General features: G+C 44.6%; 1 protein-coding gene across 1 annotated transcript; it reads right to left on the bottom strand.

The window, feature by feature from the left end:
- Positions 1 to 13,550: 13,550 nt before the first annotated feature.
- LOC144790855 (maestro heat-like repeat-containing protein family member 2A) lies at positions 13,551 to 88,583 on the bottom strand. The gene is made up of 11 exons (XM_078665520.1): positions 88,569 to 88,583; positions 87,215 to 87,335; positions 85,047 to 85,087; positions 84,591 to 84,732; positions 75,257 to 75,309; positions 73,997 to 74,104; positions 54,228 to 54,347; positions 53,185 to 53,283; positions 17,429 to 17,512; positions 16,698 to 16,769; positions 13,551 to 14,047 (listed from the first exon to the last, which is right to left on the bottom strand). Exons 1-10 carry the CDS (start codon positions 88,581 to 88,583, stop codon positions 16,704 to 16,706), a joined length of 849 nt encoding a protein of 282 aa, XP_078521646.1. The 3' UTR covers positions 13,551 to 14,047; positions 16,698 to 16,703.
- Between the last annotated feature and the right edge of the window lie 33,313 nt (positions 88,584 to 121,896).

Genomic DNA, 121,896 nt, shown 5'->3' with positions numbered 1-121,896 from the left:
AGAGCCTAGCGCATAGAAAGGTCATTTTCGGGGTGGTTAACATGGCAGTGGTGCAGGTGGTCAACAAGCAGTCAGCAAGAGATGAGCAGGTCCTGAAGTTGATGAGAGTATTCCTTCTAAGTTGTCTGAAGTGTGATATACAGTTGCGGCCGAAGCACATCCTGGGAGTGGACAATGACATTGCAGATGCTTTATCTCGTTCGCAGTGGGGGAGGTTCCATGGACTGGCCACGGAGAGGGAGTTTCAGAAGACGCTGGTGCCTGCGGGGATGTGGTCCGTAGGAGACAAAGGATGCTGCAACTGGTGGTAGGGTCATTAGGAGTTTCTACGAGACGGGCATATGGCCAGGATCTGACAGGCCTTTATAACAGGAGGGGCAAGGAGGAGGACAGAGACTTGGGCCCGAGAGGAGGATGTCATACAGTTCATTATGTCTCTGATAGGGGTTTGGTGAAGTTCACTGTTGCTGCCAAGCTAGCGGGGATAGCACTCATGGACAAGTTGTGATGGGGATATGCCCCTTCGGCAGGTGAATTAGGAAAGTGTATGCTGGAAGGTTGGGCCAGGCAAGCAGGGAAAGGACAGCGGGCCAGGATGCCGGTGTCAAAAGCATTATTAGGCAGGATGATAGAGGAGCTACCCAGGATATGCATTAGCTTACAGGAAGCAGATTTATTTGCTGCCTTAATGTAATGGCTGTATTTCAGAGCATTCAGAGTACCAGAGTTGTTGGGGAGGAAATGGATTGCAGGCCTTCATTGAGGGAAGTACACAGAGTGAAGCGGTCATGATCCTCCTCACGCACTCGAGGACGGACCAAAGGGTTGTGTAGAAGACAGTATTACTAGGGGCCAATAAAGAGGCTTTGATATGTCCCGTTCGATGCGGGTACGTATTACAAACATGGACATGTGTCTTTTCAGGTGCAGCAGCAGGGCCAGAGTCGGAGGCTCTAGCCATTTGCATAGTCGGGCATTCATTCGTCAAGTTGGCAGAGAGACACTAGCTTCAAAAAGGGAAAGATGTTACCTTAGGATTGGAACCTGCCTTGTTTAAAAAAAGTTGGCATGGGAAAGGGGGTTTGCGCTGGCACAAGCTCAATCCCAGTTTGAATAAATTGATGCCCGAATGTTCTAATAATTAATTTCGGGGAGAATGATTTAGTGGTTTACAAGGATTTGGCCCTACTAAAACAAATGAAAAGGGACTTGAGGGAGATTAGGCAGCAGTGGTCTGGAAGACAATGGAGGGTGCCGCCATTGATAAAGCCAGGAGGAAGATAAACAGGGACATGAGGGTCTTTTGTGGGGAGACAGGTTTCGGTAGAGTGGAGCAACCAGAACTAAGATTTGCTGCAGTGTACTTTTTCAGGGTTGATGGCGTTCATTTGTCTCACTACGGGATGGAGATTTACCTGATATACAAATAAAGGAAATTTTAGACAAAGCAGTATACATACGAAGATACCCAAGAATAGCCTAGGTGATGGGGGGTGGGAGGGGGGTCAGAAAGGTTATAGGGACTGTTTCTGAGTGGCGTCTGGTAGCTGGTTCTGTACAGTTTTCATGTTCACTTTATGGTTGGGAACAGGTTACTCCAGGAGCAGATAATAAGGGTAGGATAGGACATACTTAGGTAGATATTTAGACAGGTAGAGAAGATGTTACAGGATTTAAAGGGTCACCAGTTATTGATTGAGTTGGGGTTGTTAAATAGTTGCAAAGAAAGGAGAAGGGCGGGGAAACTTTAGGGGTGGGAGTGGAGGATATGTAGATGAAAGATTTATAGCGGGGTTTAGTCTTGTGAGGCATAGGACAAGGTTATGTTTTTTGTAAGATGCACCTGTTTTCAATAAAGTGTCCTTTTTCACACATCTTGAGATTTGATTGTGGTCCATTCTGGGAGTGTGGCCCAATGGGCTTTGGGGAGGCTCGCACCCCCAGGGTTTTTGGGCCGTTGGTGCAGCCTGCGACAAATTGGGCTCTCTATGGGCTGCACTTGGGCTATGTGCTTGGGTGTTTTAGCTGGAAATTGTAGAGGCTGTGTTACCATTTTGTAAGGTGACATGGCAGCCGGCAGTTAGGGACAGTTTCCGATCCCCTCCTACCTACCCTTTAGAAGGTAAGATGGGGGGGTTATTTTGGTTATTATGGGATGGATGGCCAAATTTGTTGAGTACAGGTGCATCGGGGGAGTGAAAATGCATTGTAATTGGTTGTCACTTGAAGCAGGTTCATGGCGTCTGGGAGCTAGTTCTGTGCAATTTTACAGTTCACTTTATAGTTTTTTTTTTTTTTTTTTTTTTGGTGTTCAAACTACTTTTATTGAGACATATAGACAGTACACAGCTTCTTACGCCTACAACCCGGAGGCCGGCAGCACGGTGTGTGATCCAGTAATGTGGTGGTAGTAGATATAACACAGCTGTTAAACCGGCATCCCGGGGGCCCGGCAGCGTCAATTAACACAATGTCATAATTGTCCAAAAGCTAGTACCGGAGGCAGAAGCAGTAGGATTTAACATAGCAGAACAGGGTTGTTTTGTTTATGCGTTGTATGTGTAACCTTAAGAAACAGTCCCCAACGTGAGACAAAAACAGTGAGGTCGTACAGATACATGTAGAAGGAAATTTCTAGGTCAACGTAAATAGATGTATACATCTAGGGTCTCTCAGGGCGATATATTGGCGGATGGAAATCACAGTGATGTTCGTCAGACTGAAGGATAGAAGCGCGGTGCAGCACTATAGAGCAGAGTCGGGCCTGATAAGAAAAGTGTGGTGGACTGACAGGTCGCATAAAAGCGTGAATCCAACAAGGGTCCAGCGATACTGTCTACGTATGTCATGCCAATGGATAATGTGCAGGAAGGAGCTATGCATATGTACGAACCGTGGAACAACCTGCGGGGTAGTGCGTCAGGGTGATACGCTGAAAGTGGTGTATGCCCCTACTGGGCAGCTATCCGTGTCCCCAAGTGCTTATAAATCAGTTAATCATTATCATTCCCTCCCTCCGGGATATCATTTTCATCCGCTTGGGCAAGCAAATAGTCAACCAACGGGCTCCAGATGTCTTTGGGCCGGCTAGGAAGTGGTAGTAGTTCCGCAAAGGTAAGGTGTTGCTCCTGACAGTAAACTATGTCTGCTAGCCACTCTTTAAATTTAGGGGCTCTACCTCTGCCCCAGCGACATGCGACACGGCGTTTCGCCAACAGCAATGCCATGTCCACAAATTTTCTGTTGGGTTTTGAGATATGTGGCGTATGTCCAAGTATAGCGAGGAGCGGCTCCGCCGCTATGGTTTCTTTGGTCATTGTAGTGAGGGCGTCCGTCACCTGCTGCCAATATATCCGGACAGGGGGGCACTCCCAGGCCAGGTGAAGGAAGCCCGCGTGTTCGGCGTGACATCTTTCACATCTGGCATCATCAGGCAGGCGAAATCTATGCTTTTTGACTGGGGTATAATACAGTTGGTGCAGAAATTTGTAATGTATCATCTTGAATCTGCTGCTGGCTGAGATTCGAGCCGTCAATGTACAGCAGTATTGCCAGTGGTCATCGGTGAGGTCAGTGGCAAGATCAGAACTCCAGCGAGCCCGAGCCGTCGCTTCAGGTAGTGTAGAGATAGATCTGAGTTGGCGATAAAGCCCAGCAACAAGGTGCTTCCCGTCTTGCGAGCACAACAGAAAGTGGAGGGGGAGTAAGGTCTCAGGTTCCTCGGGGAACGCAGGCAGAATGTCCTTCATGCCCTGACGGAGGCGCAGGTAGTAGAAGACATCCAGTGGGGTGCGGTCGTGAGCGGCGAAAAACACCTCTGCGGTTTTGAATTTACCGTCCACGAAGAGCTCACCCCACGTAGTGATCCGTAGTCATTCGCAAAGCAGCCGGAACCCTCGCGAAGAGGAGGGGGGAAAGGGGGCATCCCTGACGCGTTCCCCTAGTGATGGCTATGGAATGTGATAGATGACCATTGATGAGGACCTTGGCGGTAGGTTGTGTGTAGAGTAATTGGACCCAGGAGATGAATAGTCTAGCAAACCCCATGCTCGCAAGGACGGAGAATAGGTAGGGCCATTCGACAGAGTCAAATGCCTTGGTGGCGTCTAGAAAGACTGCCGCCACCGGCAAGTCGGGGTGGACAGTGCGAAGTAAGGAGAACATGGTCCGTAGGTTATGGGAGGTGGAGCGACCCGAGACAAATCCGGCCTGATCAGGTAGAACAATTCTTGTCATAAGGAGGGACAATCGAGTGGCTAAGACCTTTGCTAGAATTTTCACATCGCAGTTGAGAAGTGAAAGCAGGCGGTATGAACCGCGAGAGCTAGGGTCCTTGCCTGGCTTTAAGAGCGAGGTGATGACTACTTCCCGCATAGAGCAGGGGAGGATACCATCGGCTAGCGACTCCTCGTACACTTCGCGGAGGACGGGAGCCATGATATCAATATAGGCTTTGTAAAACTCGGCAGGAATGCCATCCAGTCCTGGTGCCTTGCCGTTCCCTAAGGACATTATGGCATCGCAAATCTCATCGATTTCAAAAGGGGCAGCAAGGAAGGCCCTATCTCCGTCGCTGAGCCAGCAGAGTGCCACATCACCCAGGAAGTCAGCATATGACACCTCATCCGAAGCATCAGTGGTGTATAGCGCGCGATAGTGATTTGTAAAGGCATCAAGTATAGCATCCGAGTCCCTGATGACCCGATCTTGGTCATCAGTGATTTCAAGGATAGTATTATGGGCCCGAGGGCCGCGCATAAGAACCGCGAGCGCTCTCCCCGGCCTATCCCCCTCACAGTATTGTCTGGCTTGCCAATGTTTCCCCCGAAATTTCGCCTCTCTATTGGCCTCTTCCTCATACTTCGATAGCTTGTTTCTAAAATCTGCGTGGATCTCGGAATTGTCCTCTTCAACCATACGGAGCTCCAGGGCTCTGAGTTCCTCATGCAATGACTGGATAGTGTTTTGTATGTCCCGCAAGACCCCAAAGCTTTTGGAGATACAGTACCCCCTTACAGTGACTTTGAAAGCTTCCCAGATGCACTCAACTGAATCCACTGACCCCTTGTTTCTGGGAAAGAAGGCGGCAATTTCCTCCCCTAGTTCAGCTCGGAACAGACTATCAAGCAGTGCTGCAGGTTGCAATCTCCATCGTGGCCTAGGGTTGTCCCACCCGGGGAGACGTGTGCGCAGTAGGACAGGGCTGTGGTCAGAATATGTCCTCGGTAAATGCGTAACCCCCAGGATCCCCGAGGTAACCCCGCGGGTGAGAACAAAGTAGTCCAACCATGCCCATGTGCCCGTGTGCGATACAAAGTGTGTGCCTTCTCTGTGGAGCGGGTGTAGGTGTCTCCATGCGTCCACCAGTGCGCCCTCCGTTATGATGCCCTCCAGTACCTCCTTGGCCCCCGGTTTGTAATGGTGTGCGCCATCCGAACGGTCTAAGTGAGGCATTAGTGCTAGATTAAAGTCTCCCCCCCCAGATAACATGTCGAGATCCCACATCCAGGACCTTACCCCAGAGTGCGGTAAAAAAGGAAGGTATGTCAGAATTTGGGGCATAGCAATTGATGAGAGTGATTGTATCATGGCCCATACGTCCCCACAGTATTGCATAGCGCCCCTCCCTATCCAGTGAGTGTCCGAATTTATGAAAGGGTACTGCACGTTTAATCAGGATAGTTACCCCTCTAGCATAAGTGGAGTAGGAGGAAAATGTACGAAGTCCCGCCCATTTGCTTGCAAAGGTGGCGTTAACCAATGGTGAGAGGTGAGTTTCCTGTAGCATGGCAATGTGAACATTATGTCTATTTAGGTAAGCAATTACATCACGACATTAACAAGCATTGTTCAGTCCTCTAACATTCCACGAAATGCAATCCAATTGTGCACCAGACCCTAAGCCCTCCATAAGCAACTATTTAGCAGTACACCCCCGAGCAGTAATAACGAGACAGCAGGTATAGTACCATGTGCATTAGATAGTCGACCGCAGTTTTGTATGAATTGGATGTTATCTTCACGTGCAACCTGTTTCACCTCAAACAATCCCACCCCCCCTCCCACTTCTGCATCCCAATCATGCCAGCAGCCGCCTATCCCCCCACTCCCCCCATCCCCCCCCCTTCTGCAACTTGAACCCCCCGAAAATGTACATGGGGAACACCCGAAAGGGAAACAACAACAAGGGCGCACAGCCACTACTCCCGCCGGACGGCCTCCCAATCTGTACCGCCCTCGGTAGAGGTCGAGGCAGGGAGAGTGGTCCTTGGGATACTTTACCATCGACGAGTGGAAGTAGTCCAGGTCAGTAGCGCAGCGCCCGCGTCCCCCGCCCCTCCGAGGCAAGAGACGATGGGCACAGCGCCGGCACGTTCACAGTTAGGGCATGCCTTGTTCTCATGTTCACTGCTCCTCCGCTGCTAATGACGGATCTTCGTCCTCCAGATCTTCCTCGGCATTGCGGCCATTCCGCCGAGCCTTGTTGACTGATTTCAGAAAATCTTCAGCTTTCTGGGGATTGGTGAAAAAACGGTGTTTCCCCCGGTGGGTGACTCGCAGCTTCGCTGGGTAGAGAAGGGCGTATTCCAACTGGGCCTCTCTTAACTTCTTCTTAACAGGAAGGAATTTCGTCTCTCCTCTTGTACTAAGGGGGTGAAGTCAGGATAAATGGAGAACGCCACTCCATTATATTGCAAAGTCTGTTGAGTCCGGGCTGCTCGGAGCGCGACGTCGCGGTCACGATAGTTCAGCAATTTATCGAAGATTGGCCTAGGTGGTAACCCGGGCTTAGGAACAGGGGCCAGCGACCTGTGCGCTCTTTCGACTATAAATTGCGGTGAAAACGCTTCTTCCCCTATCGAGCTTTTAAGGAGCTTTTCAATATATATCTCCATTCTGCCAGTGTCTGTGGACTCCGGTACGCCCGTGACGCGTATGTTGTTGCGTCGGCTGCGGGCTTCTAAATCCTCATTCTTAGCTGCTATAAGTCGGAGCAGGTTGTCCATGCGAGCCAATTGCGTGGAGTGGGACGATGTGATATCATCGTTGTCAGATATTCGTTGCTCCGTGACAGCCAGTCGCTCTTCATGTCGGTCAACTTTATGGACAAGGGCGTCCAGTCTAGAAGTCATGCCATCCACCTTTTCAACCACAGTGGCAAACCCCTGCCTCATCTCCTCGAACAGGCTGTGTAGATCAATGTCTCTGGTGGGAGAGGCAGCGGCCGATGATGGAACGTCGAGGGGCCTGGGTTCAATGGGCACCGACTTTGTACTTTTCTTGGCGCCATCAAAGCTAAGTTTGGGTTGGCGATGTTCAGGGCGCCCCATTTTGACCAGTGAGCGTGTTCGTGCCGCCACCCTGCGAGTCTCCGCACCAGCACTTGGAGGGACGAGGCAGCTGAGTGAGTCGTTGATCGGAGATAGGTAGGGTCAAGAGCCACTATAAGTGCGCCCACTTCCCCGGCACTATTAGGAGGTGATGCCCACACCCGCTCTGAAGCGGCAGGGAATAGTCGTGCACAGGAAGGGCACCGGTGTTCCGTAATGAGGGCCTGGCAGGCGCGCGGGTGCAGAGTACCGGTCACAAGTATGGCCGCGGCAGGCACAGGATAGGGCCTACTAGTGTGTGCTCCGGCACATTAACCCTTCGATGCACGGTGACAGCAGGCTTCAATTTGCGCCACGTTACTGTGGCGCTTGCAGTGCTATACACGATGCGGGTCGAGCGCTGGAGTGGGGTCACAGCAGGTGGGTAGACCCAGAGCCGCCCTGGCGTGTACCGCCGCTCGTCCGATATCAGTGGCCCAGCGGCACGGCTAGCAGTGGGGGGTGCGTAGCAAGTCCAAATGTCAATGCTCCTTACCCTACGTGCTGTGTAGACTAGTGCAACGGGCATCCAACACCCCTCGGAGGTAAATGGGACTGCGACCGCGGTCTCGGCGCTCCCCGCGTGGTACTCTCAGTCCTTCAGGTCAAACAACGAGCGCTACGGCGCCCGTTCACAACAGCGATCTCGAGTGCCGGTGTGTGCAGGCAGGATGCAGTCGGCAGGTCGGGCAGCAAGCAGAATCGGTCAGTGGCGTTGTCCCCGAGGTCCGGAGCCACTCTCGTCTCAGGGGCTGAATCCAAGTGCGCCGACGTGGCCCACCACCTCGTGGCAAGCCCCGGCCTCGCGTGATCTCCTGTGGCCGGCTTCCTCGAGGTGCACGTTCCGGGGTGAGCGCCGGCCAAGTTTCAGACACCGATTGCAGCAACCTCGAAGCCCCGAGAGGGCCGAGTTTCGGGTCGAGTACCAAGGGCTGACCGCTGCAGCGAATGGTAGTCAACTGTGCTAGGTTACTCGTCTTTGGCAGCAGATATTTGCAGGATTATGCACCAAGGAGCGGGAGCTGCTCAGCTAGGCAGCCATTCCGCTTGCGCGCCCTCTAGCGCCCCCAATATCCAGTTCACTTTATAGTTGGGAACAAGTTACTCCAGGAGCAGGTAATAAGAGTAGGATAGGAGATACTTAGTTAGGTAGATCTTTTGACAGGTAGAGAAGAGGTTACAGGGTTTAAAGAAACAATCGTTATTGACTGAGTTGGGGTTGCTAAATAGTTGCAAAGACAGGAGAAGGGAGTGAAACCTTAGGGGTGCTCGAGGGGGATACGTAGATGAAGCATGTATAGAGAGGTTTAGTTTTGGGAGGCAAAGGCCAAGGTTCTGTTTTTTGTAAGATGCACCTGTTTTCAATAAAGCAGCCTTTTTCACACAGCTTGAGAGTTGACTGTGGTCCGTTCTGCGCTTGTGGCCCAAAGCGGCTCCACTGAAGGTTGTAAGGCTGAATCAGAGATGACTAAAAACAACGTTCATAGAATTCTTGAGCTGGGTGTTTGGGTTAGGTTTTTTAAAAATAGTGTTTGATTTTAACACAGTGTTTATTCAATTTTTGTTTCATTCACTTTTTGGTGCTTTATTCATTTTGCGGTGTAAAGGCACATATGCATATATGAACAGCATGGGTAATTTTTCACTAATTTTCAATTTTAAGTAATTGATAATAGGCACACATATTTTGATAAAATATATGTTTGAGTACAATATGCATAACATCTTACACTCATTTTGAAGAGTTAAACAATTTATACATGGTTCCTGATGGGTTGTTCTAAATTTCCAGTAACCCCTGACGAAGGGCCTGTAGCCCAAAATGCATTGGGTGGACTTTAAATCTGGTTACTCAAATTGAAATGTGATACACGGAGCTGTTGGACAAAGCCCAGACGGGCATTCTTGGAGCATTGAAAGGTTTTAAATCACATTCTCTCTGTCTGAACTTTAAATTGAACACAGATAAAAATAGATGAAAATCATTACTCATAAGATTACTGGATTTTTTACTGAGACGATTGATTGTCTGTATGCAGTGCAGCTTTAAACTGGTGCATGCCGATGCCCCAGGTACTCTTTGTAATTGAATTTGTGACTCCTGAAAATCCCATTGTACCCTGTAACCGTTATAGTAAATGAATTAATCGGGGTAGGAGTAACAAGTGAAGTAGGCCTGCTGCAGTCTTAGTTCATGAATACATATGGTCTCAGCTGTTAGTAAACATTTATAACCTCTTGTAGAATGTTCTTGCTGACCATTAATTACTGTTGGTCTCTTGCTAGGTGAGAGGTGTATTCCACTAAAGCTGGTCATTGCTGAGTGGTAGCATTAATAGACTCACCCACCCTGGCTCCATGATATGTGGTAACCCTCCCTGGTATTACTTTGTGAGCTCTGAATATGCTAAGAGAAGCTCTTTGCATTATTAAGGATGATTTTGGGCAGGTGTAATAGCAAGTGATTTTTTTTCATCAGGTGTTGCTATCAGCTGCAGCTACAGCTACTCATTAATGATAGATTTAACGTGTGAAGATGTCCCTATAACGAATGAGACCTCTTCTTCTGTCAGCAGGATCTCTATTCCCTGTCAAGTAGATAGTAACCACAGGATGCATTTTCTGTGGAATATTTACTTCATCAGCCACAATTTAGTAACATTCAGGTACTGGTTCTTATTTCAGGTTTCTTTTGTATCTGTTACAGTTAAAAAGCCCTAAGGGATAAGGGGACTTGATTCTATGGAAGATTTATAAGTACACATGCGTCTTTCAAACACATTAGTATGTCACTCAAATTTGAAATTTGGAGCAACCAGTGAGCTGGCCAATATTGGGTACCACTGGTTCATATCACTCCTTTCTAAAGGCACACCTGGCTAGGTTTTCCTAGTTCCCAGAGCTGTAGGAATATGTGTGTGTTACTGCAGGTAAGGGAAAGAACACAGTCATCTCATACCCGTCCCTGAGGGCCATACACTTTAGAAGAAAGCCCATTTGTGAGCACACCTAACAGAGAAGTTGGAGGAACTATGAGGTGCCTACCCCAATTGTGTCTACTCAATTCATTATACAGGCAATAGGTAATTAATATAATGGGTTTTTATTAAATCCTATACACTAGTATTATCTAAGTATTACAACAGTCATCTCAACAAGATCAGTACTAACAATGTCACAATAAATTTGGGATAAAAGAATAAACATACTAAATATTATATTTTGTTATTCAAGCCTACCATTGTAGTCAGATCAGCAAAGCTATGTAAAACCACCTGCACTCCTTTTTACGACCCAAGAATGGCCTCTACCTCATCAGATGGGATGTCCTTTGGACAAGTACTGCTCCCAGTTCTCTAGAAAGCCTTTCTCCCTCTCTTTAGGAGAGAACGGGTTATATTGTACTTTCGCCTGGTTATGGCTGTTTCCTATTTGAACGGCATGAAAACCCATTGTTTGGTGAGTGAGCCTGGCAACCTGTTGTTGGGTGAAGCACTTTCTTTTCAGTTTTATATAGGGCACACTTGACCCAAAGGTATCAGAGCTTTTCACATGAACACCAGTTGCATTACAGAGGGACACATTTTTTTTTTTATTATTATTATTTTTATTAAAGTATAATTCATTTTTTAAGGCACAGGGAGATTAAGTGAATAAAAGTAGCACTATCATATTGTTATGACAATTTTCACACAATCAAATCTCCTTAGGCCTTCAAGACTTGTACCCCAAGAGTCAGTTAGTAAAGGCCTTTAGTGAGACACTATACCATATGACATGAGTTTTTATGTATCAAGTAAAGACGAAGTAATAAGGGGCGTCATGAGGAAAGAAATCCCTCCAGAGATTGCAGTATTAAGCCTGCCATAAAAAGCACCAAACCCTCATCCTGATTATCTGATCCCATCGCTCCCACTTTTGCTAAACAACAAGCAAATTCTCTCTCACAGAGGACATTTTGAGACACACAGTGGCAGGGGTTTGTTTTCTAATTATCTCGTCTCTGACCTGTGACAGAGAAGTCATGTGACCCTGAGGTATATATCTTCCTTCTTAGAATGAGTCAGGAGTAGAAAAAATAATTTGTGGTAAAGTTCTCATGCAAGTTAGGGGCTTGTGCACAGATTCACTTTTTTTAGTTTTGTCCTTTATTTCTTTCTTTAAGAAAGATGTATGTTTAAAGAGTAAGATTCTTTTTGTCCGTTGAACACCCCAAATTACGATGATCGTTGAGAATAGCCAAAGAAGATTCCTAAATGTGATCAACATGGAATTTATTTTTATAGTGGTTTGTGTAAATGCGGTTTCCTAGATTCTTAATGACTGGCATAAGCGTTTTCGTAAACAAGGGACAAAGTAGTAGGCCTGGCCAGAGTTTGCGGAGTGACGAAAAAAATCTCAACGGAGTTCCGCAAGAGATGGAGTGAGGTAAGTTGCACTGCTGATTTTTAGCTCAAAAGGGTGCAGCTTCCTTCTGCCACTTGAGATGTTCTACTCGAGTGGCAGCTTCCTCAATGCAAGTGGCAGGTTTCTCAACATGAGCAGTAATGACCTACCGCGAACCCTCGCAATGAGAAATCTCGCCGGGAAATAGTCTAGCATTGGATTTTCCTAGCTCGCTCTTGCTAACTCAATATTGGCGAGCCGTGAGAGAGGAAAGAGTCTGCTGCACACCAATAGGCTGAGTTTTTAGAAGCTCTGCGGTCCATGCGGAGTGCAGAATTAGAAAAATTCCACTGCGGCGTCCCTCAAGGCTCCTCGCTCAGCCCAACTCTCTTCAACGTCTACATGAGCCCCCTCGCAGCCATCGCACGCCAGCACAACCTGAACATCATCTCATACGCCGACGACACCCAGCTGATCCTCTCCCTCACCAACGACCCCACCACCGCCAGAACCAACCTGCACGAAGGGATGACAGAAGTAGCCAAATGGATGTCGAACAGCCGCCTGAAACTGAACTCAGACAAGACGGAAGTCCTCATCCTGGGATCCTCACCCTCCGCCTGGGACGACTCCTGGTGGCCCCCGCCCTGGGCAGCGCACCCAAACCAACTGACCACGCACGCAACCTGGGCTTCATCCTGGACTCCTCCCTCTCCATGACCAGACAAGTCAACGCCGTCTCCTCGTCGTGCTTCCACATCCTGCGAATGCTACGCAAGATCTTCCGATGGATCCCCACCGAGACCAGGAAGACGGTCACCCAGGCCCTCGTCACCAGCCGTCTGGACTACGGCAACTCCCTCTACGCCGGAACCACCGCCAAACTCCAGAAGAGACTCCAGCGGATCCAGAACACCTCAGCACGACTCATCCTGGACATCCCCCGCCGCAGCCACATCTCCGGACACCTGAGAGACCTGCACTGGCTCCCGGTCAACAAGAGAATCACCTTCCGGCTCCTCACCCACGCACACAAAGCCTTACACAACCAAGGACCAGGATACCTCAACAGCCGCCTCAACTTCTACGCTCCCACGCGCCAGCTTCGATCGACCAGCCACGCCCTCGTCGCCGTCCCCCGCATCCGAAGAGCCACCACAGGAGGAAGGTCCTTCACCTACCTGGCCGCCAAGACTTGGAACTCCCTTCCGACCCACCTCCGCCTGACCCAGGACCACCTCGCCTTCAGGAAGCAGCTCAAGACCTGGCTATTCGAGCAGTAGCGGACCCCCCCCCCCCCCCCCCCCAGCGCCTTGAGACCCTCCAGGTGAGTAGTGCGCTATACAAATGCCCAGATAGATAGATAGATAGGCAAACTCCTCAAGGGTAGCAGAGTTTACCGCCCAGGCCTACAAATTAGTCTAATGAACAGAATTGTTTTTTTCATATTGCTTCCCTTGCACAGATCTGGGCCAAGCAAACTAATAGACAAAGACCAGTGGGTCTCTGTGTTTCAAACTTTTGAATGTGATTGAAGAAGCATGTTCCATCCAAATCCTAAATTCTGCATAGAAAAACATTGCTGAGACTGATTTTTCAAGAGTGGCGCATTGTCATGCAACATGCCCCACACCTACTTAGTTTTTAAACTCTGTCTTGAAGGATTATGCCAGTCATGTAGCCAAGAATATATGAGAGTCATGATTTAAGACAAGAGTGATTTAATTTTTAAAACATTTTTATTTACTGCCAAGGGCCCTTAAATTAAATTAAATTACATAAAATAATGTACAATGTTCACATTCTGAGAGTTTGCACAAGAGCGTTTGCAATACAAACATATTAAACAGTAAGATTTACATTACAAATAGTAAGCAATTTAAAATTCTGGCTGTACAGTGACTATTGAACAACTGCTTAATATTGCTCGAGCTATTATGAACTAACATGTCATGGATGATATTGGTGAATGATTTGATGTAGAAGCACCAGACCCGGGGGAAGTAGTACTTCGTTATCATTCGAAGTGATCCTCAGCCATACTCCGGAGATGCGGTTGTCGTCCTTCGCCAAATCACAAAAGTCAAATCTTCATGTTTCTCTATGGCTGGTGTAGCTTTACTGTTCAGCGATTTCTAATGGTTCTCTGGATGTCCTCTGGTGGGATATTGTGTTTCAGCAATGAATGTTTATGAGAAAGGGAGATGGTTAGGGATCCTCAATACATTTTGTCGGTGGTATCAGTCGCAGTGGTCGAATCAAAGCCAAAGAAATGGTAAGTAGGCTGAAACCTGAAAGTTGAAAAGTACAAGGTCAGATAGGTCAAGTAGGCAATTGCCCATCCTCACAGTCCAGCAAGCAATGGAGGCACCAGGAGCTCATAAAATATATTTTTGCTCTGTGTTCAACTTTGGCTTGCAAAGAATTTGAATAACGTTAACCAAGGTGACGGGGGAGTCAGCACTGAAGAGATTGTGACTCTTCAAACACGACAAGAGGTAAGGCAGTTTATAAAAATGTGCTGCCATACAATATTGTACTCTAGCAGGTGCCTCTTGTCTTCTCCAGTGTCACACCCTGGTGTTTTGGAATCATACAGATTATTGTTAACAATGTGAAACAGGCCTGATAAATGTCAGTCCTAGGGGTCGATTACGATCTCGGTCGAAACGGAAGCTTTCCGATCGAGATGGTTGGTTTCACTATTGACCGCCTAACTACAATGTCGGTTGTCGGAAATGAAACTGGCCAGTCATTCCAGCTGGCTTCCAACAGGCTCAAGGAGCCCGTTGGTCTGTCGGAGTCTGGCCCGTAATCCATATGACGCATTTTTATACCGTCCATATTATGATTAGGGTTCCCTGATTTCCGCTTTGTCTGATTTTTACAGATAAACACAGACAGAAAACACTGTCTCCCCTGTCTGTATTTATTTTTGGAAGTGCAAAAATACAGATAATTTAGCTTCTTTTGAGTGATTCATCATGCTGAGATTAATCACTTTCAGGCCAGTAGCTGTACATAATGATAGCAAGGGGAGCTACAAAACTCAATGATATGTCCTTAAATTACTGCATATCTCAACATGTATATGTGTTATTACACTATTTCTTTAATGTGGGTTTATTATGTTTATATTTTTTACTGTGTAATGTGCTAAAACCTGACAGGCATTTAAGTATGATTCCACATTTATCTGTTAAATAAATGCAGAAATACACGAGTTATCACCTCATCTATTTACACAACACAAATTAAATATGGATAAATACCAATAAGCTGGCCAAAAAATAAATATGGACAAATACAGACGGAAATGTTCAAATATTAAATACCATAAAACCGTGAGACCTAATTATGATGCACGGTTTCCGGGGCAGACTTTCCATGCCGGCTTCCGACATGGAAAGCCTGTTGGAAAGCGTGTTTGGGGGCCTCTAGCAGGGCCCCTTCTGTTGCGGCCTCCGGTTGGGGTCCAAGGGGGCACGTTGATCCCAGCACTGTGTGGCAGGCACCTTGAGGTGCCTGCCATGTGGTGCGGGGAGGAACACAGCCTCCCATTTCTCTATGGGAGCTTGTGCTACAGCTGATTTATAGCCACAACACATGCTCCCATAGGGAAATGTAGGTATGTGACCGCACCATGTGTGGTTGCATCGTAATTAGGCGGTCGGGACTGCCAACTAGAGGTCAGTCGGTCCATGTTTCCATGACAGTGTTGGGTGGACTCAAGGGGGCAGATAACGATGCTTACTCATGGGCCCCCCCTTTGCATCTGTACCACTTTTGCAGAATTATTTTGCTCTTCTGTGCAATCACAAAGCATCCATAGAGGAATTACAGCCAAGCTCTTGGTGGCTCTATTCTCACATGATGAATCTCTGAATTGGTAAAGTAGTTCTCTTCGAAAAGGTTTTACACCCAATCTTCCCCAAAATAGAGGTGTTTCTTTTATGATGACGAGTGCTTTGGACAACCCTACCCCGAAATCTCTCCTCCTCCAGCACCAACGGGATGTGATCAATCAGTCTCCCTAGTTCCATTTTTGGTTACATATTTCCCTAGGCTCTTGAAAACCTATGTATTTCGTTCCTTTTCAACTCTCATAACTAATGTAATGTAAAACAGTAACCAAAGGCCTTATATTAGAAGTGGCTCTGGAATTATGAGACTAAGAAGGGCCGATTGTACTCTTGACGTCTAGTACAAGAATATCGTGGCACAGTAATACTGTGGACAAAATATTGAGGGACAAAATATTAAAGGGTAAATGCACAAAGGGACATATACATTTGCCATTCTTAACTCCAAATAAATAAAGATAGATGTATATGTATTTTGGTACACATATGTTGAATTAGGTACAGAAAACCTTTACATACTTACCTTTTGATATTTTGTCTCTTGATTTTTTTATCAATGATATTAGTGTCCCACAATATTGTTATTCATGAGACACATAGGAAGGCCAAATTATGGAACACAATGCAAATTATGCAGCATAATGTTGTACATTCTGTGACAATACTATTTTGCTGTTTTATCAAATATTAATGCTGTTCTTGCAAAATGTTTTGCCTCTCTAGTACCAGTATAACACATGGGTGATAAATTCAGGTGAGTAGTTAACATTTGCCACAGAGCAACACCATGTGTAATTTTTGATTCTTCTAAACTAGCAAAACATTTATTTGTAAAAAAACTGTAAACTATGTAGCATAGGGTGGATTGTTTGGCAAGTATAGTAAACCCATTATTGTATGGAAGAAGTGCCTGGAGAGACCCTCACGGGTGACAAGCAGCTCTCTACAAATCCACCCTACATTTACATTACATTCTAGTGACCCCCATAGATAAGTGATGGTTTGTTGAGTGATCCTTTTAGTCTGATAGTACTCACACTCTCACTCACATTGATAGGAAAAAGCATCTAAATCTTACCTCACCCTACTTAGAAAGTATGAACTCGCACAACCTGAGAGTGCTTTTCATCATTTTGATCATGTCCTCAAGCTGGTAGATAGAGAGAATGGAAACAAGAAGGCTATTTAGACACGACAACATGTATAACAGTTGACTTATTTTTCTCAAAAAACGCAAATTGTGGGCATTGCCAGTAAATGGTTGACCCCAAGGAATAGGAGCTTTTTTCTCCATTGATTAAAACCAAGGCCAGCCAAATTCTTTGTCTAGTCTAGAAGTGAGGATAGAAAAAGCTAAATTTGCTCCTAGTGTGAAAGGGAATTGTTAGCCCATAGATCCTTGCTCGCCCACAAATTGGATCAACCCCAGTGTATTTTGTTTCGCCGAAGAGGTTAGTCTAGCAGTCAGAAGGGTAATTGTTTTAAATAATCTCTTTTTCCTTCAGGAGATAAATTCCACCTCTGTACATTTACACTGTGCACTAAAACCAGCTTTGAAGTTAAGAAATCAGCTCGAGCTCTCTAAGGGTACCAGTGGATGAGAGACGGATTGAGTTGCTACACCATTCACTCCTTGTTAATAACGTAAAGAATTCCTTGTGTTTCTGAGAATGGAGTATAGTTTCCATGGGAAGTTATTCATGTGATATCATGTGGATGTATTTTGTTTGTGAAGATGGTATGGAAGAAATAGAATTTGCGAGAGAAGGCACATGAACATGATGGTATGGTATTTTAAAGAAAACTCACATGTTTCTCAGGTGAAAAGTTGGGGATGTGGAAGCCATCCCTGTATTCTGGTGGTGGTACTTCTTCAAGCAGATTATATGGATCCTGAAAATATAATAAAAAAGATCAGCATTACCAAGACCGTTGTAAACAAATGTTGACTGTCATGAGTCTTGAAGATGAAAGTCATGAAAGGCTGCACACCTCAAGCAAATAAAAAACATATGTACAAGAAACAGCATACTATGTTCACTCCTATTTTGGCATTTCACATCCTTAGCATCTTGTACTTATCACCTAAAAACAGAACATATGTGTGAGTGAAATATTGCTTTTGTGAGTAATGGATCAAAGATGCAGTAACAGTGAATAATAGTGATTTGGCAGTGTATACGTGTGCTGCTACCATAAGTGCTCACTCTGCTCTTTACCTAAGAAATCTTGTATGGCTCTTTCTAAACAATACAGTTTCTACTTTATCTGATAAATACCATCCTGGCTCCCAAAGGGCTCGCCTACCATTGACAGATCACTCACCTCCACTATATTGTAAAGAAATCAAGAAAGAAATTACTGGGGGCGTGGCCAAGCAGCCTAAGATGGTAGCCGCATTTTGAGAGAGCTACATGCCAGCTCCTAGAACCTTGCTGAATCCAAACCTTAGGTAACCTATTTTTAGTTGCAGGCACCAGTGCAGTGGCCCTATAATCACCCCCTTTGGCCCACCCGAACCTATCCAGGGAGCCCTGGATGAGAGAGCCAATTTCTGCGATCGACGGCCTGGGTGTGCATACGGCCTTCCTGTAGAGGAAACACCACCTGGAGCTGTGAACCCACAGTGGCAAACGCTTTCTGCATCGAATCCTGGAGCATGAGAGGGAGAGAAGACAGGTGAGTGGCTGAGGTGTGGTACATTGCTGCTTTCACTTCCAGGTGGTGGCCCGTAACAATATAACGGGCACCTTAGAGTGGAGGAGATGGACTGGTCACCACACGTGGCTAGGACTGAAACTGCAGCCTGGGTGAGCCAACTATGGGGCAACCTTTTCTTGGATGCAAACATCCATGTGTTGCCCGCTACACTTGTCCCCTTTGGCCAACCTAAACCCATGTAGGGAGTCGGGATGAGAGAAACTTATTAGGCAAACAACGACCTGCCGGGAGATGGACATGCCGTCAACAGACACAACCTGGAGCTGCAATCTCACTGCAGCGACTTACCTCTACCTCCGCATTGACTCTTGACTTGCAAGGGAGAGGATACAGCCACATGGGAGGGGAGTGGTAGGGACCCCCTTTAATTTTAAGCACCCCCATGGACTTGTGACAGCCCAGCTGATTTGGTTGCCCAGAGTAGAAAAGAGGGGGTGGGCAACATGAGAGAAATTCCCCACAGAATACTTCAGAACCTGTATCATGGATTGTGAGCTATCCTCCTACTTCATTCTGGAAAGGGCGCACAGGGCACTGGCCCTAAGGCCACAGCCAGGGAGACCGCCTAGAGTCATTACCATCAGTATACTGTACCTTATGGAAAGACTATATCCTGCGACAGGCACAACAACGTCCATTGCACCAACTCGATGGTTACGCTTTCCCCCGATTACGCAGGTAAAGTGCAGCCCCTTCTTACATCTTTCTTAGAGGTTAAGTGAAAAGTCAGGGCTAAGGACATTGAATATATGCTGATGTACCCTGCCAAACTGAAAGTAATGTATCAGTGGAGAACCATTTTGTTTAAGACTCCGGAAGAGCTCTGGGACTGAGCCGCGGAGAGGAAATAACTGCCCATATCAACTAAGGAGCCAATGACAATTTGGGAGGCCGAAGGGGGTCAACCATCCCACTCTAGGAGGAAACTCAGCAGACTGATAGGAGGCCAACTGTGGTCACAACTGGAGGACAGACATAGGGCATCCTCCTCAGAGAGCTCTGGGGATCACTGACTAAATATCGAGGGACAAAATATAGACTACCCAAAATATAGATTGCAAAATATCGAATTCCTATCTCCAAACAGGTAAGTACCAAAATATCGACCCCAAAATATCGTTTATATATATATACATTATAAAAATATCGAATTTCTTAAAATTAATGTAAAAAAAAAAAAAAAAAATAGCTAAAATATACTTAAAAATACTTAAATTACCTTAAAATGATTAAATAACTAATTTAACTTATATAAAAAAATACAATCATATCTGTTAAAACATATATATATATATTAACATAATATTAATAAAAAATACACAATATTATTACCGTAGGATAGCGGAGGTGTCAAAATTACTATTCCCACTCCTGGAAGAGCAACAGTAGGGAAAGCGTTGGATAGCGTAGGGGTAAAAATTACTATTCCCACTCCAGAGAGTGCAACAGTAGGGAAAGCGTTGGATAGCGTAGGGGTAAAAATTACTATTCCCACTCCAGAGGGTGCAACAGTAGGGAAAGCGTTGGATAGCGTAGGAGTAAAAATTACTATTCCCACTCCAGAGAGTGCAACAGTAGGGAAAGCGTTGGATAGCGTAGGGGTAAAAATTACTATTCCCACTCCAGTGAGTGCAACAGTAGGGAAAGCGTTGGATAGCGCAGGGGTAAAAATTACTATTCCCACTCCAGAGAGTGCAACAGTAGGGAAAGCGTTGGATAGCGTAGGGGTTAAAATTACTATTCCCACTCCAGAGAGTGCAACAGTAGGGAAAGCGTTGGATAGCGTAGGGGTAAAAATTACTATTCCCACTCCAGAGCGTGCAACAGTAGGGAAAGCGTTGGATTGCGTAGGGGTAAAATTTACTATTCCCACTCCAGACAGTGCAACAGTAGAGAAAGCGTTGGATAGCGTAGGGGTAAAAATTACTATTCCTACTCCAGAGAGTGCAACAGTAGGGAAAGCGTTGGATAGCATAGGGATACATTTTACTATTCCCACTCTAGTGAAAATAAATTAATATAATTCACATAATCATCAATTAATCAATTAATACAAATTAATTATCAATTAAGAATTAATTAATTACCAATTAAAAATTAATTAATAATTTATTCAAAATAAATACCTATTAATTAATTAACATATTTAATTCATTATAATTAAATTACTTCCCACCCTATTCCCCTATAATCCCACAACCCGCTACAGAAAATAAATTAATTGAATTCACATAATTATCAATTAATCAATCAATAAAAATTATTTATCAATTAGGAATTAATTAATTACCAATTAAACATTAATTAACAATTTATTCAAAATAAATACCAATTAATTAATTAACATATTTAACTAATTATAATTAAATTACTTCCCACCCTATTCCCCTATAAACCCACAACCCGCTACAGTAAATAAATTAATTTAATTCACATAATTATCAATTAATCAATTAATAAAAAATAATTATCAATTAAGAATTAATTAATTACCAATTAAAAATTAATTAACAATTTATTCTAAATAAATACCAATTAATTCATTAACATATTTAATTAATTATAAATAAATTACTTCCCACCCTATTCCCCTATAAACCCACAACCCGCTACAGAATTAAATTACACAATAATTAAATAACATAAAATTAATTACGTAAAATATATTAAAAAATCGATATTTTTAATAAACTATATTATGTACTTCGATATTTTGACTGTCTATATTTTTAAAATCGATATTACATTACTTACCTTCAAAACGATATTTTTGATGTCTATATTCTGTGGATGTATGACATTACAACGCATGCTTTTACACCGCATGCCTTTACAACGCTGTTTTTACAACGCATGCCTTTACAACGCATAGTGCTTTTGGGTGCTGGATAGTGAATAGTTAAATTTACTATTCCAACTCCAGTCCCCGTGGATAGTAGGGAGAGTGTTGGATAGTAAATTAAACCTATTCCCTATCCTAGAGCGCCCCCAGCGCAATGCGTTGTAATGGTTTGCGTTGTAAAAGTTGCGTCGTAAAGGCACTGCGTGGTAAAAGTTGCGTTGTAAAGGATGTTCGCCATATTCTGTCCATTCGATATTTTGTCCATTCTATATTTTGGACTCGATATTTTGGTTTGTCTATATTTTGGATTTGATATTTTGACCGTTTACCAGCTCGGGTGATCATGGGGGAGGGGACGCTACCAGTGGATGATGAGATGTTATTCAGTGGTATAGAGGAGGAGTTTGGTCCATTTCCTTCCTTTCTTCCATGTAGAGCTACAAGTTTATTCTCATTCGCTGACAAAGAAGAGACACATTGCATCTGTAAAGAGGGGCTGTCTTGGGGCAAATCACTCCCTGCTACACAAGACTATGGTGATTACTTTATTTTGATAGAGTACTACGTTGTATTGTATGTTGTTTCTATTCAGGTTGCTTGTTTTTGGGGCGACAGATGCTTCCTCTTTAGAAGTGTTGATTAGAGGGTTGTTGGTGAAAAAGTTGGGTACTTTAGGGTTGAGTTAGGTCACAATACTATGTCTCATGCAAGACACATTGCACAGGCCCTAGTCAAACGGGCTCTTTTTAGGCTCTATTTATTTACAGCACTATTAGAAAGTAGACATTGCACTTACTGCTTTTTGTGCGTGACAGCCCGTCTCTAATATAAGTCTGGGGTGGGTGACAGCTACACTTTGTGCATTCCCGCAAGACCGCCACAACACATAAAGGATAGATGGATCTGAGTACCCATCTAAATATATCTGCATTCTGATGGCCTTGCTTGGGCGGGGTAGAAGGGAGGGTCTAACACGTCACTTGAATAGGCAGTGTCCTGTCCTTACAAAAAGGACAGATTATCCCTGATGGACAGGACTGAGCTGAAAGGAGAACCTATGCACTTCAGAGGGCTGCTTTGAAGTCACACCCTCACATCAAAGGCACTTTTGGGTATAAGTACTGGGTCTTTGAACCCCGCCCCGAAAATCAGACACTTCTAGATCTTGAACTGAATCTATCAGAAGGACTGTTGTGGTGCTCAAATGACTCATTTTTAGACTGAAAGCTTGAAAGTCATGCTTCTATCTTGCGTTGCCCTGCTGTCTGCTGCTCTCGGACTCTGCTGAAGGAGAGCTTGACTCTGCCTTACCGCCAAGTGATCTCCAGGTGCTTGTGGCTTGCCTCCTGTTGCTTGAGACTCAGGGATATCAAAGTCTTTACCCCCTGTTCCTGTGCCTGAACTTACTGGAAGTGGTCCGGTTAGAGGCTACACGCAGGTATTGAACGGGTGCCAGGCGTTGCGGGCGGTGTGCCATTTTTGCCAAGACCCCCTCCCGAGACCTATGAGGCGTGGATCTTTTATTTTTCAAACTATACAGGTTCCTCTGATTATGAGGTAATTTTCCCACAACTTGTTGGTTTGTTCATTTTGCACCTTTTTTTACACTGATTTTTAACTTTCACGTCCTCTGGTCAGGGTGGGCCTTAGCGTGCCCATACCGCCGAGGTACACTCATCATGGTCCTGACGAATGCCCAGTAAATCACACATCAAGGGCAGAAACATGTTGACCCCACTTTAGGTGGAAATAGCCAAACAATTAACTTGGTAGTTTCCTAAACACATTGCTTTTAATATGTCAGATTGGCCACAGAATAAAGTTTTTATGTGAGACACAATCTGGACATTTTTAAACCCTTTTCACATTTACATAATCTTCACAACTAACCAGCTCCGCAGTAATCCTGGCGTTGTAGCACACCGGGGAGGCATTTGGCTTCTCCCGGTGGGCCCGATGATGAAGCATGTCACCAACCAGGGTGGTGAGTGAGGGCTTCCTATACAAATCTAATAAGACTTGCATACTCATCTTCTCTCCTTTTGTGCTTCTATACATTTATTGATTTACACTCTTTCGTTGTTTGAAGCTTACTGGAAGTGGCCCAGATACTTGCAACATGGAATTTGGCGCATCTCCTGTCTGTGTGTAACAGAACCGGCGATCAAAACTGTTGCTGGAGTTTAATTGCTACATCTCATTTGAACCAGCACTTTGCCTTTAGAGATTATTGCATCGGACAGCGCATCTCCGCCACTGCAGCTTGGTGAGATCGAGGCATCCCCTCGACTGTGTGGCAGAATCTGGTGAGGCACATCACTCAACACCTCTCGACTCCAGCACCCATCTTCCGAACGGACACATCGCCATCACTACGTGGAACACATCGACCCATCTCACTGTTTGTGACCAGGAAAGGTACTTTGATCACTTGGTCCTGCATGGGTCCTGTAGCTGGCCTGCCTTTCCACGCGGTCAGCCAGAACGTTGACTGTGACCCGGTCCATCACGATGTAAAGTAACTTTTTTAATGCTACTTGCTTCTAAGCGCTTCACTGCATGTATTCCTTTAACATTTACTATCTCAACTTCTATACAATGGATTTTTGTCATTTTGGTCTTGTTTTGTTTATAATAGTGTTAGTATTTCTAAACCTGTATGGAGTCTTTTTGTGGGGTATTCTTTCTGTTGCTGTGTGTTTGTGTGTTGCACAAAAACTTTACACCTTGCCTCTTTATATAAGCCTCACTGCTCTGTGCCAAGCTACCAGAGGGTGAACACATGTTATCTTTTAGTGTGGATCTAGCTTACCCTGACTAGGATTACCGCTTCTGCTTAGACAGGCTGCATTCTTTTGCCAACCAGAAACCCAATTTCTAACAAATGAGACCCATAGGAAAGCTGGGACAGGAATATAACCCCGTTGACACGCAAAATGAAGGGAAATATGGTGAGATAGATCTCCCCCCGATCATGATGGAGTATAGAGACAGTCAAGTCAAGAATAACTTTATTTCAGCTCAGAGAACCATGAAAAGATTTACAAATTAATATGATTAAAATACAATACATACACAATTCATCATAAAAAAAGGTAAAATCTCTGTACAGATTTTACTCCTAAGGCTATCTGATCGCAATGGAGTCTTTTATGTAATTAGCTACTGCAATACAGATTTCAGCCGTAGCCAAAGATGGTAAGAAGTTAAAACCATCAATACGAGCAAGAGTGAGTATTTCTTAGGAATGAGAGCAGAAATCTAGTTCTCTCTGATTTATACAATGTGCAAAATAATACAAAGTCCATAGTTCTTTAAACTGAGACATTATCACATGGGCAGAGCATAACCTTGTTTGACCACCCTCCTTGGCGAGGAAATGCCGGCAACAAAGTGCACAGTGCATAAACAGAACCTGGTTAGATAAAATCAGAACTGGAACTTAGTAAAAATAAATAGATAACATTGTGCAGGGGCAGGAAGCAAACAGGGGACTCCAATATTGTCATGTTGGTAACTAATAAGCCTATTGCCCCTGGAACAGTATGCCTCCTTGAAAACTCCTTTGGCATTTAGGGGAATTCCTTCAGGGTTTTCAATAAAGTATTAGAGACCAATCTCATGATAACTCCTCTCTAAATATTAAAACCATGGAACCTTTAAAACATTGTCTGATTTTTGGGAATCTTTAATAACATCACATGAAAATATTAAATCCTCAGAGGTCCCTATCTTGGCCTATAGAAGAAAAGGGGCACTGCCTATACGGTCTTCCATAAATTCTAGTTAAGTTCTGTATGGCAAAAGAGGTAGGAATACTTTTTGGGAGCATTAGTAATCTTTTCATGAATTTATTTTCGATTCCTACAAACTGTTGGTTTTTAGCGTAGCCCCAAACCCCAGCTCCATACCAGGCAATAGAGAGACATTTGGCTATAAAGGGTAATTAGTTCCTTCACAGGCTTGTGCCCCAATGTATGGTTTAAATCTTTTATTAATTTTCAAACAGGAAAAAGGACAAGACCCCCAGCTCCCTAGGGACAATGCAATAAAGACAAAAAGTTGTCCCCAATTTAGAAGCAAAACGGAATAGTGCATCCATCACCCTACTTGTCTGCTGTGCTCTTATGGTTAAAAGAGGTTTCCATCTCAACAGTTTGCTAAAAAGATTGCCCAAGAAGTTACTGACCTTTTCTGTGTAATGTGCCTGACAGGCATCTAAGTATGTGTTTTTTTCCCCTTTACTGCCATATCCTACTATGACTGTGGTACCGGAGTGACGACTGCGGAGTAGGGTTACTAACGCTTTTTCCACACCCATACCTTCCAACATAGCCCATAATTTATCTCGGTTGACAGTGTCAAAAGTACCAGATAGGTTCATGAAGGCCAGATGGATAGAACTCTTCAAGGACCTTCTATGCTTATTAATGATTAAAGATAATTTAAGACATTGTTCAGTTGTACCCCGCCCTCTCCTAAATCCATATTGAGTATTGGACAGAATCCAATTTTCTGATGCCCAATCTTTCAAGCGTGCAAGGAGGACTCTGCCCAAAATCTTATCTGTGGCATCTATCAACTAAATGGGCCTTAGGCATGCCAGGTCACGTTTTGCACCTTTCTTTAAAGATTGAGACCACTGTTGCTTCCTTCCATGATGAGGTTGTATAGCCCTCTTCAAAATGGTGGCATTGCCACAGCTGCTGTATGCTTTGCCACACTACCTCCAGAAAATCCTTACCCATTGGTTTACAACCCTACAGTTCAACATCAATAGCTACAAGTAGGGAGGACCGGTGCCATGAATCTCTCATAAGGAGTGCATTCAATCCTTTGTGATGGCGGACTAGGGGCAGTAGACATCAGACTATAATTCTGGGCAGCTCAGCTCAGCTGCTGCCGGTTAATGACTGGATCTTTGGGGACCGGGGGGACCCAGCCACGAAACTTAAGCAGACTCCCTTTACCGGGTAAGCACCAGGGTTTTGGCTGTATGGGGAGTTTCTCCTGCCCACTATTCCAGCCGTTTTAGCCGTTCCAGCCATTCCATTGATTAACTGGAGGATGCCCACTAGGAAGAAGCTGTTGTGCATGGGTACATGCCCAACGGAAACGGTAGGGCTCCAGGGCACTGAGATAAGTTTGGGATCTGTAAATAGGGAGACATCTGGCAGACATACCATATGATGTTCTATGACCAACTTGAAGCTAAAGAGGAATTACAGAGATCCCAGTTGTTTATTTACCTACTGTGCAGACATGCACTGGTTAGGTACACGGGCCACATAACAGCGTTCACAAGAGTACAGTCCATTAGAAATCTGACTCATGATGTTAGCTATTGGTAGGAAAGGCAGATCTTGCTTATACAGAATTCTGGTGCTAAATGTCCCAGACCGGCTAAACAAATTGCAGGAAAGATATGAGTCAGACCTGCAGCCCTTGGATGATGACAAATGGATTAAGGTAAACAATGGCAGCCGAAAATAGGTAATATTGCCTCACCTGAGATTAGACCAGGTTAAAGAATATATTAAACCCCTGAGAGGCTATGAAGGATGGGGAGGGACAGCTGCCCTGAACATTTTCGTTATGGACAGGCCAGAAGCTCCTTCATGCATGTGGTATGGAAATTCCAGGTGATTCAGGTGTATTGGATCCTGCTTTACCCTAACCTACAAAAGGTATGCCGATTTCTGATAGAACACAAGCCCACGTTGGCTACCATGGAAGTATTTTTGGGATGGGATGGGTAAGGGGGCAAAAACTGATGATTGGGACCGGTTGTGTTTTTGCTAAACGTCACAAAGCAGGCCATTGGAGATGCAGATCCCCCACAATCTCAAAGTAGCCAAGAGGGATGGTATAGCTGATCTTGAGCTGCGGAAGCAGTGTACAGATCCAGAGGGTAACCACAAAAGTATGATAGAATCTGGGGACAGTAGAAAGTGCAGCACAAAACACCCAGAGCTGGCCACCCATAGGAAGTTCTTGGTGGAAAGTGCACAGTTGTCCATGGCACATATCCATCTATAGTGAACCGGATTGGTAGCAGCTCCCAAACAAACCATCAACCAGCAAGAGAGGGACTTAGTGGTGAACTTGACACCGATGCCCATTAACTGAGATACAGAAAACTGTGCTGAACAAGGGATTGGGTTTTGTGCCAACACAAAAACCCGATATCTTCAGACTAAACATGGAGATTAAAGACTTTGTCCGGAAACTGAAACTACAGGCTTTCTTTGCAGACAAACCATCTATCATATCAACCGACACGGGCCTCCGACCAAAGTCCACTTTCACTCCACCGGACTCAATGCTCCCTATCGAACTACTAACGTTTGAAAAAGCTATCATAACTGAAGTCAACAACTTAGATACGTCTAACACCAACACCTTTTACAATACAAGTAGATTGGAACAACAAGCCATTAAAGCATTGGCTGAGAACAAAGACATGATAGTTAAACCAGCAGATAAAGGTGGGGCAATCGTCCTACAAACCGCGGAGGCTTATGATAATGAATGCATGAGACTGCTAGCAGACAGGCGTAACTACACCATTCTGCATCAGGACCCCACGAGACCCTACGGGTAAGAATAGGAGGCATGATCGAAGAAGGTTTAGCACATGATTGGCTGAGTAAGAAGGAAGGTGAATTCCTGGCACAAACTGCGACGCGTATCCCCTACTTCTACTGCATCCCTAAAATCCATAAGAACATCACGAACCCACCAGGGAGACCTATAGTATCAGGCATAGGCTCAATACTCGAGCCTCTGTCAAAATTTGCTGATGCTTTTCTGTGTCCCCTGGTGCAGGCAACAGACACCTATCTCAAGGATACAAAATCTATCTTACAACTCCTGCAAAACCTTACGTTTGATCCCAGTACCCAACTCCTTTTGAGCCTGGTTGTTGAAAGTCTCTACACAAGTCTGCCACATGATGAGACACTCCAGATCATAGAGGAGGTCCTCTTTACATCAGTTTGGAAGTACCAAACGCCCAGAAACCTGGTCCTGGAATGTATATCCCTGGCAGAACAGAAGAACTTTTTTCAATATAAATCTACAATTTACCAGCAAAGCCATGGGACCAGCATGGGCATTACTTTAGCTCCTAGTTTGGCAGGGTGGTATGTGCACCATTTGGAAACAACGAAGATTCTACATACCCATAACCCTTACAGACAAAACATTAAGTCGTGGAAGAGGTATATAGACGACATTTTGGTCATCTGGGAAGGTGATCAACAGTCTGTCAATGACTTTTTGCTTTGGCTAAACAATTAGAATGCCTTTCTGAAATTCACAAGTTCAGTCTCCAACCAAACACTGGTTTTTCTAGATCTGAACATCTATGCGGAAGGAGGGGTGCTAAAGACAACGACTCATTTCAAACCGACAGCAAGGAACTGTCTCTTGAGGTTTGATAGTTTTCACCCCAGACACCTTAGAGAAAACCTACCCTATGGCCAGTTTTTGCACCTGAGGCGTAATTGCACTGAAGTTTTGGAATTTAGAACACAAGCCTGTGATCTAAAAGAGAAACTAAAACTACGGCAGTACCCAATAAAAATCATTGATAAAGCAATGAAGCGAGCCAGAAATAACCACAGGGAAGCGTTATTGGAGGACAAGCAGAAGGCCCCTACAGAAGTCACACGTCCCATTTGCGTCACGACTTACAACACGATGTCAAACGAAGTTTCTAAGATCATTACCAAACACTGGGGCATCCTCAACTGTGGCGATCTTCAACTTCAGAAACCTATGTTTGCACACCGTAGAGGTCGTAATCTTAAAGACATCTTAGTGCACACATGACCAAAACCTGCCCAGGAACCCCGACAGACCACCATAGGAGTTCAAGGCCATTTCCCATGTGGCAACTGTAGTAGCTGCCATCTTACAGAGAAAAGTACCACACTAACTTTCAGAAATGGCACAACATGGGAACAACGCAGAATGACAAACTGCAATACCAAGAATGTGGTTTACCTTATCACATGTCCCTGCGGTCTAGAGTATGTCGGCATGACTACCAGGGCCGTAAAGACACGCATGAATGAGCATAAGAACAATTTACGTTGCAAAAAGAGTACTACAAAAATGGCGACGCATTACCTTAATGCTCAACACTGCGTGAACGACCTGAGGTGGACAGTTATCGAACAATTGCCATCTGATGTAGGTCTTTTTCAGAAAGAGCATCGGTGGGTGTTCCGTCTAGGTACCCACATTACAGGTTTGAACGACGATGTACCTTGGGGGCAACTATCCCACTAAACTGTGGTATATGTACCATCCATCTTCTCACAGTGGAGAAATAGCTATGCCACATTGCTTCCACATTTGTCTGCACACTAGTTATACTCCTTAAAATATATACCATCAAATACTGACTTTCTGAGCCATTTATATAACCATCTTCACTGAATGGTTCTGTTTACATAAAATCAGAGGTTTTTTATATTGGGATACCTAAACCTGAGTCTGCCAAACGCGATAATTGATGCCCTGGCTCTGTCACACTTCATGCGGCCTACTACGCATGCGCAGGTATACACCGCTACACCTCACGCATGGGACTTTAGATACCAACTAGCGAGCCCCACTCTGCATGCGCGGGTGATTACCAGTGCACCTCGCGCATGCGCGATGGACTTGTGAGCGCTCCGATCATGCGCAAAGGCGGTACAGTCCGCTGGTGGACACGGGAGACCGGACATCCCATACAAGGGCTTCCAATCATTCAATTGAACAACCAGCTTTACCCTTAAATCGGCGGAAAGACCTTGTTTGGTCATGCCAGCATTTCAGTTTTTCGAACTAATAAGGCAATTAGTTAACTGCAGGCAGGGTATAAATACCTATCGCCCTGTGCTCTCCTCACTTCAGCAGAGCAGCGTTGTGGGGCAAGACGGAGGACAACTCATCCCGAGTTCGTGAGTACTAAAGGAGAACATTATGCATTTCTAGAAACACCTAAGTGAGTAGAAATGAATATTCATACCTGCATTACTTCTCACTACAGATTGCATATTAGCATATACCCCCCAGACGTCTCTTATGCTCATGAAGCAAGCAAGCAAGTCTTATAAGTATGACCCTACGTTTTCTTTTTTCCTGGATATATATGTTTCTATGTTGTGTGTTTGTCAGTGTTTTTCTTTTCACAGGGCTTATTTAAGCACATGGTATGGTTCCAGGTGACTGCACCTGTTTGAACTACCCGCTACATGGGTAACCATGATTTTTAATTTTATTTTTCTTTCTCAGGTCATGCAATTCGCATCGTACTTGTAAACAGACCGCTTTAGGCACATTATAGCCTTAAATATTACACATATTTTAAACACTTTTTTCACTTTTTTCCAACTTTAATACACTTTGGAAAGATTAATGAAACGTGAGTAAGGTGGGGAAGTTGTGCCCCCGTCCTGAAGAAGGAGCGTATGCTCCGAAACATGTCGACGCACACCAAAGGTCCTGTCCATTAATACGACAGACCTGACCTCGCATTGCACTTCTTTTAATGGTACCAGCCGGAGTTAGAAATAAATGTTTTACTTTACACTCACGAGCCAGGTACTTTTAAATTTTTCACCACGTCCCACCACTCACATAATAATACCCACACACAAGCACCTCACATAGCCAATTTATTAAGTGCTCCCACGTTGTCGTAGGTCGCAGCACGCCGCATCCCGATAGAGGGGTGCGAAGACCCCGATGATGAAGCATGACACCAAGGGGCCTTTTGGTGTGTGAGGGGTATTTTACAAAACACTAAGTGCTCCCACACCACTGTGGTGGACACTTCGCCCATACCCCAGTAGGATTCTTTTTGTTTATGTAAATTAGTCTGTGGAGTAAGAATCCTCCTGTATTTACTCTACCTCCCTTTTTTGTTCTTTGTATGTTAAGGTAAACAATGGCAGCCGAAAATGGGTAATATTGCCTCACCTGAGATTAGACCAGGTTAAAGAATATATTAAACCCCTGAGAGGCTATGAAGGATGGGGAGGGACAGCTGCCCTGAATATTTTCGTTATGGACAGGCCAGAAGCTCCTTCATGCATGTGGTATGGAAATGCCAGGTGATTCAGGTGTATTGGATCCTGCTTTACCCTAACCTACAAAGGGTATGCCGATTTCTGATAGAACACAAGCCCACGTTGGCTATCATGGAAGTATTTTTGGGATGGGATGGGTAAGGGGACAAAAACTGATGATTGGGACCGGTTGTGTTTTTGCTAAACGTCACAAAGCAGGCCATTGGAGATGCAGACCCCCCACAATCTCAAAGTAGCCAAGAGGGATGGTATAGCTGATCTTGAGCTGCGGAAGCAGTGTACAGATCCAGAGGGTAACCACAAAAGTATGATAGAATCTGGGGACAGTGGAAAGTGCAGCACAAAACACCCAGAGCTGGCCACCCATAGGAAGTTCTTGGTGGAAAGTGCACAGTTGTCCATGGCACATATCCATCTATAGTGAACCGGATTAGTAGCAGCAGACTTAACTGACGTCTACTTCATGGTATTCCAGAACTAAATGGGATGTTGTGTAAGGGGGGCATGGGATGGAGTGCTATGCAGTGATACAGTAGTGTGATCTTAAATGTGTTGAAAACTCAATAAAAAGAATTTTCAAAAAATAAAGAAATAACTATACAGCTACAGGAAAAATCAACAAGAATTTCCTCTTGCGCAATAACTGCTCTTGAACCAGGGTGAAATTGCAGCAATGAAACTCAACCAATCTATTCACTTCGCTGTCAAAGCTGACCCTGCAGTTGTGCCAGCTGGACTTTTCCCCAACTTTTAATATTATTGACTGAAGTCCTATAACCTAGCATGGCATTTTCAGGCTGTCAGAAATCCCTCAATACAGTGAGCTGTATGGCTACCAGGTCAGTGGAGTACATGCTTCCACTGCCCTTCCCAAATGGAGTTCATTATTTGATGGGCTGGCCCATCTATCAACACTCCAATATTTCGGAAGTTCAGATTATAGAAATATCTATGCAAACATACATGCAATACCAGTGTAAGGTGTTACAGTATCTAGCTAGAGCTGGGACTACTGTTGTGACTGACATATTCTAAGAGAATCATGTTACATGTTTCTGGTTCAACAACTATTGGTTGAAGTAAACACCTTTCTTCCCCCTTTTTTGGTGCTGTTGCATTTCTCTAAACTATTCATCTAATCTGAGCCTTTCATTGTCTTGCTTTTGTTAGCCACTGATCATCTTAATCACCATTGTCATACTCCCAGCCAATGAGTAGAGACCTTCACATATATTAGCTTGCATGATTTTACAATAGGTCTCGAATTTGCACGGGTTAGAGCTATAGACGTAAAGAACAAGTTACTTACCTTCAGTAACGCTTTTTCTGGTGGATACAGTATCTGCTTGTGGATTCCTCACCTTCTGAATATCCCCCTGCGTCAGCAACGTTCAGAAAATTCTTTTGCAGCACGCCGGCGTGGACGACGTCATAGGAGCACGACATCGCGCGCGACTCCGACTGACGTCACTGACTCCTTATTAGTCCTACGTCGGCGTGATGACATCAGTTCCGCCCTTTTTTCCGTGCCTTCGAGGAACACGGACGGACCAATGAGAATAGATATATACATATATAATGTACATAGCACCAAATATTCAAGATAACACACACAGTGTGATAATAAAGAATGAAAACTCAATAAAGAAAAACAAATATATATAAATATACATATAATATCACATAATATTAGGTAAAGAGGAGTGGACAACGGGGGGCGTGTTGGCATGTGAGGAATCCACAGGCAGATACTGTATCCACCAGAAAAAGCGTTACCGAAGGTAAGTAACTTGTTCTTCTGATGGATACATCTGCCAGTGGATTCCTCACCTTGTGAATAGAGTCCCACAGCAGTCCCCACTCCCGGAGGAGGTTGTCCACTCTTCTATACCAGAAAATCCTGAAGAACAGAACGCGCAAAGTGGCCATCCCTCCTCACTTCGGTATCTAAGCAGTAATGCTTCGCGAAAAAGTGGAGGGAACCTCAAGTTGCTGCTCTACAAATATCCTCTACAGGTACACCCCTAGACAAAGCAGATGTAAAAGAGTTTGCTCTAGTAGAGTGTGCTCTTATACCCTCTGGAGGTTCCTTACCAGCCAGGGCGTAGCAGATCTTGATGCATAGTATAATCCATCTTGAGAGAGTGCGCTTGTGCACAGCTCTTCCTTTTCTGCAGCCAGCAAATCCTACAAAGAGCTGGTCATCCACTCGATAGTCTTTTGTTCTATCAAGATAAAAGCTCCCCGCCCTCTTGGGGGCCAGACGGTGAAGTCGCTCCTCCTCCTTGGAAGGGTGAGGGGGAGGATAGAAGGTAGGAAGGGTAATGGACTGTCCTAGATGGAAAGGAGTTACCACCTTAGGCAGAAAAGCAGCCCTGGTCCTAAGAACCATTCGTTCAGCATGAATGGTCAAGAACGGGGGTTTTGAACTAAGAGCTTGAAGCTCACTTACCCTCCTTGCCGAGGTAATTGCAACCAGGAAAACCGTCTTAAAAGATAAAAGTCTCATGGGACAGTTGTGCAAAGGTTCGAAAGGAGAACTAATCAGAAATGTAAGCACAAGATTCAAGTCCCATTGAAGCACAATAAAGGGAGTAGGAGGAAATTTATTTGTAAGACCCTTTAAAAACCTTAGAACCACAGGAGATTTAAACAAAGACGGCTGATCCGGCAGGCAGAGAAAGGCCGACAAAGCCGAAAGATAACCTTTAACTGTAGCTACAGCAAACCTTTGCTGTGCCAGAGAAAGAGCAAATTGGAGTATGTCAGATAAACGAGCCCTCAATGGGTCAATGGAATTCTCCCCACACCAAGTCACAAATTTAGACCATCTGTATGAATAGATTGACTTGGTGGAGTCACGCCTGGCCGATAAAATGACATCCACCACATCATGTGGGAGAGAAAAGGAATTCAGGTTGCCCCGTTCAATCTCCAGGCATGAAGGTGTAAGGTCTGGAGGTGGGAGTGTAGAACCTGCCCCTCCATCTGAGAGAGGAGGTCCATCCTGAGAGGGAGACGGAGCGTAGGGCACGAGGAGAGGTGGAGAAGATCTGTGTACCACACCCTTCTTGGCCAATCCGAGGCGATCAATATGACTCGGGACCGTTCTTGGCGAATCTTCCTCAGAACCCGAGGAATCAAGGGTATGGGAGGAAACGCGTAAAGGAGTTGCGAGTCCCAACTCAACTGAAACGCGTCCCCCAAGGCTCCCTGCATCGGAAACTGGAGGCTGCAGAATGACGGGCAGTGAGCATTCTCGTGAGTGGCAAACAGGTCCACCTGAGGAGTACCCCACGTCCGAAAGACGTGACAAACTACCTCTGGATGAAGCCTCCACTCGTGGTCGGCTCAGAACTGCCGACTGAGACTGCCTGCACGCACGTTCAGAACTCCGGCCAGATGATTTGCAGTCAGACAAATCTGATGATCCTGAACCCAGGACCAGAGACGCAGAGCCTCTCTGCAGAGACACTGCGACTCTACTTCTCCCTGCTTGTTGACATACCACATCGCGGTGGTGTTGTTCGTCAGGACCTGAACCCACCGACCGGGAAGGGAAGGGAGGAAGGCCTTGAGCGCCAGACGTATCGCCCGTAATTCTAGAAGGTTGATGTGAAGCAACCTTTCCTCTGTAGACAAAAGAACAAGTTACTTACCTTCGGTTACGCTTTTTCTGGTAGATACAGTATCTGCCTGTGGATTCCTCACATTGTGATTCCTCACCTTGTGAATATCCCCCTTGCGTCAGCAACGTTCGGAATTTTTCTTTGTAGCACGCCGGCGTGGACGACGTCATAGGAACGCGGCATCGCGCGCGACTCCGTCTGACGTCACCGACCCCTTATTAGGCCTACGTCGGCGTGATGACATCAGTTCCGCCCTTTTTTCCGTGCCTTCGAGGCACCCGGACAGACCAATGACAGGCAATATACATATATACAGTGTACACAGTACATACAAACCATAATAGCACACATAGTGCGTAGCAAAGGTATCAAAAACCCAATAAATATACAAATAAATATACAAATGAGACCAGGTATAGCAGAGTGGACAACGGGGAGGCGGGCGGGTCAGTGAGGAATCCACAGGCAGATACTGTATCTACCAGAAAAAGCGTTACCGAAGGTAAGTAACTTGTTCTTCTGATAGATACATCTGCCTTGTGGATTCCTCACCTTGTGAATAGAGTCCCACAGCAGTCCCCACTCCCGGAGGAGGGTGTCCACTCTGCTACACCAGGAAATCTTGGAGGACAGAACGCGCGAAGTGGCCGTCCCTCCTCACCTCAGTATCCAAGCAGTAGTGCTTCGCGAAAGTGTGGAGGGAGGCCCAAGTCGCGGCTCTGCAAATGTCCTCAACAGGTACACCTCTAGACAATGCAGAAGTAGCAGACCTTGCTCTGGTAGAATGAGCTCTTATACCCTCAGGAGGGTCCTTACCCGCCAGGGAGTAGCAAATCTTGATGCACAGGATTATCCACCTGGAAAGTGTGCGCTTGTGCACCGATCTGCCCTTCCGACAGCCAGCAAAACCAACAAACAGCTGGTCATCAATCCGGAAGTCTTTAGTCCTATCCAGATAAAAAGACACCGCCCTCTTAGGGTCCAGACGGTGCAGTCTCTCTTCCTCCTTAGAAGGGTGAGGGGGAGGAAAGAAGGTAGGAAGGGTAATGGATTGTCCTAGATGGAAGGGAGTTACCACCTTAGGCAGAAAAGCAGCCCTGGTCCTAAGAACCATTCGTTCAGCATGAATGGTCAGGAATGGGGGCTTAGAACTAAGAGCTTGAAGCTCACTCACCCTCCTTGCCGAGGTGATTGCTACTAAGAAGACCGTCTTGAAAGACAAAAGCCTCATGGGATACTTGTGTAAGGGTTCGAAGGGAGAACCCATCAAGAAAGTCAAGACAAGATTCAAATCCCACTGAGGCACGATAAATGGAGAAGGAGGGAACTTATTCGTGAGGCCCTTCAGAAACCTCAAAACCACCGGAGATTTAAAAAGAGACGGCTGGTCCAGCAAGCAGAGAAATGCCGATAACGCCGAAAGGTAACCTTTGACTGTGGCAACAGCAAAACCTTGCTGCGCCAAAGAGAGAGCAAACTGCAAAATATCAGACAGATGAGCCCTCAAGGGGTCAACAGCCTTCTCCCTACACCAAACAACAAATTTAGACCATCTATAGGAATAGATGGACTTGGTGGAGTCAGGCCTGGCCGAAAGAATGACATCCACCACATTGTGAGGGAGAGAAAAAGAGTTCAGGTTGCCCCGTTCAATCTCCAGGCATGAAGGTGTAATGTCTGGAGGGGGGGGTGTAGAACCTGCCCCTCCATCTGAGAGAGGAGGTCTGCCCTGAGAGGGAGACGGAGCGGCGGGTGAGAGGAGAGGTGGAGTAGGTCCGTGTACCACACCCTTCTTGGCCAATCTGGGGCGATCAATATGACTTGGGCCCGGTCTTGATGAATCTTCCTCAGAACCCGAGAAATCAAGGGTACGGGAGGAAACGCGTAAAGGAGTTGATTTTCCCAACTCAACTGAAACGCGTCCCCCAAAGTTCCTTGCATCGGATACTGGAGACTGCAGAATGACGGACAGTGAGCATTCCTGCGAGTGGCGAAAAGGTCCACCCGAGGAGTCCCCCACATCTGAAAGATGTCGTGAACAACCTCCGGGTAAAGCCTCCACTCGTGATCGGCAGAGAACTGCCGACTGAGAACGTCTGCACGAACGTTCAGAACTCCGGCCAGATGATTTGCCATCAGACAAATCTGATGGTCCTGAACCCAGGACCAGAGACGCAGAGCCTCTCTGCAGAGACACTGCGACCCTACTCCTCCCTGCTTGTTGATGTATCACATCGCGGTCGTGTTGTCCGTCAGGACTTGAACCGACTGACCGCGAAGGGAAGGGAGGAAGGCCTTGAGCGCCAAACATATCGCCCGTAATTCTAGAAGCAACCTTTCCTCTGGAGACCAAAAACCTTTGACCTCCAGATCCCCCAGATGAGCACCCCACCCTAGAGTGGATGCATCCGTTATCACTGTGGCCACCGATGGAGACAGCTGGAAAGGCTTTCCCTGAGAAAGATTGCTTTCCACACTCCACCAAGACAGATCCGCCGCAGTTTCTCTGGAGATCCTCACTGACTCCCTGAGATCTCCGTTGTGCTGATACCACTGCCTGCGGAGGCACCACTGGAGTGCCCTCATGTGCCAGCGTGCATGGGTGACCAACAGAATGCAAGAAGCCATCAGACCAAGCAGACGAAGGACCTTCAGGACTGGAACAACCGCCCCATTGAAAAATAAAGGAATCATTTCCTGTATGTTGCGAATCCTTTGAGGTGGAGGGAATGCACGACAAACAGTAGTGTCCAGTACCGCACCTATGAACAGGTTGCGCTGGGAGGGCACCAGGTGAGACTTGGGTACATTTATCGAAAAACCCAACCTGTGTAACAACTGAGTTGTCTCTTGCAAATGAAGGAGCACCTTCTCTGGCGACTCTGCTTTGATGAGCCAGTCGTCCAGATACGGAAATACAGGAATCCCCGATCTTCTGAGATGTGCTGCCACCACTGCCATCACCTTGGTGAAAACTCGAGGCGCAGTAATAAGTCCAAACGGAAGGACCGCAAACTGGTAGTGTTGCGAACCCACCGTAAAACAGAGATACTTCCTGTGCGACTTCAGGATAGGGATGTGAAAATAAGCATCCTGCAAGTCGATCGACACCATCCAGTCTTCTTCCAACAGCGCTTGAAGAACCTGCGCAAGAGTGAGCATCTTGAACTTTTCTTGTTTCAGATACAAGTTCAAGATCCTGAGATCCAGGATTGGCCGAAGCCTGCCATCCTTCTTGGGGATCAGAAAATACCGGGAGTAGCATCCCTGACCCCTTTCCTGCTCCGGAACCACCTCTATCGCACCCTTTCTGAACAGTGCCAGGACTTGTTCCTGCAAGAGGAGCAGGTGGTCCTCCGAACAATAACCTTGGCAAGGAGGGTAATTGGGAGGAAATTCCCGAAAGGGAAGGGCATACCCATTTTCTACGAGATTAAGAACCCAAAGATCTGATGTAACCGATTCCCAATCTCGTAGAAAATGAGTAAGCCGATCCCCTACCGGACCCGCATGATCCGGAATGTCGGATCTAGGGCTGCTTTGCTGCTGCAGGTGGGGGGTGGGTATTAGAGGAGGAAGTAGAGGAGGAAGACTCTTGACGTCCACGTCCACGACCCTTCTGTCTACCTCTATAAGACTTGTACAGAGGGTTCTGTTGCTGCTGTTGCTGCTGGCCTTGCCTGAAAGGACGAAAGGAAGATCTGCCAAAACCTCTGAACTTTCTGGTAGCTGTACCTCTCGACTGTAAACCCAAAGATCTAGCCGTCGCCCGGCTATCTTTGAATCTCTCCAGAGCTGTATCTGCTTTCTTTCCAAAGAGACCAACCCCGTCAAAAGGTAAAACCAAAAGAGTAGCCTGTACATCAGTTGAAAACTCTGAGGATTTTAACCAAGCAACTCTTCTGGTAGCCACTGAAGAACCCATTATCCTAGCCACGGAGTCAGCAGTGTCCATGCCACTCTGAATAACTTGGCGGGCCGCAGCTTGAGTGTCCAAAACAACCTCATTAAAGTTTTTTCTGTCTTCTTCTGGACGTTTAGCAGATAATTGTTTGACTGAGTCCATTAAGGCATGCACATATCTGCCAAGCAAACAAGTAGCATTTGTTGATTTTAAGGCCATGCTACCAGAGGAGAAGACTTTCTTAGCAGCCTGATCCAACTTCTTGGAGTCTTTATCTCCAGGAACTTGAGGAAAGGATCCAGCTGATCTATTCGCACAAGCAGCCTGAACTACCAGACTCTCTGGCGAAGGGTGAGATGACAAGAACTCAGGATCTCCAGGAGCCACCCTATAACGTCTCGCCACCGATCTAGACACTGCAGGTGCAGACAAAGGTTTTTTCCAAACCTCCAGAATTGGTTCGGTCAGAGCTTCGGTAAAAGGCAGAGTAGGCTCAATGATAGAAGAAGGTGAATGTAAGACCTCTGTGAGGATATTAGGTTTAAACTCAACTGTTGGCAAAGTTAAGTTTAGTAAATCAGCAGCTTTCCTAATTACCAAATGGTATGGAACGACATCCTTGGAGGGTGCATCTGATACCACAGGTAATCCCCATTCCGGAGAAAGTTCAAGACTGCTAGCAGAATGAAGATCCTCAAAATAATCATCATGCTCATGAAGTTCACCTTCCTCCATTTCAGATTCCACATATTCTTTTTCCTCAAGTAGACGCTGGGCTCTATGCCTCGACCACTCCATACGGATCGACGTCGACGGATTCGGTAACTACTCCGATGGAGCCGGAGCCGGCGTCGACCGAGGAGCTGGAGTAACAGGAGTCAGAGAAACAGGAACCGGCGTCGAGCCTCCATCTGAATTCCGAGGTCGCTCCGGAGTCGGCGAAGCCGTGCGCGGAGTCGAAGACCTCGGCGGCGCTGAACCGATCCAAGGAGGATATGGAGTCGGCATGAAGGGTAGAAAAGGCGCCGGTGCATAAGCTTGGGGGACACCCAAGTTGAAAGACAAAGGACCCATAGGACCCGCAGGTGCTCCAGTGGGGTACATTGCCCTCGCATACACTCCATACATAGCATTTAGGAAATGCGATGGATCTTGACCAGGACCAGGAAAAGAAGGGTAAGAACCCATTGGATTCGTAGGAGGCTGAACTGGATTCGGCTCCTCTTGGTCCTTTAGGTTTCCCGGTTCATCCTCCGGAATCGGAGATTGAGGGACCTCCACGACGTCATCATGCTCCGAAGACTGACCCGAAGCCGGATTCGGATCCAGTTCCGGCTCCAGTGTATGCTCTCGAGATCTTACCGGAGTGGTAGCACCAGCAGGAGATGGAGACACAAAATCTTTGTGATGCTTTCGAGAAGATTTCTTCTTAGAGTCCGAAGATCCCAAATGATGGTGAGAACTATGCTTCTTCCTCTTATGTCTTTTCTTCGAGGAACCCGAAGCATGTCCAGAAGCTGATTTCGATGCCGACTCCGATCTGGCCCTCGACCTCGATCGCGACCTCGATGACTTCGATCGCGACCTCGATCGTGACTTCGATTTCGACTTCGGTCTCGATCTGGAGTGTCTTGATCTTGATCTCGAAGATCTGTCGGCTTCTTTACCTTTTATCTTGGCTAATAAAAGTTTAGCTTCTCTTTCACGCAGAGCCTTAGGATTCATTTTCGAACAGGATCGACAGCCCTTGACGTCGTGATCCGATCCCAAACACCATAAACAATCCTCGTGTGGATCAGTAATTGACATCATCCTGGCACACAAGCCACACTGCTTGAATCCCGTTTTCTTCGACGACATCCTCGAAGAAGAACAGAAACAGTAACAACAAAAAGAAACAAAGTCTCTATCTGTAACTACAGAAGGTCCCTGAAACCGTTAGCGTCGACGACGCGGAAAAAAGGGAACTGATGTCATCACGCCGACGTAGGCCTAATTAGGGGTCGGTGACGTCAGACGGAGTCGCGCGCGATGCCGCGTTCCTATGACGTCGTCCACGCCGGCGTGCTACAAAGAAAAATTCCGAACGTTGCTGACGCAAGGGGGTGAGGAATCACAAGGTGAGGAATCCACAAGGCAGATGTATCTATCAGAAGACCCTTGATCTCCAGATCCCCCAGATGAGCACCCCACCCTAGAGTGGATGCATCCATATTACTGTGGCAACCGATGGAGGTAGATGGAAGGGCTTTCCTTGAGACAGATTGCCCTCCACGCTCCACCAAGACAGATCCGCTGCAGCTTCTCTTGAGATCCTCACTGACTCCCTGAGATCTCCGTTGTGTTGATACCACTGCCTGCAGAGGCACCACTGGAGTGCTCTCATATGCCTGCATGCATGGTTGACCAGCAGAATGCAGGAAGCCATCAGACCGAGCCGACGAAGGACCTTCAAGACTGGAACGGCCGCTCCATTGTGAAACAAAGGAATCATTTCCTATATGTCGCGAATCCGTTGTGGAGGAGGGAACGCCCGACATACAGCTGTATCCAGTACCGCACCTATGAACAGGTTGCGCTGGGAGGGCACCATGTGAGATTTGGGTACATTTATCGAAAAACCCAACCTGTACAACAACTGAGTTGTGTCTTGCAGATGATGGAGCACTTTCTCTGGAGATTCCGCCTTGATCAGCCAATCGTCCAGATAAGGGAATACTGGAATCCCTGATCTTCTGAGATGTGCTGCCACCACAGCCATCACCTTGGTGAAGACTCGAGGCGCAGTAGTAAGACCAAACGGAAAGACCACAAACTGGTAATGCTGCGATCCCACCGTAAAACGGAGATACTTCCTGTGCGATTTCAGGGTTGGGATGTGAAAATATGCATCCTGCAAGTCGATCGACACCATCCAGTCTTCTTCCAGCAGCGCTTGAAGAACCTGCGCAAGGTTGAGCATCTTGAACTTCTCCTGCTTCAGCTAAAGGTTCAAGATCCTGAGATCCAGGATTGGATGAAGTCTGCCATCCTTTTTGGGGATCAGGAAATACCGGGAGTAGCATCCCTGACCCCTTTCCTGCTCTGGAACCACCTCTATCGCACCCTTTCTCAACAGTGCCAGGACTTCCTCCTGCAGAAGCAACAGGTGGTCCTCCGAGCAAAAACCTTGGCAAGGAGGGTAATTTGGGGGAAATTCCCGAAAGGGAAGAGCATACCCATTCTCCACGAGATTAAGAACCCAAAGATCTGATTTAACCGATTCCCAATCAACTTGAGGAAGCACTTGAGGAAACGAGCCTACAGATCTCTTAGAGCAGGCAGTTTGCACCACGAAACTCTCCAGTAAGGGATGAGATGACAAAAAGTCAGGGTCACCAGGATCCACCCTGTAACACCTAGCCATGGCCTTGGATACTGCAGGAGCCGTTAGAGGCCTACTCCATACTTCCAGTATTGGATCCGTAAGGGCGTCAGTAAAGGGAAGACTGGGTTCAACCACTGATGATGGTGAATGAAGCACTTCAGTCAGTATATTTGACTTGTATTCAGCTGTAGGTAAAGTCAAATTCAACAAATCTGCTGCCTTCTTAATCACAACGTGATAAGGCGCCACATCTTTAGAAGGAGCACCTGACACTGATGTCAAATCCCACTCAGGGGACAGCTCTAACCCACTTGCCTCTCGCAAGTCATCAAAATAATCCTCTGGATCAAGAAGCTCACCTTCCTCGTATTCAGCTTCCCTATAACTCTGCTCCTCCAATAGGCGCTGGGCTTCACGCCTCGACCTCTCCATTCGAATCGACTTCATCGGGTCCGGTATTGACTCCGAAGGCTCCAGAGCCGGCGTCGAATGCGGAGCCGGGGCCGGCGTTGAGCTTCGAGGCGGATCCCGAGGTCTATCCGACGTCGGTGAAGCCGCATACGGCGTCGATGACTTTGGCAGCGCCGAGATATGCCAAGGTGGAGTCGGCGTCGGCATAAAAGGAAGGAAAGGTGCCGGAGCATAGGCTTGAGGCACACCCAAATTATAAGCCAACGGACCCATGGGACCAGCCGGTGCTCCAGAGGGGTACATGGCTCTCGCATAAACACCATACATGGCGTTTAAAAAATGTGAGGGGTCCTGTCCAGGACCTGGAAAAGGGAGGATACGAACCCACCGGCAGCTCCTGAGGAGGCTGCACCGGAGTCGACACCTCTTGTTCCTCTTTGTCCTCGGGTTGACCAACCGGAGTCGTTGAGCCCTGAGGATCAGCAACCTCTTCCTCCTCATGTTCCGGAGATTGCGATGGAACTGGAGACGGATTCAACTCCGAAGCCGGTGAATGTTCCGGAGAATCACAAGGCAAGGCCTCACCTTCAGGACTTAGCTTTTGAGTCCGAATCCTTCCCTGAATGATGCCTGGAACTATGTCTCCTCTTCTTATGTTTCTTCTTCGAAAACCTGGAAACATGCCTCGATGTCGACTTTGAAGCCCACCTCGAACGAGACCTCGACCTCGATCTTGACTTCGAGCACCTCGACTTCGTCCTCGAGCTCTTCCTGGCCTCCCTACCTTTCAATTTGGCAACAAGCAGTTTGGCCTCACGTTCTCGAAGAGCCTTCGGGTTCATCTTTAGACAGGATCGACAACTATGCACGTCGTGATCCGAACTCAGGCACCAGATGCAGTCACTATGAGGATCCGTGATGGACATCATCTTCCCGCAAGCATCACAGGGCTTAAAACCTGTCTTCTTCGATGACATCCTTCGAAAAGACAGTTACACCAAAAAAGATACAGTAGAAATCCAACAGTAACAAAGTTACCATGAATCGCAACAGAAGATTCCCGAAACCGTTAGTGTCGACGACGCGGAAAAAAGGGAACTGATGTCATCATGCTGACGTAAGCCTAATAAGGAGTCAGTGATGTCAGTCGGAGTCGCGCGCGATGTCGTGCTCCTATGACGTCGTCGACTCCGGCGTGCTGCAAAACAATTTTCCGAACGTTGCTGACGCAGGGGGATATTCACAAGGTGAGGAATCCACTGGCAGATGTATCCATCAGAATGAAAATGTCTTTTACTTATGTTTTTTGGTTTGGAGTGTAGTGGATGTATGTGGTGTCCAGTGGAATTATGTCGGTTGTATTCAAGTTGTTAGTTGTGAAATCGTGTTGGGTGGAAGTGTGTTGTGTATTTATGTAGTGTAATTGTGGTGCATTGTGAATAGATAGGGGTGAGAGCTGCACAACATAGATAGAAATGCATGATAGAGAGGGATGGGTCGTTTGTGCAGGAAATGGTGATTGAATTTGAGATAGAAGAGCAGAAAGAGTATGTGAGAAAGAAGGGGAGAGCAGGCCACAGATGCATAAAAGGGAGCACATGTGTATGCGGAAAACAACTGAAGAATAAGAGGAGAGTGTGGGTTTGAGGGAAAGAAATTTGAGATAGAGGAGCAGAAAGTGTATGTGAGAAAGAAGGGGAGAGCAGGCCATAGATGCATAAAGTGGGAGCACATATGTATGCAGGAAAGTAAAACACTTAAAGAATAAGAGGAGAGTGTGGGTTTGAGGGACAGACATTTGTGAAAAGGCATGGTATGGAAACTGTGCTTGAGAACTCAAGTGTACCGTATGAGAGAGGTGGGAAGAGTGCATGAGAGAGCAAGACAGAGAGCAGTGAGAGAGAGTAAGAGAGAGAGAGATAGAGGTACAAGTGGAAAGGCACCAATAATAGGGGGGGATGCGAGAGGTGGACCAGTGAAGAGCGTGAGGAGGTTCAGGAAGGTAGCGGATGTGAGCAGGCAGTATAGAGAGAAGACAGGGAGTGTGAGGGAGGGATGGGAGAGATCAGCGGTATTGTAAGATGAGAGGGGGTACTGGGAGTCTGAGGGAGAGATGAGAGAGGCAGTGGGTGTGTAGGGAAGTGATGACAGGGTTGATGATAGTGCAAGGGAGTGATTGATGTGTTAGATTGGAATTGTTTGTTGTGGAATTGGATGGCATGGTGTGAAGCTGTGTAGAGGAAATATGTGGCATGGTTTGCTCTGGAATATGTGGATATAACTGAAGAGTGATGATGGTGGCAGCAAATGGGAAGCCCATGGGCAGGCTAAAGCCCATTCAGTAGATGCAGCATGTCTCGGTTTGAGACAGCCCATATGCTCCGTCTAGAGCTGAGGCCTAAAAAACATTACTTTATCCAGCTGCGTGGTTTACCATCAGAGAGATACCAAATAGCGCTGCAATGCTTTGCCTGTACAAGCGCATATGTGTTCTCTTCCGTGTTCTCAGAGTGAGACAGAGAGCAAGATTGAATGAGCAAGCAGACATTGTAGTTTATGAATTGGTGGTAGCAGCATTCCCGACAAACAAAATGGCTGCGTGTGTTTTGACCACGGTGTGGGGGCAGTTGACAGATTTGCAGATGCAGAAAATATGGGTGTCACTAAATGTTCAATATGTCATCCTGCCCTTGGAAGAATGCCCACGAAGGTAATCCTAGAAAAATCACATGTACATGAAATTACGGTATAATCAATATAATAACAGAAACATATGTAACAGGTTTCATCGGATCAGATAATGAATGTAAAATGACTTTGACAGTTACCAAAATGTTTATTGTGTAGTACCTTACAGTTTGTCACTCAATTCAATTCATAAGCTTTATTCGAATATTCAATAAACAATCATAAAAGCACACAGAATATAAAGACAATCAAATAAAAATTGTTAAAAGAGAGTTACAATATATTACAAGATATTGAACAGTGCAGTTGAGAGGAATACCATAGACATAGCAGCAGTTGATTATATAAAAGGCAAAATTAAAATTCCAGGCTTTTTCTAATGGACACTGATTTTAAAATAAAGGTTGCAGTAAAAAAACAGATATCTGGGGTATCAAGTGCAGATAAAAATCTCAGGGCGTTTGCAACTGTAAACACAGAATGTTTCTTAAAAAGAGGTTTGAGATAACAAATACGGAGTTGCAAATACAGGGGGCAAAGTTGCATAAAGTGCAACGTGCCCTGTTTGGAGGTTCCATCACACGGACATGGGGATGACGTATAGTATTTCATCCGAGGAAATGCCACCAGGTTATGGACTATGCCTAATCTCAGCCTTGTAAGAACATACTGATGTGACTGTTTAGTAATTACTTTTAGATACTTAGGCATGTCATAACCTTCCTCGTTATTGGATTGATAAAATACATGAGTTATTAAATGACTACATTTGTCTTGTCGCAGTTTAGATTTGTTCCCCAGAAAAACACTTTTGACCTCCTGTTTAGGTATATTGATAGCACATGCGGGGTCACTAAAAACATCCAAATCAAACATTTCCTTATAAGATGTTAAGACATATTTCAACCAGGGGATCTGGCGGACTTTGTCCAAGCGAAAACAGTCTTGTATTATTCGCCTGGTAAATACTGTTTCGTCCTTGGCCCAGATTGACCTCCAAACCATAAGGGGTCTCAATCCTGTTAGGTCAGTCAGATATTCCAGCCCCACCTCTTTATGAATCAGTTCGGTAGATGCCGAGGGGGGGAGGCAAAGGAGTCTCTTAAGGAAAGTATTTTCAGCTACTTGCAAGTCCCCTTGATTCTAATGTCCCCAGACTCCCGAACCGTAAAGAGCGACCGGGGCACATCTGTGCCGGTAGACATTTATCATATCAGGAATGCGACGACTACCTAATTTGGAGGCAAAACGAAAAACTCCTGAAGACCCCTTGCCCATCTTGGCCTTAATATTAAGTATCTCTGGGGCCCACGACCCATTATTGCTAAAAGTTATACCTAGATAACAGAATTTGTCCACAACCTCAATTCCATGATCCTTAAACTGGAATGATTTAAATTGATTCACCTTTTTCCCGCAAGCCATAATAAAAGTTTTAGAATTATTGCTTTTTAGTTTCCTCCCCTTAATAAAATCATAAAAGTGATTCATTAATTTTTGCAGACCTATCGGAGTTCTCGAAAGTAAGACAGTATCGTCAGCATAAAGCAATACCGGGATAGCTTGGCCCTCGACTTGAGGAGCATCAGCTTGGACCTTCCTCAAGTCGGATTCCATAGCATTTATAAAAAGGGAGAAGAGTAACGGGGCCAAGACACAACCTTGCCTAATGCCGGATTTAACCTTAATCTTCTTCGTGCATTCCCCCGCTAGGCCGAAGCGAATCTGTGCTGACAACTTGTTATATAGTCTGGCTAAGAAGTGGATTATAGCAGCTGGGGCACCCATTTCGAGTAAGGTGGACCATAGGAGAGTATTATCCACCAGATCAAAGGCACTAGAGAGGTCTGCGAAGCAAAGAAATAAAGAGCCCTGCTTAGCTTTGGTATATTTCCCAATGATAAGATCTAAATTAATGCACTGCTCAATAGTGCCGAGACCCTTACGGAAACCAAATTGGGAGTCCGCAAGGATATTGTTGGCTTCAGCCCATTCCTCTAGTCGTAGCAGTAGGACCCTGCTCATAATTTTTAACGAAGAATCCAGAAGGGAGATAGGGCGGTAGTTCTTTGCCTCACCTCTATCTCCCTTCTTATAAATCGGCAAAATTATGGATTCACTCCATGTAGAAGGTGTATTATCATTGACGGAGGCATTAAAAACCTGGGTCAGGAGGGGGCACCAAAGCGCCGTATCTGTCTTATACAGGTCGACCGGAACTCCGTCCGGTCCTGGGGCCTTCCCCCCTTGCTGGTGCGGATAGCATTATCAACTTCAGGAAGTGTAATCCCCAGAGGTTGTATAGATCCTATGATAACAGCATTTGAACTATCATGATCCTCTCTGGCAGGATCGAAAATTCCTGTAAAATATTGAACCCAGTTGTCCTCATTAACCTGGGCTGTTAAAACTGGAAATTCCTCCTTTTGGAGGAATGGGCTGTTAACAGTACTCCAGAATAACTTACTGTCACGCAGGTCCGCTGCTTTAGTCAATTTATCCCAAGCTTCCTCCCTAAGCTCCTGTTTTCTACGGGTTAGCTGGTTTTTGTAGCTAGCCCTGAGGTGTATAACGGCTTCCCTGTTTCTAGGGTGGCTTGACAGTGCCCTCTTTAGTTCTTGTAATGAGTTCGTACAGGCTCTGTCGAACCAGCCTACCGATGCCCTCTTTGATATACCCTTCGTGATAGTGAGGGACCTTTTAATTATTTCGCCGAGTTTTTCAAAGTCGGCGATAATACACCAAGGGGCAGCATCATCATCAAGGCAGCGGAGTAACTCTTCAGAACCAGCTCCCACTATTTTCCGCAACAATTTATCTGAGTTATCCCCACACCATTTGATCCTAATACTATTTTGCCTGCAAGGGGTGATTTCATCAATAATCCTACGCTTAAGTGTGGGCATAGTCCCCCAGATAGAGGTCGACATAGTAATGGCATTGTGATCACTAAGACCAAAATCAACAATGGTAGGAACGGCACAGAATGGAGCGATATACACCGAGATCAGCAGATGGTCTATAACGGTGGCGGCGTTCCTCCCTACGAAAGTCGGCACAATATTACCCTCTTTATTCACAGCAGGTTGAATGATTAACAAATCAAAATTTAACAAAAGGGTATTAAGGGAGTCACCATAAGGTGTATGAATAAAATGGGCCCGATCCTCTCCATTAACCCCATCAAACCCACATACATTTGTAAACGAGTAGGGGCAAATTCGAATATTGAAGTCCCCATCCCAGACAATGTCATAAGGATTATGAATATCCCTACAAATTTTCTTGACAGCTGACTCAAGTTCATCTACAACACGGGTACTAGTGGGGTCAAACATATTATTGTAGTGATTAATTAACAGGGTATCATGGCCCCCATCATGGCCCCCTCTTTGTTCCAAGCATAGTATTTGTGAATGGAATCCCACAATAGAATTGGATTTCACATGTACTGGGAAGTTGACAGACAGTAGAGTTACGAGCCCACCTTTTGCCCTACCCATAATAGACTCTTGTGCTGGACAGTCATAGGACACAAAGCCATCAAAGTAAATATCTGTCGTAGACCAGTTTGCCACTCATTTCCATACACATACTAACTGTTTGACCTACATTTACTTTCTGAGAAAAATAGGCAATGTTCATGTTTTATTGACCAGGCAGTGCACGGAGTGGGAGGCCACTTCAGTGCGGGCCACACTGTGCAGGAAAAGGCCCTACCTGCAGAGCCCAGGTGGGCGGTGGCAAGGGACAATTAAATGCTCACACTTTCAATTATTCCACTGCAGTGGGAGGGGTGCAAGGCTACAGGAGTTAGAATCATAGAATAATGAACAAGACTAGCCTCAAAAGAATTGAAACAGAGATTCCAGCAATTTGCGGCAGCCCCGGTTGCCAGGGCGTGTTATACAAATTTCCAACATCCAATACGAGTAATGCTGAATTACCATAAACATAAAAGTCTACCACAGTTGGCAGCTCATCATGCTCAGAAAGAAAAAAATTAAATGTAGCAAGTTACTGTTTGTAGCATGCTTCATTAAATAAACCCTGGCCTACGACGTAAGGCCTATGCAGGGCTTCAAGTGGCATGAAAAAACTGGTGGGTCCCTCAAAGGGGCGTGGCAAGAAGATTACGGATGTGGCTTAAAACATGTAAGCTAAAAATATGCTTCTGTATAGTGTGCCTCCCCACTAGTATTTTGGAGCTGCTGTCATTGCACCCAGATATATAATACAGCAAGTTACATGGCTGATACAACAAGCCCAGGTTGTCAGCTTTGTCAATGGTGTGTATTTCCATTGGCTATATCTGAGGGTGAACATTTCCATGCCCTTTTCAAATAATTTGTTTCCTTTTAAGTCTTTTCTCTCTCAATGGGGGCTGGTTATCAAAGGGAGGATTTGCAAAGGTTAGTTTAAATAGGCCATCTTCTGTTTTTCCTGAGTTTAACGCAGGATATCCAAGTAAAGCCCTTGCCTTTCTCTCAAAACTTTTTTTCCTGCACAACTTATTTTTAACAACCTTGGTGTTTAACAAAATATATGCTTCAATACCTCGATTACACACTCAAAGCATTTCTTCCTGCAGAACAGTTGTCATGTAAAAATGTATGGTTTACATGTAAAGCCCTTTAGTGCCCTAGGGCCAAGTTTACACTATATAAACTGCCAGAAAAAAAAAGAAAGAAAAAAGCATAACGTGACCTTGGTGTGGCCTGGCTAGTCATATGTCCTTTTGTGCAACAACAGCATGTAAGCATAATCGTTGCCTTAATTGCAGAAGTACACAAGCACATGAAGGGCAGAAACCTTCCCTAGTATTGGACAATGACAGTTAATGTCACTTGTAGTGAACACTGTAATAATGTACTCTGCATTATATTGCTGTTCTGCAGAGTATGTTGCGATGGTAAAAGACCTATGCTTCCCTGTAGCAAGGAACATTATTTCCCTTAAGCAGCGGGATCAGAGCAGACATTCCAGCAAAAACAGGAATCAGACAAAACTGAGGTTTCTGCCTGGAGGGTGCAGGCAGAAATGGAGACCCCGTTAAGGACCCGTCCCAGCACTTGCTTTTTAGAACTGCTGGTGCACCAGCAAGACCCAGCCCTCTTAAAGCCCTCGGCCTATGTGATATCTATTTGTGCCTGGGTTGTTAAAAACATTATCTGCAAGACGTGCGGCAATGCTATGAAACTACAAAAATGCAGTTACATGAGCTATAAATGAAAACATACATTATTATTATTACAGTGTTCAGGCTGTTAAACATGAACATGTGCGCAGAGTCAGAAGGAGGAGAGCAGAAAGAAAGTATACGAGTAAACTGAATGTTTCTGCTGGGTGAGAACGAAACCTGCAGAGAAGACGGCAGCCCTATGCAGCGTGTACCCCATGTTTTCACATCTTGCTTGGTCCCATCTATGATATTACTGCCAGGTCCTATAGGCAGTCTTGCTTCCAATGTGATCTGACTGAGCGCTCCTATTTGATTTTTTCACAACTTAGAAGCGGTGTTTTAGCCAACCCCACATTGGGCATTGTCAGAATTATGCTCTCACTACAGAAAAACAGCTTTTTACACGACAGGCATTGTGCTGTTGAAATTCCAATTTCTTTGCGATACCCCTTAGATCAATGAAGCAGCGGCCATAAAGGGGCACCTGCTGAACAACGGAAACACCACAAACGGAAAACAAACCTGAGCCAATAATGTGTTGAGATAAAAGCACAAGATAATAATAAAAAACCAAGCATTTCCAAGTTCCAACGAGAGAGTGCACCTGTAACCACCGTGCACAGTAGTTCTAACCAATGGAAAAAGTATTCCCAAAATGAGTACCTAAAATGGCCACTGTGTTAACACATAAGTAATTGGCTGGTGCTTTCGGGGGGGAGGGGGTGTTCAATACAGGAAGAGGCATGATGTATTCATGCCACGGACGAATGGAGTGATGATTGGGGCAGCTAAAGGGAAGCCTATGGGCAGGCTGGTTAGAGCAGCGGACACGCGCTGTCTAGAGCAAAGACCTATGAAGTAACCACGTTTGTAAGTTAAGAGCTTTGCCAGAAAGTGGATCTTGAACTGTCGGAAAAAGTAATTTCATCCATCTAGTGATGACTTCATGCAGCTTCTGGGCACTGCTAAGCTTCAAACGAAAACCTAAATTTCAGATATCGATCCATCACACTTAATATCATTTATAAACTTATACAGCTTGTTTTTATTTCATTTAAAGGGTGCAGCTCATAGGTTTCATGCCTTAACAAACACATTTTTTGTCATAGCTATTGGCGCATTATTGGAGTGCAGCTTCCACTTGCCCTGGTACGCAATGTACTGTGAAATGAGTGAGGGATGTGTAATGGATGTTGGTTATGATAAAGTGTAAACACAATTCGTTTTCTGTGCTAGACAATTAGGTTGGCGCAGGCAACATAAATTATTCACTCAAAGTTGAATTATGGTGTCAAAGAACTTTTGGGCAGCACTACCTCATGCACCTGTCTGCTCAAAAGACACTTGTCCCCTGCCAGTGGTATTTAGGTTAAAATTTAGAAATTAAATATTGAGGAAAAAAATACAAAAAGAAAAGTGAGAAACTGATATTTCAAATGTTAATGCTGTATAAGTATCTGAAAACGATTTTATAGGATTTTATTCTTGTTGTAAGGTACACAAATCCAAAATCCTATGCCTAATCATAATGCTATCACTATCACTGGCCCATTACTATTATGTACTATAACGGAAACCCAAACCCCCTAACACTAGGAGGATAATATACCCACCACTTTTCATAGACCTGAACCTAGTTCATTCCAGCAAAGTATGCTTAACAATATTCTTTACCCTAACCCTGTATCATGCCCATACTTCATCTCTAGCCATAAAGTTATCCCTAAGACTAACATTAAACAAGAACTGTTCCACCCCTTACCCTAACTCTTATTCACACACACACACACACACACACACACAACCTCAAAGGCGGCAGGAAGGCCACAAAGAAAATGCCCTGCAAAACCAATGATCCAGTAAATATTGCCTTACCCGGCTGCCTAAATCAACCCTTGCCTCAGTGTCACCCAGCCCCCAAATACAATGATCCTCCCTGGCCTTGTCCTAGGCATAGGGGATATGTGTGGTTCTCTGCCCCTATAACGCAATCACACTGCCTTACCCATGTGTCAGGGTGGGTTGTTCACGTTGGCCTCATGAAGGCCCATCCTCAGTCAGGAGAGGTAGTCCTGTAACACAACACACCAGTGCTGGTGCCGGTTGCCTCCTGGCCCGGGCCAGTCACCATTTCAGTAGGAGTTTAGAACACAGTAAGCTGTGTGCTTAGAATATGGACTCAGCCGCATACCTTTCCTCAATGTAACTGTATTCTGTAGATACAGAGCCCAGCCTTGACCCGGGCCTGTTGTTTGATATCGAGTACCACTCCCCCCTTGAGTCCAGGGCCTGGTCTTAGACCCGGTCTTGTATTGAACACCCACATTCCTAAATGTAAGTTGTCTTGGAGGGTGGTATTTCCGTTGGTGCTCTATTACTTTTGAAGTCATCAGTAAATCACAGGAGAAAGTAAAGGTTGAATGACTTGTTTTTATGGTAAATCTAAGAGATTGTTGCATTTGGTATCATAAGCCCCTTCAAAATAAATTTTCTAAACAAATTTCTAAATTTCTTCAACAAATGTTATATACACATGAGGAATGGAAGCTGCACTGGCCATTTATTTGATACAGTTTTGTTTTCGGAATTGTAGACTGCCTACGTCTTTAGACGTATTTTAGCTTTTCTTTCTCGTAAACTTTTATTTAATTGTAAAATACATTTAATAAATGTGAACCGCCGCTGCTGAGGAAAGTTTGAAATATGAGACAGAAAGAGATGCATGGTTCTTACCAGCTCAATATCAGAAAGACAACCCTTGTACGCTTCAAGTACCTGTCGGCATGCGAAAGGATGAACCTTGGCACATGTTCGGAAACCAATTACTATGCCCTGCAAATAGGGAAAGACAAATCACAGCCTCAGGGGGACAATATACATTAACCAAACACAGACATTTAGTACAAGAGATTTCATATTAGAAAGAAAGGATAAAGCTGGTTCTTTATTTCACATTCAGTGTTTACAGCTGGTATTGGTGAATGATTTTCAACTAGTAAAGCAAATATATTCAGTGGCCTGAAAGCATGATTTAAGGATACCTTTATACAGCTATGCTGGAAGGCCTTTACCATGCTACTTAAAAAGCATCTTTGGACAATAAGATGAGAGTTTCGTCACTATTTGTTTTCTGTCACTTTGTTCTCTCTGGTGTTTCACATAAAGGAACTGCAAGGACAGTTCAATACACAAGCCTTCTTTACAACAAAGGAGTGTGATTTCTTTAGAAGGGGTGCTTATCCTTTCTTCCTCATGTCTACTGTTGTCTATTTTGAAGGCCTTTCTGAGAGAGTAATTTCAAAGCCTTCACATAGCTTTATGTCTTTCACCGCTTTATCTACTACATTGATTAAACTTGATTTATCTTGTTCAAACACTGGCTTCTATCAAGAGAGATCACCTAAAAGGCTCCTAACTATCCCTGATGAAATGCATTATTAGTCACCTGAAAAAAGGAGCTCTACATTTAGTTTCTGCTAACTTAGTCCTCATCTACTCTGTAGAGGGGTTTCACTCTAATATAATTTGGCTATGCACGGAGTACAAAATCACACTTTTGGGTGAGAGAAAGTACTGAGTGAGGAATGTTTCACCGGTCATCAATAATTTACCATCAAGCTCTTCGAATGAAGTTACAAACCTACACAATGTACATCCAGATGCTCAACAGCCCCATATGACTACCTTCTCAACTTGTTTTTGTTGTGGTCGTACAGGTTGAAATACCTTAGGGAAATAAATCTATAATAATTGTAAGAAATGCACTTGATACTTACTGCATGGTGAGGCGTAGCGATGAACCTAGTAGATTCGAACATGCTTCGAAGGAAGGGTAAGATCAGTGCAGTATCATCACAGCTGGCCATGCACTCACCAAGGCACTGGAAAATAAAACCCTAATATGGGAGTGAATTAAAGACAGTCTGAGTTAAGAATAAACAGCATCTCCTGCTCACTCTATGAAAGTCTTACTTATATTGGAGTATTCATCTTTGATTCACTGTACACACATATTTGTCTCCCACTTTCAAATAGCACTTAATAAGTTGAGTGAAATGTTTGTTATCTTATGTATAGTATAGTTATATTTTCTGGACATTGTAGAGATTTGTATATGGCCCTGAATATGACTAAAAACAAGGAAGTGAGGGGTAATGTGAGCCAATGAAGGTCCAGTACCTAGGTTCTGAAAGTGCTAATGCAGAAACCAGTGGAAATACTGCTCCTTTCAGAAAGCAAGGTAGAAAGAAAGGCGGACAAAGAAAGGGGAATCCTAAGGATTTTTTTCTTGGTTCCTTCACAAATCCATGAGCATGTAATGTCTCATCATCAAGGGTGTTCTTCATAGGGCTGGCAATGCAATGCCCTATGGGCCCCACGAAGGGTCGCTTTAGCAGAGATCTTTTTATTTTTGCCATCTGATGAAAGTGCCAGTGTGAGGGCGTTTTGAATGTGTGAGGTTGAGTGAATGTGTATAGTGAAATGAAGAGAGACTAAAAAGAGGTATTCAACTGAACTTTAAACTGATGGTTTCCTTGGCAGGATTACAAAAAACATAATTTGGTACTGGCGACTACAGGGAGGTAATGTATCCAAGTAGCCTAAATCTGTGAATGTGGTCAGGTCAACGTGTTTCTTGTCTGTTGGCCCAAAAAGTATCTGTACCACTTCTTCAGGACCTAAAAAAGGGAGAGCTAACCCTACCCCACATCTAAGATGTGATATAAAGTGTAGGTAATCCCCTAAAATAAAATACCTTTGTTCAAAAAGTTTAAAATTGATCGTTCAACGTAGAAAAAAAATTAGAAATGTAAGAAAACACACAGTAAACAAATGTTTTGCCTGTATGGGCCAATGTGTCTCCAGGATCGCTTTTTCGGGACACTGTATGTGCATGCTATTGTTATGGCAGATCAGTCGCCACAATGTGAAGGAAGTAAAAACACACTAGTACATGCAATATAACAGAACACGCAAGTGGACATACAGGTAACAGACAACATAAAACCAATCTGTGTTGATGTTACACAGTGTATCACAAGTTGTCCTCAGGAGTGAGTGAAGGGTCTTACCCTTTGGATCAGTGATCCATAGGTCGAAAGCAGAGTGTAGCACTCAGCTGCTAACTGTGGAAAGAACAATGATAGTCAACATAAAGAAACAGCAAGTCAAGGGGACTCAAATTGCCTTGGGGTGAGAAAAAAAAGAAAAACAGAATGTTTTCAAGAGATGCAACCATACTCATGTGGTTTCTGTGCAGAGAGCGCAGGAGACCTACCATCCTCTGTTCATCTGGATTGAGACTGAGCAGGGGAGAATACCCGTCTTTTAAGGTGCAGGTAATTGTAGTGATTGTCCTTGGGTGGGGTGCATGCGACCGTGGGAAGGAGTGATGACGCACTGGGCCCCTTGAAATTCCAGAGCCATGATTCGCTTTTAAGTGTACCCAGAAACTGAAGGACCTCCTGGTAAACACCAGACCTCATATTCAACAGTCCCACATGCAGAACACCTTGTGGGCCTTACCACCTGTCACAGGGCACTATCCCTGTGGGTCCTACGGGGTATGACCACTGACTAAACATTCCTAAGAGGTCAGGTTGGGTCCCCAATTCGCCTGGAAACAGAAAAGTCACAGTAACTGCAGTACAAAAAACTGTGTTTACCTGATCACCTGCCTTTGTGGCCTTCATTACGCGGGAATGACCACGAGCGCTATCGAACTAAGAATAATGGAGCACTGGAGCAACATATGCTGCAGACACAGCACTACAAAAATGTGCCATCACTTTTCCAACTCCAGCCACTCTCCAGATGACCTCCGGCAGATAATTTTGGAAGCTATTAATTCATGGAGCCCTTTAAACCTTTTCAGAATGGAGCAAGGGTGGATTTTATGCCTCTCCACCAACAGCAAAGGTTTGAAAGATGTAATCCTCTAGTGCGAGGTGTAATTCAGTCCCCTGTGAAATCAGATACTCTCTTACTATGGCTGGATTGACATTTTCTTCATACATGGGACCTGATATACCATATCACCATTGACACCATGTCACATATGGAATGCCCGGCTATGGAGTCCCAGACACCACACTAAGCAGTGCTTATGATAAGCATTTTGCGACTTGGCATTGGTCTCTTCTTCAGTAACACAAATGATTCTGTTGAGGTGGTACCCTCCAATAAGAAACCATTTAACTGTCTTAGTCTACTGTTTGAGATGAACAAGTTACTTACCTTCGGTAACGCTTTTTCTGGTGGATACAGTATCTGCCTGTGGATTCCTCACCTTGTGAATATCCCCCTGCGTCAGCAACGTTCGGAAAATTCTTTGTAGCTCGCCGGCGTGGACGGCGTCACAGGAACGCACGACATCGCGCGCGGCTCCGCTGACGTCACCGACTCCATAATAGGCCTACGCTGGCGTGATGAAATCAGTTCCGCCCTTTTTTCCGTGCCTTCGAGGCACACGGACGGACCAACAACAATAGATAAATACACAGTATACACAGTACAAACTAGTCAAGGTAACACACATAGTGTGAATATAACATAGTAAATCATGTACAAGAACACACTTCCTTTGAGGATAACATGTATACATTAAAAAAACATTACCAGAAATTCAGGTATAGAAGAGTGGACAATGGGGAGGCGGGTGGCCATGTGAGGAATCCACAGGCAGATACTGTATCCACCAGAAAAAGCGTTACCGAAGGTAAGTAACTTGTTCTTCTGATGGATACATCTGCCAGTAGATTCCTCACCTTGTGAATAGATTCCCACAGCAGTCCCCACTCCCGGAGGAGGGTGTCCACTCCTCTGTACCAGAAATTCCTGAAGGACAGAACGCGCAAAGGGGCCGTCCCTCCTCACTTCGGTATCCAAGCAGTAATGCTTCACGAAAGTGTGGAGGGAGGCCCAAGTTGCCTCTCTACAAATGTCCTCAACAGGAACACCCCTAGGCAAAGCAGATGTTGATGACTTTGCTCTAGTAGAGTGAGCTCTTATACCCTCTGGAGGTACCTTACCAGCCAGGGCATAGCAGATCTTGATGCATAGAATAATCCATCTCGAAAGAGTGCGCTTGTGCACAGCTCTTCCTTTTCTGCAGCCAGCAAATCCAACAAACAACTGGTCATCCACTCGATAGTCCTTTGTCCTATCACGATAAAAGCTCACCGCCCTCTTAGGGTCCAGACGGTGAAGCCGTTCCTCCTCCTTGGAAGGGTGAGGGGGACGATAGAAGGTAGGAAGGGTAATGGACTGTCTTAGATGGCAGGGAGTTACCACCTTAGGCAGAAAAGCAGCCCTGGTCCTAAGAACCATTTGTTCAGCATGAATGGTCAAGAATGGGGGCTTCGAACTAAGAGCTTGAAGCTCACTTACCCTCCTTACCGAGGTAATAGCAACCAGGAAGACCGTCTTAAAAGACTAAAGTCTCAAGGGACACTTATGCAAAGGTTCGAAAGGAGAACCCATCAGAAAAGTAAGCACCAGATTCAAGTCCCATTGAGGTACAATAAAGGGAGTAGGAGGAAATTTATTCGTAAGGCCCTTTAGAAATCTTAAAACAACAGGAGACTTAAATAAGGATGGCTGATCCGGCAGGCAGAGAAATGCCGACAAAGCCGAAAGATAACCTTTGACTGTAGCAACAGCAAACCCTTGCTGCGCTAAAGAAAGAGCAAATTGAAGTATATCTGATAAACGAGCCCTCAAAGAATCGATGGATTTCTCCCAACACCAGGAAACAAACCTAGACCACCTATAAGAATAGATAGACTTGGTGGAGTCACGTCTGGTCGATAGAATGACATCCACCACATCATGTGGGAGAGAAAAGAAATTCAGGTTGCCCCGTTCAATCTCCAGGCATAAAGGTGTAAGGTCTGGAGTTGGGGGTGTAAACCTGCCCCTCCATCTGAGGGAGGGGATCTGCCCTGAGAGGGAGACGGAGCGGCGGGCACAAGGAGAGGTGGAGAAGATCTGTGTACCACACCCTTCTTGGCAAATCCGGGGCAATCAATATGACTTGGGCCCGGTCTTGGCGAATCTTCCTCAGAACCCGAGGAATCAAGGGTATGGGAGGAAACGCGTAAAGGAGTTGTGAGCCCCAACTCAACTGAAACGTGACCCCCAAAGCTCCCTGCATCGGATACTGTAGACTGCAGAATGACGGGCAGTGAGCATTCTCGTGAGTGGTGAACAGGTCCACCTGAGGAGTTCCCTATGTCCGAAAGACATGACAAACTACCTCTGGATGAAGCCTCCACTCGTGGTCGGCCGAGAACTGCCGACTGAGACTGTCTGCACGCACGTTCAGAACTCCGGCCAGATGATTTGCCATCAGACAGATCATATGGTTCTTGTTGGACCTAGGGATTTCCTAGTCAACACGTGGATAGCATGGCACAGAGGGGAAGACTAATTCCAAAGGCTTAATGTGTGAAGCTTGCGCAAAACCTCTCAGTAACTCAGCGCCCATCCATTCCAAGAACGACACTACACCTTGTTAGGAAAATAAGGTTAGCACTTTATAAAAATAGATTCTGTTCTCTTTGGTTTGTTAGCTCTTTTGTTACAGTAGTACAACACCTTTCAAATTAATGCAGTTTATATCCCTTGGTACATTTCATAACACATTTCAGAATCAGTATACATGACCCCCCCCCCTTTCTCTTAGAGTAATCAATACACTACAGACACACACTGAAAGATTAATGAATTAAATGTTTCCCAAGAGGGAACCAGAGTATACTTCACCCCTGCTGCTGCAGGATCATAACACTCTAATATTCACTGTTCACAATATTTCACATTGGTTGGCACGGCTGTTCCACTAGGAAAGAATAGGCAAATTAACACCACATTTCACTTTGCCTCCAGTGACATCACCCCTGCTGTCTTATATGCAGCTCGATAGGATCTTCTTGCACTGTTACCTCAGATCGTGGTATTATACATACACTTTCCCCTTTGTTAGAGATTCAGCCTTACTCTCCTCACCTCCTTAATAATCCTTTTCACACTCCCTCCCACGAGTCCCACTCTTTTCTCTCTCTCTTCGTGTTTTTCCAGTTTAGCTCTTTTTACTGGTTGGCTCGTATTGTGTCAGAAAAGTTCAGAGGTTTCCTCTGGCCGCCTCTTATTTCCGGCGGGAATCGCCTGCCACCCCTTCAAGCACTGCTCCTCCTAGTATTGACTCCACCCTTCGCCCTAGGAATGCCCAGCTTACTTTTATCTCCGCCGTAGTCCTTTGGCCTGTGCGGGTCAGTCTCGGGGGCAGCCTCACCTCGAGGGTCGGGTGATTGGCATGCGGCACTCTTTCACAGCGGCCGGGTATGGAGCAGGACGTCCCCCGGCGGTGTTGGCGGGTCGCGTCACAGCTCCTTGCGATCTCCTCCTCCAGGCGTGTGCTGTTCCTCCCTCTACGCAGGTCAGCTTTCACCGCTGATGTCGAGGACGGCTCCGGAAGCTCTTCCTTCGCCCCGCCTTTGTTGACGTTGGTCCGTCCTCTGTTCCGACGGCACCGCAGAACAGCTGCAACCCGGGATCACCAACACTTTCTCACAGAACTCCCCGCAGGTTAGTCCGAGTTCTGCCCTGCAGTTGCCACGGTCATTGCTGCTCTCTTCCCACGGTGTCTGTGCTTTGACAACGCGGCGATTGCGCCTTCTGCTCACTTAACCTCTTCACTGAGGTGTCGGGTCCACAGGGTAAACGAGGGAAAATAGCAACGAGAGTGTCCCTGGGGTATATAAACCCCCGCTAAGATCAAAGTACACCGAGGGAATCTCCGGTGCCTTTGAGGTGAAAGTCCAGGTGCGAAGATGTTTCTCAGACTCAGTGGGGTTTGGTCGGATCCAAGGGGGGTCACATCCGAATAGAACACAGTCGGCCACAGGTCAATTGCGCCCCTACTGGTGCAAAGCTCTCCTCTGAAATTTGCCTCTCTCCACACTGGTCAATGCTACCTCTCTGGTCACAGGCTTACACAAAATGGCCACCTGAGTACTGGCCTTTTATAGGCTGACCTCGGACTCTTAAAACCTACTAGTGGGTTCCAGAACCTTCTTCATTGAATCCAATGGGACTGCTTCACTGAAGAGACTGTTATGGCAGTTGCTGGACACCATTTTAGGTTTCTAAGCGTCCCTAGATTTTCAGGAGCTTGCCTAGGCCTCACGGAAAATGAAGGGAAAGATGGCGACATAGTCAAGGAACACCTAGCCCCCTGACAACACTGAAAAATCCTGGTGAACATACAAAAAAAAAATAGAAACACTGGGAGGCTAAGGGTGACAAAAATAAATAATAATGGTTAGAACACCCCCAGAGGCAGACAGGTCTAACACGCGTCCCCCCCAGCTGAAAGTGGGGAGAACTACCCAACCCCTTGGGAGTCCTCATCACTAAGGCGGAAATACCTGGAGAGACCGTCTGCATTGGCGTGGTCAACTCCAGGTCGATGTTCCACCCGGAAGTCCATTCCCTGTAGGGAGATGGACCACCTCAACAACTTGGGATTTTACCCCTTCATTTGCATCAGCCAACGAAGGGGCCGGTGGTCGGTCTGAACCAGGAAGTGCGAGCCAAACAAGTATGGACGTAGCTTCTTCAGAGCCCAAACCACCGCAAAGGCTTCCCGCTCAATGGTACTCCACCTCTGTTCCCTGGGGAGTAGTCTCCTGGACAGGAAGACCACGGGTTGATCCAAGCCCTCATCATTCAGTTGCGATAACACTGCCCCAATGCCATGTTCTGATGCATCTGTCTGGACAATGAACTCCTTGGAGAAGTCTGGGGCCCTCAGGACCGGTGCTGCACACATTGCCTGCTTCAACTTTTCAAAGGCTTGCTGACAAGCCTCGGTCCAAACTACCCGTCGAGGTTGTTTCTTTGAGGTGAGCTCCGTGAGGGGCGCTACAATAGTGCCATACCCCTTCACAAAGCGACGGTAGTAGCCTGTGAGGCCCAGGAAAGCTCGGACCTCAGTCTGTGTCTTGGGGGGTTCCCAGGCCATGATTGCCTCAATCTTGCCTGCAGGGGCTGCACTGTCCCCCTACCCACCAAGTGTCCAAGGTACACAACCGACCCCTGCCCAATCTGGCATTTGCTGGCCTTGATTGTCAATCCAGCTTGTTTCAGGGCCTGGAGAACTGCTTGCAAATGTTGCAAATGGTCCTCCCAACTGCTACTGAAGACAGCAATGTCATCCAGGTAAGCAGCAGAGAAACTCTCCATTCCAGAGAGGACCTGATTCACCAGCCGCTGAAATGTGGCAGGGGCATTTTTGAGCCCAAAGGGCATTACACAAAATTGGAAGTGTCCCTCAGGCGTGGAGAAGGCTGACCTTTCCTTCGCTCCATCTGTCAAGGAGATCTGCCAGTACCCTGAAGTGAGGTCAAAGGTACTTAGATATTGGGCAGCTCCTAGCCGGTCAATCAATTCATCCGCCCTAGGGATCGGATGAGCATCAGTCTTTGTAACTGAGTTCAGTCCCCGGTAATCCACACAGAACCTCAGTTCTGGCGTGGTGCCCGGTGGAGCGGCTTTTGGCACTAGCACCACCGGACTGGACCAAGGGCTGTTGGAAGGTTCTATCACTCCTAGCTCTAGCATCTTGGCAACCTCTCCATGGATGCTAGCCTTCACCTTGTCTGACAGCCGGTAGGTCTTTGACTTCACTGGTGGGCTGTCTCCTGTGTCCACATCATGGGTACACAGGTGGGTTCTTCCCGGGACAAGGGAGAACAACGAAGAGTACTGCTCCAATACCTGGCGGCAATCCTCTCGCTGCTCAGGAGTTAGGGATGGGGAGAGAATCACTCCCTCCACCGACCCATCCTTCTCTTGAGATGAGAAGAGATCAGGGAGAGGCTCGCTTTCTGCTTCCTCGGCACCATCAGTCACCATCAACAGGATGACCTCTGGCCTCTCATGGTGAGGTTTGAGGCGATTGGCATGCAGCACCCGTAGGGGCTGTCGGGGGGTCTTAAGATCCACCACATAAGTGGCCTTACCCTTCTTTTCCAACACCTCAAAGGGGCCAGTCCAGCGATCTTGAAGGGCACTTAGCTCTCCAGGTTCCATCACCCACACTTTCTGGCCAGGCTCCAACTCCACCGGGTGAGCATTGTGGTCGTACCATTCCTTCATTACTGCCTGGCTGGCCTCCAAGTTGTCAGAAGCTTGCTTCCACAACTTTGCCATTTGGCTCCGGAAGGCCAGCATGTAGCTCACCACATCCTGAGGAGGCTTTCTGGGAGACTTTTCCCATCCATCCTTCACCAGGCTGAGAGGTCCATGCACAGGGTGCCCGTACAACAGTTCAAAAGGGCTGAAGCCCACTCCCTTCTGCGGCACTTCTCGGTAGGAGAACAGCAAACAGGGCAGGAGGACGTCCCATTTCCTCCGTAGGCTCTCAGGCAGACTTCTTATCATGCCCTTCAGGGTCTTATTGAACCTCTCCACCAGTCCATTCGACTGGGGGTGATAAGGAGTGGTGAACCGGTAAGTCACTCCACACTCCTTCCACATCGCCCGCATGTAAGCTGACATAAAGTTGGTCCCCCTGTCGGACACAACTTCCTTGGGGAATCCCACTCGGGTAAAGATCCCCATCAGGGCCCTAGCCACCACAGGTGCAGTGACAGTCCTCAGAGGAATGGCCTCTGGATACCGTGTGGCATGATCCACCAGAACCAGGATAAACCTGTGACCAGCTGTTGTTGGTGGATCCAATGGCCCTACAATGTCGATGCCCACCCTTTCAAAGGGGGTGCTAACGACCGGAAGTGGTTCCAGGGGAGCTTTCAGCTTCACCCCTGTTTTCCCACTGGCCTGGCAGGATACACATGTCCGACAGTAAGTGTGGGACGCCACTTTCATTTGAGGCCAGTAAAAGTGGGGGACAAGCCTAGCAAAGGTCTTGTCCTGACCTAAGTGTCCTGCCAAGGGTATTGCATGAGCCAATTCCAACAGAAAGGCTCGGTATTGTTGCGGGACTACCAAGGCCCTCGATGAACCAGGTAAGGGTACCTTGGGTTCACTGTAGAGGAGTCCATCCTCCCAGTAAATATGATAGTATCCCGTGACATCACCTGCTGCCTGGGCTTCAGCCTGTCGCCTCAGTCCCTCAAGGGTAGGGCACTCCCTCTGCCCCTTACAGAATTCCTCTCTGGTAGGTCCTCCCTCCACATGCCACTCAGCAGGGATGGGTAAATCCTCCAGAGAGTCTACTTCCCCCTCCACGGACTCCTGGTCCACCCCTGCAGGTGGCCGATCCGTCACATGGGGTGTGGAAGCCGAAGCAGACTCTTCCTGTCTTCGGGTCTGTCCCTTTTTGGCAGCGGGTTGGGCCATTGTTCCAGGCTCCAACCCAGGCGAACTCCCTCTCTGGGCAGTCGCAGACCTTGTGCTCACACAGGCCCAGTCAGGTGTACCCAGCATCGCAGAGTGCGTCCGGTATTCCACCTCTCTCCAAGTGTTGTGCTCCATGTCATTCCCCAGCAGACAATCAACTGGCACGGCAGGGCTTACGGCAAATCGAAGTGAACCTGCAACCCCTTCCCACTCAAAGGGAACCTCAGCCACTGTATAGTGGCCCATTCTGCCGTCAGCCATCGCGGCGGGGTGGAGTACATTGGGAATCACCTGCTCTGGAGACACCAGTCGACTTCTCACCATAGTCATACTGGCTCCTGTATCTCTCAGAGCCTCCCCTCTTTGGCCATTGATGGTGACCCATTGCCCATACTTAACAGTATTTGGGGGCACTTGGATCTTTGGAACCATCTCCCGTTCTCCCAGGGACACTAAGGTGACACCCGCCAACTCACCCCCCTTATCTAAGGGCAACTCCTCCCCGAGCACTACACTAGCTACTCCCGGTGGTTTTCCTCCGGTGGGAGGGGGTGGTCACTTTGGGCATCTGACATCTCCCTTATAATGTCTAACACCACCACACTCAAAACAGTGGAGAACCCTTGGCTGCTGGCTTTGGCCAGGATTAGGGTTTCTGGGCGGGTTTGCCCTAGGGGTGAAACCTGTTCCCTTTCCCTGGAAATTGTTTTGGGGACCTTTAGAGAACTCCCTCTTTTTATCTCCCCCCTCCTTCTTCTGGGGGGCGCCCTGTCCGGCCTTTTGGGAATCCCCTCCAGTCCCCTTTGAGGACACCCGGGTACTTGCCCAGATGTCCGCCTCCTCTGCAAGCTTCCGGGGATTGGTCAGCTTGCTGTCCACCAGGTGTTGGCGCAGCTCGGGAAAACATTTCTCGAGGAGGTGCTCTTTCAAAAATAGATCATACAACCCCTCATAATCCTTCACCTCACTGCCCTTTACCCAGCCCTCTAATGCCTTTCTCGCGTAATCAAGGAAGTCCACCCAATTCTGGGTGCTTAACTTGTGGCTCCCCCTGAACTTCTGACAGTACCTTTCTGGGGTAAGCCCAAACTTCCTTACCAATGCTAGCTTCATGGTGGGGTAGTTGGTTTGCTCCTCTGGTTCCAGGGCCAGCAAGGTGTCCCGACCAGTAGGAGGCATGTACTTATACAATCCACCCCCCCAGTGCTTCTCCTGCACCCCATGGGCTCTTAAGGAGACCTCATAGGCAGCCAAGCACTTGGCTATGTCATCTCCCTGACTAAAGCTAGCAATAAGGTCTTTTGGCAAATAGGATCTGGACTCCCTGGCTGTCTCTTTGGATTCGCTGCCACCATTTATTACAGGAGAGGGCCCCCGTTGCAGGGCCTGGAGTTCCAACTCTTTCAACCTGAACTCATGAACCATCCTCTTCTCTTCCTTCTCCTGCTCCAGCTTAGCCAACTCCCATTTTAATTGCCTCTTTTCCCTCTTGTCAGCGAGCTCTGCTTCAGTTAAGCCTCCCCCGGAAACACTACTGCCTTTCCTGGAGTAGGACACTGGTCCTGGGAGTAGGTTTTCCCCCTCAGAGTGGAATAATCCTTCTATCTCCACAACCGTGTCCCGGTCTGTCCCTTCATCCTCCTCCTTCCCTTCTTTGTGTGCCTCCACCCAAGCCCTTAGACTGGTCTGAAGTTCCCCCTTCTTGGCACCATGCTTAAAAAATACCCCCATTTTCTGGCAGAAATCTTTCAGCTGAGCCACAGAATAGGTGTCTAGGTTTTCTAGTGCAAACTCCATTTTACAATAGGCAATACCAAGTTATACACACAAGGAAATTTGAGTTGCAAGGGCAACCTGAAGCTACCTCCACCCCACCACCAGGAGTAAATTTGGAAAATCAAAATATAAATTTGGGGAGACCGCTTGGAGAAAACTCCAGGTGTAGGCCTATGGTGCACCCTAAGTTACTGCAAGGTATACGCAAGCACAAGTAGAATCCCACCGCTGAAAACACCAATATGTTAGACCTAGGGATTTCCTAGCCAACACATGGATAGCATGGCACAGAGGGGAAGACTAATTCCAAAGGCTTAATGTGTGAAGCTTGCGCAAAACCTCTCAGTAACTCAGCGCCCATCCATTCCAAGAACGACACTACACCTTGTTAGGAAAATAAGGTTCGCACTTTATAAAAATAGATTCTGTTCTCTTTGGTTTGTTAGCTCTTTTGTTACAGTAGTACAACACCTTTCAAATTAATGCAGTTTATATCCCTTGGTACATTTCATAACACATTTCAGAATCAGTATACATGACCCCCCCCCTTTCTCTTAGAGTAATCAATACACTACAGACACACACTGAAAGATTAATGAATTAAATGTTTCCCAAGAGGGAACCAGAGTATACTTCACCCCTGCTGCTGCAGGATCATAACACTCTAATATTCACTGTTCACAATACTTCACATTGGTTGGCACGGCTGTTCCACTAGGAAAGAATAGGCAAATTAACACCACATTTCACTTTGCCTCCAGTGACATCACCCCTGCTGTCTTATATGCAGCTCGATAGGATCTTCTTGCACTGTTACCTCAGATCGTGGTATTATACATACACTTTCCCCTTTGTTAGAGATTCAGCCTTACTCTCCTCACCTCCTTAATAATCCTTTTCACACTCCCTCCCACGAGTCCCACTCTTTTCTCTCTCTCTTCGTGTTTTTCCGGTTTAGCTCTTTTTACTGGTTGGCTCGTATTGTGTCAGAAAAGTTCAGAGGTTTCCTCTGGCCGGCTCTTATTTCCGGCGGGAATCGCCTGCCACCCCTTCAAGCACTGCTCCTCCTAGTATTGACTCCACCCTTCGCCCTAGGAATGCCCAGCTTACTTTTATCTCCGCCGGAGTCCTTTGGCCTGTGCGGGTCAGTCTCGGGGGCAGCCTCACCTCGAGGGTCGGGTGATTGGCATGCGGCACTCTTTCACAGCGGCCGGGTATGGAGCAGGACGTCCCCCGGCGGTGTTGGCGGGTCGCGTCACAGCTCCTTGCGATCTCCTCCTCCAGGCGTGTGCTGTTCCTCCCTCTACGCAGATCCGCTTTCACCGCTGATGTCGAGGACGGCTCCGGAAGCTCTTCCTTCGCCCCGCCTTTGTTGACGTTGGTCCGTCCTCTGTTCCGACGGCACCGCAGAACAGCTGCAACCCGGGATCACCAACACTTTCTCACAGAACTCCCCGCAGGTTAGTCGGAGTTCTGCCCTGCAGTTGCCACGGTCATTGCTGCTCTCTTCCCACGGTGTGTGTGCTTTGACAACGCGGCGATTGCGCCTTCTGCTCACTTAACCTCTTCACTGAGGTGCCGGGTCCACAGGGTAAACGAGGGAAAATAGCAACGAGAGTGTCCCTGGGGTGTATAAACCCCGCTAAGATCAAAGTACACCGAGGGAATCTCTGGTGCCTTTGAGGTGAAAGTCCAGGTGCGAAGATGTTTCTCAGACTCAGTGGGGTTTGGTCGGATCCAAGGGGGGTCACATCCGAGTAGAACACAGTCGGCCACAGGTCAATTGCTCCCCTACTGGTGCAAAGCTCTCCTCTGAAATTCGCCTCTCTCCACACTGGTCAATGCTACCTCTCCGGTCACAGGCTTACACAAAATGGCCACCTGAGTACTGGCCTTTTATAGGCTGACCTCGGACTCTTAGAACCTGCTAGTGGGTTCCAGAACCTTCTTCGTTGAATCCAATGGGACTGCTTCACTGAAGTGACTGTTATGGCAGTTGCTGGACACCATTTTAGGTTTCTAAGCGTCCCTAGATTTTCAGGAGCTTGCCTAGGCCTCACGGAAAATGAAGGGAAAGATGGCGACATAGTCAAGGAACACCTAGCCCCCTGACAACACTGAAAAATCCTGGTGAACATACAAAAAAAAAATAGAAACACTGGGAGGCTAAGGGTGACAAAAATAAATAATAATGGTTAGAACACCCCCAGAGGCAGACAGGTCTAACAGTCCTGAACCCAGGACCAGAGATGCAGAGCCTCTCTGCAGAGACACTGCGACCCCACTCCTCCCTGTTTGTTGATATACCACATCGCGTGGTGTTGTCCGTCAGGACTTGAACCGACCGCCCGCGAAGGGAAGGGAAAAAGGCCTTGAGTGCTAGACGTATCACCTGCAACTCTAGAAGGTTGATGTGAAGCAACCTTACCTCTCAAAACCAAAGACTCTTGATCTCCAGATCCCCCAGATGAGCACCCCACCCTAGAGTGGATGCATCCGTTATCACCGTGGCAACCGATGGAGGTAGATGGAAAGGCTTTCCTTGAGACAGATTGCCTTCCACGCTCCACCAAGATACATCCTCTGCAGCTTCTCTGGAGATCCTCACAGAATCCCTGAGATCTCCGTTGTTTTGATACCACTGCCTGCAGAGACACCACTGGAGTGCCCTCATGTGCCAGCGTGCATGGTTGACCAACAGAATGCAGGAAGCCATCAGACCGAGCAGGCGAAGGACCTTCAGGACCGGAACGACCGCTCCATTGTGAAATAAAGGAATCATTTCCTGTATGTCGAGAATCCTTTGAGGTGGAGGGAATGCTCGACATACAGTTGTGTCCAGTACCGCACCTATGAACAGATTGCGCTGGGAGGGCACCTGGTGAGATTTGGGTACATTTATTGAAAAACCCAACCTGTACAACAACTGAGTTGTGACTTGCAGATGATGGAGCATTGTCTCTGGAGATTCTGCTTGGATCAACCAATCGTCCAGATACGGGAATACAGGTATCCCCGACCTTCTGAGATGTGCTGCCACCACAGCCATCACCTTGGTAAAAACTCGAGGTGCAGTAGTAAGACCAAATGGAAGGACCGCAAACTGGTAATGTTGCGATCCCACCGTGAAACGGAGATACTTTCTGTGCGACTCCAGGATAGGAATATGGAAATAAGCATCCTGCAAGTCGATCGACACCATCCAAGATTGGACGAAGTCTGCCACCTATCTTGGGAATCAGGAAATACCGGGAGTAGCATCCCTGACCCCTTTCCTGCTCCGGAACCACCTCTATCGCACCCTTTTGTAACAGTGACAGGACTTCCTCCTGTAGGAGAAGTAGGTGGTCCTCTGAGCAAAATCCTTGGCAAGGAGGGTAATCTGGAGGAAATTCCCGAAAGGGAAGAGCATACCCATTCTCTACAAGATTGAGAACCCAAAGATCTGATGTAAACGATTCCCAATCCCGTAGAAAATGGGTAAGCCGACCCCCTACAGGACCCGCATGATCCGGAATGGCGGATCTAGGGCTGCTTTGCTGATGGTGGAGGGGGTTGGGAAGAGGAGGAGGAAGAGGAGGAGGAGGCTTGACGTCCTCGAAGACGAGCTCTTTGTTTGCCCCTGTAGGATTTATATAGTGGATTTTGCTGTTGCTGCTGCTGTTGAGTTTGACGGTAGGGACGAAAGGACGAACTTCCAAAACCTCTATACCTCTTAGTCGCAGAGCCTCTGGACTGCAGCCCCAAAGATCTGGCAGTAGCCCTACTGTCCTTAAATCTTTCCAAAGCTGCATCAGCTTTTTTGCCAAATAGTCCAGCACCATCAAATGGCAAATCCAACAAGGCTGCCTGAACGTCCACACAAAAGTCAGATGACTTCAGCCAGGCTGCCCTTCTAGAGGCAACAGAAGTTCCCATAATGCGAGCAACTGAATCAGCAGTGTCAAGACCACTTTGAATCACTTGACGTGCAGCCGCCTGTGTATCGGCCAACACCTCATTAAAATCCTTCCTGCTGTGCTCAGGAATTTTAGGAGCCAACTGCCGTACAGAGTCCATCAGGGCATGTATATATCTCCCCAAGAGACATGTGGCATTGGTCGATTTTAGAGCCATACTTGCCGAAGAGAAAATCTTCTTCGCAGTCTGATCCTGTTTCTTGGACTCCTGATCCCCAGGCACTTGAGGGAAAGCACCAACAGTCTTCTTCGAACAGGCTGCCTGTATAACCAGACTTTCAGGCAAAGGATGCGAGGATAGAAACTCAGGATCACCAGGTGCTACCCTATATACCTCCTTGCAACACCCTTAGCCACTGCAGGAGTTGTAGGAGGCCTGTTCCAAACCTCCAATATAGGCTCAGTCAAAGCCTCATTAAAAGGAAGCAATGGTTCCTCAACTGAAGATGGGGAATGGAGGACCTCAGTCAGAAGATTAGACTTGTATTCAGCTGTAGGCAAAGTCAAATTTAAAAGATCCGCAGCTTTTTTGATGACCACATGGTATGGTGCAACGTCCTTTGAAGGGGCATCAGATACAGAGGACAGCTCCCATTCAGGGGAAAGCTCCAAACCACTAGCATCCCTCAAATCATCAAAATAGTCCTCCTGAAGCTCACCTTCTTCCACCTCAGCCTCTCCAAATCTTTGCTCCTCTATAAGGCACTGAGCTTCTCGCCTCGATCTCTCCTTCAAGAGTCGCGCCGTCTGATCCGTGACCCACTCCGATGGAGCCGGTGCCGGCGTCGAGATCGGATCCGGAAGCCCAGGTCGCTGCTCACGAGGTCGAGTCGGAGCCGGCGATGATGGAATCGGCGTCGACTACCTCGGAGGCGCCGAGAAATGCCAAGGCGGAGCTGGAGCATAGGAGTGGGGAACTCCTAAATTATATGCCAATGGACCCATGGGACCCGAAGGTGCACCAGAGGGGTACAAAGCTCTCGAGTAGACACCATACATTGCATAGGGTCTTGACCTGGAGCTGGGAAGGGCGGGTAAGGACCCACAGGAGGTTCCAGATTCGCCTCCTCTTTCACAGGCGGATGGACTGGAGTCATCGAGACCTCAGGTAATGGAGCCTCTTCTTGCTCTCAAGCCGGGGACGGCGCCGGAGAGGGATCCGATACCGGAGCCGTAGAACGCACTGGTGACTCCAAGGGTGAAGCCTCACCTTCTGGAACACCAGGTGAAGGAGACACCTCATCTTTTCTATGCCTCCTCTTAGGCGACTTTGGTCTCGACTCCGAGTCCTTACCGGAGTGATGTCAAGATCCATGCCTTCGCTTCTTATGCTTCTTCTTCGTTGACCTCGAAGCATGACCAGATGACGACCTCGAAGGCGACGCCATGCGGGACCTCGACTTCGACCTCGCCCTACTCGAACGCGATCTCGAAGTCTTCTACTCCTTTCTACCTTACAACTGCGCCACCAGAAGTTTCTCTTCCTTCTCTCGAAGAGCCTTCGGGTTCATCTTCTTACACGAAGAACAGCCTTTGACATCGTGGTCCGAACTCAGGCACCAGATACAGTCCTCGTGCAGGTCCGTAATCGACATCATCTTGCCGCACTCCCCACATGGCTTGAACTCGGTCTTCTTAGACGACATCTTCAGCGAGAAACAAAGAAGCAAGAAGACACCAAACAGAGAAAAATAGTAACAAAGTTACTAACAGCTACAGAGGTGCCCCGAAACGGTTAGCGTCGACGACGTGGAAAAAAGGGAACTGATGTCATCACGCCGGCGTAGGCCTATTATGGAGTCGGTGACGTCAGCGGAGCCGCGCGCGATGTCGTGCGTTCCTGTGATGTCGTCCATGCCGGCGAGCTACAAAGAATTTTCCGAACGTTGCTGACGCAGGGGGATATTCACAAGGTGAGTAATCCACTGGCAGATGTATCCATCAGAAGCCGCCTAACTAATACCATTGACAACTTTGGTCTGCCTGCATTTGACCGCTACACACTCCAAGATGTCCACCACAGAGGGATGATACTTTTGCTACACAAGCACATGAGGGGCTTGCTCCTATTGGCTCCAGCCCACCTCTTCTCTTCCCTCTTCTCCTCTTTTGACATTTCCCATTAGTGCTCTCCAAGCATCCTAATCCATTGGGAATAGACCACTTGGCCGCCTTGTGTTACTTATTACATGAGGTGGCCTAGATTTCCAACATGAACACAGATGCCAATATGCCTAGATTCCACCATGAGGGATCGCTAGGAGTTATGTGCACCTGATTTGCTCTCCATCACTGTATATGCAAGAGTACTATACTTTTCTCTTACCATTACCCTTGATTAACAAAACATTCAACTGTCTTAGTTTACCACTTAGACGCCACCTTACAAAAACCATGGATGACTTTGGGATGCCCAGTTTTTAACCACTGCACACTCTGAGACAGGTGCCACTGAGGCATGATACCTCTGTTACATCAGCACGTGAGAAGCTCACTCCTTTTGGCTCAAGCTCGCCCCTCCCCTCCTCTCCTCTCCTCATTGTCCACTAGGTCATCACTCCTTCCAGCTGCTGCCCACACCACACCTGAGGACAATCGCTCCAATTGCCCATACCTTCAATGACAGGTCTTCTCCTCTTTTCAGTCTCGAGCCAGGCGAGCAGAGGAGGGTAGGTCTCTTGTGCTCTCCGTGCAGAAACCATGTGAGTATGTTTGCTTCTCTTGAAAACTTTTTCTTTTTCTTTTAACACTAAGTCATTTTGGTCCCCTTTGATTTACTGTTTCTTTTTACTGACCATCATAGCTCTTTCCACAGTCAGCAGCTGAGCACTACCCTCTGCTTTTGACCTATAGGGCATAATTAATTGATCCAAAGGGTAAGACTCGTCACTCAGAATGGAGGACAACCAATCGGTTATATGATTATACAACGCTAACAATTACCACGCATGGCATTACCACGCAAATTTTACTTCGCATGTGTCTTTACCACGCAGCATTTGAGAACGCAGGATTATACACCGTAAAAATTACGTTACGAAACATCTAACGTCCCTTAGAAATGTACATAATGATAGTGATAGGCTAAAAAAATAGTCAAAACTCTAGAACAAAGCAACAGATCGATGTATATATCTATCAAAAACAACAGATTACCTTACATTTAAAATTGCATTTAATTTAAAATGCGCTTAAATAATACTTTTTTAAGTATAAAGATTAGATCCTTATCTGACTTCTCCACACCTTTCACCAGCAGCCCTTACTTCCACCAACCACGGAAACAAGCGTCAAAACACGTCTTGCAAAATTGAAAAAGGACTTCTATAATGACGTACACGCCACGTCGTTGGGGAGGCTCTTTCCTTGAATGACAGAGGCACTTAATAGCGTTTTTTATCTAAGTTTTCTTCTTTATTTTTTTTAAATCCGCTTGTTTTTTTTTGGGGGGGGGAGACCCCCCCAGACCCCCCAAGCCCCCTTTTTTTATTGGACCTTTAACTTAATGACGTACACACAGGACGAAGGAATGAAGACTGGAAGGAATGAAACTTGCGTAGTAAAGACGGTCGTGGAATGCACCCGCGTTGAAAAGACGTTTGCGTGGTAAGTGAACCGTAGTAAAAGTTACGCTTGGTAATGCCTTCGTAGTAAATGATGTTTCCCCCCTCTGCTTTTGACCTATAGGGCATAATTAATTGATTCAAAGGGTAAGACCCGTCACTCACAATGGAGGACAACCAATCACTTATGATACGCTGAGTAACACGAACACAGATTGATTTATTTTATCTGTTCCATGTGTGTTCACTTGCTTATTCTGTTATATTATATGTACTTGTGTGTTTTTCACTTCTTCCACGTTGTGGTGACTGGTCAGCGCCAAAAATAGCAGATGTATCCATCAGAATTGACAATTGACAACTTTGGTCTGCCTGCATTTGACCGCTACGCACTCCAAGATGTCCACCACAGAGGGATGATACTTTTGCTACACAAGCACATGAGGGGCTTGCTCCTATTGGCTCCAGCCCACGCCTTCCTTTCTTCTTTGCTTTTTGATAGGAACAATACCTCCACTGCTTTTTGCATGAATATGGCCTCACATTCCCTGAATGGGGATTGGCTCTAACATGAAGACTACCTATTGGCTAAAGGAGATCCAATAGGGAAATGAGTATAGCCCTGAAATGTTGTGGCTTTTATTGATTCAAGTGGAGAGGATTACCTCAGGGAGTTCATCTCCATCTGCTTCTTAGTAGGTCAGTCCTTCCAGGGAGTGGGAGAACCATACCTGATTTTCCCAACAGGCTAAGCCCAATGCTGTGTACCCATATTATAAAAATTACCTTTACTAATGGAATACACAGTTCTACCCTTCTCCGACTTTGTGTTAAATTGACTTCCTCAATGGTTCAATACTGACCCTTGAGAGCACTAACCTCCTCATTCACATTATGGGCAAAACTGTCAATCTGTTCGGTGAGTTCTTCCATAAAAGAGACATGCCATTCTCTGTATGGGGCTTGTTTTAGGATAGTCCCCAGGAACTGCAAGGAAAACAGTGAGAGACTTTAATGCAGTAATAGAAACGTAAATGCAGTATCCACGGCTGACGTCTGCAGTGATTTTGAGAAGATAAGGGTAAACAAACTTCAGCTAACAACCTCTGTAATGACGAAATTATATTTGGACAGAAGAACCAGAGAACACATACAGCAATGCTTAAATAGTGTGGTGTGATATCAATGCTCAGAAGAAACAGGAGGCCTTGACAGTGGCCGTGATTTGCACAGAGACACATGCAACAAAACCATGCTGCCCACAAATTATTGTGAAAAGAGCAACAGTGCAGCCATCCAGACAGAAAACACATTGGGACTATGCAACAATATCACATACTTAGAAGCAGAATGCAAATACATTTTGGGTCTCCAGCATGGGGGCAGAATGTAAATTTCGTGTTAACAAGGGTGAAGACTGAACACAAGGAACATAAAATTGCATCTCAGGAGCACAATAGAAGCTCAGTGGAGGGTGATGGCCTGGCAAAACATACAGTGACAGAGTGACAATTCAAATGAAGATAGGGAGCATGGATCATGTGCCAATGCGATTGCAGAATATGAACTTACTGATAATGTGGAATGCAGTGGGAAGAGTGATAGTGTGACAATACAGGGAAAGAAGAACGTTGTGCTAGTGTGACTATCCTGGGGGTTAATAAAGAGTCGGAGGAAACAATTACTAGTAAGGGGCTACATTTGTAGCCCTGTGCAACAACAGTCAGATTTATGAGTAATGCAATGATCACTGTAGAGCCTGTAATTTACCTGGGTAAAACATGCAGATAAACTCTGATACATGTAGGACTAGGTGTCGTAAGCATGCGATTTCCAGTTTTATGAGTGACAACTTGGGCCAATAAGGTTTTTAATGCTTCTGGTAAATATTGCATATTAGGGAAATGTTATGTACCGAGTACAGCTGCTCCCCCTCTGTGCCCAATCATAATCAATGTCATAGTAACAATCATAATCCATAGAAATAATAGGGATATGGTGAGAATATTGCAACCTCATAGCAGAACAGCACTATGATGGGGTGAATTTAATATCTGCATATATTCACGCTGAATGAGTGGCTATGAAAAACAAAGAGACAAGCGTCATGTGTGACATTGATTAGCAATTCATCCTTACTGAAACAAGCGTGCATTTCCACTTTGCCAAGTCAAAGGTTCTTTCCGTGGAAGCTGAAATAGTAGTTGGTAAAAAAGAAATATATGTAAGTAAAAGTGAATAGCAAGCAACATTTCAAATGCAATGTGCTTACATACCAAGCACTAGCAGAAGTAGGTTCACACAATTCAAAGTGTGCAAAATGTGTTTTTTGTCTCAGCTTGTCCTGGGAATTGAGTTCAAGGTCATTAGTTGTTCATGTGCCCTTGATGTCCCTCTTAGCCTCTTATATCTGGTTGTAATTTTAGGTTTATATATTCTGGTTTCCTTTCTTATATAACAGAAAGGTCACCACACCACTTGTTTGCAGAAAATCAGTTTATTACAGAGCTACTGCCAATAAGCATTTCAGCTGTCAGATGAAGCCTTGATCACATAGGGCAGTGATTCTCAAACTTTTTTGACCTGTGGCTCCTTTGACCTAATCGGCAGTTGGCCGTGGCTCCCCACCATTTTTTTTACCGGTGGGCGGTAAGCCCGACCTCGGGAGTACTTCCTGTTGTCTTCCTTAAAGTAATTGGGACGCAATGAAGGTATTATAATCATATTTGTAACAAAATAAGAAGAGAACAGTTGTTTAATAAAAACGTGTTAAGGGCCAAGTACATAACCCTTGCATTAGTGCAAAAACTAAATAACATCCTTAATAAAGAGCCTTCAGGCAGTGTGCGTGGCACCTGTCATAAAGCAACAATGGGAGCGCAGCAGAACAGCTTTGAGCCACAGATAGACTGGAGTCATGAATAACCCTGGGCGGGCAACTTCGCTACGCCCACGAAGTGGGCGTAGTGTTGCCTACTTCGCCCTTTGCAAAGTAGGCGAAGCAGGCAACACTACGCCCACTCCTTGGGCGTAACAAAGTTGCCCGCCACCCGCCTCCCTCCCGCCCTCCTGAACATAGCTAATTTAATTAAATGGGCAAAGATAAATAAATAAAATACACTTACCTTGTCCGCGGCGTCCCGGGGCTCCCTCTGCTCGTTCACGGCGCCGTCTTCGAACCAATGACTCTACTGTTCCTCCTGAGGCGGAAAGCCGGGAGATAGCGCGTGTGTGTGACAGCTTTTAAAACCTGTAAAATTGTATTTGCCATTATTTTTATTTGCGCCGATTTTTGAATTTGAACCTGATTTTAACTAGTGCCCTTACAGTAGTAGTTTGCATATAACCGGCTACTTCGACACAGCCGATTGAGGTGCTGTATTCAGAGACGCCCGATCTATTTTGGCGGCCATCTTAGGGGAACCACTAGTCATAGCACTCTAGCGCTTCAGACTGCAGTATAAAACCAGGGAGAGCGCAGGCCCGCGAGACTCTACTGTTCCTCCTGAGGCGGAAAGCCGGGAGATAGCGCGTGTGTGTGGCAGCTTTTAAAACCTGTAAAATTGTATTTGCCATTATTTTTATTTGCGCCGATTTTTGAATTTGAACCTGATTTTAACTAGTGCCCTTACAGTAGTAGTTTGCATATAACCGGCTACTTCGACACAGCCGATTGAGGTGCTGTATTCAGAGACGCCCGATCTATTTTGGCGGCCATCTTAGGGGAACCACTAGTCATAGCGCTCTAGCGCTTCAGACTGCAGTATAAAACCAGACAGTCATGACTCCGCGCAGCGGACGCGGTCAGCGGACGCGCCGTTGCCGCGCCGAAGTCGCGCCAAAGTCCAGCCCGTCTGTGCCCGTCCGTGACAGGACGGGACCTGGGGCTTGGGGGACTGACATCAGGAGAGATGAAGATTTGGTATACGGTAGGGATCAACTGTTGGCACTTAGTGATGGCAGGGGTCAGCACTGCCCATTTTTAACTCCCTCCAATTTTCCTCTGATTTCCTGTCCGCACTGTGGAGAAAAGCAGGCGGATTCCTCCTCCTCATCCTCTTGCAAACGGAACACATACTCCCTAATGCTCCTGAACTGTCGCTCCCTACCGAAACATAGCGTCGAAATCCACCTGCTGTTAGAGGAACATAGTCCTGATGTTTTATTTCTTACTGAGACTTGGCTCTCAGAGGTCTCAGGCCCGGATATTGTCAGGGCCTTGCCTCAGGGTTACGTTATAAGTAGGCTCGATCGTCCAAAGGGTCGGGCGGAGGTATAGCAATTATCTGTAAAGACTCATTTAAGTGTCGTACTATTGACAACCCGCTATCAGACTGCGAAAGTCTGGAATTTGCTATTTCCTTCTCCCCAACCTGTACACTTTCGGGTATTTTATTATATCGTCCTCCAGGACCCTACAATAGTTTTTGTAATGCCCTCCTTGATAAAATTACTCACCTTAGTAGTACTTCCCCTAATTTTTCTATTATAGGGGATTTTAACATTCATATCGATGAATCGGAAGCTCTGACCTCTCAAAACCTTCTTGAGGGATTGGGGACTTTAGCACTGAAACAAATCGTGGAGGGAGCTACCCACTCTGCTGGCCATTTGATCGACCACTTCTATACCAATCTCATTGATATGCAGTGGAAGGAGTCGCAATTTATCCCGTGGTCAGATCATGCACTACTCACATTTGCAGGGACATCTGCTGATGTTTCCCAGCCTTCTATAACAACTAGTAAGATAGGTCGGATCTGGTCTAAACTCCCGGTGGCGGAGTTGGCATCCTCCTTAAAGGATTCTCTTCCATTAATTAGGGAGGATAACCCGATTGAAGCTTATAGTGCTTTCAACAAGTGGCTAGAGTCCATCCTTGATCTTACCCTTCCTAAATGCAAAGTAGTGCATCGCGGAGGCTCTAATAAAATGCCTTGGTATACGGCAGAATTGAAATGTCTCAAGCGGAGTTGCAAGAGGCTAGAAAGGAAGTGGAGAAAGAATTTACCCCTGGAGGATAAAATGGAATATAGAGCAACACTTAGGGTATATAAGACCCAATTAAAATCAGCTCAAGCTTCCTTCTACCAGCTGGAGATCTCTAAAGCCGCTAACTCCCATAGATAAATGTATAAGATCTTCAAGTCGTTAGTTACTCCGTCTAGTCCCCTGAATGAAGTGGTTGATCCTCAAAAACAGTGTGAAGAGTTAGCCAATTTCTTTAGCTCAAAGGTTGCTACCATCTATTCCGCCTTCTGTGCGAAGGAGGCTTTAAATGACTATGGACCCTCTACTGAGCTTACTCCTCGATTGGTCTCCTCACCAACTTTGGATGTTCTGCCCTTGATGGATTACCCCACAGTAGAAAAACTCTTGGTGCATCTTAAGTCAGGCTCTCCATCGGATATGGCTCCGCCTTCTGTCTTGAAACAAGTCTCTGAGGTGGTTGTACCTATCATGAGAGATGTAATTAACTCCTCCCTCTCCACCGGAGTAGTTCCCCCATTGTGGAAACAGGCCAGAGTAAAAGCTCTATTAAAAAAAGCCAATCTAGACCCTGAGGATTGGTCTAACTATCGACCCATCTCCCTATTACCAGGGATAAGTAAAATTACGGAGAATGATGTAAATTTAGCCTTATCCGCCTTTATTGAAAACGAGGCAGTGCTTCACCCTACTCAAACTGGTTTTAGAACAAAACAGGGCACTGAGACCGCCCTGGTTGTTGTAGTGGAGGAAGCGAGGAAGATTGTAGATGCAGGAGGCTGCGCTGCGGTGGTCCTTTTGGACCTCAGCGCAGCCTTCGATACGGTTAATCACCCCTTATTGATCCGCCGTCTCGGCAAGGCCGGTATCTCTGGGATGGCCCTCAAATGGCTACAATCCTTCTTAGCAGAAAGAGCATTTTCTGTTTTTGAAGGGGAGTTTACATCAAGACAGTTCCCCCTACATTACGGCGTTCCCCAGGGATCCTCATTAAGTCCCACCTTATTCAATATCTATATGAGGCCTTTGGCCGAGGTGGTGCTTCCCTGGGGAATTAAATTGGTCACATACGCCGATGACACTCAGTTAGTGGTCTCACTAACGAGGTCTGAGGATGGGACCTTTGGACCAAACAATCTGACCCCCTGCCTTACTAGGGTTTGTGATTGGATGGAAGCCTCATTTCTGAAACTGAATGGGACAAAAACTGAGATCATGATCATGGGGCACAAGGCCCCCATGAACCTTAATCCATGGTGGCCGAGCTGCCTGGGTCCCCCCCCCCGACCCCCAAAAAACAAATCAAGAGTTTGGGAGTCTGGTTTGACCCCTCTATCGGTTTCCAAGTGCAGGCAAGGAAGGTGGCCGCAACATGTTTTGGCCTGATTAAGGTACTAAGGAAGGTTCTGTACCTCCTTCCACTGGATTCCAGACGTCTCCTGGTCCAATCTCTGATCATCTCTCGATTGGATTACTCCAATGCACTCTTTTTGGGAGCCCCAATGGGCACTATCAAAATTTTGCAGTCAGTCCAGAACTGCGCTGCTCGATTATTGGTCAAAACACCCAGACACAGCTCGGTTAAGCCTGCTCTGCGTGCACTACATTGGCTACCGATTCAAGAGAGGATAGGATTCAAGGCCATGTGTATGGCCCATAAATCCATCACTAATAACGGTCCTGATATTTTGTGCCCACTCATCTGCCCATATCGACCCTCTAGAACCCTCAGGTCGAGTGAACTTTATCTTTTGACAGTCCCAAGGATCAAAAGATCTCGAATGGGGGGACGGCTGTTTTCCTTGCAAACTGCTAAATTCTGGAACAGTCTTCCTGAGAGCATCCGACTTCAATCGAACCATCTCATGTTTCGGCAAAAATTAAAGACCTTCCTTTTCCGATGAGTGGTGGTGACATGCTCTGGGTCAAAGCGCTGGGATGCCTTAGGGTAGCCATGCGCCATACCAAGTGTAATATTCATTCATTCATTCAATGCGCATGCGCATGCGCGGCCGCCCGCGCATGCGCATTGGTTAGAAGACGGCGCCGTGAACGAGCAGAGGGAGCCCCGGGACGCCGCGGACAAGGTAAGTGCATTTTATTTATTTTTCTTTTCTCATTTAATTAAATTAGCTATGTAGGGGAGGGGGGCATGCGGCGCGTAGTGGGGCTACATGAAGTGCGCAGGTGGGCGTAGTTTCTCGCCCACTTTGCATAGCTTCACGTAGCCCCACTACGCCCAGGGTTAGTCATGAACAGAGAGCATGTTCATCAAAGTATTGCTGCACGGAGGCGCCCCAGGACATGGTGGCCCCTGGATCAGCCACACTCTGTTTACCAGTCACTAGTTTCACCAGGGAGTGACAAACTTGCCCTGCTTGGGGCCTTTTTCTCAGAGAAAACCCATTTTGACTGCATGTGTTCGGGAACCACCACCTCCTCCCAGGCCTTCAAAACTGACCTCAATGTTCTCCTCCTTCAAAGACACCTCCAAATTTAACTCAAGCCCTCTCTATTATCTGAAGGAAGACCTTCCAGTACAGAAAATTCTATTCTCCGTGACTATGTAAGTGCCTTCCCTGTGTATTCTTGTGGTTTGAGTGTCTGCCACTTATTGCAGTATTATCCTTCTACCTGTGTTTGGTACTCGTTTGTAACATGCACACGTCACTTTTCTCTTTTAACACTGTTTGCTACCTTACATTTTGTTTGCTTTAGATACTTGCACAAGTGCCACCATTGCCTACATAACGTTTGTTCTTGTGCTTGAGTGTCTGCCATTTATTGCAGTATTATACCTCTACTTGTAGTTTTTACGTTTTTGTAACTTGCACACATGTCACTTTTTCCCCCTGTAATGTACCTTTTGCTACCTCTTGTATTTTGTTTGCTCACGTTACTGCCTCGTGTAGCTTAACGTTTTCTTTTGTAATTTGGTCACTTGTAATTTTCTCCTCATGTATCAGTTCTGTTCCTATTGTGAAGCGCTCTGACACCTTTGGGTAAAGTATGCGTTCTGTTCCTATTGTGAAGCGCTCTGACACCTTCGGGTAAAGTCTGCGCTATATAAAAACGCATAAAAACAATCAATCAATAAATAAATAAAAAACTGCTACCCTCAGTCTGAGAGGTGATAAACGGCCCCTGCCTGCACACCTCCAAAGCTTCCGTTTGTAGAATTACACCCAGCACCCTGCAGAGATGGGCAAGCAGAAGCCTCGATAGGGGAAAAGTATGAGGGACAGGTCTGTCCTGTAGTGCTTAGTTCTCCAGGTCAGGGCGGGAGCAGTGAAATAAATCATAGAGCGAGGGAACTTGGAAGAAGTAAACAGCTGAGGTCACGGGGTCAAATTACGAGCAGAACAGAAGAGGAACAGCGAGAGATTAGAGGAGCTGAGGGGCAGGAGGAATCTGTCTGGAGCAGTAATAGGTAAATAATAGAGGGGCCCGGTGATTCAGGTGAGTATAGAACTCCACCGCGTTCTTTCCATACCTCCAAAAATTCCTCACCAGTCTCAGTGCTTTGCGCCCTTATAGAAACTATGAAGCGCTTTATAAAAACTAACATCCACGCAAAATCAAACACCGAGGCACTTTCATGTGGAGCCCAGTGAAATTGCACAATTCAAAATAAATAAATAAATTAGACATTCCTGCTTTAGGTTGTGACTACGCTTACTTACCGATTTTAGCTGAACAGGGTCCCACGAGGCGAGGCAGGGCAGGGCACAACACGGGGGTCAGCAGCAACGTTCCTCCTACGCTCCAAGCTTGCTAAGGCAGTAATGATGAGCCTACGCAGCGTGCTGGGCAAAACCATTCCGAAGGTGGCATTTTAAACCCCCCCCGCATGTTGGGCTGAAAAGCATATCACCCATATCCTGAGTGGTGCGGCGCCCCTGGCTGCTCATCACGGCGCACCGGGGTGCCGCGGCGCACACTTTGGGAACCGCAGACATAGGGGATCTCCGTTGTGGTTCAGAGTAAAAAAGTGCATATGTGCTCTAAAATTACATTCACATAGAAAAATACTCCTTTATTATATCAAAGACCAAAATATTTTGTAACACTTCTTAATTTGCTCTAATACCCAATGTACCCCAATATAGTCCTAGGTAGTTGCACAAGCTTTTACCTACATTTGTCCTACCTTGCTCTACATAACAGTTCTGGCCCTGACCTTTTACCTAGTTAGGTGCTGCATAAATGTTGTGTGGTTTTCTCAAAAAACTAGCCTAATTTATTATGCATGAGGATTCTTAGTATCACAGCAGGATTACAATCTTCTGCATAATAACTCTGTATAAGGGTCACCATTATCGTCATCCTTGGCTGACATGCCCACAGTACCATGGCACATCTAGGTAGAACCCCTGATGGTACATTTCAGGTATATAAGTACCACATCTTTGCTGGGCAAGCCGGAGGAGAAAAAGATTCTATGCTGACATGCTGACACGACACGCTGAAGTCCCTGCATGCAGACACTCCAGTTAGCAGTCGTCTGACATTACTTGTGGGTTGTCCACTCGAGACCAAGATGGGGTCCTTTGCTTTCTCACATTAGGTATTGGGGTTTGCTCTTTCCTAGGAGGTTCTTGGCTATACACCAACATACATGCTAGGTACACATAGGTACATCTAGTTAGCGTTTGCATCGTATGAGTATGCTCTATTAACTTCATGTATTTATATGTCTGCATATATTCACTATTTTAGCACCATGGTAGAATTCCACTTTTTATTTACTCTATTGGTGCTTGTAATCGTCTATATCTGTTTCTGTCTCGTGGTTGTTGCAGCACATGTATTTTATGCTAGAATGACTCTGGATCAATAAATAGTTATTGAAAACGCCCCACCATTTAGTCTGTGGATCTCTCTGAGATAAAGTGAGCACAAGTGACCAAGCAAAAAGTATTGTATTGTTTCCATGATCCCTGAGGGGTCAGAGTTCTCATGTTCGATAGTTGCCAGAAACTACTCTCTCCTTGGCAAGGTTGTGGGGCTTATAGTGGCACTGTGAGCTAGCTGGTCTACATACTAACATATCCTTTGGGGGTATCTGGAATCAGTCTGGACACCAATCCCTTAGTTTATGTTGTCTAAAACATGGAGATCCTTTATAGATTTGTAGGAACTACCCGACTAATTCACATAAGTGACATTATAATGTGCAATTAATTCTACCTTAAAAACACAATAAAACACTTCTGCATGATATCTGCTACACAGGCTGAAATATAAATCTTGTTTTTCAGAAAACAAGGGTGTCTAACCTTACAGAAATATGTATCAATCAATTTATTAACAACATAATATCACCAACTTTTCTAAATGTTCCCCCATGTTAACTTCTCACATAGTAGGATTCAATTATGCAACATTTAAAACATTACTTTTAACTGCAACATATGGTTGTACCAGAGTTCTAACATTTTCTTTCATATTAATTGCTGTGAAATACCCTGTTCATCCTTAGTCATCACACAAACAATGTTATGCCCGAGTAGACTAATCTAACCTACCATGTACCCTGACTAATACCTACTTCTAATACAAACGCAGAGAGAGCGTTTGGTGTTTATAAATGTGTGTGCAAAATCTCTTCTGTATTGAGGCCACCAGGGGTCTTTGTTTCAAGAGTTTGTGCTACTGAGTTGTTACAATAAGTCACAATTGAAATAAAAGAAAAGGTGCCAAAACAGGGAGTGCTCTAAAATAATGTTGACCTTGGATATACTGAAGAAATATTTTTTTCTATGTTTATGGAATTTTTTGGCACATATCTACTATAAAACACTGAATCAAGATGCCGTATTCTTATGTGATCAAGGCTGCGTCTGACAGATGAAGCGCTTCATGGCAGAAGCTTTGTATTAAACTGATTTTTTCGGCAAACCAATGTGTCAACGGCCTTTCTGTTATATGCGGAAGTAACCCAGAACTTGCAAGAAGATACCTGACTCCGTTTCTGTTATTGCCTCATTCTGTTTGGAGTATGGCATCGGCCAGCTACAAAGAAAGACTGTGACTATTTCTTTTTTTGCTTACTTATACAAGCCTTCAGGCAGACCTCCTCATCTGCTGGTGTAACTTGTCCTATCATTCACATTCTCTTTTGTCCTCCACAGCATACATCATGGGCCAATTCTGCCGTTGGCTAACTTCACTGTGAACAATGGCGTTCTGCTTTTTCACAAGGAGCACATCCACACACAAATTATTTTCATTTAGTTCCAGGGACAACAATAAAAATGTGACTTTTTGAGACCAAAACAGTATTTTTTATCATGGTATGTACCTGGCACCACCTCCCACAATACAAGTTTATAAAAAACGTGAAAAAACATGAGTGGACAAGGTCTAAAAGCTAGCAGCCAACACCAGACTTAATGGCTTTGTCATTGGTCAATGGTTGTTTGAAATGCCATTAATACTTGTTTAAATTGTGTGCTCACTGGTTCATGCTTTGGGGTCTCACCTTCTAAATATGTTATCAGCGGGGGGATCTTCATTCTGAGGAGTTTTGCTAGAAATGGGTAATTTGCCGAAATCAGGCGCTCAAGAAGAGCCAAGACTGAAGTTCCCCTTTCGACATCCCAGCGAGGATATGAAGAAATTACCTGAAAACCCACAACAAAGAATTCAGAAAGTGATTCTTTCATGAGCTCCTATTCTCTAGCCTTTAAAACTTCTGGAAATGCTACCTTGTTCTCTACGCAGTACTTAGTACCAACCACATTTTGGCTGTTTCTGTTCAATGTAAGTAGCATGTCATACTGATAACCAATTGACTGGAAATAAAACCATCAAATTCAAAAGGATAAAAGCTGAGTTGAATTCAAGATCTCTATTAGCAGGTTGCATAGAAATGGCAGCAAACAACTTGGGAAGAGGGATCTGGTGGAATATGATGGGGGTGGAATGTGATACTCACCAGCAATCTTATGAAGAGTCTGTGTATTGGAATTTCTTTAGCTGTTTAGGTACAAAAGAACGAAGACACGTCATACTCAATCCATAAATTACTGAGCAATACTTGCCACAGGAAGACATATGGCTGACACACATACTTAAGACACCCAGTAGTACCTGTAAAGAAGATGATGGGTGATGGGTGGCATTTCAATGAGCCTCTAGCGGTCGTGAGGATGCTTTGAAATTACTGTAATTACTGGCAAAGGCACCCCTACCACTAAGGAGCGCCCAGGGGTGTACAGTACCTTGACAGCCTATGCTGCAATTCTCTTCCTCCCCCCCTTAGCGGTTGCTGTCAAGGAATGAAAGCTGGAGGAGGAGCTACCTAAGCTGCCATGCACAGGTTCCTGCTACAGCTTTCATTGAGGGATAGAAGACTCCAGTGGCATAAGAGAGGATGCGTCAGGAGCCATGGATGTGCTTTACATCCTGAAGGACCATGGAAAAATGGGAGCCATTTTCTGAAAGCGAATACCCCAGAAGAAAAGAGGACTCCAGAACATGTTCTTGCATATCTATTTTCTAATAAGGTTAACGACCTGGGGCAAGCAAGAACGAGCACATATGTTGCCTGTTCGATTCTGCTCAGGACTCCTAACATGAGTGACAAATAAATAGACTATGATACCATCTGCCCAGGTCACTTGCACTTTATCAACACATCCACTGGAAAGTTGAGCGGGGAGAGCTAATTGGATCCCTGGAATTATAGCAATTACAGGTATTCACCACCAGATGCGAATCTCCTTCGTAACCTTGGAGTCAGTCAAAATATTTATTTTCCCTTACCATCATTGAGCATGCATCCTTGCTTACAAGTGAGGGCCACCAACTAGCATTTTAGTCTGGAGCTGAAGTCCAAAATGTTGAACCAGAAACATTGCAAAGACAAATATCATAACTAAAAGTAACTCCATGGAGAAATAAAATACATCCCTGTTGCGGTCGGCAAAAGTAACAACACTTAAATAGGTACCATACCCAGCAGGGAATGATCAACATACTAGACAGAAGAAACATCATGGAGAGCGAGAATACTCCAAGGTTTGAAGAGGAGCATTGGAGCCCTGAGTAGCCTCATGGTGTGTGGAAACCTGGGACAGTTAGTACATTGCATTTAGGGGGTAGGAGCATTAACCAGACTAAGAGCTGAAACAAACAGGAAAGTAACTTTATGTCTGGCAAACTACAAAAAGTATATAGGGATTATTTACAAGCCCCTTGTGACACCTGTGCATCACTTTTTGAGACACACCAGCAGTGCAACCTGCTGCTCCATATTTACAAGGACAGGTAAAGCCACCCTGCGTGGCTTTTAATGCCCTTTTAAATATGGCCCCTTTACACGCAACACTTTGTGTGGAACAGTTGTGCCATGGGTTTTGTTGTGAGATTTCCTACGCAACACCCAAGGCTTCTGCCACATTTCCAGATTTACAAGAAATAGTACACCTGGAAATGTGTCAGAATGCTACACCTCCCCAGGGGGAGGTATAGGGAGGTGCAACAAGAAGAATGTTTTTATTTATCCTCGTTGTTTACCTCTTTCTACGCGTACTGCATACTGCAGCACATTTAGGAGGAGGAAATTACCTATTGTGATTGTTTTTGTGCACAAAGGTATGCCTAACTGCATGAAAACAAAGATATGCCTTACTGCACAAAAACAATCATCCTTGTGACGCAGCCACCCTTGCACCATGGTACAAGGATGCCTTCATAGGTGCATGGCGGCTAATTATGCACCAGCACTGGGAGAGCAAAGGGATCCATTATATCATTGTAGATATGAAGCATCCCGGTGCTTCGGAATTAACGCAGCGTGGCACAGCCAAATGGCTTGAGGCACAGCAATTAGTTAATTCTTTGTGAATAAGGCTCACAGCGAGCAGCAACATCAGCACAGATATATATATCTCTAAAAGGAAAGCAATAAATGTTATTTGAAATATTGACACCCACATTCTATAGTAACTCAACCATAACATCCTGAGCTAATGGACTGGTTCTTCAACTCATGCCTGATCATGACAAAGTAAGAAGGCATCTGGGGAGAGGAGGAGGAATCATTAACCACCTTCAATGGTAGATCCCACTGTGTCAATGAGTAGGATGCTTAAGACTCACCACATTCATGAAAGTTGATGCTTGCTTTCTTATCTACAACAAGTAGCATCTGGCACAGTGCTGGCACAGATGAAGCATAGTCCTCTTCCAGCATGTAGCTCAAAATCTCTTTCCAAAATCCCTGCAAGAAAGAGCAGCAAATGTGTTATTAGTATCATTAGCATTTAATAAGGCTGCATTCCCACATATAAACAGTCATAGCCGGTGGGAGGGTTTCTGGTGGGTCTTCTGGAGATGGGGCTACATTTGAATTATCCACTTCCTGATACCATTCCTTGCTGATGGGGTCCAAGATAGATTGCTGCTGGTATTACACTGATGCAGCACCAACCCTGTTCAATGCTACAATCCGTGATTCTATATTCGAGCAATTATTTGCAGAGAATGAGTGCAACATTTATTCTCCAAAAACCCTGCGAGTAGGCTGCTCTGTAAATTATCTCATTATCTGCTGTTATCCTCATAACAATCACAAAACAGAACTATCTTTATAAATGTGCCAGAGTGTGCAAAGCTATGGCTGGGAATGAACGACCCTGTTGATATGAAATATTGGTGCTTGATGTATCATCCGGCAAGTAGCAAATAGGAAATGCAGATTGAATAGCTATGTTTTGCAATATGACTGATGTGCCATTCAATCTTGTTTCAAAGTGGCTATTTAGAATAATTTGGAAAACCTCCTGCCTCATTAAAAAGAATGAGGTAGGATTCGACAATCTTCTATGAAGGCTGGAAATGCTGGGAATGATGACTGCATGGGACAGCAGACCTCTATCCCTGCAGCAGAGGAAACAGACTTTACATCGCGTCTCAAATCACGCTGTGCCTTAACAACTTGGTCCAAACCACTAATAATAATAATAATAATAATAATTATATTTATAAAGCACATAGCTATGTCAGCTGTGTGTCCCAGCACTGGGGTATCAGTCCTATTATACAGAGTAAGAATATGAATTCCCGTAATCTAAGTTAGCGTGAAAAAACATGTTTTTAAATTCTTGCGATAACGTATTTCAGATTTTTCTTGCCTAAGCCAAAGTGGTAGGGAGTTCCACACCTTGCCTGCCAAGTAGTTGAAGGAACGGCCTCCAATGTGAGCACTTTTGATTCTGGGGATAGATGCAAGAGAGGCATCAGCTGATCTCAGATTTCTTTTAGGAAGATAAGGTGTGATCAGAGGTGAAGATATTTAGGGCCTCTATGATTAGGAATCTTGTGACAATAGCACATGGCTTTGAAATATACCCAATGCCTTAACGGAAGCCAGAGCAGCATTGGTAGAGCTGGGGCTGATGGTGAGTGTCTAGGCAGATGAAATAGCAGCCGAGCTGCCATATTCTGCACCCACTGTCGTCTTCTTCATCTTGCCTGTGACATCCCGAGATACAGAACATTGCAGTAATACAGTCTCAACATAATTAAAGACGGGACCCCTGTCTTTCTGGCAGCTTCTGGCAGGAAGACAAGATGTTTTTAAGGTATTTAAGATCCCAACACATTGCCCTGCAAGACTCGTAATTGCTGTACGTGCCCTAATGTGTCTTTTCAATGCATTCCTTTATCAAGCAAGCCGTTACAACCACTTGCATGAAGGAAAGCATTGTTGGACTTTAAGCTCAACTCTTTCCCTACAGTTGCTCAGACTGGAGTTGGAATAGTAAATACTATTCCAAAGTCCAGTGCTTTCCCGAAGGCAAATCATGGTAACGACTTGGGTGGAAAAGGAATGCCTTTAAACATGCATTCATGGTTCAGACCCCTATGTGCATATTTCCCACATACAAACCTGCAGCAGAGGGAGCTTTACTAAAACATGCTATTATGTGAGTTAGAGGATAATGAAGATAACCTGGGAATTGAGGAGTCTTTGAACATTCTGCAATTTATATTTTGTACACTTCTAGTTTATTGACCCACCTTATTTCACATCCTTCTCACTTACCTCGTCAGTATTTTTATGGCGTAATGCAATTTTATTGAGGAGCTGAGAGATTTGGATGTGGATGGTCTCTTCTTCAACATCAGATTCATGATCCATGTGACTACTGCACTGTGAAAATGTGGAAAAGCAAGAGAAGTAAAGTAACATATATTTTCACATCATTTTCACTGTGTTTTCTCTCCTCATGGAGGTTCAAGAGATTTGAGAGTGAAAACATCACAATTTTCAAATCAAGGTTGTAAGCACAGAGAGAACCTCTTGGCTTAAATTCAACTGTGAAATTAAAACCACTATCCCCAAACATGTAAATAAAAATGTATAAATGAGGTTATGCACCCATGCTCCGCTCTACAGAGTATAAAAGTATATGGTAATTTGTCGGGGAAGTGTAAAGCATTCATATACAGCCAAAATACCGGTGGACTCACTTATAAATATGTAAGGTTCTGATGCATGGGGCACTACATCTGAGACATTGTACCTCTGGCACCACAAGGTAGTCTCTCTTGCTCACTACACAGATTTTGATGCCCCATGAGCCCTCCCCTTGCTGCTTGATGGGGAAGTTTGTGCTACATTATGGTACTTCTTACACTCAATAGGACAAAAACATACGGGGAACTGCATTTTTGGGAGGCAGTGTTGCTATGAAATACTGATTTGAAGTATGTTTGTGCTACTTTGTGTAGGATTTGGTAGTTTGCCCTGTTAGGCATTTTGACGATAAAGCGGGGTATGTAACAGAAAGGAGCCCACTAGATAATGTATTATCAGTGAAATACACAGCTTATCAGTGCATTCGCTGAATGCCCATGTGCCTTGCCCAATCACCCAAGAAATTTCCCAGTTAGGACCGGCAAAGTCTAAAGGCCAGTTGTCTCACATAGGCTGGATTATGTGGTAGGCCTATGTACTGCATGGGAGCACTGCTGTTGAGACGTGTATGGAGCGAGTCCCATTCTCACAGTGTCTGAGCATCTTATTTCTTTGCACTCATGCCAGTCAACATGTGCATCAGGTTACTAAGATGGGATCTAGGTATTCAAGTACCATTGTTACAATGTGATGCAACATAAGGACAGGCATCTGAATTGTTCCTGGCATGATGCCTCTGGTATGTGGTAAAAAAAACTATGGACAGTGTCTGGTTCATCTTTTAGTTGAGCTTAATGGGAACCCAAGAGTAAGACTAAGCTTGGACTGCAGACACTCTGGATTATGGTCAGGCCCCAAGGAGATGGATACCAGATGTAATCAGTGGTGCCCTATCCCCACACATATTACTGAGCATGGACTTGTGTTGTGCATCTTGGTACAACTACTCTGTAACATAGATGTATTGGCCAAGCTTGAGAAGGTCCTACCTGGTTCACAGTGATCAATAAGGTCATGGCACCTCTGCTGTTATGGAGGAATTGGTGAGACCATAAGCCACTGTGGCCTACTCTCCCAGAGACACTGACAAATCCAAGAATACTGCAGTTTTCAGACACCATGCCACCTGCCATTGCCCATGCTGCCACATATCACCTGCAGCCCCACAAGCACCGGTGAAGAGTACTGATCCAACACCCATTCCTGGCCCCTAGTCAGATGACAGGTGTTTCCTCCAGCTACTAGAGATAGGATCAAAGTGTAAGTGCCCAAAGGACTTGAGATGGTCCAAGAAAAGAGAAGAAACAGAAGAAGTGCCCAATACAAAATCATACAGGAGACCTGTGGAAGAGGAGGGCAATGAGTGAGAAAGAGAATAACTAAAGGATATTATCAGACCACTTTCTGAAACTCGTTGTTCACAACAGTGGACGATTTTGCCCAACATAAGAGCAGGATAAAAGTTATAAAATTGCCAGAAGTACCACAGTACAAATCAAACCAGCTGTAATAATTGAACTTCGGGACAACGACTCCACTTGCATTTGACATCACTAACTCAGACCCCACAATAGTAAGGGTACACTAGGTTAAACTTTATACAATAATGGAAAAACCATAGATTCGGTATACTGGCAGAATGACTCTTGAAGTGAAAGCTATAAGTATATTCACTTGAGTGGTTTGGTTCACATCATGGGCACCCTGGAATAACAAGACATGAAGAAAAGGCATGTACAGTGTTGGCACTGATGGGCAACTGCTGAATTTCAGGTGCAAATGTAAGTAGACAAATGGATAAGGGACACCCATAAAAGTGACGGATGGAGAAAGACGCACTGGAGTGGAAGTAGGGAACATCAAGCTCAAATGAAGAACATAGAATGTCAAGGTGAGCCTATGGGAACTAACGAGAGGGACATGAGGTCTATATTCCACCACCAGGGGCAACTATGTGACACTGCCGATGTATATTATATGGAAAAGTAATGACATTGGGGCACAAGGGGGCTAAAAGGTCCACTTATTTCTTGTGTGCTGACTACTGTTGCTGTTCCCTAACACATTCACCTACCCACATATGTACATCTGCCACTTACCTGCTCTGTGATGAGGAGGCTGTTTTTTTTAAGCACATATTCCATCACAGCTCTTCCGTTCCGCATCATAAAAACCTTTGGCTGTTAAACTGGATATTAAACTTAAAGTGGCAAGAATAACCTGTAATTAAGAAAAAAGGTAAGCATGGTTAGTGAGAATCCCTTTTGGTGTATGAATAGGAGAAAATCACACATTCCAGTGAGAAAGTAGCAAGGGAGTGTGAGAAAACCATACATTCTCTCCTTCCTTTTGTCCACAAAGTAGATAGATATACATTTTTATGTGTGGAAAGGCAGTACCTGGATACAACCTTTTAAAGTATGTTGCAAAAAAGGCTATTATGACACTCTGAGAATGAAACTAGAGTCAATTTAATTAAACTGTTTTCACAGAGTTTCTGACTGAAGTGTGATTGAGGGAATATTCAAATATTCCAGGTGGGCTACACCTTCTATAGGTGCCTGAGATTTGATAAAAGATTTCTTTTAAAAACATTGGAAAATATGTCTAGGTAGGTTACAGCCAACAAAAAAGCTCTCAGGACCTGATATTGATTACAAAAATGCAAATGAGAATTCAATAGGCTATGGATTCCACTGCTGAGGGAATTAAAATAAAAACTAGAGTTGTCTATGGGAAGAATGATGGCGGCTGTCTAACTCCACCTGCAAGATTGAGCAGACATGCCAACACGGACAGCAGATAACAAATGGGTTCCAGTACTTAGAGTTCATTGTCCCACACCTTGTTGTTTGGTTGATCCATATCACTTTCAAGAAGTCATTTTGGCTCAAGACCGTAAATAGTCACAGTCTCCTGTATCCAGTATTGAGTTAAAATTCACATCCCTAACATGGTTCTGTACGCTGTATATTTGCACAATCTGCCACAATGGCTTCAACTGCCAAATAATACATCCATGCTTGATTTCTGTGATTCTAACATTCCTAATAGAGTCATGTCTCTGATGTTTCTGGTTTAATCTGAAAAATATCTAAGGTTAACTTGGTTTATATCGTGCCCTGAGGTTAAAAATGACAAACCCAATACACCTCTCAAAGAGAATCCACTAGAGACAAAGTTATGGCAATACAACCTTTTGTTCGTTATCAAAAGAAAACAGCTTTGTTGATTTTCCTTTGTGCCTATGTCCTGTGCTTGCTTACATGCTGAACATGGCGATTCTGATACTGAGTTACTTGCTTTCTCCATGGCATTGAAGTCAGGCACATTGTGGACATACATGGCATCAAGAAAGTCACATATATTCCAATTTCTACATAAAATACATCTTTTATATCACAATCAGACTTTTCAAATGTGCACATTGAATATTATCCTGTATTATCGATCCACGTTTGGTGAGATTTCGCTGAGACATAGCCCAAATATTATTCTTGGTATAGACATTTGAAATACCTTACACCACGGTTGTTAAAGAATTGAGGAGATATTAATATTCTTAACTTCAAAACCCCTTATTTGATCATCAACATTCTCCTCCTCAGTGAGGGGTATTACAGATCAACTCAATGTGAAATACAGACCAAATATGTTAACAGCGTACAAGAACTTTCTTTTAACACATATTTATTAAACAATTAGGGATCAGCAACCTCTGGGATTGGGTCTGAAAATAATGCATTGACACAGACTAGGGCAGGAAAACTGGGATATGTCCACTTGCCAGGGAGGCAGTGGAACACAAGACACACTGAACGGACACAAATGGCTGGAGGTTGCATGACCCAGCACCTCCACGGAAGCCTTGCCTTGGAGAAAGTCAACAGACTGTGGTGTGCAAACCACAGCTCTGAGTCCATGTAAGTAGGACTACTGCACTATGCAAAAACTGCATAACTTTAATTAGATTGAGTTGCTAATTATTAAAGTGCTTTAACACACGTATAATAGCTTGATGGTACCTTGCGATTGTCATCCTCAAGCACGTGACGGACAGCATCCAAATAAAAGGCACCTTCTGAATCTATGAAATAAAGCCATACACCAAATGTTCATAACACATAGATATTGACTTTGTCTAGTAAGATCAAGATTAATACATAAGTAGTGAAGTTTCCACTATCAACTGTGATTACCACCCTGAGGGTCCTGTCTTTCAGTTTTGGTGTGTGAGTCTGTGACTGTGAGCCCCATGGGGCTATCAATGCCTTCCTGTTTCGCCGTGCATGTCTGTGTCATCATGTACCACTGAGCGTGTCTGTGTCGACCTGCTCCATATTTTATTTCCCTTTTTGTTCCTGTCCAGTGTCTATGTCAGGATCGGTTTTCACAGTGTCCCTGTCCCATTAATGGCTCACAATGGGAACAATTAACTGAAAAGAAAACGGTGGCACTCCTTTATTTCTACACCATGATTCACATAATTGAAGTTGATGTAAGCAAGACTTTATTCGTAAATTGCAGTGCTCTACCAGGAAAAGTTGGCAGTTAATGTAGCTGAAGAATATAAAATTGAAGTATTTTGCTTATAGCTGCACCATGTTGGACAAGTAAGGGAGTAAGTTGGGAATACAACTTAGGGCTCCGGATTCTAAGACAAGCATTATATCCCTTTAACTATTTTCCCTGCCTAAATCACACACTGCCACCCACCCACTGACAGTCTTACCAGTTTCCGAAAGGAGCTTGCAGAGCAGCTGTAATGTTGTGGCACGGGACTCTGCACCTATCTGCATCAAGCTACTTTCAAAATATTTAAGGACCTCACTAGAGTGAGAATGGGCTGCAAGAGTAAAGTGAAGAGAAAAAATAGACATAATTGAAAAATAACACAACATAAAATTATGCAAGAAGGAACTCAATGTCGGGGAGCAGCCCATCAAGGCCATTCTTCAACGCATGTCCAGGAGGTATGTTATCAATGGTCTGCAACATTTAATGATGATCTTATGAGCACATGGTACTCATGTGACTACTATAGCTGTATATAGTAAACTGGGCACCATATTCCAGTAGCAAGCCAACCAATGTACTGGGAAGGGAGATTACTGAAGCAATAGTAGCTTTTTTAAGACGATCAAGTTATGTGCAGGGCAGTGTACAGAAATGAATGTTACAGAGGACCTGATCCCTAGTAAAGGCCAATATATACTTGCAGTATCACAAATATATACATACATACATTTATGACCAACTCACCCAGTGACAGGATAATAGCCGTGGACAACTTGAGTGGCTCTTCTGTTTCATCAGAAACCCCACTTGAGGGTGTGCAGATCTGCCAATAACAAAGCCATAATAAATAATAATGGAAGCTAGGCTATCTGAAAGCCAATCCCATACATCCAGACAGCAAATAACTTCCAGTGGGGGAATGACAGCATAGGAGTTTGTCAGGACTTGTGGGGCCATGATCCATACCGCGCTACAGAAAAAATTATTGTGTGGAATACAGCATATTCAGGGTGCCCAATATTGGTGGAAGTGCACATTCTTAGTTACCACTAAGATGGATGCCTTAGTTTCCTACGGTTTTAGGATAGTTTGTAGACTCAGAAGTCTGGCGAGATTGCAGAAGGTAGTGGTACTTAATGCTTTTAACAAAGCTGGCACTAGTGGCGGCTATTCAAGGTAATCAAGACGAAGGCTGTTGTTACACTTCCTCTTGGTTTATCTCTGGGGACGGTAAAGCTGTTCCCCTTTTGCGTCCTACGGTGTCTGGCCAGCATAGTGGGTTGCATGCTTTTCAGAGCAGGCCTCTTTTGCTTCACTTTTTGCCCATTTTGCGTCCCAGGTCTCTAGTCAGCAGAATGCGGAGCGAGTGTTTCTGTAGGTGGCTTCATTAGGGCCTTTTTCTGTTCTCACTCGCTGTTTCTGCTGTACCACTTCATTTTTTTTCTTTACCGGCATTCAGTTCTCGCACTTTGGTCCTCATCAGAGATGGTTGTCTTTTGTTTCCCAATCATTCCAGATTCTACGTACCAGCATTGCTATTTGGAATTTCATGCTTATGGCCGTCAAGTTGTGCACCTGTTTTCAGAGGGCCTTCTTATATGTGGACTGAGGTCTTGAATGCTTCAAGTTTGGATTGTAAGGATATTCCAGAAATGTTGTGTATTTGGAATATTTGAACTAAATTGTGGGGTAGTTTCTGCACATATTGACTTTAGGAACCTTAGCAGGAAAATACTGGATTTCCTTTGATTCATGGCATTAATCAAATGTATATGATATAGCCATATTATTATTAAATATATAGATTTAAGATTGGGTGTTCTGTTGTTGGGAAACTCATGAAGAGTCCAGTATATGTTATATAGTAAAGTCTAATTGGACAATTGAACCTCCGAGATAAGCTTTGTTAGTATTATGTCTCTGTTGTAAACCGTTGTTATTGGGTACAGCTTTTTTCTTTCAGGTCTCCATCCTTGGTGTTCCCCCTGGGTCCCTTCCCTTCCCTTTCCCTGTCACTCTGTTCCTCTGTTACCTATTATCAGAGCCAGAGCTGCCGAGAGGCAGACTTATGGGGGGTTCTTGCAGAGGAACTCTCAACACTGACAGAGTTATATCCATTGTCTTCTTTCTTTGCATCCTAGAAGCAAATTGGTTCATATAGTATTTTTATGGATTATAATTTAATATTTTATGCAAGAGAGTTCCCAAATGTTGCCCTTTAAAAACACTCCTACTATAAATTGGATTAAGGTAGAACCTTTATTTGTTACAATATGTTACACAGGAAATGTCTGTCGCCTTCCACTGAAATACTTTGTTTGTCCTCATGTATATACTTACCAGGTGATGCAGGACGGCAAGCACGGTTGGCACAGTTCCATTCAGCGCTCTGCAACTCTTAGTAACAGCTGCCTTGATGCATAACTCAAGGGTCTGCAAGGAGATAAGAAAATTGAGATGAGGCCAAAGGGCAGTTTGTGCAAATGATGATGGTCAGTGGTGAATTACAAACTTCAAAGTGTAAATTCTGTCTGAATGCAAGAGTGAGTTGGTGTGCGAATGAGCTCTCTTGTGTACTAATTCTAAATACATATGACCACAAGTAGATTTTGACAGATGACCGTGCTTATGTCTAATTTTTTGCTTTCCTGGTTGCTCTGTTTTCTTGACTCACAGTGCCTTAAGACCTCTCAGATCCATGTAGTGATTTCTGTAGAGGTTATCTGTTGGAGTCAGATGTTGGATTTTAGTCCATCAAGGAACCAGAAGAGAACATGTTCAGCATTTAACAGGGGCTTGCCCTAACACATGTAGCCTAGACTCACTTGTCATCACAGGCCCTGTATTCTTAGCCACTGTAGATGATGGCCCTTGCCTTGGTTGTCCTAGTTCTCTTGGTGGTTCTAGTTATCTTGGTTGTCTCTTACTCCTTCTTCTTATGGAACTGTCTAGATCCTCTTGGCCATCTTAGTCCCTCCTTCCTGGCCTTGGTCTTCCTGCTCCTGGTCTTCCTGCTGGTCTTGGTCTTAATGTTACCCATCAGTTTTGTTGATCTCTCTTTCCTTTTCAAATCATCATTCTGCCTTTGCTTTTCCTGTCCCTAGTTCTCCTGATGCGTGTCCTGTTGTGATTCCCGTGATGGTTGTGTCCTCTTGGAGGACCTGGTAATCCTAGTGCTCCTGGACTTCCTGGTTGCCCTGGTCCCTCTACTTCTCTTGGTCATTCTCCTCTTCCTGGTCTTCCACCTATAGGTTTTTCTCTTCTTGCTCCTGGTTTACCAGGTCTTCCTTTTAATAGTTCTCCTAATCTTCATATTGATTTTCATGTTCTCCTTTTTCTAGGTCTCTTCCTCCTGATCATCCTCTTATTCTTCTTTCCCTTCTGTCAACTCATATTTTCCTCAAAATCATCCTCCTGATCTTCATCTACATATTCTTGGTCCTGGTCTTCTAGGTATTGGTCCTTGGCCATAAGTAGCCCTTATCCTCCTGAGATCCTACTCCTGTTAAAAGGATTATCTTTACCATGGTGCTTATTGCTGTGTTGTTATTGTTGTTATTCTGGTGCTCTTGCCCTGGTGTTCTTCAATCTTTTCATTCTTCTGGTCCCAGTAAATGTAAATGTAAATGTACATGGATTTGTATAGCGCAAATCACCACTGGTTTCTAAGCGCTTGCTTAGGGAACCCGTCCTGGTATTCCCCTGTGAGATACCCCGGCAGGGTATCCGCAAGGTGAAAGCCAGGCATCCCGCCGCGAGGGGCCGTTGTGGAGATTAAGCAATCTATTGCCCAGAGTCGCAGAGTGTGAACCCATGAATCGATTAGGCACCGGAGCGAGAATTTTCGAGTCCATGGACATTTTAGGACTCAAGACCCCGCCGAGCCGGGAATTGAACCCTGGTCCCGGGCTGACCTCTGCTTCCAGGTCTGCCTCCTCTAACCAGTGAGCCACACTTCTCCACTTCTCCCAGTCCTGCTGGTCCTCATGATCTTCATTGTCCTTATGCTCATGGTCCAGCTAATCTTGGTCATCCTCTTCCTGGTCCTCTGGATCCTCTGGTGCTGTTACTCCTAGCAATCCTGGTGTTGCCCTCAGGTTTTTCATGGGGGTCATGGTGGTGTCTGCTGTTCTGGACCTCCGAGCCTCTGGTTTCTCTTTAGGTCTTCTTCCTCTTACTGGTCTCCCTCCTCCTGGCTTTCCTCCTTATTCTCCTAGTCCTCTTAGAAATCCTTTTCCTATTCTTCCTGATCTTGATCCTCTTGGTTTTCCTAGTTCTTGGACATGGTATTGGTCCCCTGTTGGTTCAAGTTTTCCAAATCCTTCTGGTGGTCCTGGAGTTTCTAAGCTTCTTGTCTGTCCTTGACCCCCACCTCCCCTTCTACTCATCCTCATGGCCATCTTCCACCTCCTCATTCTGTGTAGGATCTTCACAGTGGTGTAGGTTCTCCATGTTGACCTGCCCATCTTCTTCCTTCTTGTTCTGGTGGTCCTGGTCCTCCTGATGACCCTCCCTTTCCACTTGCACATCCTTCTTCTCCATTCCATTCCATTCCAAAGTAGCTTTATTCGAGGTATACTCATAAAGCATAAAACAAACAACATTTAGATACAGTTAAAAATGCCGTGGCTGGATAGTTAAAAATGTTTGATAAAACTTAGATCTCAGAGCAAATGGACGAGATAAAAGTTACATTAATACAATTTTCTTTGCATTATAAAATACATTACAGCAGATAAAAACAATTTAAAATAATAAATCACATTCAGTGGCCAGGCTAGGGAAGTTAAAATTAATGCTCACCAAAGAATTACCCAAATTTAGGTTTCAGCCTTATAGCCCACGCCCATCCTAGGTATTTGGCTACCGCTATTGTGATAAATGGTAAAGTGCTGGTGCGCATAAGCCTTTCTGCTTCGGCGCTCCTAAATGTACCAAGTAGTTTGCAGACTGGAGCCAGCTAAACTCGCCTAGGGAGTGCATAGGCGGGACAGGCAAAAAGCAGGTGGGCAACTGTTTTGCTATGACTCCCACAGGCAGGACAGATGTTATCACTTGTGGGAGTCCACCTGGACATAAGGGACTTTAAAGGTAATGAGCCTGCCCTGAGTTGGAAATAAAGCTTCCTATCTCTCGGCCTGGTGATATTATCCCAATATGATTCTAATCTGGGTGTGAGTTTTGTTTCTAAGAAGATTCCCACCATAGAAGATGAGTCAGAGTTACTCCAAGCATTAAAAGCAGCCCACTCCCAATACTTCTCTTTTAGGATGTTTTTAGAGGGAAAAGAAGCCTCTAATGGGTTCTCCCATAGCATTCTCATTCCCAGAACAATCAGACTATTCCTAACACCTCTTAACCAACCGATTTTGTGGAAGGCATCAGATTTTATTACATCCAGAAAACCTGAGGCATATGATGAGAGTTCAGGTGTCGTTCACAACCTGCACCAATATAAAATCGGACGCAACTTGGCGACATCAATAATAGCTTTTCTACCCAAATCATATCAAAGTGGCTTAAGAGGGGTGCTTTGTGAGAGATTGGTAATGCTACGGAGGAACTTATTTTCAGAAAGAAATAAAGGAGCTGCTTTCTCAAACCCCCATAATTCGGCGCTATAAAGCGCGGAGCTAACAGCTTTAGATTCATAAACTTGGAGGACTGGTCTAATTGGTTTTGTTAGAGACCTTTTATGCTCCAGACTTAAAGCTCCCGTAACTTGTCGATGTTTCAGGGCTGCTAAATCTATATGGCAGTCCCACTTAAGTTTCTTCTCTAACTGTATACCCAAATAGGTAAAAGCCCTGATCAGTTCAAGTGATTGTTTATTCATAAAAACCCTCCCCTTAAAACTTCGATGCGGATTAAAAGCCATGAATTTCGCTTTTGACACATTAACTTCCAGGTCTCGAGTAGCAAAAAAATCTTCAAAAATTGAGAGAGCTCGCTGGAGGCCACTAGGAGTCTTGGAAATAATTAATGTGTCATCTGCAAACATTAAAATCGGAATTTTTACACCTGCTAGAGAAGGGGCATCTGTATTCACTGGCAACAAACGGTGCACTATTCCATTAATATACAAAGAGAATAACGTTGGTGCCATGGCTTAGCCTTGCCGTACCTCTCGTTCAACCGGAAACTGGGTGGTGACCCTACCCTGCCCTCCCCAGCGGATTCTAGCATGATTGCCCTCGTACAGCCTCATTACGAAGGTTAGGATCTCGTCCGAAAGGCCTAATTCCCTCAACATCACCCATAACCGGGAATGGGGGACAAGGTCAAAACCTGAACGTAGATCGACAAAGGCAGCATAAAGGCTGCCCTTGCCCAATGTCACAGTCTTCCACTATAAAAGAATAAAATGAATGACTTGATCAATGGTGCTAGTGTATTTACGGAAACCCTCTTGGAAAGGGGACAATATACTATTCTCTTCAATCCAGTCTAAGATTTTGTTCAGGATCAACCTCCCAACTACCTTCTGAATCGTATCCATCAAGCTGACAGGTCTGTAGTTCCCCGGTTAAGTTTTATCTCCTTTTTTATATACTGGAATTATCACGGCCCCTTTCCAGGAAACCGGGATCAGGGCACCCTGGGCCGTTGCATTTGCCATCCACAAGATGTATCTAACGCATCGTATTTTGTCATAGAGGAACTCATCCGCAGGGACACCATCGGGTCCTGGAGCTCTACCTCCAGCAACTGCACTAAGAGCTGCTAAAACTTCTTTGTCATTAAAAGCCTCATCAGTATAAAAAACATAACTAACTTCTTCCATTTGATCATCTAAAGGGTTACGCGCATATTGGGTCCTAAAGTAATTAACCCATCCTTCATGAGAGACATGACTTAGGGGCTGATCAGGTTGACCCCCTCTGCCTCACTTAATGATATTCCAGCATAATTTGGTATTATTCTGCAAACTAGCTTCTTTTGGGTCCTGCCATCTAAGCTCATCCCATAGGCACTTGGCTTTATGGATAGCTTTTTTGTATTCATATCTTGCAGTACGGACAGTACCCATTTCCCCAACCCTGATAGCATTGCCAAGGGCAATTCTTGCTTGCCTACATTCATTGTTATACCACCGAAAGGGTTTGGAGTCAGCTAGTTTCTGGCTTCTATGGCGCTTAATTAAGTGGCTACTTGTACTTCTTCTCCTCTTTGGCCTCCTGGTTCTGATCCTTCTGGTCCACTTCATTCTACTTATTCTCCTGGTTTTACTGATCCTTCTCTTTGTCTTGGGAATGATGGGCCTTATGTCCTTGGGGTCTCAGTCATCCTGGTCGACTGTGGTTTTTGGCTGCCTGATCCTCCAGGTTTTTCCCATGGTCCTCCTGCTATTGCTTTCTCTTCATTATCTTGGAAATCCAGTTCCTTGTGTTCCTAATCCTGCTAGTGATCTTGGTCCTCCTCCTCCTCCTCCATTCAATTGTTTTGAACTTTTTGGAGAGTCTTGTTCCCTTGTCCTCCTCCTTTGTTTGACCTCCCGTTCACCCTCCTGTTTCTACCTGTTCATCCTACAGGTCCTCTAGTTATCTGCCTGGTTCTCCAAGTGATCTACACTCCACTAATGTAGTCTCATCTAAAGTCAGCAAAATACACCCTCAAGCCAAAGGGCTCACTTAGATGTAGCATGGGTGGATGAACACTATTGTAAATACATTTTCCCCTTTTTCATGTTAGATAGTAAAATACAGACATAATTGGGGTGCTCCTCTAAAACCTGGATCCATGTATGCGCCACTACATCTTTTTCACTATTAACAGTTGTGGACCAGGATTACTCAATGTCCCTCTTGCACCCCTGCACACTGTGAACCATGGGAGTACAGAGGAGCCTAAAAGGATAGTGTTTGCTTATGAGAATCAAAGGCAACGTGGAGGCAGGAGCTGCAACACAGAAGATGGGTGACGACTAAAAGCAGTTTTAGGAACACATTTAGCTACACAGATGCTAATGAAGAGAATGATCACCTGCAATGAAGGCTTGGAAGACTCATTGGGGGACCAACCTCAAATTATGTATATGGTCAATATGCCATACAACAAAATTCTGTCATGTTTTTATGTTTGTAGCTGGTATTCAAATTTTTATTACAAGTGGAGACTGTCAAAAGAAGGACTTGTAAGGAAATGTGAACATCCTGTCCTTTTAACTGTAAGTGCTCAGACCCGGCAGAATCTGTTCCACTTAGAGTAATAATAATAATCCACATTTGTAAAGTGCACAATCACCCGTGAGGGTCTCTAGGCACTGGGGGCCATCTGGAAGATTAAGCAAGCTATTCCCGAGAGTCACATGGTGCTGGGCTAATCAGCCGGCGGTGCTGGGAATCAAACCGTGATCCCCAGATTCCAGAGTCAGTCGCCCTAGCCACGGCGCTACACCTCTTCCGCTTCTTAGAGCCTCAACATTAATCTTCAATTCTCAAACCTCAAAAACAATAGTTCTGTGGAAATGAAAATTGGCAGATTGGAGACATAATGATTCTAATAGTGTGTCCACCAAGGTCTACGTCACTCTTGCTTTTTCAGCTAATACAGTTCGCACGTCTCTAACTACGGACTCTTTCCTTTGCTAATATTTGTTTTTATAGCAACTAAAAGTAGTATTCTATAATTTCAACACATTATTGATTACCAACATGATATATTTCCAGTGCTCCTCTTAAGACTTCACTGTTTTACCTGTATGTTCGGTCACCAGGAGTGCAATGCAAAGTCATGGGGCTCCTTAGTGAAGGTCATTTGTACATTTACTTGTATTTCACAGGGTGTAAGCAGCCTCTCAGACTAGAGAAGATGCAATGGCACACTGTTTGTTATAAGAGGTCACTAGGGCTTTAGTAAGCCCAATTACTGCTTGGGACCTATGTCAGGGCTCTAGTGACTGAAGATCTGCTGTTTTGTTATGATTAACGCATCAAGATGGAGCGTCAGTATGGTCAATTTCACCTCCATAACCAACTTTTACTTACCCAGTATCACAACAACAGGTGAAGCAAATTTCAGCACTGTTGATGTTTATTTAAATTCTAGCACAATTGCTTTGGTACACATTTCTCCTTTATTAATCCCGAATTCATATGTAACAAATACAAATGGGCATTTTGCTTCTCTGGCTGCCTTCATGGATTGTGTTCTAATCACAATTGAGCTGCTTCAGTATTTGGAATTAATGTTGGAAAACTATATTCCCTGTAATCCCTTCATCTCCCAAAACAATACACCAGCTCAAAACTGAAAAAATTACCAGGCGTGAATGTGTCAAATAGTGGGGAATTACAGTCCGAATTGGTGTGGTGGTTCTATTTCTTAGGGGTACCTAAGGGGCAGACTTGGAATCATACATTTTTCCTACATCCCAAAATTTCTGATACCCACAACATTGGTACTGTCGGGAGCGGAATGCCAATATGTTGGCCCAATGTACAAATGATGGAGGCCTGAACCATCTCACAACTCCTCCTGTGGTGTAACTAACTCACCAATGGAATCCTGTAGTTCTGTATTCAACCCTCATTTCTCAATAATGTAGTGTTTCATTGCAGCTAATCTCTCATTATGGGATACGGTGTTCATTATGAGTGGATCATTTGGGATTGGTTGAAGTGGCAAGCATGGACAGCAAATAAAGGTCACACTCACCGTGAGCAAACGAAATGCCATATCAGCAGGCAGCTGGGGCTGGAGCCTTTCAACTTCATTGACCAACCAAGGAAGCTCCTTATCTAGTTGCTTCTCTGGCAGAACGGAGGCCAAATGTCCCAGAGTGGTGATGACCTGCCCCCAGACCTGTTAAGATAAATTACACCAGGTTTTCAGTTCCACACACTAGATATTAACTACTAAGAAAAGATGAGTCACATTTGGAAGAAGAGGGTTCCCTGGAGAGGCAGCTGCACTTGACATCTGTTCACTAGGAAGTGATTCTGTCATGCAAAGGCAGTGGTTTGTTTCACTGACAGAATAATCCAATAGACAAAACTGATTCTCTAAAATAGAAATGTTATCCATGAATTTGTTTCGCTCTTGTCTTATTTGGATGAGGGTTCCCCACCCACTCTCTCTATTTTCTCCCTCTACTCTGCTCTTTTTTTAAAATATATTTCCCCTGCCTCCTATTCATGGACAGGTTGTGGTCGACATAGAAAATACACTACTGCAGCTGCGATTTTATTAAATTGCCCTAGAATATAATTCTGTCACTTTCTTTTTCAAAAACACTTATTGCACTTACTGTTCCCTAATACTTAAGTATTATAGAATGGTTTAGCTTTGATTTTGTTTTAGATATCTGACCTGATAGGAATTTGATACTTGGTCGGGTACAATAAAGGTTGTTACACATTTTATTCAGCTACATAAATAGAGATCACAAGTCTGGGTCAAGAGAATGAATTTCATATTTTTTTGTATTTCATCAATGAAGTATATATGCAAAGGCAGAGGAAGGGGCACTCAATGTGTTTGCATCAGTTATCTCACAAAATGTACCAGCTCTAAACCTTCGTTCAATGCACTCTGTTCTTTCCCCACTTTACCAACTCACCTCCTGGAGACTGGGGATGGTTTCAAGAAGAAATACCTTACAGGTTGAGTAGGCTTCAAAGAAAAGTGTGACTAGAGGAGTGTCTACACTGGAAGCAAACTGGACTGATAACATCTCAATAACTGCACAACAATAAAAAAAATTACAGTTAAGTTCAAAGGCTTAAGTGTTGCATTAATCTACACATGTACCACCTTGCCTGGTAGTGCATAGGACATACTGAGCAAAAACAGTGCAATGCGTCTGCTGATAGGAACTGATTTTTAGCAGGTATTAGACTCAATTCACATAGGTATTCTCTGACTCTCATAGATACTGTAATGGTATACATTTTGATCATGCATCCTATTGCACTTTTGAAGCATTCTAAACAATATATGGTACTAATTCCACATTACTGCAACTCATTGTATTGAACTAAAATGAAGGAAAGGCAGAATATGTGTCACCAGAGTACTTTTTACATACAATTAGCAACAAAGCAATTTAGTTTTTACACTTTTGTTGTTTATGAAATAAGAGTGGAGAAATCAGATTTTGCACAAGTTATTACTGTATGACGATATTTGCCCTCTTGGCAAAATAAAAAAAGTATGTAAAAATATAAAAGAAGATGCATCCGAGCATTCCTTATCAGTAATTTTGTGAATCCTTTTATGTGGTTAAGAAAGAAGTGCTGGTTCAGACATCACCAGAGTAAAAAAGTGGTGTAATGATTTTGCACTATTCTGCTAATCAGGCAGGAAGACGCTACACTGGTTTTAATCTCACATCTAAATAAACACTGATTCATTCAATTTCCTATTTTAAGCATAGCAAAACGTGTGAAACCACATTGCCCCTTTTTCTGTCCCAATATTGCAAATGTTTAGTTGGGAGAAAATCTTGCTTCCTGCATTCTCTATTTTTCAAGAGGCAAAAATGGCAAAAATATATTTACTCCATGATTTGCACCAGTCTAAATCTTTACTTATCACGGCGACTAGTTTGCAATTGTGCGAGCTCTAGGTTGCAGCAAGATGTCTGTGCCATTGAAGTGAACAATTACCTCTGGGAAATGATGTATAATTTCTACAGGTTTTAATGCTCCACTTCCTAGGGAGGTAAAAGTTCACAACATAAGGCCTGATTCAGGCTGTGGCAGATGGGTATCCCGTCACAAATGTGATGGGATAGCCCGTCCCTCTTATTACACATACAATAGGATACAACTTGTCCACCAAACTCTTAATCAAGCCCTTGTTTTTTTATTACTGAAAAGAATAGGGTGTTTCCCGGAGGTGCACTATACAGACTGGAGATGTGTTGCAGTCATTACATGGCAAACTTGACACAGCAGCTCAGCATGCCAGTTCAATTGGCAAATGTACTAGAAAGTAGTGGAGTTACACATTATGCAGACCAATGTTGCAGTTGAGTTCTGATTTGTGCCACAAATGAAAGTTTAATGCAGATAAGTAATCAGTTGTTGAAAACAATGGGATGAATAGGGACTGTTATTCTCTGCACCAATCAGACATAAGAAATTGCATCTCTTTGCATGAAGGGTGCTCTCAGGAAATGTTACAAAAGTGAACTTAATAAAGGTGTCCTCTCCCAACACTCTCCCAACCATCAAACCGAACCCGACCACTCCACCAGCGCAGGTGCACACCAAGGCTAAACCAATATTTCTGGCTGATTGTAGAAGCAGTCTTCATTACAGGAAAGAACGTTCTGAGAATCAGATCTAGATATGGTTCCATTTCCGGTCCTGTAGGAGAAAATAGGATAAACAATATTAATTAAACTAAAGACTAATACCAACTTAAGATGATGAGTGTGCTGCAAAGGTGGTGTTGGTCATGAAACGGGAAACATCCTTTACAACGAAACTTTTACAACGCAGTGCTTTTACAACGCAGGTTTTACAACAAAAACCATTACAACGCATTGCGCTGGGGGGCGCTCTAGGATAGGGAATAGATTTAATTTACTATCCAACACCTTCCCTAGTGTCCACGGGGACTGGAGTTGGAATAGTACATTAAACTATTCACTATCCAGCACCCCAAAGCGATATGCGTTGTAAAGGTTTGCGTAGTAAAAACTGCGTTGTAACAGCATGCGTGGTAAAAGCATGCGTTGTAACGTCATACATCCTCATGAAACATATTGTAAAAAAATCTTGATGCATGGCTTTGTATATTTTCCACCCAGCAGAACATAAAACGTAATGCAATAAGCGGAAAAGAACGTTTCACATTGTCTTTTCCCAGGATTCACTTGCACCTTTTTATGACGGTGATGAAGGAGTTCGGCATTATAGCAGAGTTGCTGCATTTACAGAAATTCTAAATCCTTGTACAAATAAAGGCTTAATAGTTAAGTAGCTGGTTGGTGTAGAGCTGTTTCAGTTTTTAACAGTTGTTTCTCAAGAGACATTTATTTATTTATTTATTTTATTTATTTATAGCATTTTTAGAGCGCAAACAGCTACCCACAAAGGGTTTCCCGGCGCATTCATGAGATGATTCTACAATGCTACAGTCAGAGAGCTGCTTAGATGTTAAAGAGCCCGGTCTTTAAGGCTTTCCTAAAGCTCATATAGTTGGTCTCATTTTTTGCTGTGATTGGCATAGAATTCCACAGCGTGGGTCCCAAGAAAGAGAAGGATTTGCCGCCCATACGCGACAGCTTGGTTTTGGGGATCACAAAGTTCTTCGCCGTGGCAGACCGAAGAGCACGTGATGGGCAGTATGGACGTACCAAAGTTTGGACATAATGAAACAAAACCTGTAAGGGACATCTGGAGCTGGTATGTGGTGCTAAAATGTGAATCTACAATGTGAAATTACTAAATTTCAACAAATCTAAAACAATATGTATCATTTTGAACATAATAACCAAAATAGCAGCAATACATTTGCATCTTTCAAAAGTGGCTGTCAGTGGACCTGTATTTAAGATGCAACCATTCACTTCTAAGGCCTCTTGCTGGAGTTCCATATTTTGAAGCCTTCTGATGGCATAAGCACGGAGATGCTTGTTTCTTTAATTAGCACTGTATAGAAAGTAATCGTCCTAGAGCTTATTTGAATTAGCATTATGACATGGGGTCGTAACACATAGTGGTGCTGTTTTATTTCCTTCCAATTAATTGTCACTTCCTTAAAAAATTAATTGTTTTAACTATGCGGGCTGGTATGGCAAAGGCATGGGCACGGGACTCTATTCTGAATGCCACAATCAGTTGGAAATATATGTAGAAAATAACTTAAATATACCCTGTGGCTTCTTTCCACTTTCAATTTGCATTGTATATACAATGCTAGTGATTGATCCATTCTCAATCACCACTGTAAAATGCATAAATTCACCATACTGTTATAGGTTTTGTACAAAATGTAGAAATACTTTAAACAAGCAATGGAGTAAGGGAACTGAAAGAACAATGGAGTAAGGGAACTGAAAGAACATGTTGCCGCATGCTTCAAAGCCCACTCTGTGTATTTGAGTGTTGTGATGACATGAGCCATAGACAGATAAAACTATTTGCAGACAGACCTAAAATGAATGTAGAATCCGGTAGACTGCCACAGAGCACAGTGTTTGACAACAACATAGCATTTTTTCAAATTACCGTATTGAACTGTCATTTGATGAATGGCCCAAAACACAATCTCCTCTGGAATAGAAGGCACCGTAAACAGATTTACAATCTTAGAAGATATTGACTGTGGTATCCACTTGGTAAGAGTAATTTGACACATTAAAGCCATCCTTTCAAGTTCAGGCGCATTCTCCTAAATATGCAGAAATAAGAAATATTGGTATTTTTAAACATTTCTGACGATCAAAAGGAGAAAAACAAATCCAAAACAAGTATTAAGTACCATGGATCAGGTATAGAGGGACTATTGTGAAACAGGAGATGCCTGAACAAATCGATAACGGCTTGATTATGAGTTTGGCGGATGGGATACGCCGTCACAAACGTGACGTATATCCCGTCCACCATATTACATGTTCCATCCATAGGATATAATGGAATTGTAATACGGAGGTCGGGATATCCCTCACGTTTGTTATGGAGTAAACCTGTCCTCCAAACTCCTAATCAGGCCCTAAGACTCAATTAACAATAAGATAGAAGCGGAGCAATTAACAAAAATGTAATCACTCCTTGAAATAGACCAAGTAGAACCAGCAATTGCCAAAACAGATTGAAAATAAGGCTGTAGCCTGAGATTTCTTGACCCCTAGCAGCAAGAAAGTTTACAGGATAAAAATGTGTCATAATAAAATTATAAATATATTAGACCCCCAATGAATGAATAAATAAGTCCATCAAAATATCAGAAATGTTTGTCTTTTCTTAATTTCACATCAAAAATACTTTTCTTTTTTATTAATGAATGTCTTTCTGCTCTGCAGAGGTATCCAAAAGTGACTGATACCATTTAGGATGTGCACCAAATGTATTGCTTGGTACAGGCTGGGAGGTGCGAGCTATTCAACCTAGTCGCTTTCTGTATTGGCATGGGGCATATATCATCAGAAATAATTAATTCTATTTGGCTATTCTCTAGACCTGGATTACCTTAGTGTTTTCTACTTATAAAATATTTGTACTAGGGGTATGAGTTTGTGAAATATTTAACCTCTTTTCAACACAATACTGGCCTTGGAGACTGCAATATCTTTTTGAGTGGAACAAAAGGTAAACTGGCTTTAAAAACACTGAATGATTATTTTTACAAATATTTTACCTATTTTAAGACTAACACAAATGTATTTTAAACACTCTAATTAGGATGGACTGTCTTAGATAAAAATACATGGAAATACATGATAAAGCACAATATCAATAAATCAACAGTACTGTAATGGTATAATACATAAACTACATGCTAATAACAACGTGGTGTATTACAAAATAGGTCTACAGATGTTTCATCTCTTTGTATATCTTGATAAAAACATGACCTTGCTAGTGAAGTCCTGAAGTCTCAGAGGCCAGAGAGGGTGCAACAGTGAAAGATGTGTGGCACTTCCAAGCTGCTGTTCTGTTTTGTACTGTCAGCATATCAGAACACATTTGGAGGTGGGTATATTACTTAACTTCATCTTCATGTGGATGACTGGGTTTCTGAGACTCTCCGTAGCACCTCCCAAAGTGTGCCTCGGTAGGTGTGCTACCTTTGCAACGCTTCCCTTAGACATCTTTTGCGATCCAGTTTGCCTTTGCCAGTGCTTAGTAATCTGACAGATACACCTGGACAAAAGTGTTCCCTCATTTGTATGGGCCCTAGCCTCCTAGCAAATGGTGTAATGCATCTTGACACAGTGTGGGGGTGAAATGGGTGCAAGTACAATGCTTGTTACAAAAGGCCCAGCACATGCCTTGGCAGAATCTGCTGCAAAACAAACACCACCTACCTCCTGTGGTCTTTGCCAATCTAGTCCATGAATTTAAATGAGTCTGCCTCGAACTATCATCCCCTTTCTTACTCTCTCTTCTCTCAGTTTCTCACACACATAAACAACTACACACACAAACCAGTACAGACATGCACACACATTTCTGTGTGCAAATCAGGTACTAAAATAGGCAATTCATTCTACAAAATACAAATCAAGATCTATGAGAGAGCTTTACCTTTGAATCTATTAGTTTGTTATATACAGATTGACTCTATTTTGTGTTCTCAGCCCTTGCCCTTACCTACATGTGAAATGTAAAGAAGAATCCTATTCTCTGTGTTTCAATATTGCTACCTTTGTTAAGATATTTCAGAAGTTCTTTAGGAGTGAAAATATGGAATTTGGGGCCTGCTTTTGTATTTGGCAGACAAAGCAGTGTCCTCCAGGGTGTCAGAGGACATTGCGTCCGCCACCCCAATGGTATTTGAGTTGTTATGTTTCAAGCTGACCTCTTGCCCAGCGATCATCTCTGTACTTTGAAAGGAACCACTGTCACAGCGGTTTCCATCAAGGTACAAAAGGTTTGGTGGATGGGCTTCCTAGGTTTGACAGCTGTTCACCAACTATTTAACTTTTTTTTTCAGAAACCCTTGAAGCGGCAGTTTCTAAAAAAACAAAAGATTCATGACCTCCACACTCTGGGAGTTTTCTCCCAAGGCGTGGAGGTCATTATTGTTTTTTCCTGACCCTCACAGGCAAGTTTTTTTTGCAGTAATGGACAAAAGAAAATCATTCTAGGCTTTGGTCGACTGAGCCATCAAGAAATCCACTGATCTGTGGACTCCCCCGGGGTCCTCTGGGAAGCATACAAGACGGTCCTAAGGGGCCAAGCGATAGCCTCCATAACAGGTTATAAACGGACTGTGCAGGAAGACCTGGCGACATTAGAACGAGACGTAGGCGATTTGCAGGCCAAACATGATCAAGATCCTACTGAGGAGGCTAAGCGACAATTACGCCTTAAACAGGCGGAATTCACGGAGTATTAGCGAGTGCAGGTTAGACAACGGCTCATGCACACTGAACATACAGTATATGAGGTGGGCGACAAAGCGGGGAGACTCTTAGCATGGCTCGACAAGAAAGACAGGGCTCAGAGAACGATAGCACAGCTTCGCTCCACAGATGGTGTGGTGCATACTTCCCCCACAAATATAATTAACGCTCTGGCTGATTACTTCGAGGAGGTGTACACGTCCTTTTCGGAGATGTCTTCTGAGGAGGCACAGACTTACATTCAAGATATCCGAATGCCCTCCATTTCGGACGCAGATGCTGACCTGCTAGAGTCGGACTTCACTGTGGAGGAGGTCGTGGGTGCTATCCATTTCTTGCAGTCGGGTAAGGCTGTGGGGCCAAATGGAATCCCAATAGAGCTGTATAAGCGCGTCTCAGATCATGCAGCCCCACATCTATTGCAAATGTTTAATGACAGCTTGACCCTGGGGGAATTACCTAGGGATCAACGGACTGCAACAATCATAGCTATACCAAAACCCAGTAAGCCCCCAGACGAATGTACGTCATACCGCCCTATTTCGCTATGGAACGCGGAGGCAAAAATATTGGCCAAAATGATTGCTGCTTGACTAACCCCACATTTGGAAACGCTGGTGCATCCGGATCAATCCGGATTCATGCCAAACAGGAGCACTGCTTTAAATCTAAGAAGAATTCATGCAGTCATGGCACAGATCCCAGCCATATCTGAGCCGGCTGTGATCTTGTCCTTAGACGCACGTATGGCCTTCGACATGGTCGAATGGCCATATCTATTCGCGGTCCTGAGACATCTAGGCTTTCGGCCGAAGTTTTGCGCATGGATTAAACTCCTCTATACGAATCCACTTGCACATGTAGTGGCCAATGGCCATATTTCCAGGGATTTCCGGCTGGGTCGTGGTACGCGTCAGGGATGCCCCCTGTCGCCTCTGCTTTTTGCATTAATTCTGGAACCCTTGGCAGCATGGATACGGTGGGACCCCATGATAAAAGGTCTTAATTGGACTGAATCGTGGGAGGACGGCATATCGTTATATGCTGATGATATTCTTCTCTATTTGACTCGCCCCAGGCGCTCTCTCATGGTTCTCCTTGACATATGTAAGATCTTTGGGAGGGCCTCGGGATACACCACCAATTGGGCTAAGTCGGTGTTATTCATCCTCAATGGGCCCCCACCTATCCTCCCAAACGACTGCCCCCTGAGGGTTACTGCCGAACCCTTCAATTATTTGGGGGTATGGGTGACACCGAATCAAGAGATCTTTTATCGTCATAATTTACTGCCACCACTTGAGCGACTCCGCGCGGATGTACGGCATTGGCACTCCCTGCCGCTGACCTTGTTAGGAAAAGCCACTCTGTTTACAATGATGACACTACCGAGATTTCTTTATATCCTAGAAAATACACCGTTTCTGGTGCCTCCGAAATATTTTCAGTCCATCAATGCATTAGTCACTGGTCTACTCTGGGGGGATAAACCTCCACGTATCTCCCGACTAAAGTTGGTGAGAGGGTAGTTTGATTGGGGTATCGCGCTTCAGGATGTCCAGTTGTATTATTGGGCGTCACAACTAAAAATAATAAACCACTGGCTCCATGCTCCACAAACGGAGCCCGCGTTTAAGGCGGACAGATATGACCTAGGGGCTGGAGGAGTGATGACCGCGCTTTATGATCCCCGGAGTGTAGCTACCCTGATGGGCCCTACGGCCCACACGGTGAAGCTCTGGCACATGGCATCAGCACGTCTCAAATGTCAGAACACGATCACGCAGATGACACCACTTTGGGCGTCGCGCCGCCTCGGCCGACTTTGTAATAGCAAAGGGCTTGAGGCCTGGGGCCACATAGGAATTTCGACGATTGGAGACATTTACAGGCGGGGTAAAATCCTTACTTTCGGCCAACTTGCGGCCCAATTCAGTTTGGTGGAGGCGGAACGTTTCCGCTATCTACAAATTACTCATGCCCAGCGTTCGGTGCTACCGGCAGAGGGACAGCTACCTGAATCCACTCCTCTAGAGGATAGATTGCTTACGGAGCATATGCTTAGGAAGGCGACCTCATTGGTGTATCGTAAGCTAATTAACAACATGCCTGACCCCATAGACAGACTTAAAATCGCCTGGACCATAGAACTGGCTGACCTTGACAACTCGGACTGGCAAACCGCACTCTCCTCGCCTCCGGAGGTTGCTATATCATCACGACTCCGACTGGTACAATTGAAAGTCCTGTACAGAATATATTACACTAGGGTCACACTACATAAGATAGGAAGAGCCACACACCAATATTGCCTGAGAGGTTGCGGAGAAGAGGGGACGTTCTATCATACTTTTTGGGAGTGCCCTATGATTGCTAATTATTGGACCCAGGTAATGAGAACTATATCCCAAGTGTTACGAATTTCGCTGCTCCCTGAGCCACGACGGTGCCTATTGAACATCTGGGAGCCGAATGACCTCAGTAACCATCAGCAGGCTTGGGCTACATTGGGTATTGTGTACGCTAAACGGAATGTGGCCATGGCCTGGCGATCCCCTGTGTCTCCGGCGCTCAGAGACTGGAGCACGGATTTAGACTCAGCAATGGTTGCCGAAAGGACAGTATATCTGAATAGGAAATGTCCACGAAAGTGGGGGGCACTTTGGGGAGCCTGGAATGAATATAGGGGAGACATTTGTGAACCACCACAGTTAGAAAGTGACACGGATTCGGATGGTTAAGGGAGGGGAGACGGGAATATCCAGGGTTGTGGGACTTTGTTGCTGAGACATGCCAATTATGATACCTGTTTACGTTTGCAAGCATGTAATGTATCCACCTCATGTCTTTCATTATTTATGTATGATTGCTAAGTGCAATGTAACCTTGAAAATGTCCAATGTTCACTTTTTATTTTCATAAAAAATAAAAAATAAATAAAAAAAGAATTAAAAAAAAATCCACTGATTGAAAAGTTGTAGTCTGCCCACCTGTAAATAAGGCAGGTGGACAAAAGCCTGGAGGGAAGGGTACTCTGTCATATTTGCAATGGTATAACCTGTACGCCAACCTCTAAATCAGGGGCCTAATGTTTGTTATAGTCTTATTAAAGGCTCTGTAAAATATATAAAGAGGTGAAACAATCATAGACCTGCGTTGGAATCCAACGGTTTCTATCCTAGATATACATTGAGCATCATATTGTTACAAAGAAATATTTACTTTGATGAATGCTCATTTACTTTTTAATTTATTTATGTATTTACAGATTTCTTTTGCTGTTAGTTGTGAAATAAACCTCTCTTTCTTTTACTGCCAATGTGCAGAAAAAATAGAGTGGATAACATTTGAGATTTTATGACTTTTTTCCGTTTGATCAAATTAATGTTTTTCTAATGTATAAGGTTTGTTAGATGTATTCATAATTCAAAACCTCTGAACACAATATGCAAAAAATGTATTTAATAGTTACAAAAATCACAACCAAGTATACCATTATTTTGCAATAGAATCCGAGATAAAGCAGAACAGTTTTATTGTTGCATTTTGTATGGGTATCGGTGTGGGATGTTGTGTTTATGTTTGAGATAAGCTGTATAGAGTAAAGTTTGTGAGACTTATGATTTGGCGGGTATTGATAGTGACAGTGGTGGTGCAGGAGTTGTTGGTCAGTATGTAGGTATAAATTATAGGATGTCTGGTGTAGGTGTTAATGTAGGGCACCGAAGGAGGAGGAATGTAGGTACAGAAGTAAGAGAGACTTAAAGAGTAGGCAGTGGCATGTTTCCTATTGGTGGATTAAAAGCAATGGTCTCCAACTAATCAATCCCATGTTACTAGTAGCTCGCAGACTGCCATTGAGTAGCTTGCATATGATAATTGCCTGTCAACAAGCTTGAGAATATACAGGTGCCCACCTGATAACACAGCTATTTAAAACACAGCTCCCGTTCCTATGATTTACTCAAACGCTGACAGTGCTTGAGGATGCAGACTACCCTTTTCTGAAAATAATTTCTTCTTTTTCTTCTTCTTTCTAGCCTCTTTTTACATGTGTTTCTGTGTTCCTTGCTTTTATCTCTCTCTTTCATTTCGCAATGTATTTTATTCTCTCTTTCTTGCTTTCCTCTTTCTTTATTTTTCCCTCTTTCTTGCTTCCCCCTATTTGTTTACACTATCTCTTTCCTTCCCTCCTTTGTTGTGCATTCTTTTTGAGTTCTCTTTCTTTTTTTCTTATTGACTTAATATTCGTCTTGATATTTTTCTTTCTTTTATCTCATTTGAACCTCTTTTTTCAATTTTTCCTCCATTTTCCCATTCTTTGTTTCTTTCTTACTATTTCTGTCTTCTCTTTTTCAATCATGTGTCTCTCAGTAATTCTTTCCTTTGTCTTTCATTTTTTCTTTTTTCTCCAATTTCTGTTTTTCTCCTTTTTTCGTTTATTAATCTTTCTTCTGCTTTTACTTAATTTCCCTCCTTCTCTCCTTATTTTATTTTGTCCTATCTCGATCTTTCTCAATGTCTTTCTTTCTCTGCAGTTTTCACTGATTGCTTCCTTCTCTCCCTTCTTTTGTTCAGTCTTATCTGTTTTCTCTGCCTTCATCTTCCCTCCTCTGTTATTCTTTTTCTGTATTTCTCCTTTTGGTGTTATTACTTATTGTTCGTTTTCTTTCTTTTTCTCCTTTCTTCATCCACAAGGATCTTTTCTTATTTCCACCTCTGACCTGATCTTCTCCCTTCTTTTTTCTTCTACTTTCTTGCTCTTATTTTTTTTCTTCCTTTCCTTCCATTGTTTTCTCGCTGTCTTTTTCTTTCTCTCACCTTCTTCCTTTATTCTTTCTCTGTTGTGCTCTTCATTCTTTCGCCTACTTCTTTTTTACCATGCCTTCTTTCTTCCTGTCTTTTCATTCATTCCTTTCGTAGTTTGTTTCTTCGTCTTCCATGTCTTCTTAATTGCTTTCTTCCTTCATTTACTGCATTTGACTCTTTTCTCTGGGTATTTTGTCCTCGTTGTTTTTTTCCTTTATTTTGTTATTTGTTTTCCTATATTTTTCTACCTCTTTCTTTCATTCTTTCTTTCTTTCTTTCTTTCTTTCTTTCTTTCTTTCTTTCTTTCTTCCTTTCTTTCTGTTTTTCTTTCCGGATTTCTTTCTTTATTCTGTCATTCTTTCTTTTTGTGTTATTTATCTTCCTCTCTTTTGCTCGTCTCTCTTTCTCTCTATTTAGGTGTTTCAAGAGCAAAGGGACAACCTTTGCGTTACAGCTCCTGTTCTATTAATACTTTATGCTCCCTGTATCTAGAATGAAGAACTTAAGGGTACTCTAGAGGCAGTGTTTAAGTTATTTGGCCTCTGTGTGCATTTAACAAATTGCGATATTAGACAGTAGCTCAGGAAAGGTTTGAGACTCCTGATTTAAAGAGTGCTAATCGAACTCTAGGCTGCATGTGATGGGGAAGGAAGTATATGCTAGCTAGTTGTAATTGATGTATTTTGTGATGCAGGAGTGTAGAACAGCAAACATTGGGATGTAGGTTTCATGTACGGTGTAGGTATTGAAGGTGTGGTATGGAAGTGCAGTGTAGATGCAGGTTATAGTTTAGCTGGTGGTGTCAGATATCCCTACAAAAGTATGAGAGTGTCATGCTTGCCCTAATGTGCATTTCATAATGATGTTCAGTACACTCATTTTCTAAAGGCAGACCATTTAAGGCACACTATTTCTTTCTTCCTCAGGGCACTCCTTAATATCAATATAATAATTCATCACTATCAACTCTAAAGTACCACTACATCAAACTAAAGGACCTGGAATGATAAAAAACATAACATTCAAACACTAGATAATAAAAAATTAACTGTTGTCTTTTGAGTGCTAACAGCAGAGAAACTCCTTACTAAAACTTTTAAAAGGGAATCATTGAATATTGCACCCACAATAGTATCAGAGATGGTAGTTAAAATGATCAGCACATTGCATTTTACTCCTTCCTAAAGAATTCTTAATGGAAATACATGAGAAACCGGTGTGTACATAACAAAACTGTTTGGAACATGCCATATTTTATAGTTAATTACTTTTTTATCTGTGCAATGGTTTTAATTAACTATGCATTTTACAAATAAAACTGACTTACTTAAACTTACTTAGGCCATTGTAAAAATAATTTGTATGGATACAGTGTTACGTTAAGTGTTTGCCGTTTAATTGAAATAGAAATACTATGGCTGAATTTCAAGCTCTGTGAAATCAAATATAACTTCTTTCTGCAGACCCAGCTGAACTAGCACCTAATCTATCATATAGGTCCATCTGACATAATGTTATGACACAGTTGCAGCTGGTGTCAATGCAGTACTGTACATAGAGTTGTTCTGCTCTGCCTTCAATGAACGGCCCCAAGTGCAAGGTCAACATGTGGCCATACATACTGGATTTTCATACGGTACATCAGCCTGTCTGAGCGCTACTGATTTTCCTGCTAACAGCCCTTATTTTATTAAATCTGTCATCCTTTGTCAAATTCTATTGAAGGTGTTGTACCTGAATAGCATGGTCAGAATATTGACTGAAATAATACTCTGTACTAAACATTGTTCATAAACGTTATTGCCACATTTAGGACATGATATTTATGTCAAATGATCGACTATTTTTTTATTTTATTAGAATTCCATAGCAGCAAAAAATAAAAAATGCTTAACTGAACACATACATCAAGACATCCATCATTGCCCATTTTAAGCCCCAATCCTAACCAATGCCCTCAAGTTAACATGAGGTACAAACTATATGGTACATAATAGACTTAATTACCCCGCCATATACTCCCTCACCACCCCCCAAATCATTAACCCTAATCTCCCTTTTCTATATCCTTTAACAGCATATAAACTGTATTCCATGTGGTACTCATTGAGAAACTTGGCCCGCCACATCTCAAAGGGCGGAGTCTCTTGCTGTAGCCAAAGTGAGGCAATTGCCAACTGAGCAACCACCGTGGCCATAAAAATAGGATAACGGTGTTCATATAGTAGCTGCCCCTGGCGGAAATCTTCCCCAATACCAAGCAACATCATAGACTGAGAAATCTTAACACAGTCCCCGGTTATTTCTGACAAAAACCTCTCTATAGATTCTATCGGAGAGTCCAATACCGCACATGCAAAAAACACGTGCACAATGTCTGCACTATCCTTTCCACAGCGGCAACACTTCCCACCATGCTGACCCCCCCACTTCATCATTTTAAGAGGGGTATGATAGAAATTGAATAACATTTTATAATGTTGACTTTTAAGGCTGGCTGCAGGAAAGATCCTCCCTGCCAAATCAATGGACTTTTCCAATGAGATTTCGGGGTTCCCCAACCAAATTCTCCATCTCATATTATATTTTTCTAGATCATCCGTTCTGCTCTCTCACAGTGTTTTATAAATCAGCTCGATGTTTCCCTGCTGTCTAATAGATTCTACAATTTTAAACTTCATAATTCAAATAGGGTGTTTTCCCAGAAAGTCCCTTACTTGTAAGTATTTAAAAATTGAGTTGTGGGTAGATGGAATTTATCCACCAACTCCTCAAATAAGTGTAATCGCCTATCATCATGATATAAGTCGCCAAGTCAGGTAATCCCCTTCCTTCTCAAGCCTAAGGCCACCTGGTACAGAAGATCGGGGGCAGCACTCCTGTGGCATTAGTGGGGGTATACATGGAAAGTACTGGAATCTCGAAGCTTTCAGACTTTAAACACAGCATTTAATACCTTGAAGTGCGTTCTTTTAAAATAACTGCTGTCCACTCTTTTGAATAGGCAATGCGTGACCTTTGACCCTAGAATCATCTGATAAATTGAGGGGGCTTTGGCCAGATTTCTAATCTCTTCTCCAGTAAGTAAAATACATGCATTAACCAAAATACAGGAATAGTAATACAAAGCAAAGTCAGGGATAGACCATCCTCCTCTTTCTTGAGAAGGAGTCATATATCGAGCAGCCCTACGAGGTTTCCAAGAGGGCCCACTTAAACTTCATACAGAGAGATTGTAAATATGGAAATGTTGAATTTGTTTATAGGATACCTCCAGGGGCACAGCCCTAAAAAAATACATAACTAGCGGTAAGACATTCATTTTCAGAACGTTGGCTCTGCCACTAATGACAGATGGAGATTCTCCTACTTTTCAAGTGAGCGTTTTACTCCCCAAGTAATATCGCCCCAATTAACCTCAACGATCTCTTTAACAGAGGTACGGATCTTAATACACAGATAGGTAGCTTCCTTAACACACCTAGCATCCCCATCCATTGCTTGACTTGCACATAAAATTTGGGTTTTAGCAGTATTAAGTTTATACCCAGAAACTGCCCCAAAAGTCTGCGCCAGGGATTCTATTTCAGGTATAGCGAGACAGGGATTAGAAGTAACAATCGCTATATCATTGGCATAAGCCATTACAGAATACTGTTCTTGTTGTACTATACAAGGCAAAATCTTTCTACTTAAATCTAGCATAAGAATAAAAGGGTTAATATACAGCGCAAATAAAAGTGGTGAACAAGGACAGCCTCGTCGTGTGCCTCTAGAAATCGCGATGGTCTCTGAGTGATAGCCCATTGAGCAAATTTTCACTGACGGGAGATGATAAAGGGCGTTTAAAGCACGTATATAGCCCTGCCCGAAACCCATTTGTTGCAGTCCCCATCAGAGGAAATGCCACGAAACCCGGTCGAACGCCTTTTCGGCATTGAGTAAAATCATGCCAAGTTCTCGAGATTCTACCTGTGCGATATCGAGGAGAGTAATTACTCTACGCACATGTTCTACGGTCCCTCTCCCAGGTATAAAGCTGTGTTGTTTTAACAATTCTATTGATGGTATAATTTTTGCCAACCGTGTGGCCAAGATTTTCGCATTGATTTTACCGTCGGCATTAAGAAGAGAGATTGGACGATAAGACGCCAGTAATTCAGATGGTTTCCCCTTTTTCTTCAACACACAAATATTGGCCTTGGACCAGGTACGTGGAATCTCCCCTTTTTGTGAAGTTTGATAAACTTTAAGAATATAATTTTTTATCTCCTGAAAACAGATCTTAAATACTTCCAAGGGGGGTCTGTCTGGTCCCGCAGCTTTCCCTACTGCAAGAGAATTTATGGTCTGCTCTAATTCCCCCAACCTAATAGGTTCAACGTCCGTTAGAGCCAATTGGCCCCATAAAGTGGCTGGAAGTCCCATATCCGTCAGAGAAAGGCCCCCAGTATCGTTCTCTGTATATAATTCTGTATAAAAATCATGAAACACTTTAAGAATTTCCTAGGGATCAGACACAATAACCCCAGCCGTTCTTTGTTCATCCGTACATATTTGCAATTTCTAGGCTAAACATCGGCCCTTGGCCTCGCCATATTCATAACACTCTTTCCTATATGTTTGCTATTTTATGGCGCTCTCCTTGCTCCATTCAAGATTAATTTTGGCCTTACATCTCGCTAGATTATTCTGAAGTGGTGTGGTGTTATATCCTGCAGCTAACCCGTTAACTAATTCCTCTTCGACAATCTTAAGCTCATCATATAAACCCTGCAATGCCTGTTTTGCTAATTTACATTTTAAATATCCAAGGCTCTGTGTTTCCCCTCTAAATCCAGCTTTGGATATATTCCATATAGTCCCTCAGGACGCGGAGTGTCTATTAATTTTCAAAAATTCCTTTATCCACACCTTCATGTGCTCAATACATTTTTCATCCATCAAATGCTTCCTGTCAAATGTAAACGTTCTCAGGGCTACACACTGAGCAAGTGCTGGGATTTCAACTACCACAAGTGCATGGTCCAAGGTCACCCTTGGGTATACACAGATTTTCGGCCCAGTAAACACTGATGTAGGTACAAAACAATAATCAAGACGTACAAGCCTGTTGTGGGGCTGTGAATAAAATGTATATCCTGGGTCTTGCCTATGCAAGCTGTTCCACACATCCAATAGCCCATGATCAGTTAGTAATTGAAATAGAGCCTTGCTGACCCGGGGTTTCCTACCTTCATAGTTTCGCCCCAATTTTGAAATGATCACAAAAGAGGTGTTTCCGTCAAACTGCAAGCGCAGATTAAAATGGGACAAGGTGGTATGCCAAGAAGAGAGTCTAATCTGCATTAAAGAATTAGTAGAAGTAGGGACCATGGAACTCACATCCTGTAACCCATCGCACATTAACGAAAAGAGTACCAACTTTATGAATGCTACAAGAATTTAACAGAGAAAATGTGTCCGTTCTTTGTCATGGGAAACACCAGAGTAGGGAACAAGAAGAACACGTTGAAAACAGGTACACCATGGTATACTACTGATTGCAGAATAAAGAGAAGGGCTATAGGAGTTGCAATTAGGAACAAGGATTCCACTGCCGTGCGGATGGCCAAAAGGGACTATAAAGTCTGCATTACTAATGCAAAGAAGGAATGGGAGGAAGATTATTGGCAGCAGCTTAAGGATGCAGCCAATCTGAAGAATTCTAACTAGTTCTGGTCTCTGATAAATAAGTATGACAGGAAAGGAGCAGAGCCACTCCCCAATCATATAACTGAGCAACAATGGTTCTCCCACTTCTCAAGCTTATATTGTTTAGAAGAAGAGCAATGCCAACTCCGGAGGGAACCAATGGACGTCCTCTCCACTGAGGAGTTAGTATTAATAGAGCCTTTTTTAGCACAGAAAGTCTCTGAGGCAATTAGGACCATTATTCCCTCTAAAGCCGCTGGCCCCGATGGGCTACCGGGCGATCTGTACTTGCATGATCCTAAACTGTGGTCTGAC

This window comes from Lissotriton helveticus, chromosome 11 (assembly GCF_964261635.1).
Source record: "Lissotriton helveticus chromosome 11, aLisHel1.1, whole genome shotgun sequence".
Lineage (NCBI taxonomy): Eukaryota > Metazoa > Chordata > Amphibia > Caudata > Salamandridae > Lissotriton > Lissotriton helveticus.
The sequence above is the reverse complement of the archived record's forward strand: the minus strand, read 5'-3'. Positions and strand labels throughout refer to the sequence as shown.

Coding starts and splice junctions, on each gene's coding strand:
- LOC144790855 (XM_078665520.1), bottom strand. Junction 54,348..73,996: donor CCCATAATGTGAATGAGGAG/GTTAGTGCTCTC, acceptor CTCCCATATTAG/GGTTTTATTTTCCAGTGCCT. Junction 53,284..54,227: donor TCGCTACGCCTCACCATGCA/GTAAGTATCAAG, acceptor CCCTATTTGCAG/GGCATAGTAATTGGTTTCCG.